Below are 121,896 nucleotides of genomic sequence, written 5' to 3' on the forward strand. Positions count from 1 at the left end.
CTAATCTTTCATTTCACAGTAACATCATGCATAAAAATTTAATGGCATACACACTGAGTACAAAAACAATAGTAATGTTACATTGAAGGGAAAAAAGAAAAGCAACTTCTGCCATTCTCTTCTATATATCAGAGCTTTGAAAATGTAATTTACAAGCAATTCATTGTCATTGTCAAGGTAGCAACATATTGTTCCAGGTTCCTCACTTGTTTTCTTAGATAGCGATAGAGAAAAGTGAGAATATGAAAGAAAAAAAAAAATAGAGAGAGAGAGAGAGAGAGAGAGATAGACTCTAGTAATGTAAACAGCAAGAACTTCCATTCCATGAAGAGAAGGAAAGCAAAACGGTTATATTTCTTGGTCAAGAAATTGAACTAACAAAGTTTCTCTTTAGCTGTGTACATAATTAGCCTTTTGGCACTATAAACAATGGTCATATATACTAACTAGTAGCCTGGGAACACTGGTGGAGGTGGCGATGCATATTGAAATCCGAGGTTTGGTGGAAGGACTATATCTTCATTTGGGGGTGGTGGAGGAAAAGCACGAGGAGGATAAGGAGATACAGTTGGTGGTGGTGAAGAGAAAATTGGAGGTGGAGGTGATTTGACTAGTCGTGGTGGTGTTGGTGACTTAACATGTGGTGGTGGAGAGTGTACTAGTGGAGGAGGTAAGTGTACTAGTGGTGGTGGGGGGGATTGAACTGGTGGTGGGGGTGAGTGTATGGGAGGAGAGGAGGACTGGACTGGTGGAGGGGGTGAGTGAACGGGTGGTGAAGGTGAGTGTACGGGTGGAGGGGGTGATTGGACCGGTGGTGGTGGAGAGTGTACAGGAGGAGGGGAGGACTGGACTGGTAGAGGGGGTGAGTGAACGGGTGGTGAAGGTGACTGTACGGGTGGAGGGGGTGAGTGGACCGGTGGTGGTGGAGAGTGTACAGGTGGAGGGGGTGAGTGGACCGGTGGTGGTGGTGACTGGACCGGTGGTGGAGGAGAGTGTACAGGTGGAGGGGGTGAGTGTACCGGTGGTGGTGGAGAGTGGACCGGTGGTGGAGGTGACTGGACCGGTGGTGGTGGAGAGTGAACCGGTGGTGGAGGTGACTGGACCGGTGGTGGAGGTGACTGGACCGGTGGTGGTGGAGAGTGTACCGGTGGTGGAGGTGACTGGACGGGTGGTGGTGGAGAGTGTATTGGTGGTAGTGGTGGTGACTGGACAGGTGGTGGGGGTGACTGGACTGGTGGTGGGGGAGAGTGGACCAGTGGTGGGGATGATGATGGAGAGTGAGGGTTTATAATTGGTATTTTTGGTTGTGGTGATGTTTTTGGCGCCTCGGGTTTTAGTGAGGAGGTTGGTGATGGTGATGATGATGGTGGTGTCTCACCATGTCCACCAGCTCCTGGATTATATTCATCATCAGGCGATGGTGCAGACTTTGGTGATGGTGATACAGGTATCTTTGATGTTGATGGACTAATAGAGAGTGATGGTGGTGTATCGTGGTGGCCAATGGGTGAGCTACCAAATGAATCAGGTGATGGTGCAGAATTTGGTGATAATGGTGTCTCGCCATGACCACCAGGTCCTGGATTATATGGATCAGATGATGGGGCAGATGAATTGATTGATGGAGATGACGGTAAGGGTATCTTTGGAGTTGATGGCCTAATAGGTTTAATCGGAGTTTGTGGCAACTCATGATCTGGTTTTGGGGATTCTGCTGTTTGAGGGGTGGGGACCCGTGCTGATGGTGGCGTTGGTGTAGAAGTAGATTTGGGAGGAGATGGAGTTGGTTCATGTTTTGAAGTAGGTGGTGTGGGTTGGGGCTTTGGATGAGGGTTTGAAGAACCTCCTCCTCCAGCACACTTGTCCTTGCTGCAATCCACAGGTCGGCTCACCACTGGATAACATGTCCTGGCTGACTTCTGCTTTGGCCTGTCAGACAGGCAATTGCTGGTATCATCCAACACAATGTCTTTCCTTGATGGAGGCACGCAAGCTTGAGCCTCCCCCTTGAAGTAGTTATACGAGAATGTGAAGTTTGTCAAGCTTGGCAACTTGCAAATGTTCTCAGGCACAAATCCTGTCAGCTTGTTGTCTGCAACATCCAAGAGTTCAACCTTCTTTAGGCCTGCAAAGCTGGGCGGCAAGATTCCTGTGAACCCATTCTGGCTCGCATCAAAGACAGTCACATTACCAAGCCGCCCAATTTCTGCTGGGAAGCAACCACCAAGGTCATTGCCCATAAAGATGACCTCGTTCAAGTTGGCCATCTTGCCGACGCTGTGTGGAATGCAGCCGGTGAATTTGTTGTTAGCAAATGTGACAACAGAAACTGTGGAGTTGCCTATTGTCTCCGGGATGGTGGATGTGAATCGGTTGTCATTCAAGAACAAAGCATCGAGTTCCTTGTTGAAGAGTTCTGGAGGCAAACTACCTTCGAAATCGTTGAATCTGACGTCAAGATACTTGAGGCTTGGCCAGGATAGAACAACAGAAGGGAAATCACCAACAAAGCGGTTGTTGCTGACATCAAACTCATACATGAGTGTGAGCTTGGAAAAGCTCTCGGGAATGATACCACAAAACCTGTTAGAGTTAATGTGGAATAATGCAACATCTGTCATAAGCCCTAATTCAGCTGGAAGGTGCCCAGCAATGTCAGCACCGTTAAGATCAACACCTGCCACAACGCTCAGACTGGGGTCGTCTAGAGCTGGTGCACAAAACACACCATTATAGGCACACACATTGGCGCCAACCCAATTGCCAGTAGTGTTAAATGGGTCGGAGTATATTGCCTTTTTCCAGGCCTGAAGACCAATATACGCTCTCCTCAGCCTCTGGTTTGCAAAGGTTATTTTCACATCGACCTCATACTCAAACTCATGAGGAAGCTCGCTATTTTCATTTAACGTCAAGAGCTGGCGACGAGCAATATAAGATGCTTCAGCATCAGTTAAGGCAAGAGAGAAGGTTGAGAAAGAAGAGAGGAGCAGGGAGAAAAAGAAAAAGCAGCCGAAGGCTCTGAGAGGGTTCGCCATTAATGACCACCTTGGAAGGCCCAAGGCTGCTTATAGGAGGGAATGAAGATGAGAAGGACGTTATATCAAGGGAAAAGGAAGGCAAGAATTACAGCCATGGAGAGGTTGAGGAAAGACATCTCCAGTTATAGGCGCCCGAAATTTCCCGTAGTTTTATTGACACCATAGAATTTGCTGTCCGCTAATATAAGCAGAGGTTTTGCTTGGATTGTGGGGAACATGTCTTAATGAAACTTAACCAAGAATAACTAAAAAACTAACAATTGACCACGTCAACCTCTAACTAAATTTTGGTTCCAAGATGACATCATAAAAACTGGAGAAGAACAATTTTTGGAGAATTACAGATAGCCATCTTCATCTACACTCTTTTTATAGTAACAAGGGATCTTTGTGCCCTACCTGCGGTAATTCAGACAGGTTTGTTGGTAGATGATGCGAGGAACTATAAAGAGTAAGTCACCTTTACCACAAGAATCTCTTCTGGTATTAATCTGATTATTTTCCTTCCTGTTTTTGATGGTGGAAAAAAAAAAGGAAAAAGAAAAAAAGAAACACAACAAGACTTATGTTTCCTCCACATACTGTCATGGAAAGCACTTTTATGGCTTCTTGCTTTTCATCTGAGCTGCATTGAGGTTGTCAGTATTGTGAAAGAAAGCAAGATTAATAACATAGTAGCACTAGGAAAGGTAGAGTAGAAACCTTATAATTTGCATCAAATGCGTTGCAAGAGCTGTTTTGGAGGTGCCCAGCTCCCTGTCTTCCAGATTTCCAAAGATTTGCAGCAGAATTGCCCCTTGCGAATATCAAGTGATCATTATGCACGGATAATATTATTATCCTACAACCCAGCAGTAATTTATTATTACAACTCGAAACATTTGATGTCGAATTCACTACTGCAAGAAGGCTTCAGGACTTAGTTTATCTCTATTAGATACTGAATGCCGAAGCTAGCCATGGTAATCTTCATTGGGAAAACACTAGCCTATCCAGCAAAACTGTAAAATCATTGAGTTCCAACTTCATCAAAAGGAAACATCCATCTGCACCCACCAATTCTAAAAAGCTTTCAAACAAAATGAGAAGGAAAACAAAAGATAACAACTTCTTAAACAATGAAATACATTTTTACAAAACTTGAAGACGTTGAATGTTGCCAGCAGATTTTCTGGGACGAAGAACTTCCAGTACCACGACCTAAACACATGATGGGAACAGTAACTTACAACGATCAGATAAAAAAATCCCAGTGTATCTATCCACCACATGGATCGCTAACATCTATAGAAATCTCGCATATCAACACCACCACATCCATTTCCACAAGCTTTACAAAGAAGCGACAGAGCTTGTGACACGAGGCTGCTTGTTCATCAATCTGTTCCATGGTCAGAGCAGGAGTGTACCAAGCAGGAAACCTCCCTTTAGTTCTAAGCATTCTAGTAAATGGAGAATCTGGCATTCTAGCTTTCTCTTCCTCTTCAAGATCCTCCGGTGATTTTGGCAAACCATCCGGTATTGGACACAGTCTCTCTCTTTCTTTCACCACATTTGGTCGTAGTGCCGCCAGGCTGAAAGCATTCTTTTTCCCTCTGACCTAACACCCCCAGATTGGATAATTAGCCTCTCTACATCCTCTCTCGGCGACTCTCTCTGCAGCACATCACAGCCAATTAAGCCTTTTCTTAATGGTTCATGCACGAGTACTTCATACAAATTGGATTCTCTAATTTGTAAGTTTAATTTAAAAATTGAGAAATAAACAAAATAAATCTTGGAATCAAAATGAAAATTGTTGTGAATTTGAAGTGAGCAATATATTTTATCGGTGTTTTAAATTTTAGTTATCTATATTATCTATCTTTTAATTTGATACTCTTTTTGTAATTTCAAGTCTAATTCCATATACTTAGGTTAAAAAAATTAAACAAAAACTAAATTAATTTGACTGTTCAACAGTGAAACCAACCAATTTCTGTCAAGTGTTGAAGTTAATGCGATGTGGTCAAGTGGCAAAGGGGATGCCTTTATTTTTTGTGTTTTTCCTTGACAGACAATTAATGTTTGACAAAGCCTCTAAATACAAGGCTAGTGACATCTTGGTTTCGGTGTTGGGTTGGATATCACAAGGTCCGATTTTTTAAATTTAATGGATTTAATAATTTATTTTATTATTTTTTTAGAATCAAATATAAATTAAAAAAATACAAAAACAAAGCCCAACTATACATTAAAAAAAATAGCCCAGCTGGTGCGCTGAGCTTTCTTTATTTATTTTTATTTCTTAAAGAGATGACTAATTCTAATTTTTTTTTTTAAAAAAAAAAACCACACAACTCCTCGTTTATTATACATGAAAGAAAGCACCAGCATCTTTCTCCACGTACACAAAATATACTCTCCCTCTCCCTCTCGATCCATGTAGAAAATAAATTAAAAACACGCAATTTTCTTTATTTTTCTCCCTGTTGCATAAATATCAAATTCCCTTCAGTTCCTCTCGATCCTCATTTTCTTTTTTGATCGCGAGAGAAATTGAGAAATTCTGAGGTTTAGGAGACCAAAGAAAATGAAGGCTATGGAGACGGTACATGATCTGATTGAAGAAGCTAAACTTCGAACGGTTTGGTGGTGTCTTTGTATCTTTTCCGTCACTTACTTCTTATCTCGTAAGTTCTCGATTCCTTTTGCTTTCTTTATCCATTTCTTGATTCTGTACAGTGCTAGTGAAGCTCGTTTTGAAGGTTCAATTTCTAAGGTTTTTTGATTAATTAATCGGTGAATTTGCGTTTTGTATTGTATCAATAGAGCTAGGGTTAACGTTTTATGGAACTTGCTATTACCACGGCGTCGGTGATTATTAATTGATCAGGAGTGTTTTTTTTTCTTTTCAAGATGAAAGATTTTAATTATTATTATTTAGTACTCAGTTTTGATCAAGGCAGGGTAGTTACGATTTTTATGTAATTTTTGAAACTTTCTCCCCACCTGATTATGCTTTGTTTGCCTATGAAAATTAAGGACTATTTAGAAAACCAAATTTTTATTCCTGCCGTTTTTTCTTTTTATTAAAAAATGATGAAATTACATCAGTTGAGGTTAATTATAAATGGAAGTTTAAGTAGCATGAAGTTGATCCATTGCTAGATTCCTCGTCAGTGATAGATTTATTGCTTCAAATAAATATTTTTATTTATGTGCATGTGCATGTTGCAGCTTTGGTGTGCTTTCGTTAGGAACCAAACAACGGTGATGATAATTATCCAATATAAATAATTAATCAATATAATGTTTTTTTTTCTCTATGGTTCTTGTGGTAATCATTGCAATTCATTACAGATACAAGTTCATCAATGTGGATGAATCTACCCATATCAATTCTCATTGTTTCTGCACTAAGAATTTTGTCTAATGAAGTGGAGTTCAGCTGGAAAGCGCGTCAGTCAGTTCATCGACAGTCTTATTTGTCACATTTGGAGAAGAAACAGTTGTCTATGAATGATTCACGACTTTCTTCTGTGCCACCGGCACCAAAGTGGAAGAGGAAAATTGATTCTCCAGTTGTTGAGGCTGCAATTGGTGGTTTCATCAATAAGATATTGAAGGATTTTGTGGTAGACCTATGGTATTCAGAAATTACTCCAGATAGGGAGGCACCTGAGCTGATACGGTCAGTAATCATGGATGCTCTTGGTGAGGTATCTGGAAGGGCTAAAGAGATAAATCTTATTGACTTGCTAACTAGGTAATTTTTGTCATCCTATAATATCCTTTATAAAACGGAATAGGTCACACAAGTTTTCAAGAAACTTTTCATAGCCAAACAGTCATTTATAAGCTTTACATGTGAAAACATCAGAATGAAAGTTTGTCCGGTGTTGCAGGGATTTAGTTGATTTAATAGGGGATCACTTGGACCTCTTTAGAAGAAATCAAGCAGCTATAGGAGCCGACGTGATGGCAACTCTTTCTACTGAAGAGAGAGATGAAAGGCTGAAACACCATCTAATGGCTTCTAAGGAGCTTCATCCTGCATTGATATCTCTCGAGAGTGAGTACAAGGTGTGAGTGGAGTGTTCCAATTTTTTTCTTCTGCTTTTGTATGCACCTTCTTCATTGTAATTTAATGATCTCCTTTTCTTTTGCTTCCCATTTTCCTCTTCCAAAAAGGTTCTTCAACGATTGATTGGTGGAGTTTTAGCTATAGTACTTAGACCTCGTGAAGCTCAATGTCCGCTGGTTCGGACTATCGCTCGAGAGATCGTAACTTGCTTGGTAATGCAACCTCTTATGAATCTTGCAAGCCCTGTGTAAGTATACAGATTACTTGGTCTTGGTTTTAGGCCTTTGTTTTTTTTTTTTTTTCCTTATAGTTGCAAATCTTCTAAAGAATTGAAATTATTTTAGGTGCAACATTAGAACTAGAGGAAAATTAGAATTAAAAGTAAATGGTGTTGCTTTGCTCAAGGCCACAGTCTAAGAATGTGTGCACCTGCCGCCTAGTATTTGTGATGCAAATAGCACCTGGAAAGTTTATAAAAGAAGGGGAAAATCTATTTCTATAAGCATGTCTATTTGGCTTGGTCCTAATTGGAGTAACCTAGACAGTTTTACCAGGTAAATAGAACATAATTTAGGGGGTCTAACTGTCAGGGGCAGTTCTGTAATTTTCTGGGGTAATTTGGTGATTTGTAAAGTTTACCAGTCAACTTATTCACCATTAAGGAAGTGACTTGCTAACTAGCACTGGCTATGGTGCGTCCCCCTAGGAACCTCCTTATTAGCCTATATATATTGGTTGTAATCCGCACTTTGGGAGAATTATTTGAAGTGAATGAATTGAGATTTTTCAGCCTTCAAGTTTAGAGATAAACATCAAGAGATAAATGAGCCGACTTGATACTGAATAGGAGGATTACTATGACTTTAGCACTTGGTAGTTTACCAAAGATGAAAATGAGGTGTGATGCCTAAGAATTCCTAGGAGTTATTTATAGGAGCCTAGTGTGATGCTAGGTTTGTTTTCTTTTTCTTAAACCTACTTGATCCTTAGCTCCTTCATGTTACTCCTCTAAAACACAACCTGTCCCCTATTTTCCATTTTCCAACCTATCAAATCTGTCACAACTTGTAAGCCATAGTACTAGCCTACTAGGGTGCTGTAATTGAAGATCCTGCATCAATTTGGAGGTCATAGGAAAGAAGTAATATGAATTATAATAATGAAAAATTGGATTTTTTTTTAAACTCTCTCCTAACAAGCTATATTATCAACCATTGTTGCTGGTTGGACTGTCTGATTGAAGAAGTGGTCATCAGCTGCTATCCTCCACCAAATGATTCATCTTTCATTAGTTGATTAGTTTTCAAAGTATATTATGTTATGACCATCCTGATTGGTGTGTTATCTTCAAACATGTTATAATTGCTTGTGTTTTTCTTTTTTTGTATGTAATATAGTGCGGGTTAGATAAATTTTTGGAACTCTTTAATGTTAATGTATACCTCTGTATACTGAATCATATAGTTATGCTTTATGTGACCAGGTATATCAATGAGGTACTTGAATTGATTTTACTTTCCATTAAAGATGATAATCCAAAAGATACTGTTGGTGATCAACCTGCAGAGAGTGTGCATAATGCTGACTCTACCTTGAGAAAAGATCCTTCCGTAAATAGTCAAAGGACTGGAATTGTTGACAACAAAAGAGACGATCAAGGAACAGATAAAACTTCGTCTAAAATTGATGATCGCGGAGAAATGTACTTTGATCATGACTCACAACAAGACCATATGCAACCACATCCTGCAGAGTGGGCACGAATGCTAGAGGTGGCGACCCAGAGAAGAACGGAAGTTCTTACACCTGAAAATCTGGAAAATATGTGGACGAAAGGAAGAAACTATAAAATGAAAGAGAAAAAAAAAGTTAAAGCAGGGGTTCAGCAATCAATGGCAAAGAGTTTAGTTACAGGCATTGCAACTGAATCTAATTTAGGAAAAGACATGCTGATGAATGCCAATCTAATCTTTAAAGAATTGGACGAGAAAGCTATAGGGCGCCTAACACCTAGATTGAGTCTAGATACTTTAACAAGTCATGAGAACAAAGATGGGAGACAGTCTACTCATGATGGTTGCCAGGAATTGTCTTTTGAAGGCACACATGTTGGTGGTGAATTGGAGAATGCCAGCAATCTCTCTTTGAATGAAAAAAGAGGTGGACTTAAGAGATCCAATAGCACCTCTGCTCTAGAAACCCTGTCTGATAAAAATAATGCATTTACGGGAGATGGAGGGGGGTCCATTATCTCAGAATTTTATAGCCCAGATTTTCATAGGAGTGCAGATCATGCTGCTAAGGTCTCAAACATGGTAATTAGTAGCGAGGGACCTCACAGTCCCAAGCTGAAGTGCCGGGTGCGTGTTCTTTTCTGAGTTACTGTGATTCATACATATTTTGGAACAATTAAATTATCTCTGGATTCTTTGTGCAATAAGGGATTTACATTATAGCCTCTTCTTGGGCCTTGCTCTTTACCAGTCATCATACTTGAATCTAATTCATTTATTTAACTCCTTGTATATCCATGTCATTACAGGTCATGGGAGCATACTTTGAGAAACTTGGGTCAAAATCTTTTGCAGTTTACTCAATAGCAGTGACAGATGCAGAAAACAGAACTTGGTTTGTGAAAAGAAGGTTTGCTTCTCATCTAAAGATGACTTAAGGCTGGTAGTTTTACTAAAAGTTTTGTTTTTTCTTGATCCACTCCATTTACTATTCTTCATATTTACTGCATTGATGTTATTTCTGTGAAAGTTCTGGAAGTTTCTAGATAACTTGAAGCTATTTTGCTTTTGCATCAATTTCCATCCTCTTCTGCAGATACAGGAATTTTGAGAGATTGCATAAACATCTGAAAGAGATCCCAAATTACACATTGCACTTACCTCCCAAAAGGATATTCTCATCAAGCACTGAAGATGCTTTTGTTCATCAACGCTGTATTCAGCTTGATAAATATATTCAAGTATTGTATATTCTGTACTCTGAATTTCTTATTTAGAATGCTTATTTCATTTTTCTGCTTCTTTAATCATGTTGCATTTCCCAGGATCTCTTGTCTATAGCCAATGTTGCGGAGCAGCATGAAGTGTGGGATTTCTTAAGTGTTTCCTCAAAGGTACGGATTCTGTGGAAACTGAAATTTGTTTCTGTAGAATTTCGCTGAACTTATTGTACCCCTTTTTTTCTTCTTTATACTTCCATTTGTTAAATTAAATGACTCTGAATTTCTATTTTTCTGTTTCCCCCCCTTGAAGAATTATTCTTTTGCAAAATCTTCCTCAGTCATGAGAACCCTGGCAGGTATGTGGGTGTGCTCTTCTTTGTTGCTTCATCCTAACTTCTTATTGAAACTACAATTTCGCCGCTAAGCACCATCTTGTTTATATGGTTTCTCTCTCTCTCTCATTGTCTCTCTCACACAAATGCACACCTGTCATAGAGAATTTCTTGGGACCTTGGTTTTCCTATTTTTGAGAGAGGCCTTGCTTCCTTAGGCTTATATACATCAAGTCTGAATTGTTTGAAGACTATGCATATCTTGGTGCATATCAAATTTCTTGTCTTAAATTGAATCTTTTGTTTGTTTTGTATTTATTGTCCATCAACTTGAGGATATGCTACAGAACATGTGCTTTGACCCCTATTTTGCAAACAAGTAGTTTAGTTCTGAAGAGAGCCATTTATTGAAGACCTCTATAACCCTTTCAATCTGTGAATAGAAAAATCATCTCAGTTACTGTTAGTTTAATGCTGTGGATCTTGAGTGAAAGCTATGAGTATTGTTTCTTGCCTATCCCCTCTTCTAAAAACATGTCCTCATTTAATTATGTAATTCAACTTGACAGTCAATGTGGATGATGCTGTGGATGATATTGTGCGGCAATTCAAAGATGTTTCAGATGGCTTTATGCGTAAGGTTGTTGGTTCAACTTCCCCACTTGACGAAACCAATTCCTCAATCTTCAACAGGAACTTGCCCTGGCATTTGGATGATGTGAATAAACATGTCTCAAGGCAGGATACTTTAGAAATTGCAAACAGCTATTCTGAAACTGAAGAATGTCATAATCAAGGAAGCCATGACCAGAAGGGAGTTGGATCTACTGCAGAAGCCAGTGGTGTTCATTCAGTTAATGAATTGAATGCAAAGGGTTTTCCTTCTCTGGTGTTAAAACATGATGACGAGCCTAGGGCCTTAGGTTTAGAGAAAAAACCTGTATTAGAGGAGAAAAGTGAACGGATTAACCATGGCGTGTTTTCTGTAGCAAACTCTGCAGTAGCTTCCAGTCATATGGATGATCCAGTTGGAATGCCACCTGAGGTATTTTGAGTTTGGTTATCTCTGATTTATCTCTTATTTTTTTCATGGCTCATGACCTTTTGCTGCAAAGATAATTTGGGCATGGGGCATCTCAAATTACCTGATTAAGCTGATAGAGCATAATAATAGTTTCTTCTTGTGGATTTGCTGTTTCACTTTACTATTTTCCTACAAGTTAAAATAAGCATTGCCTTTTCAAGACTGGGTGATTCATTTAGCGGACTTCTTTTAGTTTGGTATCAACAGTTAGTTCGGTCAAGTTCCTTCTCAATAAACCACACACAAGAATCTTATAAACATATAGAGTACCACCTTCTACTCCCCAGGTTTGAAATATTTCTTGCATTTTTGGTCGAAGATTTCTGTCTCCCAAATGTTATATCATTGGTTAGCTGAGTTTATAATTTTGCTAATGAACTTTTTTTGTTTTGGACACTTTCAATTGAAGAAACTTGTGTTCTAGGGTTAAAACTGTTCAGGTAGATTAGCTAAAGATACATCAAACCTGTCAAACCTAAACAGATTGAATGGTCAGCTTCATGTTAAAAATTGTTGAGGTTGTTGATTATTGATTTAAAGCTGAATGAGCATTTTATGAGATCTATTAGTAGTAATGAAGGTCTTCGAGGAGTTGAGGATAACAAAGATTAAATAGTATCAAGATAGAAAAGGGCAGATGTAGGATTAAACTTGTTAAATACAGTCGGACAAGGGCACTGAGACATCACAACCTAAAGGAGAATGTTGCTAGAGGTGGAAACTTTTTGGGTTAGGGACATGGGAATCGAGTAAAATAACTGCAATACTGAATCTGTATTTTATGAATGATGATGTCAGACATTGCAGTCATGTCACAGTGTTCAGATGAGACATTCCTTTTCTTAAAATGTTTAGTTTGCCTCTTGATTTCTGAAGCTTGTTTTAATTCACAGCCTAGGGAAGTTTGACTTTGGTATTTTTGCAGTGGACTCCTTCTAATGTAAGTGTGCCTCTGCTAAATCTAGTCGATAAGGTGTTTCAGCTTAAAAGAAGAGGCTGGCTGAGGTGAGCTAATTTTTCTCATTAGTTCATTTATTTCTAGGAAGTGGTGTGTATGCTATTTATGGCAACCCTTGTCCTTTCTCCCTACCATATATTTGTGCATGATGCACCAAATTGTGCAAAACAAGAATCAGATGAAATATATAATAACTATGTCATAATTAAGGCTTTAGCTATAGAAGATCTTCCATGCATGGACTGGAATTTGGGAAAGAATCTCAAAATGTATTCCATTTGAAAAATTTGACAGATTCCTCAGCTGAGTTTGTGTGATTGTCTTCATTGAACTTATGTCTCCAATGAAGTTTGGTTATCCTTGATTTATTTGAGCTAGGAAATTTAAGTGGATATTTGGTGAATTCCAGAAGGTTACATTTAATGAAATTTCAATGCTCGGTAGTTTTTCTGTGAAAAAGTTGTTTTACCTGAATATAATATAATCCTTCTCCCTTTCATGGTATGAATAATCTTCCACACCCTGTTTTTCTGGTTATTGTGCTACTTTTGGTCAGTCTTTCACATGTGATCATCTTTATTAGCACAGAAGACAGGTCTTTTGGATATCAAAGCAAATACTGCAGTTAATAATGGAAGATGCTATCGATGACTGGCTTTTGAGGCAAATTTACTGGCTTCGGAGTGAGGAGACTATTGCTTTTGGGATTCGATGGGTGCAAGATGTAAGAACTGGACCAATTTTTTGTTTCTTCATTAAGCTTACTGCACGGATCTTTTCCCAACTGTGTACTTCATTAAGTTTACTGCACGGATCTTTTCCCAACTGTGTAAGTGATTGATATAAAAAAACTTTACTTGGCATGATGCCCATTAATTCCTGCCATCTTCAAGTTTTCAAGTAATGAGAGAGGTGTTTATGATTGGCTATTAAAGTTTTCAAGGTTACTCTAGGCTAGCTTGGTGCTTGTTTGGGCAACCAGCTTTACAACATAAGCCTGATGAGGGCTATCTTAGGAGTGCCAACGTGTTTTTCTGCCATGCTTGTTGCATCTCTGTGACCTAATTGTAAACTAAATTGTAACAAAGATTGTGGGTGCCTAAACTGTTGCCCAACACATGCGAGATACTTGGTAAAAAGAGTCTTCATTGGTATGTGCTCCAAGTTGCCGAGGTAGGATTACACTTCTGTTTGATAGTGAACATGTTAAAGCCATCCAAAGTAAAGCATGGATGTGGCTATCCGAATGAGGTTGTGTTTCTGTTAAGTTTAATTCCACAGTAATGCTTTGTCACTGGTCTGACTACATATTAGTTAATGCCTTATCCGGGTTTGTGTGGTTAGCCCTCATCAAGGCATCTTCTGATGTTGAGATGAATTGATTGAGACAGTTTTTTTTCTTAAATAAGTTGTGAACTGGACTATAGTTTGACTTCTGTTGCTCTCTTGTTGATCTTGATCAGACTGACTGACTGTTAAATTATGTTATTTTCTTATGATGAATTACTTTCAGATTCTCTGGCCAAATGGCATGTTCTTTACGAGAGCAAGGGTTGCACAAAGCAAAGATGACGATGACCAACTAAATCTCATACCTTTTCAGATTAGCCAACTGAGTGGCAGTAAGGTCTCTAATAAGGGTTCATTCGAGGAACAACTCGAGGCTGCTTGTAGAGTGAGTGATATCAAGAAAATGCTCTTTGGTGAGTCTAGTTTTCTTAAACCATTGATACTTATATAAGTTGAGGTCCTTTTACCGGTCTTGAGTTTGGACTCATTGTCACCATGGATTTGTTGATCATCAGCTCTTTGAGAAATTTCCATTAGTTTGAATGGTTTTATTTATTTATTTGTTCATTTTGTTCTAATAACATTAACTTGTTTTTTTTTTCTAATTTGATAGTCGTGTGATACTTGGATTCCACACAAGTCCATTTCTGATAGCATGTATGGTACAACATGAAGGGGGAATGAAAATAGTGGTTAAGAAAATTAGGAAAGTGCTAGATTAGGTTTTAACTCACCTGGTTCCCTCTCATGTTATTTTATTTTCATTTCCCTCCTTTTTTGTTATTTCATTTTCATTCTTTTAAAAAAAAAAAAAAAATTATTGTTCAACATTTAGTTTTTTTATTTGAATTTCATCCTTTAACATTTAGTTAATTTTGAATTGATATTCATAATCTGTTTCGGTTTGTTTTTTACAATGTTATTGTAGGTTCAAACAAAGAACTGTCTTGTTGTGATCGTATAACTAAGTAAAAAATAGTTAAGATAAAAACAAAGTTATCAAACCTAGTGGAGTCCATGACTGGGTCACGGGGTTGGCAAGTTAAGCAAGAAAGCCTGGACCAATTTAACATGTCGCCTTTTTAATATATATTTTTTTAAAAGGTGTTATCTTTTTTTAAAAAAAAAAAAAAAAAAAAAACCAAACCACGTTTTTTACATGTCATCTGGGTTGTCTTTGGACCTGTTGAGTTAGCTGGATCATGTTGGGATAGCTTTTACACGGTTTAATTTTTAAACCGGGTTAGGCAAAGAGTCGGGAAGGGAGGTTCCGAGGTTGATTCACTAGGCCGGGTTTAATAATAATGCCAAATAGTTTCCTGTGTTGAAAAAGTTTTTGGATTTTTTTGTCCCGCCCATAGCTTAGCATGAACATGCAAACTAGTTTAATATAAACAGCTTGGAAAACAGAAATTTGTCCTCTCATTCCTCACTCTATTTCTCGAGAGAGTAAAAGTTGTATGCATGTTTTGCTACTTGTTTCTATTCTGAACAAAAGCAAGTCACAGAAAGCTGTGTTTGTCTGATTTTGTTGGAACTTTCATTGTTTGGACCAATTTTGGATGAACAGACTCTTTGCTTCAGAAATCTAGAGTTGAGTTCTCGACTACATTTATCAAGAACATAGTTAAAAAATTTTCCCTTTTGTCAGATGGAGCTCCTGCAACTTTAGTCAGCTTGATTGGAAATAAACAGTACAAGCGCTGTGCAAGAGACATTTTCTATTTCACTCAGGTATAGTCCTCTGTACTTTTTATGTCATGCGTTTAGGCACTGTAAAATCATTTCGATATTTTTTCCCCCATAAATTTTGTTTGCTGTCATGCTATTTTGAACTGACTGATATAATTCCTTTTATTTTTTTCTTTTTGAGTTGCAGTCTACTATCTGTGTGAAGCAGCTTGCATATGGAATACTTGAACTATTAATTATATCAGTTTTCCCTGAGCTCCGGGATCTTTTGCTGGGTCTCAACGAGAAGATGCGTGCTCCGCCTGCATAGCACATTCTTGGTTTCATCACTACGAAGCCGGTTGATTATTCGTACCAGCTATGATGAAATTAAAAATATCACAGCCACTTTCACGGATCACCGGATTACATGATTCCACTCGGTATGCCCATCATATTCATTTTGTTCACAAGAACAATCAGGTGAGGTATTACGAATGCCAAAAAGGACTAGTGATATGTTGAATTCTTTTTGACCATGGCCATTAGCTGTACCCCTCGAATAATCAAATTGCACAGAAGTTGAAAATTAGAGTTTGTGTAGAGGATGATGATGCTTTTTTGTGTATAGTTTCCTGCTAATTCAAGCAGTACCCCTTGTCACGGGGATTTTGTGCTGTCGCAGACCTTGCAATTGATTTTTTGTGATAGATGATTTTACCCCAAATTGGTTCCTCCCCGTGTCACGTGATTGCGAGTCAATAAAATTTCTCTTTTCTTCTCCTTCACACGCAGTTGCCCACATTCGCTGTATGTTGCCCGCTAAGGAAAATCCAGTGAGAAGAATATAAAAGAAAATGAGTGAATAACCAGTAACATTGAAAACAAAAAATGACGGAATCTATATACTTTCGAATGGATATGCACAATGCATGCAAGACTACTTTAGAAAGGTAGATTGTCTGACATGTAAAAAGATTAAAAGAGGTGTTCGGAAGTGTGATTGGTATTGTTTGTTTTTTAAAGTGTTGTTTGCTTGGAAAAATATTAAAATAATTTTATTTTATTTTTTGAAAATTATTTTTGTTATCGGTATATAAAAAATAATTTAAAAATATCAAATAAAAAAATAAAAATAAATTTTAATTTTAATTTTTTAAAAAATATAAAAGCAAACAAATATTAACAAAAAGTGATGTAGACCGCAACAAACTGCAAGAACTGTGGAGCGTACATGTTTGTTTGGGAATATAAACTGCATTTCCAAAAACATTTAATTTTTTTTTATTTAAAATAATTTTTTTTTATGTTTTAATGATCATGAAGAAGTCATTTCAAAAAGAAAAGGAGAAAAAAAAAAAAAAAAACAGTAAATTGTGGATGGAACACGAATGACTTGGAAAAAAAAATGGCTGCAAAGATTGAGAACAGAAAAATTATTTGTGACTGAACCAGACTGTTGCCATTACCATGTTCAATGTAGTTAAGGCTTGTTCCGTGGAGCACTGAGCATGCATTGAAGCAGTAAGAAAGCGATATAGTGATAGGACATTACCTCTACAGGGAATGACATTGAGAGTCGTCGTTCCTTGGCAGGCGGTTCTGAAAAGAAGATCAAGTTGAGTTAAAAATTTTGCTGATCTTAGACTATTTTGGTGGTTGGCTGGGCTTATTTGAGTTATAAACATGATGTTTGTGGTTATAAGATGGAATAATCAATGGAACAATGTTTGTGACTAAGGAGATGCAATTTTGGTTTTCGTGTGGGTGATAGGATTTGCTTCTTGTTTTTCTTCTGATTCTTGCTTGTCATTTTGGATGGTTCAAGCAAGTTAGGGCAAATATGTTTAAGTTATGGTTGTAAGGTTTAGGTTTTTATGTTATTTTTAGGTTTCTGCTCTTTTCCAGGTCGGGGATGAATTTATGGGTGTTTTTCTTTGAATGTTCATGAGTTTTTTTATATATATATATTTTAATGTTTTACCTTTACTTGTGGGTTTCAATTGGGATTTAGATTCATATATAATTGTTCTATACCATCATTTTAATTTTTTAAAGTTTGTTCTGGATCAATTGATCTTTAGTAGGTTTAAATATTTAGAAAAAGCTTTTTCATATCAGGTTTGATTTGTTAAAAATCAAAATTTGTTGTGATTGTTTGTTCTAAATTACGTATTAGTTTTTCATATTGATTTTTTTATGCCTTTAATTTGATTTTGATGTAATCTCGTTGTAATGATACTTTAATTTCTTGGTTTGTGAGAGTGTTTATATTTTTTTATCTTTTGATCTTTATTTTTTTGTTTTTGATTATTGGTCTAGTCTTTTGGTTTGGGTTTTGGGCCATAAAGCTTAGCCCGCGTGGCTGAGCTAAGCCCATTCCATGCTTAAGGTATTGTTTGGTTGGGCAAGACATTATAAAACAAAAATTCATTTTTTTTTATTTTTAGGACGTGTTTGGCATACAAGCTTTAATGAATTATTAACAATTTTTTTGATGATTTTTTTTCTTGTTTTGCCAAATAGGCCTCAAATGATTTTCAATTTTTTTGAAAATATTTAGGGATCATTTTAAAATTATTTATGGGTCCCTCATATGTTTTTCAACTATTTTATTTAATATTTAGGGTATAAAATTACACCGTAAAGTATATCTATATGTATTAAAGATAAAAATAAAAATAAATACATCACTAAAATTTAATCCTTAGAATTATTAAGTTTTAATCTAATAAAGTAGAGAACTCCTTACCGAGAATATTCTACTTCAAATTCTTAAGATAAATACTTCCTTATCAAGGAAAACTTTTCTTGAACTTTAGATAAACCAACAAATAGAAACATGATTTAAAAAAAATCAATCAATAATACAGTTTACTATAGATAAGGTGTACAAGAATGATGTGTTTTTCTTATACACAACTAGTTTTTTTATCTAAATTCTTGCATACTAGTAAGTTTCTAATTATGATACTACTAGATAACAAGTACATAATTCTTTAAATTATAATTTTATAATTAATCATAACATATTCAAACCCTTCTTGATCAAAGAGAAAAACTTGTCATTTGACACGTGCACACCATAACGATTGTCACGGTGGATCTTATTTTTACGCGAGGGAGCAATGCACGGGAATCCCTAATTTTTCCTGCTAATCCAACACTAACACCCAAAATACAGTTTAGATTGTCAAACCATACCTGCTAAACTTGTTCTCCTAAAGATCTCGAACAAGAAAAACTCAAGTTTCTATTGAATATAAAACTAGCCAAATCTGTGTTGCTCACTTGTGAGAATGATACTAAATAGACGAACATATGAAAAACAGTAGTATGTTTCTCTTACATTGAATCACTGACAAACCATCATTACATAAGATGGCTGTAACCTATTAGCTTGGAATAGACGCTTAAAAGAGCCCGTTAAACTGGCCGGCGACAGAGTCCCGAAGGTTGGAATATAGACCATACAGAGAGTACTGCCGGAGATTAGACACCTCATACCACGAATTAAGCGCTTGAAGATTCTTGTCAGTGCCTGAGAACGTTAATTGTATGCTCAGATTACAGTCATTAGCACCTCCGTTACTCTTACACTTTGACATTGGTAATGCACAGTCTTCACCATGGAGGCAAACAAAGTCCTTGGAGCATGATTGGCATCCAAATTTCTTCCAATACAAGTTTTGAAGAGTACCCTTCTGGAATTCAAGGACCTGAGGCACAATACTTTTCTGATGTCAATAATACTATTGCAGCGCAGAAAATGACAGGGAGGAAAAGCCACAAGTATGCTCAATGAGTTTACCAAAGTAAAGCTGGTGATGATCGTATTATTGTCAGAAATCATCACTGGAAATGATCTTGCTGCATGCTTCCTCCCTGCAAATGCTACCATATAGCTACCGAGCGGTCCGGGGGTGCCCTGAAAAGTTTGTGCGTACTATTCATTTCTTGCAGTTCACATATGAAATAACATTGAAGTTTCTTTCTTGCAGTTTCCATGAAAGAATCGGAGGACTATCATGAATTTCAAGAACTATTACTAATTCGTAGCAGCAGAAACAAAGACCCCTTATTACATACCGGGCCGGAAGGACTGCTGTTGATGGTAAGCAGAGAAATCTCATCAACCTGAGGCCTAAACACAGCGAGCTGTGCTTTTTGACTCAGGGCTAGACGACTATCACAGGGAGAAAGTTGAACCTGGTTGGAAAAGAAAGAATCCTTATCTGAAAATGCTAGACCGAAGGTGAAACCATCGAACTTTTGTACCATAGCATCTGAACAAGGGTCGAAAACTTCATTGGTATCAGCTGCGTTTATAGCGATCATCATCACCATCACCATCACCATCACTTTAACTATCATCTGTGTTGCTATCTTGTGCCTCAACATGGTCTTTATCATCTGTACGATTAAACAGAAAAGTGCGCTCGGAAATTAACAAGGAAAAGACAACAAAATACAGATCTGCTAAATTCAACATTGATGATAACCAAAAATTCAATACGGTAATAACAAGGCAGAAAAGAAGAAGAAGAAGAAAGAACAGCATGACATGCGAAGTCACTAGAGATATAATTAAATCGGAAACACGAACCAAGCAATGTTACAATCAAATACTACTTTCACCGAATATTGTTTCCGAAATCAACCCCCCCCCCAAAAAAAAAAAAAAATCGTATACATTGAATTCTGTAACTAAATTCAATCATTAAAAACTATCATGCACGGTGTGATTTTGTAATATGCAAAAGATTATAGATAAAGAGATTCCAGATAAAAACGGAGACCTACCATGGTCCAAATGAATGATCCTAGAAACAAAGACAATGGTGTTCTTGGTTCAATAGGATTCCCTTGATCAAAATTTTGTCTTCGTGGTTCGAGGATAAACGGTCACCAATGGAACATGGAAAAGAAGACAGGACACGGATGGGATTATATGTTGCGAAGTTTAACGTGGGAAGATATTTGATGGGTTTCTTTCAATGCTACATAGGAGACTTCAAAAATCGCGCCAGGCGGTTATACAGGCGAACCAGGTGGATCTTGCCCATTAACCGCTATTAGAAGCAAGTTCAAGCTTTTACCTGTCTCTATTTTTTCTACAAGTGGGTTCCATAAACGACTGGCCGGTTAATCAGTCATCCATTTTCCTTTTCAGTTGTTTTTGGATGGTCAGTAGCATAGTTTTAAAACCTGATCTGACCCGGCAATTCAATCCAGGATCTAGCTGATCCAGTGTTAGAACCGGGTCAGGTTTATAAAAAATAAAGGTAGTTAAAAACTTAGTTGACCCGGCAAAATCTGGTCAAAAACTTGATTGCAATCTATTAACTATATATTTTTTATTTTTTTTACCAAAATAACATCATTTTGATTTATAAAAAAATTAAAGTTGACCCAAGTCTTAAACTAAAACAATCACTAAGCCTAGTTTAAAAACACTGGTCAGAGGGTTTCCAGGTCATTTGACTCTACTAGTCTTTAGGATCGAACGGATTGCTTTGTTATAAATACCGTGAAATATTCATGATGATAGTGTATATGTATAAAAGACCAAATATCATAGACAAAATATAAAATTTATTTTCATTTAATAGAATTGTCTATTAAGGATCAAATTTGAGAATCTCAAGTTTCGTTCGAGAATTCATAAATTACTTTTTCTTCTATTGATTTTAGAGTAAAATATATTTTTAATAAGTATTATAATTAAAAAGATATCATTTTTTTGATTCAAGAGTTTGATTTGATTATATATAACCTTGTCTGTTTAATTTAGACTGATGGAATATATTAGGTCAATTTCTTAATAAATTTCATTTCAAATCTCACTCTACCTTAACTCTTTGATTTCTTAATTAATTTGTTGATCAAGCTAGTTTTTGCTTATGTGGATAAAAAGCATTTTTAAGTTTGTATTTTGTTGAAATCTAGATGAAAACTTTAAAATTAAATTATATACAATTGTTAGATTAAAATATACATAAAACTAAAAGGTGTGTGGAAATCATTGTTTTTCTACACTTAAATGCATTATGAATTACAACAGTAATTCACAGTGCATTCGTCTTCTTTTTTTTTCTTTTTTTTTTTGCACATTTTCTTTTTTTTTTTTGTTTCCCAACTTTCTTTTTTTTTTCATTTATTTTTTTTTAAATTATCTTTGTTGATTTTACTTTTTAGATATTGAACTGGTTAAAAATTTCACTTTGTAATTTTTTTTCTTTAAAATATTGTGGATTGCTACAGTGTTTTTCCATATAGTTTTTCTTTTTCATTTTTAAAAAATTATATTTGTCGATTTTTTTATATTGAGCTGATTGAAAATTTAGTTTTGTAATTTTTTTCTTTAAAACATTGTTAATTGCTACAACGTTTCTCTGCATGATTTTTTTTTTCTTTTTGTTTTTTTTTATGATTTTCTTTAAAATTATCTTTTTTTTTATTTTATTTTTTAGTACTGAGCTGGTTAAAAATTACAGTTACAATATGTGAGGAAAGCATTGTAACTTTCCTCGCAAATTACTGTGGATTGCTACAGTGTTTTTTCCCACATGATTTTTTTTCTGTTTTGTTATATTTTCCCCTAAAATTGTCTTTTTCAATTTTATTTTTTAAATATTAAGCTGGTTAAGAATTGTAATTACAAGTAAATACAAATTTTTCTTCACAAAACACTATGAATTGATACAGTTTTTCCTCACATAGTTTTTTTCCAGTTTATTTTGTGTTTTTTTTTGTAATATTTCTTTTTCAAAATTATCTTCATTGATTTTTTTTTTAATATTAAGTTGGTTAGAATTTAACTTTGCAATAAAGCTTAATCTTGTGGGGAAACTACTGTAGCATTCCTCACGAAACATTGTTGAGAATTACAATTACAAGTCATTACAAATAAAGCTAAATCATATGGGGAAGCATTGTTTCTTTCATTACAAAACACTGTAAATTGCTACAATGTTTCCAACATGTTTTTTTTTCTCTTTTTTTTGTTTTTTTTTTTGTTATTTTATTTCTAAAATTATCTCTGTCGATTTGATTTTTTTTTAATATTGAGCTGATTAAGAATTTAGCTTTGTAATTGTTTTTCTTTAAAACACTGTGAATTGTTACAATGTTTTTCCATATGGTTTTTTTATGATTTTTTCCAAAATTATCTTTGTCAATTTTATTTTTTGAATATTGAGTTCGTTAAGAATTATAATTACAATAAAGCTAAATCATATGGGAAAAGCGTTGTAGTTTTTCTCACAAAACACTATAGATTGCTATAGTATTTCTCTAAATGGTTTTTTATCTTATTTTATTGGGGAAAACACTGTAGTTTTCTGTACAAAACACAGTTAATTGCTACAATATTTTTTCTCATGGGTTTTTTTCCTTCCAAAATTATCTTTGTTGGTTTTTTTTAATATTAAATTGATAGAGAATTTAGCTTTGTATTTGTTTTTGCTTTTTATTAACAGAAAAGCTAAATGATGTAGCAAAAGCATTGTATTTTTCCTTCCAAAACACTGTGGATTGTTACAAATTATTTTGCTTAATCTCTAAGTTTTTAATCACCAACATAATTTTTTTTTCATATTGAAATATTAGCTCCATCATACTTTTAGTTTCTATTACTTATGTAGCGTAGATTCACAATTATAACATTATTAAGTATATTTGTTTTATAAACCCATAACAGCGCGCGAACTTGCCATCTCCATTAGTTTAGATATGAAATTACTCATATCTAAATTGAAATCAAGGTTATGAATATGTCACAAATAAGAAATTAATTGCATAAAATAAACTTGGAGATCAATTCCTAGAAATTTTATAATTAGACAATTTGTCATATCCATCCACATCTGAATTTCAAAATAAATAAAAAATAAATAGGATCAGAACATTATGTTGTAGAGAGCATTTAGAAACGCAGGCTAACCAACGTTTTAAAAAAAAATTAATTTTTTTTCTCAATTTTTTTTATATATTTTGAATTATTTTGATGTGCTGAATTTAAAAATAATTTTAAAAAAATAAAAAAATATATTATTTTAATACATTTTAGCATAAAAAGTATTTTGAAAAATAATCATAACTATATTCTAACAACCCTCTGAATAAAAAATTATCGGTGTCCTAAATTAATGTTGGATATCAAATTTGAAAAGTAAATGTAATAATAAAAAAAATGTTCAAACAAATTCTTAATCGTTGGACCCATCACTCTCAATTTCTCAAGGTGTAATTGATGTAAAGTAATCTTTTCTCCACCAACTCCCCACCCACAAGGAATTGAGGTGAACTCTCTCCAATACTTGGAAGAGGGCAGGCCCCTGGTGGTCCCCTACTCACCCTTGATTGACACGTGTACAGAAACCCTGTCATGAAATAAAGGTTTTTCCGATGGTGAAATTTGCGGGGTCATTCTTGACTCAGTTTTTGCTCTCTGATTCTACCGAGTCCACTACAAATCCAAACCGAGTCACTTTACCTCTTTGACACCAAAATGGAATGGAAACAAGTCTTTTTCTCCGTTCTTGAAAATAAATTTTGCAATGGACCCAACTTGCTCAGCTTTTATATGCAGTGGTTAAAAAGAAAATTTGGAAGATTTCTTGAGGGAAGCCAATGACATGCTTTTATTTATTGTTGAGAGCTCCCACCAAGGCAATGAAGGTGGGTAGTTGATAGGGCTTAATTTCTCATTAGTTTGGTCAATAAATCATTTCACGCCCTTGTAGGTAGGATTGATTTTTTAAAAAAATAAAAAATGATTATTGAGGTATTGTTCATAAGCTTTTTTTTTTTTTTTTTAGTGAAAAAAAAAAAATAAATTAGATGATAATTAATCTAATATGATTTGATAAAACAATCTGAATAGCAGATAAACAAGTAGTTTAATTTCAAAAAAATCATAACAATATTTTTTTAAAATATCAAAACAATAATATATTAGATCGATTTGAATTAATTTAAATTAACTTGTTAAGTTTACTGTCTCGATTAGGGATGAGCAAAAATATTAAAAAATTGATTAAACTGAGAAAAATAAAAAAAATAATTGAAAAAACTGAACCGTGAAAAAACCAACCGGTTTGATTTTGATTTTATAAGCTGGAAACTGAAAAAACAGAGCCAAATAAAAAAAATAGAGCAAAAAAAAAAAGCCAAACTAAAAAAAATTAAGCAAAACCAGTTTGAACTGGTTTTTTATTCTAAAAAACTGAATCGAACAAAAACTGGTCAGTTTGAACCGGTTTCGGTTTTTGTTTTTCAAAATTTTAGTTTAATTACTTATATATATATAAAAAAATGGAAATAAATTGAAAATGATCATCCTTAATCTTGATTATAAAATTCTAATAATTCTATAAATAAACAAATGAAAAAATTATTAAATTCAATTGTTAATAATAATAATAATAATAATAATAATAATAATAATAATTAATAATAAGAACTCCCAAATCCCGAGGAATTGGAAGGAGAATGGAATCCGATGGCAAAGCCACCAGCCACGACATCCATCTTCCGTCGGGTGGTAAATGCCACTTAAATGCACATTAGGCAGTTGTCAAAGTACACCTTGCTGTTGCCACTCCACGTATGACAATCTGTTCAATGTTCGATATTGCTATCACATGTTTAAATCATAGTTTATTAAATCTTATCTTATCGGTAAATTGATTTGGTACTGATTGATTTAAAGCATGGTTTCGGTTGAGTTTATTTTTAAATTATTTTGGATATTAATTTAATTAAACTGGTGACTTTTTAACCGGTCAAACCTTTATATAAAACTTTGTCGTTTTAATCTAAAATTAATCTAACAATATGAACATACCAAATAAGAGTAGGGCAAAACTTGTCAAACAAAAATTATAAGACCTAATAATCTTATAAAAAAATTCAAAATAAATTATAAATTTTAATTTTCAATTAACTAAATATTAAAAGATAAAATAAAAAGAAAATCAAATAAAAATAGAACACTAAAAAACACTTCAATTAACTAATTAAACTTGTGATCCAGTTCATTAATCTTGGATAACCTTATAGAATGCAAAACAAAATAAATTATGAAATTTAATTCCCAATGAACTTAATATTAAAAATAAATCAACTTAAAAAAAAGATAAAAACACTCGAGTTAACTAGTATAACTCTCGATTCGGGTCATAAAACCGTGATAATTTTATGAAAAATAAATAAAAAAATTATAAATTTTAATTTCTACTCAATTCAATTTTAAAAAATTAAATTAAAAAAATTAAAAAATATATATAAAAAATTAAGTTCACCGGATTAATCAAATTTTAATCTTGACATAGATTTTTTTTAAACAGTGACATGAGTGCATTGTTACCCATCTCTGCTCTACCTTTATAAGAACATAGATCTTGTTTTTTTTTGGATATATGGATTCCGTAAAGAATATAAATTGTTGTTTTAAGGAGTGATGCTTTTTTAACCCATACTCCCAAGTATAAGCATTAATTTCCATTTTTTTTTTCCAGAGGAAGAAAGAGCAGATTGGTCAGCAAATCGAACGGTGGAGATTAGAAAAGTACAACAAAGTACAAAGCAGAGGATCATTCTCTCTACGCTTTAATGATTGTCCCGTAGTGTCCAAAAAAGGAAAAAGACAACTAGAAAAATTAACCCATAATTAGCACTTCTTACCTGGGTCAGGCTTTCGAGTCAGAACATGTCCAATTCAATGAGTCACGGAAACAACACACAACTCGTTCACCTTTAGATCAAGGTTTTTTTTTTTTTTTTAAAGGTTTAAAACAATTTGACTAGGAAACACTTAGTGTTGTGTAAGAAAAGGAGCAGATCTGAAATCAAAGAAGCTCATCTTTCAATCAGATCTTTATCATTATGTAAATTGTCTCCCTCACTCACTCCCTCACTCTATCCCTGTCTTACCATACCCCAAATCTCAAATAAAAATGCCTAGACCTTTTTTTCAGAAGCTAATTCTCCCTGGTACTATCAGAGAAAAGAGACTGGTATATAAAAACCTTTCCTTCTCTTATTTTACATGCTTGTATTATTGCTTCTCAGGTGAGGTTTTGATAAAGGTTTAAACTTTATGAGTTAAATTGTGAAATGATTGCGGTGGATGAGATTGAATGGAGTGATAGTTAACGGTGGATGAGATTGAATGGAGTGATAGTTAAGTAGAAGGGTTTTGTTTAGATTTTGCTTATGTCTTGCTTCGTTGATGTGTTTTCTTGGTTTACATAAAGTTTGAAACTTGGTGATATAATTTGTGAAATGATAAAAACCCTAAACTTCTTTCGATGATAAGATATTCAGAGTGATACCAGAGAGAAAAGGGTTTGTCAAAGTTGTTTAGATTTTGTTTCTTTCATGTTTCTTTGTTGTGTTCTTTTTCTTCGTTTTGTCAAAGTTGTCTAGATTTTGTTTCTTTCGTTCTTCTTTGTTGTGTTCTTTTTCTTGGTTTTGACAAGAACCCTATTTTTTCTTTGATTAGGAGTGGACTATGTGAAGGAAGGCCAACTGGAATTGGGTTTTTATTCTCTTGCTTTCGTAGCTTTTTGTTTAGCTCAGTTTTTTGTACAGCGGATTTTTCTCTGGAAAATATCTTTTGAAAAAAAAAATGTTTTGAGATACTAAGAATTTATAATTCAGTCGAGAATCCATGGATGGAATTATGTCAGAGAAAAGAAATGTTTGCTTAGATATTGTTGCAAGAAATCCTTTGTTCAACTTGTAGAGTCTTGTTTAGGTTTGTTTCTGATTCAATCAAACAAGGTGGTTACTGGTTTGTTGAAAATTATTTACAACAAAAGTTTAGGATGCTATGATATAGCTAATTTAAAATGGTTATAGTTTTGCAGAAAGAAAAAAGAAAACAAAGCGTTAGCTTACACCTACAGCATGTATGACAATTCACTGCAAGGGAATGGAAGTAGAAAGGCATTTCCTTCTTGCATTACATAGCATTCCACAACATGGAAGTTTTAGTTTATCTTCATAAGGTTTCTTGGAAATTAAAGAAGCATGATAATAGTTGACGTCTCAATTTGTTTTGGTGTACTGGATTCTCACTTTATTCTAAGATTGCTTAGTAAAATTCGACAAAATGAAGCATGGAATTGTTTTTAATGAATCTACTTTGCGTTCAATCATTCTAGAGATTTGAAAAGCTTTCTTTAGCTCACTGATTATGTCCTCTAGAAAAAGCATAAACTTCTAGATTTCATTTCCTATTTTTTTTTATGATATCTAGGCAAGGAGCTTGCAGGTTCTGTTGTATACTGTGCATTAAATTTGGCCGATGGTTTATCTTTCCAAACCTGATGTGTAGGATCATTAGAAGATGCCATGTATGGAAACAAGTGGTGGCATTGAGAAAAACAATCATTTCAATTAAAACAAAAACAATTAGTTTCACCAGGATCAACTGTAGCCTGCAGTTGCTACTGTGCTTTGTGGTTTGAGTGGCTCATGAAATTAGCAATCATAAAACACCATGCTTGGGTCTTTGGAGATGAATGTGCTCTTGGACCTCTTGTTATTCTTCTTTATTGTTTGCTCACAAAACAAAGCTTATGTTTGTGTGTTCTAAAATTTTGAGCCTACTTGGACACAATTTCTTACATTTCATTGTAGAGTGGCTGTCAACTATAAGGAAATGGGATGTTCCAACCTTATGCAAATCTTTTATTGAGTTGAGCTTATCCACAGTATCGTCATCTGCAACACTACATTATGGGAACAAAATATTTGATTCTCCCTTGGGGGAAATGGAGCCTAACTTGGTTTGCTTTTCTGCAGAGGATCCCAGATAATTTTGTCAAGAAATTTGGACATGACTTGTTGGGTTTTGCGAGACTCATTGTTCCTGGTGGTCATGTGTCTCGCATAGGATTAATAAAAGCTGATGAAAAATTATGGTTTCATGATGGTTGGCAGCAATTTGTCGAACGCTTCGCTATACACATTGGATACTTTTTGATCTTTCAATATGAAGGGAATGCAATTTTTAATGTTCATATATTCAATTTGCCCACTTCTGAGATAAATTATCACTCCAACTCTCTTAGTGGGAAAATATATCTTGCATTTGAAGAATTGGAAGATGATGACAGTGCTGCAAGCTCAGGCATCCCCACCACACAGCTGATAGTCAACAAAAGTTACAATCCTCCTGCCTTGCAGAATTTGCTCAGTGGATCTAAACTTAATAATTGCTTAAATTGGGGTGGCGAAGAGAATATGCGCTTAACAAAGAGTGCTAATGTTTCACAAGTGGCCAATGAATCAACACGAAATGTATTTGCTCAATACAACGAGCATAAGAATTCTCAAGATGAAGTGAAACTCTACAGCCCAGATGGAGAAACACCAAAACTGAAAAAACGCGGAAGGAAAAGGCTGAAAGTTGATCCCAGTGAGTTCTTTTGACTCAGATCCTCTTTTCATCTTGCTTTGCCATTAGTATTGAAAGTTCTCATTTTTTGAGCTACTTATTGAAACTGCAGATGAGCAGCAGCTGTCATCTCCAAACGAAGAAGATGGTGAAATGCGCTTTAGATTTTATGAAAGTGCTTCTGCAAGAAAGAGAACTGTCACTGCTGAGGAACGAGAAAGAGCAATGAATGCAGCTAAAGCATATGCACCTGATAATCCTTATTGTAGGGTTGTCCTCCGACCATCATACTTATACAGGGGTTGCATTATGGTGAGTTATTAACTGATCTGCCATGCTCAGTCTGCAATCCACAGGATACGTTACTTTGCATAATGATGCAGTTCCTTTTCTTTTTGTAGTATTTGCCATCTGGCTTTGCAGAGAAGAATCTAAATGGACTTTCGGGGTTTATGAAACTTCAGTTACCTGATGGGAAACAGTGGCCAGTTCGTTGCCTTTACAGAGGAGGCAGAGCTAAATTTAGCCAGGGATGGTATGAATTCACGTTGGAAAATAATTTAGGGGAAGGTGATGTGTGTGTCTTCGAGCTGCTGAAATCCAGGGATGTCGTCCTGAAAGTTACAGTATTCCGAGTTCTCGAAGATGGTGGACTTATGAACCATCCTTAACTATAAGATACCATCTCATGAAATTAGATAGACATTTGATGTTTAGTCATTTCTGGATTGGTAAATTCTATCAAGTAACGCCCTTTTCTATTCGGATGATCTGTGGCTGTGGTTTGTGGTACTTAAATGTTTGATGTCAGAGCAAATTTGTAGAACTTTCAGTTGTTTAGGTGCTTGAACAGAAAGTTGTGGCTTGAGTAGGCCTGTAAATATACTGTTCAATCCAGTTGACCTCAATGGAGCAGAACAACAGATCTTAGGCCTAATCTATTGTTGTTTCGGTTTGAAGTATCATTTACTGCCTTGCGTTCATGGACTGCTTTGCTTGTTTGTTGGGATTTCGCCTTTTTATTTCATGGAAGATGAAAGAGAGTTTGGTATTGTCAGCAGTGAATATAAATAATATCATGTAAAAGCCATCTTCCCTTGGTATAAAACGTGGTAAAATTTTTCCAAATAAATGTTAATTAGGTATAAAGTTCGTGTAGCGAACCATCTTTGTCGGCTCTTGTGAACTATGTTCTCAACATCAAGACGCTTGTTGTTTCGTGTGAAGTACCAGCTCAGTATCTGTGCACGAGAGCTAAATATGCATGTATGTCTGTTATATAGAGGGAGGTGGCCAACTTATTTGTATATGGGTATGTTTAAGTTAAACCACTGATTAACAGAATCTTTTGGACCATGATTTGACAGGGGACATTGACAAGTTCATTTTTGAACCTACTAACCTAGAATTTGGAATAGACATTATGATATTGATAAAGTTGTGGAAAAGCTTCATTAAAAAAAAAAAAATGTAAACTTTTCTTAATTGTGAAGTTTCGAGTTTAAGTTGTACCAGATAAATAGCTTTTTAATGAAATGAGAGATATTTTAATATTTAAATTAATATTTGAGTTTCTTCTCAAATTGACAAGTAAATGTAAATTCAAAAAGATAAAATTAGTGTTTTATATATATAAAAAAAAATGTGTGTATTCCCGTTCTTTATGTAATGAGGAGATGATAAATATAATATTCTTGAATGAATAATTCTCCGGATCTCTCTCTTCCAAAGTTAGAAAATATATAAATTGGAAAATATTTATAAAAATATATGAGAAAATATACTATTCATAAATAGTACCATACAAATAATACTATTAATCAAGTATTATTCATAAATAGTAAAGCAAGATAGCTCTACCAAAACAAGCCAAGGAAATAGATAGAAAATGATAGAAGAGGGGTTAGAGCTCGGTCTAATCGAGTCTAGAGACTCAGACTCGCTATGAACAAGCTTTGCACAGTAAACACTATTAATGAATAATAAATATTATTCGTGAATGGTAAACTAGACTATCTTGTTTGATCAAGTCTAGGGACTTGGGACTCATTCTGAATGAGCTTTGTATAGCAAACACTATTCATGAATAGTAAACACCATTTATAAATAATAAACAAGACTATATCAGCTAAGGAATGAGAGATAAATAGAGGGATATGAAGCTAAGTTGGGTCATCGCCTAACCAAGCGTGTTGGACTCGGTTTGGGCCACGAACCAATCAAGTCTTATGGGACTTGGTTGGTCCTTGGCCTCACCGAGCTTATTATATATATATATATATATATCACCCCCCAAGTCTTGTAAACATACATGTTTGAAAGACTTTAAACAACTAAAAAGGGAAGGGATACTTAGAGTGTAAAAGTTTACCTATATGGTTATGCCTCTATAAAAGCGTCCTTATATAGGCATGCCTTTGATTGTTTTGAGAGATGTGTTTTAAATAAATATCCATTATCATTCTAAAGACAATAGTCACAAGGACCTAGAGACAATGGTCACAGAGACCTAGAGAAAATCTGGTCATAAGGACTTGGAGACAATGATCATGGAGACTTGAAGAAATTGGTTAAGGGGACCTGAAGACATTGATCATAGAGACCTAAAGACAATTTGGTCATAGGGACCTACAGACATGGTCATAAAAACCGGAAGATATGGTCACAAAGACCTGGGACAATGGTTATGAGACCTAGAGAAATGTGATTACAAAGACCTCGAGACATATGATCATGATGACCTGGAAAAAATAAATTACTTGTAAATAAAAGATTGACTACCTATCATCTCTTGCACTCTCTACCATTTATAAGTCATTAGTCATTAGTACCATTCATGAAATAGTAAATTGAGATGAAGCTTAGTTAGACCAAACCTTGAAAAATACTATTCATAAAAAGTAATAAATAACACTATTCATGAATATTAAAATTGAGTTATAAAGCTATTTTATTGAAAGGCTTAAAAGATGAAGATTCAAATATGTGGAGATAATCAATGGTGGATTATATGATCTCAAGTAGTTGGTAAGTGTGCAAACTTCTTTTCTTAGCTTTGACTACTTTTTATTTCACAAACTAGTGAAGGTAACCTCTGGTGACCAATCGTTCTATCTCTTTGTTTGAGTGCATGACACTCCTGAATGTTATGCCCATTTTCATGGTAAAATAAGACAAAACATGTTGGGGTTTCTTGTGTTTGAACCACCTTTTATTGGAGGTGGATGTTATAGAAAGTCTTTTTCTTAAATAATAACTAACACCTTTGTTCATGTGGTGGTTAGATGTATGGTTGTGAGTCGAGGAATGCCAGACGATCATGGATGTGCCCCATAGTGTTTCTTTTAGATGCTCTTGTTGAAGATTGATGGTGTGGTGAAGATGCATGGAAATGTAGGTGACCTTATTTGGTCACGCTAGCTTCTTCCACCTTGATATGGTTTTCTATTACGTGTTTCACTTTGAGGAGATTTTTATCAGGGATGGTGTATAACTTTACCCAAAGAGAATAATTGTTTAATCCACTAATCAGAGGTTTTGTAGCTATAGGTTCAAAAAGTTTTTTCATATTGAGCATTTCTTTATTGAAACATTGGAGATAGGCTCTAGTACTTTTATCTTCTTATTATATGACTACGAAGATTTTTGTGGCACTTTTTTTGTTAGAAATGCTTGTGCTAAAGTGAGAAATTAGTTTGGACTTGAGATGATGAAAATGGAGAATAAAGTCATGCTCTCGACTATGATACCTAGGTCTTTTTCTAGCAGAGTGAAGTGATGGAGACTGAATTGTTTAGAGTGTCTCGAGTGAGGATGAGGCATGTAACTCCTTTTAAATATAAGAGTATGAGTGTTACTTGCATGCATATCATTCTACCTGTTTTCTTTATAGAAGTGGAGTTGTATATACATACTTGGTGCATGTATAGGGGCTTATTGTTATGTAGGAGGAAGAATGTGAAGATGAATTTCCATCACTATAATAACATCATTGAGTAACTGAACTTAGTTGCAAGTCTATTGGAGTTCTAGAGGAGTTAGAGTACATGTAGGGAGATCAATCACTCTCCTTTATTCTAGAGTCTTATCAGCCATGAAATTTTTTTGAAAAAAAGTGAAAGGGAATAAACTAACTTTTTGTTTAGTTTTTCACAGATGACGCCAATGATAAAGTCATGAAAAAGATTCACAAAAAAATGTAGACTTTTCCAGGTTAAGGAATTATAAGCTTGAGTGTAACTATAAAATAAGTCCCTTGAGGAATGAGAAACAATCTGATACTTAAGTTAGTATTTGAGTTATTTTTTGAAGTGACAAGCATGTACAAATTCAAGAGGATGAAAATGGTGTTTTTATGTAGAGAAGTGATATGTTTGTTCTCTGTCTCGTTGAATGTGTTCTTTGTATAGTGAAGAGATAATAAATGTAGTGTTTTTGGATGAATAATCATTTAGATCTCTCTTTTTCAAATCAGAGAATATGTATCTGAATATTCATAATAGTAACACAAAGTGAGACAAAGTAGTTTGATTAGACCAAGCCAATGAAAAAAAAAACAAAGAAAGAGAGAGAGAGAGAGAGGAGGGGGTGGAGCTTAGTTTGACCGAGTTTGGGGACTTGGGGCTCATTCTAAACGAGCTTGCATGATAAATATTATTCATGAATAGTAAATATTATTCATGAATAGTAAGTGAGACTATATCGAGTTAAGTGATGAAAGAAAAATATAGAGAGATGAAGTTTGGTTGGGCTATGGCCCAAACAATTCTTATGGATCTTAGTTGGACCTTGGCCCAATCAAGTTGCTTCTTTTTTTAATTTCTTTTTTTGTTGTATTATCAGATATATTCTTCTGTTTCCAATAGTATATAAGTGCAAAAATTATCTTATTCAGTTCATTAATAAACCTTTATCTAGTTTCGAAAAATGGTAAAGAAGATAAATTATTGATTAACTGCCAGATTAAAATTTATTAATAATGATGATTTTACAAAAAAGATTCTTTTCGAATTCACTATTGGAAAACTTCTCCTTCCTTTAAATTTGTGGGTTTTCTTCATAGAACATGTTATTACCTATTTTTTATCCCATAAAAAAAATAAAAGAAAGAAAATCCAAAAATACAATAAATAAATAAAAGAAGAAAGCCTTAGAAGATTGTCCAAGTTGGTTATAAAAGACCAAGATGACAAGTGAAAAGATTGGAAGACAAAAATGTATAAGACTATCAAAAGTAGCAACCCAATTCTAACTTAAAAAAGGTCTCATTGGTGTTTTTTTTTTTTTTTAGGGTAAAGAAATATAATTTTAAATAATTAAGGACATAATGAGAATTATGGAAGGCTTAATTATTTTTATTATTGTCTTGATTGCAAGAAAAATCAGTTTTCTGGAGTCAATTTGGGTGTTAATAGGAAGAAACAAAAGTTTGGAGATTGAAATTAGACTTTGAAAGGTTTAATTGGTCAAATAAGAAGCTTAATTATGAAAAAAAATAAAGTTTGGTGGCCAATTAAAAACTTAATTGCAGTTTCCTAATACCAAAAACTAACCTGGAAGTGGCGCACAATTTCGGGGGTAGAAATTGGTGGAATCAGAGGCCAAAATTGAAAGGAATTGAAATTTTGGTGGTCAATTAATGATGAAATTGAATAAATTAAAAATCAAGGACTCGTTTGTAAAAGGCGTTGGACTTTGGGGCTGAAATTTGAATTTGAAAAGGGTGTAATTGCATGCAATTAAAAGTTGAGGGACAATAACAGTGCAATTAAAAGGATTTGGAAGAGGAGGGACCAAATTGAAATTGGCCAAATCTGAAAATAAAAAATCCTAATTTCTAGGGTTTAACCTAGACGGCGTGTTGTTCACCTGCCATTCATCTCCTTCCTTTGTAATTTTGGATGATTGCATGTTTAGGAAAATAAATGTGGCGTCTCTAACTACTTCGAGGGCTATAACCACCATTATTCAACTGGTAAACACTCCCTCTACAACCTTATACCTGTCACACGTCTGCGGCGTCGCGATGAATATTCCACTTCAATATAAATGTCTATCTATCTAGCAAATATGGGGAAACAAGAAATTCTTATCTTTTATCGGTGAAAAATGGAATGGGAGTCGCCACCTGATATTTTGGTCACTAGAAACCCTAACTAGTCTCAGTGATCGGGTACAAGGATTGATTGCGTAAATGGAAGGTATTAGCACCCCAAATACGCCTTACTTAAGGTAAGTTACATTGTTTGATTGTCTGGTAAAAAGCTAAGGTGTTATTATATTTTTAATTGTTGGTCTATCTATGGTTCAAAAAAAGTCATCATCAGTAAGAAAGTTCTTATCTTATTGGGTAAAAACCTAACCGTTCTAATATCTATATAAATACTATATTTTTAATATCAGGAATATGTTTTACGTATAAATTTATAATCCCAGATACTAAAAGAAGATAAAAGTATTTTTTAGAATTTTTGAAATATTGGCTTAGTTCTCATGGCTCTAACTAACTTGTTATTAAAACCAAAGTGCATGCTAAAACCTTTTTTTGAATTTTTTTTTTTTGTGTTGTATGAAAATAATATGTGATGGTTTTTCTTATCTTTGAGAGGCTTGGTTGTATGCATGAAAAACAAAAAAAAAATTTGTTTAACAAATTTTTTTGCAATGTTTTGACGAAAACTAGATATTTTAATACTAGATTTGTATCTTTACGGTATAAAAATACAAACCAGTATTAAACAATTTTGATAAAAAAAAAATATGCAGGAAAATCAATAAACTTTTTAAGGATTTTTTAGAATTTTTAATTATATATATATATATATATATATATATATATATAACATTATAACATATACTATAATATTATAATTATCTGGGTTGGGCCAGAACCGGCTTGGCTGAAAAAAAAAAAAAAAAAGGGCTGGGCCAGAACTAGCCTGGCCCAAAAAACAAAAAAAAGGGGAGGGGGGGAATGATTGCCCCCCTCCCATCCTTTTGCATGCAGAACGATATTTGTTTTGCATGCAGGAGGAGATGAAGTAGGAGACGAAAGAAAAAAGTGAGGGGGAAGAAGAGTTACCTAGTGCAAAAGAGGCGGTGCCTTATTGGTTTTACTGCTTCGTTGGCGGTGTTGCGATGGAGGCCGGTGGCTGTGTCGTGGCTTATAGACAGTTGCTCTAAGTAGCGGTGCTACTGTTTCAATCGGCAAAGAGAGAGGTTCCTGCTCTTCCCCTCTCCTCAAGTGTTTTGTTTTTTTCTTTCTCTTCTTTCATTGTCAAGTGGTTTCTCCCTTTGTACTCCATGATTATTTTTCTCTTAAATTCCCTCCCATGTTTCAAGCTTCCCCGTATTCTTTCCTTCCTCTCTCTATTTTGTTTCCTCTCTTTTCTATTCTCTTCGTCCTCTCCCTTTTTTTTTCGTCCCTATTGGTGGTGTTGAGAGCAATATTTATAGGGCAAAAGAGAGCAAGGGCGTCCCTATCGCTGCCCATGAAGAGCGGTGCCTTCCTGCCCTGTCACAACACCGAATGAGGTGCCCAGTGGGTGTGGATTGTAGGGCGCGACATTGCTGGTTTCTCATCATGAAGGGGTGTGGGGCTTCAGGTTTTGGCAAAGCATGCAACAAGAAGGAGTAAAGAAGAAAAAAACAAAAGCTTATATCTTCCTCTGCTACATGTCTAAGGAAAGAAGAAGGAGGAACAGTGTCACTCAAAACGACATTGTTCTTTTCTTTTCCTTTTTCTTTTTTAACATGAAACAGCGTTGTTTGAACATGAAACGACATTGCGTTGAATTTTGTTTTCCAACAGGGCTCTTATCATTCAATTATATATTGTCAAAATTTCAATCTTTTTATTTTTGAACCTCCTTAATCAATTTTTCTGACCATTTTCTGAGCGCTCCAGCCTCCTATTATTTTTCTAATTTCTTCTGGCTATATATTTATTATTATTATTATTATTTATTATTATTATTATTATTTAATTTTTTATTTGTGTGGGGATCCAAAAATGAATTATAACAATGCCTATGAAATTAGACGTTTACACCCCAATCATTCCATATAAGTCTTCATTAACTTATCCCCAATCAACGTCTTCCATAGAATTTATTTTGGCATACAAGTCCATAATGAATTCAAAACACCAGATTTATTCATGAGAAGAAAATTTTATTCTAAACTATAGACGAACCATTGGTTAGGAACCTAGCAATACCTTTAAGTCACATCTAGACCACGCAATGCAACTTATCTTAGGTAAAGTGCGCTAGTGGTGCTAATACCTTCCCTAGCTACAACCAATCCATTACCTTAGAATTTAATAGAAGACCAGTCCACCCAAGTCTCCTAGCGTCCCTGAACTAAACAACTAGATAGCGACTCTTTGATCCTGATGCCACAACCTCACACGCACATATGCGACATAGCTTAATATTTTTTGGTGTGTAAGAATATATATACACACTAAATAAAAGATGATATCGAAAAATTATTTTTCATAAAATCAGCATTATTATTATTAAAAAAACTCTAAAACCGATCAGTTCTTGGATGAATAATCCTCTAAATCTCTCTCTCCCTCTCTTAAAATTAGAGAATATATTTGAAAAATATCTTGAAAATATCTATAAAAAATATAAGAAAAGGTATTATTCATGAATTATAATGAATAATACAATGTAAATAGTACTATTCATGAATAGTAACTATATGAGACAAAGTAGCTTGGCTAAACCAAACCAAGGGAAGAGAGAGAAAAGAGAGAGGGGGTGGAGCTTGGTCTGACCAAGTTTAGGGATCCAGGACTCATTGTAAATGAGCTTTGCATATTATTCATGAATAGCAAACAAGATTATATTAAGTTAAGCGATAAGAGAGAAATGAAGAAAGATGAAGTTCAGTTAGGCCACTATCCAAACAAGTCTTGTGGGACTCAATTGGACCTCGACTCAACCAAGATGCTTTTTCTTTTTTAATTTTATTTTTGTTGTGTTATCAAATATATTCTTTTATTTCTGAGATTATAAAAGTACAAAAATTATCTTAACTAGTTCATTAATAAATCTTTATCCAATTTCTAAAGGGTAAAGAAGAAAAAATGTTGATTAAATGCCACATGAAGCTTTATTAATAATGTTTATTTTACAAAAAAAGATTCTTTTTGAATTCATTATTGGAAAACTTCTCCTTTAAATTACATAGATGCCTTTAAAAGGCTAGAAAAAATAAAAGGCTACGAGAGCTTTTGCGTAATTTTCTTTCTTTAAAAATAATATAATTACCTCGTTGTCCTTGAAGTCAAAAAAATTAAAGGATGGGTCAAAGGGTATTATAGTATTTTTCTTATGTTTTTTTTTTGTTATACTCTATTTTGATTAAGGGAAAATTATTATTTTCATAAATAAAAATAATAATAATAATAATAAAGAAAAAAAAATAGGTGATTCATGCTCTCATTGCCCGCACGTTTTGAATAGCACATACAATATTGTACGACAACCAAAATTTGTCAATTGTCGTGCCATTTGAAACATCTAGTGGAGACAAAGCTTATAGGAGGACACATGTTTCTCAAATAATGAAGGATTCATCCTCTCTTTTTTTCTTTTTTTCTTTTTTTTCATATTTTCCAATTAGTTACTAACCAATTTTAAAGTACTAGAAGAATGTTTTATTTTTTTAATGTGAGATTTGAAACCCTTTAGCATATATACTCAACATTCACAAGAAAAAAAAGTTATGTTTCTTAAAATGGGATAAAAATTTTTTTTTATTTAAATACTTCAACTTAAAAGAATAAGATAATATCTTTTTAATATAGGATAAAAAACTGTTTGAAATAATCTTTTAAATTTTATCATTTACATGTATAGTTTATATCTATATGAATTACTTTTTAATTTTTTTATATAAAATATTAAAATTTTAAATATATTTTTTTGATTTTTTTAAATTAATTCAAATCAATTCTACAAATTAAGATTCAACTTTTTAATGGGGTCAACCTCGAATCAGTTTTGATAACCATGGTTTAAGCTATAAATAAAGTGAAGGGTAACTTTAAAGAAAGGAAAACAGGAGATGGGGTCAATGAAATGGATAAAGGTGGTCATATCCTAGTGATTAGTGAACAAGTGGTTAAAAACCCAAGAATACAAGCCTGTGCTTTCTCAGGTTTTACTTATATAGTCACATTCTTACCGTTAAACAGAGAATTTACACCATTATGATTCATTAATCACATGGGACTGCCAAAAAGTCACAAATCAAGAAGTATGATTTTATCAATAACCTTTGATCCTAATCATCCATTTCAACTTTTCGTATCAAGGCCCCACGTGTGGTTCATACACCATGGGTGGCACTTGCTACCAAAAATCTCTAGTTCTTACATTGCATAGAGATGAACGGCACCTGTAATTTGGTCATTATCATCAGATAGTTACAGGCTAGCTGAAAGAAATGTCACAAGCAGCAGTAAAGCCAGACGGGTCTGATTCTCCGGCAAGAAAATCTTGCATGTTTTACAAGTTGATGGTTGCTTCCATTCTCCAAGACAAAAAGCTGGTACACTTTAATTTACTTTCTTGCTCTGTTTGCTTGTTTGGTTACAGAGAAAATGAAGAGAAGAGTTCTAGCTTCTATTTAGGTACTCAAAATGTAGAAATCTGTTTGGCTTTTGAGAAAATTGCAGGAGTTCTAGTTTTTCAGTTAGAATCCAGCTTTGATTACCGACAACGACTTTTTTATTATCTTTTTTTTTTCTTATTGCAAATTTTGCTTGATGATTTTCTATCCTCGTAGGAGTTGAAAATTTTCAAATTTGTTAACCAGGCAAGGTTGAAGAAAGAGTTGGAAATTAGCTTACTGTTAATGTCTCTACTCTTTTCAGATTGTTTTGACAAATAGTTTGAGTTGTGGATCATCGTTTGCCTTATGGGTCTTTCTTTTCCTTAATTCTTGTGTATGTGGCCTTGAATGGTGTTGTTATTCATTTTTCTTTGTCTTTCTTTAGCCTTAATGTCTTGCTCTTTTTTCGTCTTTAAGGTATTTTCTGTGGTTTGCTCTTGTTTACTGTACAAGAGGATTCAATTGTTTTGTTTGACTTGAAAGAGAGCGCCTAGGTTGTCTTGAAAGATGGTGTCTTTGTTTCGAAATGTGACTTGATTGTTTATGCCAACAGAAGATACCAAAAAAGTTTGTCAACAAATATGGAGATGAACTTTCTTCCGTTGCCACACTTACTGTTCCCTGTGGTCGTATCTGTCTAGTGGAACTGCAAAAAGTTAACGGCAAGTTATGGTTTCACAATGGTTGGCATGAATTTGTAGAATGCTACTCCATTCGTGTTGGGTATTTCTTGGTCTTCATATATGAAGGAAAATCAAACTTCAATGTTCATATGTTTGATTTGACGGTTTCAGAGATAAAGAATCCATGTAATTCTCTTAGTCAGTTGCAGGAATCCAGTCATGACAATCCATGTCTATTACCCCATGAGAAAGATGATGGCCTTGAAAAAATCTTGGGTTTCAGACCTCCATCTCCTAATCTCCTTTCCTCGATAACCAGCAAAAATTGTAATGAATATATCCATTGCAACTGGATTCAATCTACTTCCACTGCTAGTCTAGAGAAGCCACACGTAAGAACAGATGCGTACAATATGAGAGAAAACTTTCAATCTTCTCGAGACATAGGCACACAGTTTAATGGGATGGAGCTTACAAGTACCGAGGATGGAGCTGGTTCCATTATCCCATGCATAACAAGAAAAACCAGAGGACGCAAACGGAAGAGTGAGAATAGTAAGCATTTTTAACTTGCATTCCGTCTTTATGATATGTTCTTAATTGACTTTTACATCACTAGTTAGTTGAAGATGTTGATAAACATGAGTCACTAGGCATCCAGAACGTGAAGCTAAAGTCGACCCATGTAAGAAATACTTCTGAAACCCTTACAAGGAGGCGGAGAGCCGTAACACCAGAGGAAAAGGAAAGGACAATTCGTGCAGCTCACATGTTCAGGTCTGATAATCCTTTTTTCCGGGTTATCTTGCGACCATCTTATGTATATAGGGGATTTCTTCTGGTAAGCCCTTGGACTGGATTGTTTAAAATAATCCCTAATTTCATTTGTAAAGAATGTATATAAAGATTCGATCGTTTTCTTTTACAGCACATCCCATCCAGTTTTGCGCGGACCTTTTTGAACACGGTTACAGGATTTGTCAACCTTCAGGTTTCTGATGGAAAACAATGGCCTGTCCGATGCTCTTTCAAGGATGGTAAAGCAAAGTTGGGCCAGGGGTGGACGGAATTTGTTTGGGAAAATAATTTGGAGGAAGGGGATGTTTGTATCTTTGAGTTGATTCAGGCAAAAGAAATTGTGCTGAAAGTTGCTGTATTTCGAGTGCTTGAAGATGCAGCACCAACTGGCCAACTTTCAAATTAGATTCAGCCAGACAGGAAGTGAATTGTAAAACATCAATCAGGTGCATCACTTTTCGTGTTCTATTAGTTTGTTAACCTTTGTTTATTCAGCTGGAACCTGATGCTAACTTCTTTCCATGCATATTGCCAATGTAACATGATTGATCTTTTATCTGCTGGTGCGATCTTAACATAACTAGCATGTAAAGGCCCTTTTTCTTTTCTTGTTTGTAATCCCAAATAATATGTGGCTGTCTGAAGGGGTTTGCCGCACCTTTTGCATCTCAATTCTAGCGATGCGATGGCATTCAAGCTGCCTTGTATTTGTGCATAGCATGACTGCTTTGTAAATTATAAAGAGTAATTATCAGCTTAGGGTTTCATGTTGTAGAATACATAAGCGACTCCCTTGTATTGTTTTCGTGTCAAGTGTTAGGGGGGAAGAGTTATAACTTTTCCTTAACCAGCTGGCCGCAAAGCAAGCTTGTTCTCAATTCTCAGCATCTAGTGTCGCAGTTAGGCCATCTGAAAACCATTATTGCTGTTTTTCGGTTGGATGGAAAGGTTTGAGCTTAAAATCAGAATTGTTGGGTTGGCAGCAAACACTTGCTCTCGGACACTCGATTGATATTGTGATAATGATTGTTTTTCAAAGTATTTTTTGCTTAGATGCATAAATAATATATTTTTTTGTCCCAGAGTTGATTTGTAATTGCGATTAGTCACTTCTACTTTGCGTGCAATTTATCCTGGAGTTGTTCAAAAGTCAATTTATCTGAATGGGGCAAGTCATGAACTTCGTGCTTTGTGTGCAATTGTCCTAGAGTTGATTTGTAATTGCGTTTTTCTCTAGGTAGCCTTTGTCCCATGCAATTTTTTTCTTTGATTTCTTCTTACCGAGAGTTCCTGCTCGTAAATGTTGTAAGGGTATCTTTTCTTAAATTTGAAGTGGTGGTGGTGATTATATTATCTTTTTCTTTCCTTTCTCCTGCACCCACTAGCTTAGCTGGGAAAAATATTTTAGTCAACCTTTTTAGTGTTTTGTCTTGATTCTTTAACGAAGATCATCAATGTGCCTCATTATTTATATAGGTAATTATCATTACATGGACAATCGGACTTAGCCTAGAGAATCACGGAAGATCCTGGAATTCAAATGATTTCCTGAGAAGAAGAAAAGGTGGTAGAAATCTGGATCAAACCGAAGAAAAACATGCCACAAACTGCCATTGTTATCGAATATCAAGCATGAAGGCAGCAAACCCGAAGCAATTCAGACAGCTTCGATCCTCAAAAACTATATTTTCTTAACGTGAACGTTCAAGGAGCCACCATTCCAAATAAGAGAGAAGTTATGAAAAACATTATCTCATAGACTCAAATCTTTGTCAACCGTGGTGGGCAATGATTTCAACAAAACTTTGTCGTGATCACACTTGCAACGACGGTCGAATAATAGAACTTACTTCTAAAACAACAACATCAAGCCCTGCAACATCAAACGACAATACCCGAAAAATAAATGGATCCTTAGAAAGGATTGTTTCTAAGGGGCACCAAACATATCACAAAAGAGTCTGAATTTTAGAGAAAGAAAGTGCAAATCAACGAGTAAGCTTATCACCAGTGCAACATTACTATTAGTTTCACAATTAAGGAGACCTAAGTTAAAAAGTCATATTTATATTATTTAAAATGTTATTTTATCAATTTAGCTCTTCCAAAAAAGCTGAAAGTATCAATATTAAATATATTAAAATATAAATGGATTGTTAAAATAATTTTTTCCATTGCAGTGCATATAATAATAATAAAATTATATTTATACTATTCAAAAAATCATATCAACCATTTGATTCTTCTAAATAGCTTTTGTCATTGAAGGTACTCCAAGTTATCAAAAGGGCGGATTGCATTCTGCAAGGAAAATGGTTTAAATGAAGGCATGATTGTTTGTTTGAGCATATTGAGGGAAAGAACAGTGTGCTGAAAGTTATAATATTTCGTGCAGATGAAGATGGTGGATCTTTGAATTGACATGTAGGGGAAAATGAATTGTTCAGAATCCATTGTTAGTATATGCTTGCTTATATTTATGACTTATTGATTAGTTTTAAAATCCAAGATGTATAGAATAAAGCTAATGTTTTGGATAATTGGAGGATCTTTTAGTTTAAAAAATCTGATTAATTCTCCTTAGTCAAGATGTCTGGTAGCTGTGGTAGTAGCAGGTGATACCTGATGAGCCAGGTGACCAGTAGTTGTGGTGATAGTGAGTGATGCTTGGTGAGCCAATGATCAATAGATTTTACCTAAAAAGATCTCATTTAATGGATGTGGAGACTCTTCGATGATAAAGTCAGTAATTTTATAGAGAGAGAAAGTGCAATGATATTTTAGAGAGATAGACTCTGAAAACATATATGCTAAAAATATTAAGAATGAAGAGATCATTGAACTTTTAACTTGAAGGATTCATGGTGTTATAACCCATAAATCTTGTGCTTTTTATGGAGAGAAGAGGTTGAAGTGTAATTTCTCCATTGTGATATTTTGAGTTATATTCTATTCAAAATAATACGTATTAGATCCGTATTAAATATTGAGGGACTTGTGTGGGGTCTCGAAAAAATCCCTAGCGAGTGTTGGTCTCGAGCTCATTAGAGATGAAAAATAAGTCTAAACACGCTACTCGGATCCAAGCATATTGGGCTCAGGGTGCGCTTCTTAGCCCGAGCACATTGGGCTCAAACATGGAAGCCCGAGCATAAAAGGGTGCTAGGATGCATGCATAGCACCAAAGATTCTAGGCGTGTCACGCCCAGCAAGCTGTGAATGTCATGCCTATATTGGGCGTGACGACATGCCTAACATGAGTGTGTGCCTTACATGCCCAGTATAGGCTTGGGCTTATTGCCCAAGCTCATGCCTTATAGGGAGTTGGGCTCGGGCTACCAAGTTCCTCAGGTGTTCGGCTTGGGCTACTATGCCCAAGTCCACTCTCATTGGCCCCTTTACTATATATTGGGCTCAGGTTACCAAGCCTGAGCCCACTAAGTGTTTTTTTTTTTCTATCTTGGGGTATTGTTTTGGTCCATTTTGGGGTTTTTTTGGTCCATTTTATTTGGATCCATCAGCAGCCCCCCAAGTCTTTGTAGTATTAATCTGTAAACACTTGTAAAAATACTTGGTTATCATAATGAGTTTGTTGAATTTTCTTCATATGAGAAAAGGGGTTGAAATTTTAGGTAATAAACAGGAGAGCCCGTGTGTAGGGGTGTGCACCATGTTTGAAAAAATTTCCAAGTATGTATAAGGGAGCCATGAAGGAACTCATACTTAGAAAAATTCTTCAGAGGGTGAGGTGAGATATAAAAGACTCCATACTTAGAATATTTTTCTAAGATGTCATGAGAAATTTATGGAGAAAAAGCTCATACTTAGAAAAAATTATAAGTGGCTGGTGGAAACTCATAAAGGGTGAGCCTATACTTAAAAAGTATTCTAAATGGCTGAGAGGAACCCAAAAAGGGTGACCCTTGGTGATGTTCATACTTAAAAAAAAATAAATTAAAGGGCTAAGAGGAACTCAAGGAGGGTGAGAGTAATCATTAAAGATGTCCATACTTAAACAAATTTCTAAAAGGGCTTAGGGTAACCTAATAAGGGTGACCCCTGGTAATTCCCTTACTTAGAAAATTTTTTAAAGGACTACGGATAACCTAAGGAGGGTGATCCCTAACAAAGCCCACACTTAGAAAAATTTCTTAAAAGCAGAGGGGATAGATCCATAGAGGATGGTTTTATTGCACTAGAAAAACCATTTTCATCCATTAAAGAGTGATTATATTAGAGTGTAAGAGGTATGTAACCTCCTTATGATGGCATAAAACATGAAAGCCCTTAATTGAAAAAAAAAATTCACCAAATAGTGGGAGGTCTATAGCCTCCCTGATGATGATGTGGAGGTTTGGGAGCCCCTGAAAGGTCTGTAACCTTCATTGTGATGGCTTGGGGGCTTAAGAGCCTTTTATTGAAGAATGGTCAATAGTGTGTAAGAGATATGTAACCTTTTTAAAATGATATGATACATAAGATCCCCCCACTATAGATTGGTGTCGGTTCAAGATTGCATTCGAAAGGTAGGAGATCCATGATCCAACCCTTAATGAATTAGTGAGAGGCCTATAGACATCACCTAAAGAATAACAGATCTTAGATCAACCCCTAGCGAATTGGTGAGAGGTTGTTGGACATCACCTAAAGAATAAAAGATCCCAGAACAACCCTCTAGTGAACTGGTAAGAGGCTCCTAGGCATCACTTGGAGAATAGGGGATCCTAGTCATATGGAGAATGAAGGATACCAAATCAAACCATGGAGAATTGGTAAGAGGCCTTTAAGCATCACCTGAAGAATAAAGGATCTCAAATCAACCCTTGAAGATTGTAGGGCTATTTCCCTAGGAAGACTAAGTCAATACCTTCCTTAGAAAGTATCTGAAAACCTACATTGAAGATATGTAGATATGAAATGTATGTCAAAAATATATTATTTTTGTTTAAAAAATAAACCTACATTTCTATTAAGGATTATGCATCTCAAGATGAATTGAGTGATAGGTACAAGAGAGGTTATTAGGAGTAATATGTTTTAGAGGTGGCGCCAAGGTGTTTGTTTTGATTGTCCTAATAACTTCAAATAAGTGGTTATTAGGATACACCAAATAACTATAGGTTAATCCTACATGGTTCTTCATCGAGCTTTCATTTCTACTAGGAGAATGATTTCACTTTGAGGGTCTTTTATGTTGTTTCTTTTAAAAACAAGAAGGCCCATGTCGTAACAAGCTGGCCTCTTCCACCTGTATATTATTTTTCATGACTTGCTTCACCTTGAGTAAGTTTTTGTCAGGTAAAGCATAAAGTTTTTCATAGGGCATGTTCCCTTACCCCTCTTATTAAGGCCTCCAAAGCTACTAGCTCAAGCAATTCTTCTACTTTGAGCATCTCCTCATTAAATCTCTTTAAATATGTCGGTGTGGACTCATCTTTTTATTGGGTAACACTAACTAGTTTTGTTAAGCTTTTCTTAGCTGGTATGCTGGTGTTGACGCATACCACTAGCTTAACACATAGGTCACTAAACCTATTAATGAAGCTTGACTCCAAATTATTGTACTATGTATACTCATACCCCCGGAAGGTTGTGAAGAGGATTTTGCATATTGAGTCACTATCCTAGATGACTAACTTTAAGCTACCGTGTATATTCTGTACATGCTCCCATAAGTTAGCCGTCATAGTTAACCAGACTCATTGTTTATAAAAATATAGTTCTTAAAAAGTTGATTGTTCAATACTTGTTTGGACAATGAAGAACCCCTCCACTAATGGGGTTTATAGTCATTATCTAAGGTATGCTCATATATAGATTTTCTCTTAGTTCTTTGTTTGTTAGGCTCTTGGGAGCCCGTAAAGGTTAACATAGAACGACAATTACGATAACTGGTGTCCATCTTATGGTAGTAAAGGGGAGGACATTCAGAACCGGCTTTGTACTTGAGTATCGTGATGGCACGAGCGACCTTTTAAGGGACTTTTAAGATTGTCATCATGTTTAGTCTCATTTGGGTAATGTAATTGTCTATGGGTGCCTAGTGTGGCCATAACTTTGAGGCGGTTGTATGTTACTAAAGGTGTTAAGACTTGTCAAGGTGGCAATGTTTGATTTTGCCTTGGATTCCCAACACAATCTGAGTGAGAAGTTACACCTAACTGGTGAGTTGTTAAAGGTCTGGTTGGATAAAAGTGTTTGTGGTAACAAGTAGATTTGTAATGCATCCTTACCCAGGTGTGTCTTGGTTGTGTGCCATGGAATGACTTGAAAATATAAAAAAACAAGTTTTAAAAACTAATGGCTTTTTTATTAGGTCCCCACAGATGGCGCTAATTAATAAGTTACAAAATCTAATATACTTAGGAATGAGGTTGATATGTTGGATAATTAGTTAATCTTTTAGTTTAAACAATCTGATCCATTCTTATTAGTCACGGTGTCTGGTAGTTGTGGTAGAAGTAAATGGTGTCTGGTGAGCCAAGTGATCGGTAGTTGTGATAGTAGAGGGTGATGCCGGATGAGCGAGGTGACTAATAGTTGTGGTAGTAGCAGTAAGTGCTTGGTTAGCTAGGTGACCGGTTGATGTTGCCCGTAAAAGAGCTCATTTGATGGACGTGAAAACTCTTTAATGATAAAGTCTATGATTTTATTGAGAAAGAAATGCAATGATATTTTAGAGAGATAAACTTTAAAAACATGTATGCTGAAAATGATAAGAATGAAGAGATTGTTAACCTTTGACTTGAAGAATTCATGGTGTATTTATAGCCCATGATTTTTTTTTTTTGTGGATATAAGGGGTTGAAATGTAATTTTATCCTTGTGATATTTTGAATTGTACTGTATTCAAAATAATACGTATTAGATCAAAATATATTACCGAGAGACCCGTGTGAAGTCCTAAAAAAATCCTTGACAAATATTGAGCTTGAGCCGATTAAAGATGAAAAATGAATCCAAGCACGTTGCTTGAGTCCAAGCATGTTGGATCGGGATACACTCCCTGACCCAAGCCCACAGGATTATTAGGCATGTCACACCTCTACGGGGCGTGCTGGTGTGTGCCTAATTGGATATATGCCATGCATACCCGGAATGAGCTTGAGTTTTTTGTTAGAACTCATAGCTTACAAGGAATTAAATATTTCAATATTAATATAAAAAACACATACATACATACATGTACTTGCTTCAAGTATATAAATTAATTATTTTTTATTAAATAATAAAATCTAGTTAATAAATACTTATATGTATAGTTAAAATTCAATAAATAATTTATAATATTTAAATTTTTTATTATACAAATAAAAAATATAATATAAATATTAAAAAAATCCTACCCACGGTAACCATTACCATCCACTCATAGAAAAAGAAAAGAAAACCACGTGCAATGGACTGCCAGTTGTAATCTTGAATGTACCACGTGGATAGAGGAGCCAAGATGCTATGCCACCTGTAATGTCCACACAAAGGAGAGAGTGTACTTCTATTGACTCGAGGAGCTCGAGCAACGCATCAAGGAATGTGAAGCTGATTTTTTTTTTTTTTAAAAAAAATATTTTTAAATTATTTTTTTAAATGTTTTTAAATAATTTTGATTTAATATAAAAAAATTTTAAAAAAATAAAAAATATTATTTTAATAAATTTTTAAATAAAAATATTTTAAAAATTAACAGATACTAATTCCCGATCATCCCATTAAAATCAGTCAATAATTATGGTGGAGATACAGTGTCATTTCTTAAAAATCATCATTTATGATATTAGAAAAGTATTTGAGAGTATAATTTTGATTATTTTTTAAAGTGTTTTTTTAAAATGTTTATTCTAAAAATTAAAATAATATTTTTTTATTTTTAAAAATTAAATTAAAATAATTTGAAAATATTAAAAAATATATTAATTTAAAATAATAAAAAAAAACATTTCAAAAAAAAAAAACATTTCAAAAAAAAAAAAACAGACCGTGATGTGCAGAAGCTGGAAATTCTTGTTCAAGTGTGTCATTTTGCTTGTATTGATGAATCCTTGTCATGTTAGATCATGAACTCTCATTTTTGGCGAAGGAACAATTAAATGCGCTGAGTATAATCATAAGGTATATCTTTCTTTCTTCTGCTCTGTTCCTTTCCTAAATCTCCATTTCCTTTCTTTCTTCTGCTCGGAGGTGTTTTTTTTCTTGTTTTTAGAGTTTTTATTGGGCCATTTTACATAGATTTTCTAGACTTGTGTAGTTTGGTACCCTCAATTTGGTATCATATTTTTCCTCTTCGAGGGTAAACTAATCGATTGACCTTTCATATTCATGGAGCTCCAATGCATAAGACTTAAATTTGTCATATATTCAAATTACAAGTAGTATCACCTCATTCTAGTCTCCCACCATAGTTACTTGACTGCTTGATCAATCCAAAGCTGATAAATGAGAAGCCTTGTGTAAATGTTCTTTATAAATGTCCACAATCTAGGAGCCAGTCACAAAGTGTCCTGCAGGTTGAGCAGTTGGAGCAAGAGGTAGCTGATCTAAGGCAAGTCCTTGCCTATAACGCCATGCTTAAGGTTAGTATTGCCTAATATTCTTCCATGATTTCCAAGGCAAGTCCTTTTTTTGGCTTATTCTTAGGATTCCCTAGCTCAGTACTTTTGAATTCTGATCTTTGTTGCTTTGTATGTGCTGAAGAAAGCAAATTGTATAAAGGGAAACTCTAGATGATTTGGGAATAAATCTAGAGATTGTTGATCTCTTCGGTGTTTTTGGGTCATTTACTTTAATTAACCAAGCTGAACTGAAATTGGTTGGTTTGAACCGGTTTTGATTTTTAATTTAAAAAATAAAAAATTTTGGTTTGATTATTTTTTAGATGAAAACAGAACTGAAAACGCTCACCCCTAATAAAAATCACATAAAAGGGGATAATGAAACAACATTAAGTGATAGGTGAAATATTTTGGTTTGCATGTATGCTTTGTTGCTGACTATTTTTGTAATTCTAATGTACACAGTAAGAAAGCTGAGAAGTCAGATTAATTAATTCTAATGGCTTTCAAGAGAGAAGTGAAACCCAGTGGGGGTTGTAACTGGCGGTCAGATTCTCCGAATGAAAGACCACTGGTGCATTTCTTCAAGATAATCCTTCCTTGTATCTTAGATTACAAGAAGCTGGTAATTCACAACTTTGACTTGCTTAATATTACTAAATTATGGATTCTCCATCTAGTAAAATGTACTAGTCTTCCTTTCATGTTTCCTTTCCATTTTGATTCTGCAGAACTATTATATAAATATCTAGAAAACGATCTATTGTATAGCGCACTGGCCACAACAAAGTTTAATATTCATCCATTCAACTATAATGTTGCAAAAGATAAACAATGTTGCAAAAAATACGATTTCTTTTCTTGCATCAAAGACTGCTTTGATTAAACATGAACCTAAGACATTAAAGCTGATCATTATGTTTCTATGAATGTCTCTGAACTTCTTAAACAAGAGTTGATTGTTCTATATAGATTTTTGATAAAAGATACAATGTTAACTGAAAATTGAATGTGACTTCTGGATCTTGATATTGGTGATGTTAATGTGGTAGAGATAAATTATAGAGAATGGTGATGGATGGTCATGTGTTTCTAGTGTGCATGCATGGTTGCCTATCTCCATGTTTATTTCTCTTGTTTTCTTGAATTTGGCCCCTGCTGGCTGAATTCTACTCACCCGAGGAAGAGAATCAAGTCCCTACTCTGTCCCTGCATTGTTGCTGGGAGGGTGCCACTAGGCTACAGCCCAATTGTCAACAAGTTTCTGAGAAATAACTGTTTCACTTTGCATAGAGTAGTGCTTCATGCTTTGCCACTCTTATCCCAGTGATACTCTGTTCACCTAAGTGATTAGCTTAAATCTATAGATAATGAAAATCATGTGATGCTACAATTATATAAAGCCTAAAACATATTGTTCAAAGTGCTTTGGTTGATTTTGTCTTGCATCAGAACATTTAAGCTAACTAAATTTAAGTACTTTTGCAGAGGATTCCGAATAAGTTTGTGAGGAGATATGGTGAAGAACTTTCTGGTGTTGCTAAAGTCATTGTTCCTTCTGGTCATGCTTGGGAGATAGGCTTAACAAAAGACCAGAGCAATATCTGGTTTGATGAGGGTTGGCAAAAGTTTGTAGAGCATCATTCAATTCGTTTTGGATACCTTTTAGTCTTTGCATATAGAGGTTGCTGTAATTTTAGTGTTCTCATATTTGATATGAGTGGTTGTGAGATTCAATATCCATGCCCAAGTGTTGGACCAACTAGCGCTAAAAAGACTAATTATGGTGAGAAACGTTTCTTCAATCCTGTAGAAAAAATGGAAGATGAAGACTATTGAAATCTCTGGTTGCAAGATTGCATCTCTTAATTAATGTGTTTTGAAAAGTACAGATTTAAATGGATTTGGAAGGAAAGGAAAATCCAGCGAAAGACACAATGCTTCAGCTGAGCAAAATCTTGGGATGAAAAGGCGTCGAAGGTGTATTTCTGTGCAGCAGAGCCAAAATTTGAAGCAATTCAGTGACAAAACGAGTGAAAAGTTTGTGAAGGAAGTGGATGCTGAGATAATTGATTTAGAAGATGATAGAGAGTCGAGGAAAGAGAAGATGAACTATCATCGCATGTCTAGGACCTGTCGACCCTTGTTGAATGAAATCAAGGACAGAGGTGAAATTGATAGGCTCTTTATATAATTCAAATATTGGTGTTGAAATTTTGTGCTCTTTGTTTTTTGTACTGAATCCTTTAAATGCAGACAAAAATAAGTTACTGACAAAAAGTGAAGATGCAGGGATTGTTGCTGGTATCCCAGCACGGGCATTCCCTGAAAGAAGCAGGGTAATTCGTCCTGTCAAAAAGGTCGAGCCTGAAAGTCCTTCTTTCAAGGTCACATTGAAGCCATATAATATCCATAAGCATCTTTTGGTAAGGCATTTGATAGAATATGGTCAAGAAAATTATATTGTCTTGTTAAAAATTTATAAATATCCTGTTGATTTCTAAGTCTCTTTGCTCTTGTGCAGTATGTGCCGTGTGGATTTGCCAGAAGGCATTTGCTAGGAGGTCCTGCGGTTATTAAACTTAAGGTTTCCAATGAAAGATACTGGCCTGTACAAGTTGTCCGGCATGAACATCGGCGAGTGACCCTAACAAAAGGGTGGAGCAAATTTATCGGCGAAAATGATTTGGTGGAAGGAGATGTCTGTACCTTTGAACTGGTCGAGGACAATGGTTCTCTGCTGAAAGTTACAGTATCCCGTGATGGTAAGCCTTTGAAATGATTTGTAGGTAAAAGCAAAAATGTTAAGGATTGTTTGATAGCTTATGCTTCATCATGTATGTTCCACTTACCTCCACGTCCAAGACTTGCGTTGTGCCTTTTTCTGGCTATATTTATATTGACAATTAGAATCCAGTTATGAATCCAAAATAGCTCGTTGGATACCCTTTACGTTTTCCCATACGGTATGCCTCAGATTTCTTTTTTTGTGAACAGAAAGTACTTCAGTTCCGGTGCCTGTTTGGGGCTTTAATAAACTAATCAGTTTCTCGAAAACAATCTAGTTAAAAAGAGATGTAGCAGAAACCACTTTCTTCTTAGCAGACAAAGGGTGTTCTTTGCCCCTTAAATTACAGAGCCCTGTCGTAATTCCCATTTTACCAAGGCCAGGGCTGGAGCTCATCACTTTAATCCGTTCATTGTAGCTATAAGACATTGTTTGCTGTTCTTGAGTGCTTACAAGTTACTAGAATACTATATAGATTTCCAACAAAGGATTGATGTTTTGATTTCAATGATGTTGCCGTGGTAGACGTTAATCACAGAGGAATACTTGTGAAGTTCACATGCTTCAAGTTACGTGTACATGTGTGTGTTTTAATATTCATTGTGGCTAAATTACCCTTGCTAAGAGAGGGGTCTAGAGTCCATTTAGGAAAGTTACGGCTTTCAGTCAGGGGTGTTTAAAAAAACAGGTTTATTTGATTTGAATCGAACTTAATCTAACGTGGATATTGCAAATAATAATGGGTCAAATAAATTAGGAAATAGATATTACGGGTTGAGTGGCGATCAACTTGACATGGCTCCTATACTTTATATTTTTTAAAATTTTAAATTTTATAAATTGTGAATTGAGTATTCATTTTTAAAAAATATTTAGGTTCAAAGTTTTTTTTGAGTAATCTTCCTATTAATGTTTTTAAAAAATAAAGAAAAAAAAAAGCATTTTTATAATTAGAATTTAATAGTGGTATAAATTATGAAAATTATACTTAACAATAAGAGGTATCATCATCTATATTGTAGGTCTTTCCTCAAATGCACATCCATTAAAATTAACAATATAAGCTCCCTAACTTATTTATATATTTAGCCTTTTCGGATTCAATTTTATTTTTAATAATATAACATTTCTAAATTTTTTACAATTTTCAGAAAATATTTTCTACTTATATTTTTTAAGAAAACACTTTCCTGGAAATCAAGCTAAATTTTTCTTTTACTGAAAAATATTTTCCATTAACTAACTTTTTTTAATAATAAATAAATATAAAAATAATTTTTTAAAAATCACTTTTCAAAAAAAAAAAAAAGTATAAGACAGTTGATGCATTAACCATCTTTCTTTGCTGTATTTGTCTTGGGGGTTCCAATATTTTGGACACAATTTCTTAGAGAGGCCCTATTATGTGACGATGATGGTCCATAAAGAAACTAATAGGCCGGCCTGCTAATTGTAAATTTTGTTGAATGAAAAGAAGGCAGCGTGAATCTAGATGATTTACGTGTCACTTGCTTGCTGAAATTCCTAGTCCACCAAACATAGCTCAGAGTTCTTACAATAAATACTTGCTCCAACGGTAAAATATTGTCACAGTAGCAATTCGCCTAAGACTACAGCAATGGCTACCCGGAAGGAAGTGCGGCCACCCAGGAGTCTTCAGGCGGATCAGAGCCCGTCGTGGCATTTCTTCAAGATAATCACTCAGAGTACCTTAAAAGATAAGAAGCTGGTAATTTTGATTGCATGCATGGGATAGTTAGGGATTCCTGCTCACTTGATGCATAAAATCTATAGCTAACTAGTAGATTGATTGTCTTTTATATTTATTCTTCCCGATGAACATTTTTTTATGTGTTGCATGATTGAGGTTAGAAATGAGATAAATTGGAATTTGGCTTTGCATGAAGCAAAAAGAAAAGTCTTGTCATTCTTGAAAAGCTTTGTCCTTTTCATGAAAGTTCCTGATTTAAGTTAATTTCTAGCAAATTATCTTGGTCACTGCTGGGCCAGAAAGGATCTATTTTTCCTTTTCTTTTGTGTAGAGTGGAAGAAATGTTCTTTTCTATTGAAAAAAGGCCTTTCCAGGGCCAATAAGTTGTGCTGATAAAGATTGAATGTAAGTGACAAGCCAGGATGCATGTGACTTTTGAACTTCGATTTCAGTGACTTTAATGTTGTTGATACTATAAAAGCTATAGAGGGGCAACGATGAAAGGCTAGATGTTTCAACTTTAAGTGAAACATCTACAGAATAATAGTTACCGCTCTTGTATTTCCAATCAGTATCAGTCATCTATTTTTTTCTGAAATGAGATAGTTCTTGGTTTATGAAAAATGAAAGTTATGACTCTGTTGCAATTATATAGAAAAACAAATTGTACATGGAACATTTGATTTCTTTATCTGAGTATCTGCAGAGGATTCCAAATAAGTTTGCGAGGAAATTTGGGGAAGAACTTTCTGATGTTGCTAAAGTTGTTCTACCCAATGGCCATTCCTGGCAAATAGGATTAACAAAAGCCAACAACAGCGTTTCGTTTGATGATGGTTGGCTACAGTTCTTAGAGCACCATTCAGTCGGTTATGGGCACCTTTTAGTCTTTGGATATAGAGGTTGCTCTAATTTTAATGCTCTCATATTTGATAAGACTGCATGTGAGATTCCGTATCATAGATGCAGGGGAGGGACTAGTGGTGGAAAGATCAATTACGATGAAAAATGTTCACTATATGATGTAGATGTAATGAAAGATGAAGGTACAATTGAAAGCATTGATTCCCAATATTGTTGCGCGCTGGAAAGTGGAGTTTTTGATGAAGATGCAGGGGAATCAAGACAAAAGCACCCATCTAAGCCTCCTCCATCAGAGAACAATGCCCAAGAGAGGCCATGTTTTGAACGTTCCGGTGACAAAAGAGGCAAAATACCTGTGATGAAAGAGCATATTGTTATGGCCGAGTTAGATGATACTGATGAATCAACGAGAAGGAAGCTGTCTAAGAAATGTAGATTGCCTAGGCCACATGGATCCTTGGTAGATGAAACCAAGGTCAACAAGGGGAAATCTAAAATTAAATTTGGTAAGCCCTTTTATGTTATTTGGATATCATTTTGTGATCTGGTGTAACCTTTTTGTTTCTGATTGCGAGCTCCATCATAAGCAGATGAAACTGAATTTTCACTGCTCTGCGGAGAAGATACGGACATCATTGCTTGTGGATTTGCAAAGGCTTCAGAAGAAAGCAAGAAGGCAATTCATGCCGCCAGAATGTTCAGGCCTAAACATCCTTCTTTCATGGTCCTGTTACGGTCATACAATAAGTGTTTTGTGGTAATCTCATAAATAAGATATGTTCATCAAGTTTACAAGTTACACATTCACTTCTTAATTCTTCTTGTTTTGTGTAGCCTGTGCCGGCTGAATTCTCTAAAAGACATTTAAGTGGAGTTTCAGAACATATTAAACTTCAAGTTTCTGATGGAAGACAATGGCCTCTCCGTCTCAATAAAACACAACGTGCCCGCATGATTATGTCAAGGGGATGGAATGAATTTAAAAGGGAAAACAACTTGAAGGAAGGAGATGTATGTGTTTTTGAGCTGATCAAGAACAAAAAAATTTCACTACAAGTTTCAATGTTCCGTGCAGTTGATGGCAGCGGACCTTCAAATTGACTTGCAGTGTAAGAGCAACTGCTTTTATAATTTCTTCATTTCCTATTCTTTATTTGCAACGAGGAAATTACAGATTTGTTACAGATTTTGGTCTCTTAGCAAATGTTACAGATTTGTTTGGAATTTGCAGACTATTCCACTCAGTTTCATCAATGACAGGAAATTAAAGTATTATAGTTTGTAAGAATTACAGCTATCAAGCTTTTATTTTGTTGGCAAATCAGATAGTACCAATTATACTTGTTGATTCAACTTATATATGCGTTCTCTCGGATGATTCTTTGCTTTCTATGCAGCTTGGAGGCACATAAAAGCACTCGGTGGAAGCAAACACAAAAGTGGGAAACTCTCTTAGAATTTCTCGTGTCCTGTAATGTATAAATAAAATGTACAAAAAAGCTTTTTGAAACACTCTCTCTAGCAGTGCACTGGTGCTCAGTGTGCAGTAGCTAGATGAATGAACTGTGCATGTATTATACTCTCTTTAAGGTTTATTTCCCCTAAATGCCACAGACTACTGGCATCAACGTTCTGAAAATGCTAATTCCAATCATGTCCAAACCTGATTGCTTTATGTTATGTGAACAATGGCAATGTGCGTGTGTTCTTCCCTGCTGTAAATTGCTTTGAAAAAACTTATCTTTGACCATTCCCTCTGGAACACTTTTCTGAGAATTAGAACATATACTAAAACTGTCAGTGTTTCACCGGGGAAACGCTGAGCAGATTTTTTTTTTTTAATGCCTTTAAGGTTTTTTTTGTGTTAGTTTTTTTTCTTTTAATTATTTTTTTAAATTTAGTTTGTTAATGTTAAATTTTTTTATTTAATTATCAGATTTTCATAACACAAATCCTGGGTTAGACGGGTTAATCTAGTTTGACAAGTGAATCCAGTTAATTCAGATTTTTTTTCTTTTTCTTCATTAATTTTTTTTTTCCTGTTGGTTTTTTTTCTTTATTTTTTTAATTAATCTATTTAATTATCATATTTTTATGACACCACTTTGCAGCCAAACCCACATCTAAAGCTTTTGGATCCGGTGTTGCAGTCAGATTTATTTAAACTTAAGTAATATAAGTTTAATATTATTATTAATATTATAAATATTATTCTCGGGTCAATCGTTGCAGCTAAATTCAAGGCTCTTGGGTATATCTTTATATAAAAACTTAACACTCTTAAATCTTAGTCTTTTTTTATATTTTTTATGAAAGACAAAAAGTAACCCGTGATGTATGTTTTTTTTTTTTCTTTTTCTTTTTAAGCTTTTTACTGTGAATTGCACAATGAAAAAGTTGATGTATTTAGGTTTTTTTTTTTGTTTTTTTTTTTTCTTAACTTTCTTTCTATTTAGTTATTAGACTTTCATGACATGAATCCCAAGTTTGACGGGTTAACCTAGTTGATTCAAATTTTTTTCTTTTTCTTCATTAGTTTTTTTTTCCTGTGGGTTTTTTTCTCTTTGCTTTTTCCTTTTTAATTAATCTTTTTTTAAAATTTAGTTTATTAATATTAAATTTTTTTTTTCTATTTAGTTATCTTACTTTCATGACATGAATTCCAGGTTTGACGAGTTAACCCAATTGATTCATATTTTTTTTCTTTTTCATTATTAGTTTTTTTTCTTCCGATTTCATCTTTTAATATTGTATACAGTACACAATGAAATAGCCGATGCCTTTATTTATTTTTATTTTGCTTTTTTTTTATGCCTTTCACGATGGACTGCATAGTACAGTTCATAGTGAAAAGGCTGATGCCTTCTTCTTTTTTAATTAATTTTTTTTATTTAATTTGTTGATATTAATTTTTTTTCTATTTAGTTATCATTCTTTCATGACTTGGATCTCAGGTTTGACGGGTTAACCCAGTTAATTTATATTTATTTTTCTTTTTTTTCATTAGTTTTTTTTCTTCTTATAAGTTTTTTTTTCTTTTAATTTTTTTTAATTAATATTTTTTTTTATTTAATTTTTTTCATCAATATTAATTTTTTTATTTAATTATTGGCTAATGCCTTTAGTTTTTTTTTTCTTTTTACTTTTTTGTCATTTTTATATAAACTGATGTCTTTTGTTTGTTTTTTTTAATTATTTTTTTTTCATTTAATTTAGTTTGTTAATGTTTAATTGTTTTTTCTATTTACTTATCAAACTTTCATGATATGGATCCCGGGTTTGACAGGTTAACCTAGTTTGACAGGTTAGCCCAGTTAATTCTGCGTAACCCGTCATTTTTTTTTTCTATTTAGTTATTAAACTTTCACGACACGAATCCAAGGTTTAACGGGTTAATCTAGTTAATTCAGATTTTTTTTTTCTTTTTCTTCATTAGTTTTTTTTCCTTCCTGTCACACTTTTATGATACACTTTACAGTCAGACCCATATCCAAAACTATTGGGTCTAGTATTGCAGCTAGACCCACTTAAACTTGGGTCATGTAAATTTAATGTTATTATTAATATTATAAATATTATTTTTTAGTGAAGCGTTATAGCCAAACTCAAGATTTTTTGGTATAGATTCATAAAAAGACTTAGCATTTTTAGATCTTAACTTTTTTATATGAAAAAAAATAACTCGCAGCATCGCACGGGTCATGTAACTAGTGTGTGTATATATATATATATTCGCTACTTTGAAATTGGGCCTGGGTCTGAGTTCTCTTCAGGTATGTAATAGAAGTGGAGACGATGAAAGCTCTGGACTGTTAAATTATTCAAATTTGTAGGCCAACATCTCTACAAACCAGGCCCAGTGGCCTCATTTTTTTATTTTCCTGGCTAGCATTTTGATTTTGAAGGTGCCCTATCTTTTCTTACCCTTGAAAATATTCTGTAGCCTGTAGTCCATCTAATCTGCTTGTCCACCATTCATCCTCTCCCTGCCTTATCCATCCTCTCTCATTATTTTCCATACAAAAGTCTCCATTTCCTTTCTTTTCAATCATATTTTGCTAAACCTCTAACTAGACAGACACCATAAAAAACAAGGTAACCACAGATTCCTCCTCTGTCAGGCGTAAAATGATTATCTCTTTAAATTATATAATTAATAACTTCAATATTTCTGCTTGCTGTATACAAAGGCTGATCTTATTTCGTTCTTTCATTATATGTAGCAGGTTTTGTGTCAATGGCAGCAACCTCGGCAACATTTTCTCCACCAACACTTGTTGCTTCCGCAGTTAGCAGTCCCAAGAGGAAGCAAACCAATGTAAATTACATAACAGGACTGAATTCTTTTGGTGGGCTAAAAGCTCACAACAGCGTGAGTTCATTAGGCTTGTCAGCAGGCACTGAGCAGTCGTTTGCAAAGATTGTGAGTTCATTGAGAGCTCCATCGAAAGGTAAAGGCGGAAGTGGAGGTGCTCTCTCTTCAACCTGTAGCGATGTTGGTGAGATATTTAGGATAGCAGCAATCATGAATGGGCTTGTACTTGTTGGGGTTGCTGTCGGGTTCGTTCTTCTTCGAATCGAGGCTTTTGTGGAGGAGACTGAGTGAGAAATTTTAGCTACCTTTGGTGTTTCTTGGTTGGTTGTTCTTTATCAAGGATGTACCTTAATTTCTTTGTTATTTATTTATGCAGTGCTGGGTTTTTTTGGATGTCTGAACCAAACCAGCAAATTAAGTTTCAACAGATGAAGCTGTATGAAAAAAATATTAATAAAAAGGAATTCGTTTCTGGTTTTTCACAGGTTAATTAAAAGGTTTACTAGAAACTGTATTTTTTTCGTGTTAAAAACTAAATAAGAAGCGATTTTAAATTTGAAAATCTATTTATGATTAAAAAAAAAAAAACATAAGAAAAAACTGGAAACTTCATTCTTATAAAGGGTCTAATTGCTGTAATCATCATTTGTTAAACTTGTTGATTGGTTGATTTGAAAAACACAACATTTCAAAGCCTAAACCAAGTTAAGTTTTTAGTTGAACCGAATTAAATATTGATTTGGATTAACTAGTTATATTTTTAGTATTTTAGTTGGACTTGATCAAAGGAATAACTTTTTTTTTTTTTTTCTAGAAAGACTATTTACACGAACATCATTTAAAATTTGTCCCGTGAGAAATAACATTTACCTTTTTAAAGTTTGTGTTTGGTATTATAGTAGGTTTCATAATTTAGTTTTAAAAAAATAAGTTTAAGAAAAACACTTTTAATTACAATTAAAAAAAATATTTTAAAATATATATATTTTGGTTAAAACTGCTTTAATATGAATTTTGCAAACAAAATAAATGAAAAACATGTTATTTTAACTTCTATAAAATCAAGATTTAAAACACAATTATATGATACTTAGTATAAAAAGCAGAAATATTTAGCCAACTAAATGATTTTTTCTTTGTGATTGGCAAAAAATAGAAGTTAACAACTTAACATAGTACCAAATTGCTAAAAGATAGAATTTTGGAAGCTAAAGGTTGAAGAATTAGTTCTCATCATTATCAAACTTTGATTAGCTACCATAAATTAAAAATTAAATATAGAAAAAATAAGGGTTCTTTAAATGGAAAAACCAAGGGTTCTTTGAGATTAATTTCTCATTCACTCACAATTTGTTTAAAAGCATATTAATTAAAAAAAAATTCCAACAATCCTCCACATAAAATGAAATTATCTCACTATTTTAAAAATGACTCAAAGATTTGTCGAGAGATATTGATTTCGTAAATAACTACATCAAGATAGATAGTTTTTGGTTTTGAACCTTCCTTAATAAAATATTATCGGATTTAGTTGGCTAAGTAGTAAATGCGATGTCTTGAGTTATTCAATCTATGTGTAAACCTAGATAATAGTACTCATATAGTTTTTTACCTAGAGACTTTCTTTGGTTCTTATTGTTGTATTTATTTTGGCCTTAAATAACGTTTGAATTCATTAGTGCTTTAGAAAATTCAGTTTTTATCGAAATTCTCAAAGAAACGATCATATTTCTCACTTATATAGGTGATCTTTCATTAAGAGTATTATGCTCTACTCCACTTAGTGTGCCAAGATATGAAAATCATTAAGAGCTTAAATCACACTTTATTACGTTGTAGCTCACACTTATTTTATCATAGAAATAAACAGGAAATAATATTTTTCTTGTGCTACCAAGAATATTAAATAATTTAATTTTTCATTTGAACTTGGATCTCGGGATTTCCAATTAACTAGGTATAATTACTATCATTACACTATTTTATTTTTTAAAAGGCTTTAAGCACATTCCCCTAGATGAATTATACACAAGCTTTTTTGACAAACCTTTGCTTAACGGATCCACAATATTTTTTCTAACTTTACATAGTCAATGAAGATAATTCAATTCAAGAGCAAGTGTCAAACGATGTTATTTGTGCTATGTATATGTCTAAACTTCTCATTGTTTATACTACTTTATGCCCTTTCAATTACTGATTTACTATCGCAATGGACACAAAAAGTTGACAGTGGTTTTGGCCAACATGAAATATTCTCTAAGAAATTATGAATTAATTCGGCTCCTCTTCAGCTTTATTAAGAGCAATAAACTCTAACTTGATCATGAATCTAGCGATATATGTTTGTTTGGAGAATTTCATAACATAGTTGTGAAGACATGTCCACTTATGGATTTTGAATCCTTAGTGTCAGATACCTAATTAGTATCATTATATTCTTTTAGTTTTGTTGGGTAACCAATATAGTGTAACTAATAGTCCAAGGTGTACCTCAAATACTTGAGTACTTTTTTCATTGTCTTCCAATGATTCATACTTGAATTATTTGTAAACAATATCAGGCCTTATATGGGTTATAACATGCATCAAGCATCTAATTATTTAAGAATATTCTAATTGGTTTATTCCCGTACTTTTATTTTTGAATAGATGTAGACTTATCAATAGATGTTTTGACTGTGCTATTGTCATATTTAGAAAATTTCTCAAGAATTTTCTTATTATAATGAGATTGAGACAATACCAATTCATTAGATATCTTAGAAACTTTTATTTCTAATATGACATTTGCAGCATCTAAATCCTTTGTATCAAACTTGTTTGATAACATTTACTTAGTAGACTTGATTATATGATTATCGTTGTCTAAAATTAGCATATCATTCATATAGAGACATACAATAACATAAAATTTATCTGTATTTTTTATATAAATATATTTATCAACTTTCTTGATTTTAAGTTCATTTGATAATATAACCTTGTCAAACTTTCCATGCCATTGTTGAGGTGTATATTTCAAACCATATTGTCATATATGGACATCAAGGAGAGCTTTAGAGGTTCTGGGTAAGGAGTTGATTATGTAATAGGTAAGATAGACATTATTTTATACATTCTACCTAAAATAAACTACAGCATTGTATATTTTCAATAATAAATGTAATTTAAGGTGTTTTGCCTATATAAGTATATGTCATTATTCACAAAACAATATCCAAATAAAAAAAGAGATCATCCATTTGATTTTTAATATCACAAAATGTAAAAATAAAAATAAAAATAAAAATAAAAATATTATTTACCAAGTAACATCCAAAGGTCATGATTGATACTGAAACCATTACTTTATGGGTTACTTAACATATGATACAATCATTTAATATGAGATTTAGATATTATAATAATGATTAATTGTCTAAATAACATCTAAAATACAAGGCCTGATTTTAGATCATTCTATATTGAACTATTCAAAGAATGAAGAGTATATCAAATTGATTTTGAAAAATGTAGAAAAATGGTTATAAGATGTACATTATATGGTTATAATATATACATTATCTATCAAATATCATCTAAAGAACTCAATTTAGATTATTCCATCCTTGGGCCACTAAAATATTATAAATTGGATTTTAAAATTGTAAAAAAGAAGAAGCTATATCAATAAATTTCTTAATTAACATCTAAAAAGATATGTCCGATATTAAATTATACCATCTTGGATTAATTAATACTTAATAGAAAATTAATTAATAATTTTTTTCTCACAAGATAAATTATAAAGCCTTAAGATTATAGAGTCAAAGTTTAAATATATATATAGACACACACTAGTGAACAATAATGTTTAGTTTATCATATCAAGGGATTTCAAACATAAGAAAATTTTCAAGAAAAACCTATACTGCATACAAGTTTAAATATATAAACATGTAAAATAATAATTCATAGAAAACATGTTTTCAACATAAAAATAACAATAAAATACTAGCATGACTATAAATTATATATCCAAACTTACAATTAATATTAATTCAAAGTTTTGTATGCATACTAATAATAAAAGTATATATACTTAAATTAAAACAAACTAGTGTAGTTATTTGTTGAAGCACTTTAATGTAATGAGACTTTTGTTATTATCAGTGGTGAATCATTTATCCTTAAAACTTTATTACTTTTTATTTGTGCAACTAAAATGTTTGTAATATAATATTTTTCAAGATTCCAATATCACTGGATTAGTTTAAATGCTCTTTTAAACAATATCTTTAAATTAAAAAAAATATAAAATTCAAATATCTCTCAACAAAATAAATTTAAACTTTAAATTTATTTAAATTATATTAATTAAAATAAATTTTAAATATTTATTTATCCACTATATTGCAGTTACCGTTATACTGATATTGTAGACAAATTTGATTTCAGGATTTAATTACTATTTGTCTATAAAATCCAAATTTCAGAGTGGAAAAAATTTATGGATTTGGATGAGCTGAAAGATGGAATTGGCAAACCAGATAATAATAAATAAACCAATTGCGTCTTGTGGCAAAGATTGAGTGTCGCTCCTGTATCTATCTTAATCGGAAGATTTTTATGATTCTACAAGCACTCGCCTAGAATGAACCAAAAGGACAAGCAGAACAATAAAAACTAGCAAACTGAACCTTCATTACAAACTAAATCCATTGTTTATAGAATCCATCAAAAGAATTAAAATCTTTATGGAGCTGCAAGAAATCACCTTATATGCCCTTCTTCTTGGTATAATTTCTCTCTTCCTGTCCACAAAATATGCCACGACAAACAAGAAAAAAGGCAAGATGCCACCAGAGCCAGCAGGGTCATGGCCAATTATCGGTCACCTGCATCTTCTTGGAGGAGCGAACCAGCTACTACATAGAACATTTGGGGTCATGGCCGATAAGTACGGGCCAATCTTCTCTGTCTGCCATGGAATTCGTCGAGTGCTGGTTGTGAGCAACTGGGAAATTGTGAAGGAATGTTTAGCTACCAACGACATGGTTTTTGCTGCACGTCCGAAATACTTGGCCGTAAAAATCATGGGCTACGACCATGCTATGCTCGGCTTTGCACCTTATGGGCAGTATTGGCGTGATATGAGAAAGCTAACCATGGTTGAGCTCCTCTCAAACAGCAGGCTTGAGATGCTCAAGCACGTACGGGACACAGAAATTAAGTTGCTTCTGAAGGACTTACATGACAGATCAATAAAGAATGGAGGGCATGTTATGGTGGAAATGAAGGAGAAGTTTGGGAACTTGACAATGAACATAATAGTAAGAATGCTTGCTGGGAAGCGATATTTTGGTACTGATACAAACGGAGATGAGGAGTCGGCGAGATTTCAAAAGGCTTTGGGAGATTTCTTCTATCTATTGGGGTTATTCTTGGTTTCAGATGCTGTTCCATTTCTTGGTTGGTTGGATTTTGTCAAGGGATTTGTAGGCAAAATGAAGAGGACAGCAACGGAGATAGACTCTGCGTTTAGTAGCTGGGTGGAGGATCATCGCCGAAACCGGCTCAATGGAAGCATCGACGAGGAGGAGAGAGATTTTATTCATGTTCTGCTTTCTAACTTGGAAGACGGCAAGATTTCTGCTGTTGACACTGATACTGCAATTAAGGGCACTTGCTTGGTAAGTGTCTACGATTTCTGCCATCAAGTTCAATGATTTTATTCGTAGAAAATTAAAATTATTATGTTTAATCTTAGCAGATTAAAATCATAGAAAACACATAAAAACTTTAATTTGATGTTTTTTTAAGAAAAAATAATATGAAAAACATTTTATAAAACAAAAACCACAACAACGCCAGACGGGAAAAGCAATTGAGCATATGGCGGTGGGGTTCGGCAGAAAACCCAGAAGAAGGCCATTAATCTTCTACGAATACAATCAAATGCAACGAAATTAAGAGCACTTCTTGGATTGAATCCGGAAGAAAGTAAAATGATCAAGTTAGACTAAACACCAAAACTCTAATAATAAACTCAAGAAATGAAATTTTTTTAAGTCAGTGTCTGATGAAGGACAAGAAAGCAACATTTTAGGTGATAAAGAAAAGCCAACTAAAGCTGCTCACTATTACTTCACAATTGATAACGAATCTCAGTGCTCGACTGTGTCCTATGCAAACTAACAGATAATGTAACAGAAATGTTGTCAGCAGTGAACTAAAATGGTGATGAGACAATATTGTCAACGTCTCTTTCTTTATTTCATGGTTTTAGATTATCACGCAATCTTTATATTGTAGAGCCTCATTTTGGGTGGCCACGACACGACATTTGTGACTCTTACATGGGCACTATCTTTGATATTGAACAACCGCGAAGTTATTGAAAAGGCACGAGATGAGCTTGACATTCAAGTAGGAAAGCACCGGCAAGTTGACGAGACAGACATAAAGAACCTCGTATACTTACAAGCCATTGTAAAGGAAACAATGAGACTATACCCTGCTGCCCCGCTTTCAGCCCCGAGGCAAGCCATGGAGGATTGCACGGTAGCTGGCTTCCACATCCCGGCGGGCACACGCCTTTTGGTTAACCTGTGGAAGTTGCACCGTGATCCCAACATTTGGACTAACCCATTGGAATTTCAGCCTGAGAGGTTCCTGAAGGAGCATGCCAATCTGGATGTGAGGGGTCAAGATTTTGAATACGTACCATTTGGGTCTGGAAGAAGAATGTGCCCAGGGATTTCCTTGGCGCTCCAGGTTTTGCACTTGACACTGGCTCGACTGCTTCATGGTTTTGAAATGGGGAGAGTTTCAGACGCTCTAATCGATATGAGTGAAGGCCCTGGTACCACTATGCCCAAGGAAACACCATTGGAGGTCATCCTCTGCCCAAGGCTACACTCAAGTCTATATGAATGTTAAGCAGCTGAAGATCTCTGGGTGATCACATGCTCAAGCTAATAAGCTCAATTTACGTGCATCATCATGCGCCCATTCAATTCATAGGATTGATGCATAAATAATTTAAGTTCGTTTAACAATGCCATTTTCATTACATCTAGAGATACATATTTGCAAATATGATCATATAGTATCAGCAGTGTAATCCATTGTTCTTGAATCTTGTATTCCAGTTACTGTTATTCACGTTATGAAAAACTTGTAATCAGAGATAAAACTGCGCAATTAATGCGTAACATTGACAGCAACATAATCTTGGTTGTTACGTAATGAGGATAGAAATGAGTTGTCAAGTCGGGCCTTATTTGCATTCCAAAGGGGTTCATCAACTTTATTACCACAGAACTGCTGGCATATATCTTGGGTAAGAGATGAAGCCACAAACTATCGAGTGTAAACATGAGGTTTTTATATTAAAACATCCTAAAAATGAGGGATAATACCTCGAGTGTAATGGCTGAAAGCACACAATTTTAACAGCTATGATAATTCATGTCATGACAGGCATAAACATGCTCTGTTTGTCACACAGCAATATCTCAAGGATGAGCTTGCCTGAAACCATCAACGGCTATAGGCACACCTCTACGGTGACTGGCTCCTTGGGGTGCATTTTCCAGCTAATGCCAGGCGCCTACACCCCGTGCATGAACAACAAAACAACAAAATTCCGGCACGTATCCAACTGAATTGCAGGTTTGCCAGTGCCCTAGTCCTTAATCCAGCAGCAAGGGATCCACAAGTGACAACTCCATGCATATAATTTCAATGCTGGCCTCAGCCAATTGCATAACGCAGCCCTCTGGAGCAAAATCAGGAAACCATAGCATAAACCCCATGTTCATAAACGGACATCTTTAAATACAACTGAAATTGAAAGGACAACAGCGGTGCGAAAACAGTTTGTGCATTAAACGTTTCGTTTCTTCATCAAATTTGACAAAACATACACCACTATGATGGCCTAATATTTGACTCCATCTCAATATGATTCTTTTTGGATGATTGACACCATAGCATTCACAGTACCGCCTCAAAAAGGCTAACTCAAACAGCCTTGAACTATCAAAATTTGACAATTCATGATGACCACTTTGAGTTAATGATTGAGAGTTCTAGATTAAATCAAGAGTCAAGATTTATCTCCAATAAAGATAAAGTATCCCTCTTTCACCCCTTAAAAATAAGGGTGGATTCTAGGCATTGAAAGAGAAGAAATTAGAGGCCTAAGTTTAAAAGAAAATCAGTTGTTTTCCCTGTTTTTTCTTCTTCTCTCCGCCAATCTCTTTCTCCTCTCTTTGTTGCTTCTTTAGCGACCACCACCTCAGCACCACCATGAACAACAATAGCCCAACCTCTTCTACAAACTTATCTTCTCACTAGCAACAAGAGCAGCCACCATAAACTTCTCCCTCTTCGCCACAAGTTTCTTCTTCCAAACAATAAAAACCAGCCCTCCTCGTTGGCAGCAACTCCAGCTCCACCGTGAGCCACCAACGCCTCTACCATCCTCATGCTAGACTAGTGATGGCAGCCACACCCTCCACACCAGGTAGTCTTCTTCTCTCATCTTCCCTTTTCCCCGTATCAATCATGGATGTTGCGTGCACAATGATAATTCATTATGCATGCATCATAATTAATTCACATGGTCGTTAGGCTAGGCCAGCAACCATGTGAGTCAGGCTGAACCCGTTTCAGCGCAGTCTTTATGATTGGACTAGGTCCAGCCTAAAAAAAAAAGAGACAGATCTGTTGGGTTGTTGGTCGACCCCACTCGGCCTAACTGGGTCCAGCCTAAATGATTGGACCAGGTGGAGCCTAAAATATTTAATAATATAATAATAATATTAAAAAATTAAAAATATATTAAAAAATCAAATTTTTCAAAGGGCATTTTAAAAACATTTGTATGTCCCCTGCATGTTTTTCCAATAATTTTGTATAATATTGGGTTGTATATTTACACTGTAAGATACAAATCCGGTATTAAAATACATGGTTTTCTCCGAAACCTTTTAAAAAAAATTCAACAATTTCAAAAACATTCAAGAAAAATATTTAAATTAATTTCTTCTTTCCAAAAATAATATATGTGTGTGTGTGTGTGTGTTTGTCTCAATGCATATGGTCAATTTTAAAAGTATTTCATGTATATTTTCTAAAAAGAGATAAAATCATTTTTATCATATTTTAAAAATGCAAAATAGATATCGTAACAAATTTTCTGATTATCTTATAGGGTTTGACTAAAATATATATATAAAAAAACTTGTAACAATTATTTTGTTATTCGAAAAGCTAGACCTTAGCTATATCTAAGAAATAAATAAGCATGCCCCTTAGAATGGTTAGGATTTAACCCAACAAGGTAGAAACTTCCTCACGAAGAGAGATCTACCTTGAACCCTAGACAATACCAATGTATAGAAATGCGACTTAGAATAACAATCAAACAACAATGCAACTTATCTTAAGTATGATGCATAGGTGATGATGCATCTTCCTCTTACACAACCATTTTCTTACTCTAACTTTCGCAAATCATTAGGTTTTTTAGTGACTATAACACTATGTGGTGACTCCTAAACCTTATAATCATAATTTTATAATTAAACTCAAAACCTCTTTCCTTTCAACACATCTTAGGAAGAAGACTCATCGTTCAACATCGTGCACATTATGAAAATCATGACTGGCATTTGAAAGTCAGATTCAAATAAGGATGAGTAATCTCCTCATAATTTTTTGGAATTAGTCATAGAATGAAATCTAGACTTCAATTGCATGCTTGGATTTGAGTCTTATGGTGGAATCTTAATCCTTTTTTTCAAATTTAGAAAGAGAGAATTTTCAAACTTATATTTTGAGGAAATTACTTTCTTTCTTTTCTCTTTTAGAGAATTTTCTTAGTGGAGAGACCAACTTGGACTTTCTAAACTGAATCCTTAAACGAGTGGCTGACAAAGGATCCACTTCAGCACCTTAAGAATTGATTGGAGAATTGTTTTCATGCTCTATTTTTTTCTATTTTAAATAGTATATTTGTTGACTCGAGAGATGAGAGGAAAAGAGTATCATACCAGGCGTGCTAGAAATTTGTACATAAAAAATTTCGTGTATTAAAAATATTGTCAAAATTACAATATTGAATTTTATAACAAGAAAAAATGAAAACTCTCTTGAGATGCTCTTCATGTGCACGAATCCTCTGATTAACAGTTAAATCTGGATCTTGTTTTGGATGGAAAGATATTCACACGAGTCCAAAAGCTTTTACCATGTAAAATCTTAACTTGATATGATTTGACTTGATGAAAATAAAGACTATTCACATAACCTCGAATGTTTTAACCTTGTGAGATCTTAACTTGAATTGATTTAATGAATGACTTGACTTGACATGACATGATTAAGATTATTCAGATGAGTCTGAAAAATTTAATTGTGTGATTTATTAACTTGATTTGATTTGATAAAGGAAAGGACTTTGATCCTTTACTTCCTTGATTTGGTTTGATGGGAAAAAAAAAAAAAACTTTAATGAAGATGAAGATTATTCACACGAGCTTGAAATCTTTAATCATGGGATATCTTAACTTGATTTGATTTGATAAAGGAAAAGATTTTGATCCATTGATTTGATGAAGAAAAAGATTTTGATACTTTGCTTCCTTGATGGACTTTAATTTATTTGAGAGAACTTCCAAGTATTTGTTCTTGGTCTTTAGTCTTTACATGTTGTTCTTCTTGTCCTTCTTCTTATTGTTATTTTTTTTTATGCGTGTTATGTTTGATTTGATGGCTTTGTTGTCTATAGACTAACTAGGTATAATTTACCTTACATTTTTTTTTATCCAAAGGATATTTCAAGAAAAATAATATGAAAATTACTTAAAATACCCTTAGTTAAAACGATTAAAGTAACAACCATAAAATATATTTGGATTGAGTTTTAATTTAATTTGGGCTCAAACCTAATAAATTTAATTTATGCCTAAACCTAAATAAATTCAATTTGTTTGGTCAAGGAGAGCTTTGGGTCATAGGCTAGACTTTTAAAAAATTATAGTTAATGGAGTGAAAATGTAGAAGGAAAAGCTTTTGGCTAGTATCGTGGCATGCATGACATCGAATGGTGGGTCTGCCTCCTAGATCGAGGGGTTTTGAGATTAATTCTAAAATTATGATTTTAAAGGAATCTCCATTTAGTATCATGATCACTAGAAAATCTAATGGTCTACGAAAGTCTGAGTAAGGGAACTAATCATGCAAAGAAAAGAAAAATCACCCCCAGTACGTCCTGCCTATGGTAAGCTGCATTGTTAATTTATTGTTTTTCTAGGTCATATTTCTATTCATTGATCTCATATAAGGTTCAAGACAAATCTCCCTTCGTGAAAAAGTCTCTACCTTACTTGGATAAAAACTAATTGTTCCGGGACTCAGATTTTAACATTACATTTATTTTCTATTTTATATCTTTAATATTTAAGTATATACTTTATAGTGTAATTTTATATCCTTAGATAATAAAGTCTATAATTAATTTCTAATATTTATTGTTATTAATTCATTTAATTTAATACCGAGAGTATGCATTTTGTTCTAAAATTCATACCCCAAATATTAATTAAAGAAATTAATTTTTGTGGTATTTGTGAAATTTTTTATCAAATCTTAATGGATAATCATAAATTGGTTATAATTTTCATTTTATATTTTTAAAATATGATAAAGAAGTAATATTTGTTTAGAAAATATATGCGAAAACTTTTAGATTTGATCATATGCATGTAAACAAAACATTTTTTTTTATGTTTTTGAAAGGAGGAATTCTTTTGAATTTTTTTTTCAAAATTTCAAAGAAAAAACCTGGTATTTTTAATATCGGATCAGTATCTTACAGTATAAGTCTACAACCTAATATTTGGTAAAATTGTTGGAAAGATACATGAGGGACCCATAAATAATTTAAAAACACTCCCTGAATTTTTTCAGAATTTTTTTAAGTTATTGGGCTTGTTTGGCTAAACTCTAAAATAAAAACAAGCTAAAGCTAAAGAGAAAGGTAATAGGGCATGTTTACCAAACACGTCCTTAGACTAAAATCAAAGGCATTGAAAATGCTTTAAGGTCGTGTTGTTAAACACGCCTTAAGGAACCAAACATGATACTTTTTTTAAACAAAAACACGGTATGCCAAACATGTCTTTAGGTGTGGGTTAGGCTTATTGGGCTCGAGACCCAAGCCTATGCGCACGAGTTGGGCTCTGGCCTAGACCAGCCTGATTTTGTTTGGTCAATAGACGGCTCAACGAGCTATATATAAAACAAATGCTTGTTTTATGCATTTTGACAAGACGAAGGAAGAATAAGAAGGATTAACTAGCCTGAGGAGTTGCTTAGCTGTTGGAGGTGGTGCTTGAGTCATTGGTGGTCCACGATGGTGTTGCTTGGGTTGTTGGAATCACTGTGATTCCTGGTCTGAAAATAAAAAAGTTGCACTAGATAAGGAGAAATAATGGTGGGGTGGTCATGGGCTGCTGTTTTTGGGTTATTTTTTTGCTTGAATGAACCGTGATTTAGTGTGGGGTATTATATGAATGGTATATGGCTAGAATATGAGGTGAAAGGATGTGTTTGGGGATGGTTTAGTGGCTAATCTGTTCTGGTCTTTTTCTTTTTCTTCTTCCTTTTTTTCTCTTTTTCCCTCTCCTTTTGCTTCGGTTTTTCTTCTTATTTTCCCCCTTAGTTTTCTCCACCTCCTCTTCACCTAAGCTTCACCCCTATATATAAGGGGTTAAGAGGTGTTTGTGGTCCTTTTCAGAATTGAATCCTAGCCTTTAATTAGCTTATGAAGGTTCTCAACCGTTGGTCATAAGCCAACAAACTGATACCGCAAAACAAGGTTGTTAAGGTTGGTTGGGCCAATAGTTTTGGCCACTTATTACAATGGCTATAAGGCTGGAAATCAGCAAAAACAAGGTTAGGGTTGTAATGCAATGTTAGGGCATGAGGGTGGCATGTTTATTATCTTGTTTGGGGGAGAAATAAAGCATTAAATGGCTCTGTAAAAGGGAATATTGGCCATCTTTTTTAAGATCGAAGGAAGAAGACAATGAATAGAGTCAGACTTTTTTACTGGACATTGACCAAAAAGGACATCATTTTGAACCAAGACACATCGTTGTGGTCAAAATGTGGCCAAAACGCACCATTTTATTTAAATAAAACGATATTGTTTTGGTGTTTTGGCCTAAATTAGGTCATGAATCCCTCTTTTAATTTCAACCCTCAATCTTTTAGATTGTTTAATTAAGTTTCTAATTGAATTTTGATTTTAAGAATTAATGCACTTTTACCCCTTCAAATTTTTAAAATGATCATTTGAGTTTGACGTGTTTTCAACTTGGTCCTTGGTCTTGGATATTTTTAATTTCATTCTAAATTGACCTTCAAACTTTTAATTTTTTCAATGTCATCTCTATTTTTAACCAAATTAGGTCCCTGAATTCACATGCATTTTGCAAAAAGGTCATTGGTCTTGGATTTCTTCAATTTGACTCTTAATTGACCCCTAAACTTTGATTTTCTTACAGTTTGCCCCTGATTTCACCCAATTAAGTTTGAAAAAAAATTAAATTTGCTCCTTTAAAATTCAAATGTTCTCAATTAAGTCCAAATTAGGCTTTTAAATCTAATTTTTTAGCCATTAAGTCCTTAATAAAGTTATTTTGGCCCATTAAAAGCCCAATTAAACTATGCACTTCATCAATTCTTTTAATTTTACCCAAATTAATTCTTAAATTTAATTAAACCCTTAATTAAGCCTATAATTAAATCAAATTGACTTATTAAAAGTCTAATTAAGTTCTCAAACCTTTTTCCTTTTTTTTTGCAAATTTGTTCAATAATCATTTAATTTAACCTTGAATCTGCATTGTCTTTCAATCTAGGTACAATTAGGTTCCTAATTTTGTTCAAAGTCTCAGTTTAGTTTCTCTAAACTTAATTGTTCAGTTTTATGCTATTGAACATAGACTTGATTTTTGGATTGAGTTGATATTTTTACAGGAGTTTATAGACATATTCTTATTATACATTTGGTTACAATATCAGGTCACTTAGAGTTTGGTAAGGTATTATTTCAGAGGGTCAAAGTTACTGGATAAATCTTGTCAAATTTGTTTGTCTAGACCTTCATCTATTGTTTGGACTATGTTTAGAGCTACAGAAGAAATTATGTTAATATACTAATTGAGTTGGAAAGTAGGCATTCATACATTTCTATTGATACATGGTAGGCCTGCTAAGTCATCCGAACAAGAAGGAATGACATGTTTGAAATCATAACTGAAATCTGCAAAGAATATGCATAAAAATATTAGAATAAGGAATGCTGGGAATATTCATCCGATAGATGCAACAACTTCTCATCCAAAATAAGAAAGTAAGAGGCGACAAGTTTTCCTTATTTTCAAGGACAATAGTGGTGGCAACAAGGCTTTATATAAAGCCTTGTTTTTTATTTATTTTGTTTTCTTTTTCTTTTTCTTTCACGACAACAAAGATAATTTATTCTCATGAGTTTATATATATATCAAACCAAGGGAGGATTGAAGACAAGAAGCCTAGGAAAAAAGTCCCTAAAGAGTTTTGTGTTCAAGGATACTTTTTATCGCAATTCAAATAAATTCCCAGCAGATCATGGCGACAAGAACAAACCACCCCCCCCCCCCCCAAGAACGAATAAAACAGCCAGAAAGAAGAGACAGCCAGCAAACCAACACATGAAAAAGAAAGTTGAACTGGGATAAATACTATTGCATGAATGCTTTGACATCTCAGAACCTGATCCATACCAGAAATGGAAATAAGAAAATAATACAAATGGAAACACCTTTCAATTGACACATGACATCATAATTTGAAATATTTTGTAAAAAATAGTTGAAAAGGAACTTTGTATTGACAATGATTGCACAGCTTACTTAAGGGCAATCAGCATGGAGCTTTGGATTGGCAATGACTGCACAGCTTTTAGGCAATCAGTATGCCTCTCTTATATAATGATATGATATTGTAAATGGAAAAGGAGACCGATGAAGGAAAGCCAAATTGCATCCCTTGGGTGTATTTAGAACCAGGAATATATGCTTGTTTCACATATTTCATACCAAATAATTGTTCTCTGTTCAATGCAGGCTCAACATCACTTGCAATTCCAACTGCTTTTTAATTCAAAGTCAGACAACAGCATAGGTTCCTACAAATGCACAAATAATAAATAAATTTAAAACAACGCATACAGTGTAAGATCCAAACCACCCAAAAAATGAAATTCTACTCATACATTTATAACTGTGCAACCTCCAAGCTGAAGTAGTTCATTCTTTATGAGACCCCAGTTCAGCTTCAAGTATAATATAACAAACTAATTAGAAAAAGGAGGTTTTCTGAACCAAGACTTCAAAACTCTACATCCAGCATCATCACAATGTGACAGAAAAAGCACTTGCCTCAGTGGAAAACAAAGAAGAATACCTTTTCTGCAACACGGTTCTGTTATAACTGGCAAAGATTTAAATGCTGCTGTCAAAGAAATTGAGTAACTATGGATTGCTGATTCCCAAAAATTCCTCAACATTCCCTATCCCCTCGATCAAAGATAAATAGGTGTTATCATTAGGAGTAATGCCTTTGCTAATCATTTCTTTAAGGAGCTGTTCAGCATGATCTCCTTCCTCGTTTTTGCATAAACCTTGTATCAGGGCATTGTAAGTGAGAAGTGTAGGGTTGAATCCTATACTCAACATTTCATCTCGAACTCTGAAGGCATCCTTCATATCACCTCTCTTACTATACCCACTTATTAGAGTATTATAACTAATATGGTCAGGTTTAATCCCCCTGCTCTTCATCTCTTCAATAAGCTCACGAGCTGCTTCAACTTTTCCCTCCCTGCAATGTCCTTGCATTAGGGTATTGAAAGTTACTTCGTCAGGAACAACTTTCATTTGATCCATCTCCTTCAGCAACGCAAATGCACGGTCCATATTCCCATTTGCACAGTGACCATCAATCAAAGCATTGAACATTATGAGATCTGGGAAAATGCCTTTCCGGACTATCTTTTCAAACAAGTCATCAGCCTGTTTCATTCTACCCCGTTTACTCAAAACATAAATCAGCGAAGTATATGTTACACGGGTAGGCTGAATCCCTTTGCTTATCATTTCATCATGGAGGGTAAATGCTTTCTTTACATTCCCACATCTGCAATATCCATTTATCAGTATGTTATAAGTTACAGAATCAGGAACCAACCCCTTCTCGCTCATCTCTTTTATAATACCATCAGCTTCATCCATCTTACAATCCAAAAACAATGCATGAATCAACATATTATAAGTTGAAACGGTTGGCATTAAACCCTCCCTCACCATCTTATCCCTATAGCCAAAAGCCATCTCCAAATTCCCTTTATTGCAATACCCATCAATCAAAGTATTATAAGTCACAGCAGTTGGACGCAACCCAATTTCTTTCATCTTCTCAAGCTTCCCAGATGCTTCCTCAAGTTTTCCTTCCTTGCACATCCCACTAATAAATGAACCATACGTGTACGAATCTGGTTTAACCCCTCTACATTTCATTAAATCAAAAATCATACGAGCACCTTCAACTCTTCCTCTTGAACAATATCCATGAATTATCGTATTATATGTAACAACATTAGGTTTAATCCCCAAGGCCTCCATTAACCCAACAAACTCCTTTGCCTTCTTCAACTTCCCTTCCTTGCATAACACATTAATCATTATATTAAACGTAACAACACTCGATTTAATCCTCATCCTAAACATCTCAGCATACAGAACCCACGCCTTCTCCGTCCTATTTGACTTTAAAAACAAACTCAACATATCATTACATCCGTGAACGTGAGGAATTACACCCTTTCCCTTCATCATATCGAAACACTCAAATGCATCATCACCCCTCTTCAATTCACAACAAGCCCTTATCAACAAATCATAAAGCACGTAAGTTTTAATTCCTAACACGCCCCTTGCAACTCCCAGCTCATTGAAAACCTCCCTGATACTATAAACCCCACTGTTAATAGTTTCTTTCAAGAGCTGCAGCGAGGGTTTTGAGTTTGGTGCGTGAGAGATTACCGCCATAGCAAGACACTTACTTTTGATATCAAGATCACCGAATCCAATATGGGTTACAAACTGGAAGGCTAAATCAGGGGTTTTATGGAGACTAGTGAGAGCAGTTGAAATTAGCGAAGGAGTTATTTTGTGTGCAAGGTGTTTGATAAAATGCCACTGAGAAGAATGTATTGAATCAAGTATTGTTTGTGGTGTTAGCTCTGTGGGAATGCTTGGAGACAGAGTTTGATTTTGTGGATTATTAGTGTTTGGATTTGGTGTTGTTGAGAAAAATACTACATGGGAGCGATGTATTTTGGTGTTGTGGGAAATGTTGTTGCCAGTTTTCAAGTGGTTGTGTTTGAGGAGTTGATAGTTGAGCAGTTTGTGAGATTTCATGTTGTGTGGTGTGAGAATTGAGATTGCTGTGACCAATTTTGTTGTCAAAACTACAAAGAATAGAGAGCATCAGAGTAAAGAAAAATACCAATAACACGTATAGTCTATCCAGCAGTCAAGCCCGCGCAGTTCCACTTCAACCTGAATTAATTTTAAAACCTCTTGATTTAATTTTATTTTTTTAATCTAAGTTTTTAATTGAACCATATAAAATAACTCAATTTAATTTGATTAATTTTATAAATTTAAATATAATATTAATAATCAATAAAAATATAACTTACCTTTAAAAACAAAACTTCAAAACGATATTTTTTTTAAAAAAAAATATTGAGATAATAACAAATTCCCGACCCGGGTCATGAACTCTATTGAGTTTAATAAAAAAATTTTTCTTTAATTACATGATAAAAATATATGTTCACAAAATTAAACATCAATCTAAAAATAGATACTTATTTGAGACAATTATTTCTAGAAAACAAACAAAAATCAATAATACAATCAATTTCCCAACTAATTCAATATTAAATAATAAAATCAAAAAAGAATAAATTAAAAACAATTAAAAAAACAAAAATAAAAATAAAAGCATATCATATCAGTGGGTAAACTTGTTAAACCTATAAATAGAGTAAGTCAGGCTAGTATGTCAAACCTGTGAACCGGGTTATGGAATCCACTAAGATTTTAATTTACTTTTTTATTTAACTACATGATAGCAAAAATAAATAATTGCAAAATCAAATACCAACTCAATACTGAGATATTTTTTTAGATCACAATAACCTTATAAAAGGCGAAAAAAATCAATTATGAAACTGAATTCCTAATTAATCCAGTATCTAAGAATAAATATAGCATCGAATGATGAATCATCACCATTATTATGATAACAATTACTATTTTTATCATTACTGATATTGTTACTATCATTACAACTACCAATATCACTACTATTATCAATAAGTAATATCATAATTGTTATTAGTATTATTATCATGATTACTATCATTATCGTTGTTATTATCATTGATATTATTATTATTATTATTATTATTATTATTATTATTATTATTATTATTGTTATAATAATTATTACTGGCATTATAACTAATATTATCATTATTATTATTTTTATTATTATTACTATTGTTATAACCATAATTATTACTACTACTACTACTACTATTGCTATCATAATTATTATTGACTATTACCATACTATTATTATTAATAAATTTGAAAAAAAAATATTATTACAATTGAAAAAAAATCATGAATTTGGTTAGAAGGTTAAAGTTAAAAATTATTATTATTATTATTGCTATTACAATCACAATTACTATTAACTATTACTATATTACTACTACTACTATTAATATTTGTATTCTTATTATTTTCATTATTATTATTAGTATTATTAATAAACTTGAGAAAAAAATATTATTACTATTGAAAAAAAACTATAAACTTGATTTGAAAAGTAAAATAAAAAACTAAAAAATTATAAGAACTATGAGAAAAAAGTCAAGGGAAAAAAAATCAAAAGTAGAAGGAATAAATTGAAAAACATAATATACATAAATTAGAATTGAAATGCTAAATTGTAAACAAATAAAACTCAAACAAAATAGAAAATGATTGAAATAAAAAATCAAAACAAAAGGAACGGATTATTAAACACCAACCAAAAATAGTAACAGATTTGGGATGACTCAAACTATAAAAGGAATAAACACAAAATCAAAAATTAAAATAATGACGACTGAAATGAAAAACAAAACATATATGAAATTATAATTAAAGGACAAAATTGTTTTTAAAAAAAAAAACTTCTATAAAAGGAATAAGGCCAAAAGTTAATTCAAAGAATGAGGACTAAAATTAACAAATAATAAATAAAGAGGACAATTGTGCACTTTAGTTATCAGGAGAGATAAAAGAAAGAAGAAATACAAACAAGCGATTATCGACGACAATCCAACTATTATCCATTTACACGTGCCTTACCATGTGGAAGAGGGCACGGCTACGCGTCTAGGGAGATGACAGATAGCTAGATTTAGTTACCAGAAGGCATTACACACCACTTGAATAACACAGACACTGCCCATTCGTTGGTGCATGTGGAACACATGTAAGCAACTTTTTGATTAAAAAATAAAAAATAAAATTTGAAAAATACTAAAACACCCTGATGGTCCTTTTAATTACACAAAATACTCATGTGAAAATACCGAAATACCCCCAAAGATAAAATTTGTTTTTGTCTTTTCTAAGTTTAAAAAAGTTATTTTATTGTACATGAAAATTGAAAAAATCTTAAATATCCTTGTCCAACTGCCTATATTTTTTTTATTTTATTATTTTTTATCTTGGAAGCTAAGAAGTATTTTTACGGTTATAAATATTGTGAAAAGCTAAGAAAGTTGGTCAACAATTCTAATTTTGGTTGACTTTAGGGGTAAAAAAGCATTTTTATCATGTTAAAAAATTAAAAAAGATGCATACACCATCAAACAATCTTTTAATGATCACTGAGCAAAAAAAAAAACCTAAATACTCCTAAATTAAAGGCTTAAATTTAAGCCACTCAAGGATAAAAGGGTAATTTTACTATAGCAATCCACAGTAATATGTGTGTAGAGAGCTATAATAAAACTCCCATATTTTTTAGCTTTATTTTTATTTTATTTTTTAAAAATATTATCCAATTTTACAGTATCAATTATATCTCTTAATCTAGCCATTGAACATAATTAAAAGTTTACGAGAAGTCTCCTTACATAAATTGTTATATCTTATGTTAATAATTTAGAGCAATAAGAGCTTATAATGACCATGTAAGATTGTTGATGACATTCTCATAATTTTATTTAGAAATGTCATTTTATTGTTTTTCTTTTTTCAAATTGATTTTTTTTTAATTTCATCATTTAACAATAGGTTTCTTAGTAATTAAACTTCATAATTTGTTTTGATTTATTTTATTTAGGGTTATTATGGTCTCATGACATGAGTTATAAATTTAAAATGTTAATCAAGTTGACTTGAATCAATCCAATATGTTGTCGTTTCAATATATATATATTTTTAAAAAGATGTCATATTGAATTTTTTTGAGTTAAATTATATTTTTACTAGTTTTTCAGGTTGTCTTTTGATTTGTTGAGTCGATCGGGTCATATTAGTTCAACTCTTATTTTTTTACTTTTATTTAAAATTTGAATTGTATAATTTCAAATTAGCTTCTTTTTATATTTAAATTGAAATTATATTTATTAAATTAATATTTTAAATTATATATATAAACAATACAACTTCACGTTAAAATACTTTAAACCAAAATATATTGCTACAATTGAGAAAACTAAATGCTAATCGGAACATAATTGAAAACCTTGCTGCAACCTGATGAAAGATGGTGGGATAAGATTTTGACACTCTTTGTTGCGATACGTCCTCCTGTACTTAAGGTCCTAATATTTTATAGACTCGTGATTATTTTTTGTTCAATTTAGTTTTTATATATATAAAAATAATTAAATTGAATTAAAAAAAAAAAAATGAAACAAAACCAAAACCAGTTAAAACCGACTGGTTTTGGTTCGGTTTTTTAGGACAAAAACAGATTTAAACCGGTTTGACACAGTTTTTTTAGCTTGGTTCGGTTTTTTTGGTTTTGATCGGTTTTTTCTAGTTTTTTTTCCGGTTTGGATTCGAATTTTTTTTTGGTTTCAGGCTTATAAAACCGAAACCGAACCGAATCGAACCTGTTGATTTTTTTAAAATTTTAATCGGTTTAATCGGTTTTTTTCACGGTTTGATTTTTTCAGTTATTTTTTTATTTTCTTAGTTTAATTAGTTTTTCAGTTTTTTTATTCAACCCTGGACTCCCTCATTTTACTAGGTTTTTGCCCCTTTTATTTCGGAGAAAAACAATTAAAACCACCAAATAATCATTTGATGACTGTATTTAAACCTCATTGCTTGACTGTTGAAAAATGAGAGATAATTCCATTTAAAGACATTGGAATAATGTGCTTTTTCAGAGAATATTAAATAAATCATAAAATTCATTAATACATACATGGACATTGATTAAATTATGTAATATTCTATTTATTTAATTCGTAAAGAGACTATGTAATATTTTTATTCTTTCTTTCTACTCGTGTTAATTAAAACATCTTTGTTTCACCAATCAAGATATTTGCCTTTTCAAGTGATTTATTGTTGTTTTTTAAGAAATTAATCTAACTTATATCCTTCCTAGTGATTTAATTAGCAATTTTATTAACTTTACAATACATTGGTTCTCGATCAAATATAAGTATAACATCAATACATTAATAATTTTGATTAAATAATATTTTTATCCAGTTCTAACTTGAAACTAATGTGAAAAATACACCGACGCACTTAATAAATAAATAAATAAATAATTTATCTATTAAATAATATCTCGTGGTACCAAGAATATTAATTTATTAAGATTTAACTGTAAATTAATATTTTTAATCTTATAGCATAACAGCAACAGCTACAATATAAAACATATCCTATCATAAAAGTTTCTATAAAGGAAGCGCAGTTCGTAAAGAAGGAAGGAATAGTTTGAAAAGCAAAGTTCGACACTTCGACGTCGTAATAATAATAATAATAATAATAAAAACTTCCTTTCTTGGTGGCCTCGTTCAACTTGACTAACCGACATTCTTCCTCGTCGTTTTAAAACAATTCCCCAAATCCAAATTTAACAAAACCCTAAATACAAATCAATCACTTCCTCTCTCTCAATCTCTCAATCAAACCCCGGAATAAACTTCTAGAAATAGAGAGAGACTGGTCTCCAAACGATGTCGTACGACGACGTGGGGATAGAAGACATATCAATGTCCATGCGGCGATTTGTTTCAAATCACGAAAGACGATCTCCAACTCGGCGAAGAAATCGCTCGCTGCCCTTGTTGTTCTCTTTACATCACCGTTATTTATAACATCGAAGATTTCCTCGGCGATGATGATAAATCAAAGAAGAACTTAGAGCGGGCGAAGCAACAGCCTATCTCTATGGCTTAAAAAACACGCATATTCAAGGTTGTAGATATTTTTAGATTATACTCTTAGGGTTTTCAAAAAGTGTTAAAAATGAAATTGGAGCTTCTTTCTCAATTAAAAAATCGTGTCTTGGCTATGTTTGTTGCCGAGTTTTCGTGTGTTGATTGATTCAATTTTTGGGTTACAGAGGTTGTAGCCAACATGATTGTATAATTTGTGGTTTTTGGTGAATGCTTATTGTTGTCGAGATGTGTTCATGGCTGATTTATTTGAGTGATAAAGATCCATTATAGTGCGTCCCTCCTGTTTTGCTTCTATACCTAGAGTTAGCATCGCGGTGACAACGCAACTATTCAAGGAATCATTTATATTGTCTGATGATTCACTGTTTGATTATCATCTTATTCTTCAATAGTTTTTAAGCTTTTTTCACCTCCTGTCCCTGTCCGTGCAATGAAAATGCATGGGATTCCATTTCAAGAGGCCTGTCGCGAACAACGGCGAATTACGGCCGGAATAGTAGAATGACGTTAGACTGAAAAGGAGAAGACTGTGTTTTAGGGGAACTGGTATTGCGTCGTGGTTTGCCTGGTGCCTAAATTACCTTCGGTGATGAAACATGAAGATGAAGGTCCACGTCTGATCTGCCAAGGGGGTGACCGGATTAGACATGTCCAGTCGTAACAAAAAAAAAAGGAAGCTAAATTAAATTAAAGAGAAATGAATATTAACTAAGAGATAAAACGGTGAAGTTTTGATTCGTTATTAAATATTATAATTAATTATATAATATTGAATAGGATTTATAAATAAGTCTTTTTAACAGAATATATTTGATTATTTCGTAATATTAATTAATGGTTTTTCTCACTTGGATTTCTTACGACGTCTGGACTTTATAAGCAAGTCTAAATCAATTTTTCATACTTAAAAGAGGTCAAGTTTCATCTGTTCTTTTATGCACCAAAGCAGAGCTCAGAAGCAGAGAAGGTGAAGCAGCGAAACGAATCAAAATCCACTCACGCCATGCCGTAGAGATGCAGCAGCAAATCCACAAAATAAATAAATAAATAAATGATGCAAGGACTTCACCAACAACAACAACTCGCTGCTCTCCTTTCTGCTGCTCTCCCTAAAGACTCCCCCTCCCCCTCCACCGCCATCGCCACCACCACAACAATCACCCCTGCCTCAACAACAGCCAAATCAACCAACTCGGAAAACACCGACGACGACGACTCAGCTCGACTCGTCGCCATTAACTCACTCCACCGCGCTATTGTTTACCCTCCTAATTCACTCCTTGTCTCTCACTCCGCTTCTTTTCTCTCTCAAGGATTCTCTCAACTCCTAACTGACAAGTAACGCCTCTCTCTCCCTCTCTCTCTATTCTTTCATTAACCATTTTTTTTAATAAATAATTATTTTTCATTATTCTCCTATAAATCATCCATCGCTAGAGTAATTTAAATTATTCGGTGCCAGTTGAGATTTATCATGTAATTTAAATTATTAATTGCGTAGTGTAATTACAAAATGTTGCTAAATTTACCTAAATCTGAATTCAATTATTTAGTGCTTAGTGCAACTAGTTGTGTAACTGTGATTCAGGTTATATGCCATTAGGCAATCTGCAGCGACTGCTTATGGGGCATTATGTGCTGTGATATGTGCGATTCTAATTGGATCAAATGGAAGGCAAAACCATGTTATGCTTGGAAGTATTGTTGACAGGTTCATTGGTTGGGCTTTGCCGTTGCTTAGCAATGGTGGTGGGGGTGATGGGACAACAGAACTGGCATTGGAAGGGTTGCGTGAGTTTCTTAGTGTTGGAGATGTTGTGGGAATTGAGAGATATGCTTTGCCTATCCTCAAAGCATGTCAAGAACTTTTGGAGGATGAGAGAACCTCCTTGAATTTGTTGCACAGGCTTTTGGGTGTATTGACTTTGGTTTCGATCAAGTTTTCTAGGTTTTTTCAGCCTCATTTTCTGGATATTGTGGATCTACTTCTTGGTTGGGTGTTGGTTCCGGATCTTGCAGAATCAGACAGACGTGTTATCATGGATAGTTTCTTGCAGTTTCAGAAACATTGGGTGGGGAATTTGCAGTTCTCTTTGGGATTGTTGTCTAAGTTTTTGGGTGACATGGATGTATTGGTTCAGGATGGGAGTCGTGGAACACCAGCACAATTTCGTAGGTTGCTGGCACTCCTTTCTTGTTTTACAACAGTGTTGCAGTCCACTGCTTCAGGTTTGTTGGAAATGAATCTACTTGAACAAATAAGTGAATCTCTTAAAGCATTGGTTCCTCAGTTGTTGGGATGCTTATCCATGGTTGGAAGGAAATTTGGGTGGGCAAAATGGACTGGTGATTTGTGGAAATGCTTGACCCTCTTGGCTGAGATACTATGCGAAAAGTTTTCTACCTTTTACCCGCTTGCACTTGATATCTTATTCCAAACTTTGGATTCACAACCCGGGGCTGAGAAGATCACCTCCTTTCAAGTTCATGGTGTTTTAAAGACTAATCTTCAGCTGTTATCTCTACAAAAACTTGGTCTTTTCCCATCATCAGCCCAGAAAGTATTACAATTTGATGCACTCATATCACAGCTGCGTTTGCATCCGAGTCATTTGGTGACTGGAAGTTCTGCTGCTACTTATATTTTCTTGCTTCAGCATGGGAACAATGAAGTTGTTCAACAGGCAATTGGTGTGCTAATCAAAGAGATGGAGTTGCTGAAGGCCATGCTAAATGAAACTTTGAATCTTGGAGATGAAAATTATAGTGTTAAAGATTCTAAATCCTATTCCAAAATGGAGTTTTTAGCATTGATGAAATTTGATTTGAAAGTTTTGTTGACTTGTGTTTCCTTGGGTGGGGGCAGCAACTTGATTTGTCAACCAGAACTTGCCACCATATATCTGAAGAGGTCGGATATGTTGGCTTCTTTTATTGTTGAGAAATTGGATCCCTTTAATTTACCTGTTCAGGCATATGTGGAGTTACAGGTCAATGTTATCCAGACAATGGAGAGGCTAACCGCAGTTGAATTCTTGAGCAGGTGGTCCATAAGAAATCAGACTAGCCAGACTGCTTCTTTGGATGGCAGTGTTTATAAAGTGAATAATGTAAATGGTTTCAGGGATGATATTTCTGCTGTGATTATTGAGCATTTAAGGAAGTACAGTGCGTTCCTCATCAAAGCTATAAATGTTTCCGCCCCTCTCACAATTAAAGTGGCAGCCTTAGAGTGGATCCAAAAATTCTCAAATAATCTTATTGCCATCTATGAAAATTCAAATGTGAATACTTATTTTGATGAAGCATTTGGATACATTGGTGGTACTGGCAGCATTATATTTTCGGTATTTGATGCAGCATTTGACAGTGAACCAAAGGTGAGGTTGCAGGTTGCATCAGTTCTGGAGGCGCTTTTGCAGGCAAGGCTTGTACATCCCATTTACTTTTATCCCATGGCTGAAGTGGTTTTGGAAAAGCTTGGTGATCCAGATGTTGACATTAAGAATTCATTTGTGAGACTGCTTTCCCATGTCTTGCCAATGACAATGTTTGCATTTGGTTTACATGACCAAGGAACATCCAGTACCTATAGGTCCAATGCAATTGTTTCGTTTAACAGTTCAAATTTGAACTGGAAGCAAGTGTTTTCCCTGAAGCAACTAAGACAGCAACTGCACTCACAGCAACTTGTTTCCATTTTGAGTTACATCTCTCAAAGATGGAAGGTGCCTCTTTCTTCTTGGATCCAGCGGCTCATTCATAGCTGTCGGAGTTCAAACGACCTTGTTTTGGGTCAACTTGAGGAAACACGGACATTTGTTGCTGATGTTCTTTGGTTGAACAAAAAACTGGATGATGATATTCTTGAAAGGATATGCTCAGTTGATAACTTGGCTGGTGCTTGGTGGGCTATTCATGAAGCAGCTAGATATTGTATTGCCACGCGTCTTCGGACCAATCTTGGTGGGCCTACTCAAACTTTTGCAGCACTGGAAAGAATGCTGCTGGACATTGCACATGTGCTACAGCTTGATATTGAGCAGAATGATGGAAACCTAAGTATAATAGGCTCTTCTGGTGCTCACTTGTTACCTATGAGGTTGTTATTGGATTTTGTTGAGGCTCTAAAAAAAAATGTATATAATGCATATGAAGGGTCAGCCATTTTACCATCTGCTTCTCGCCCAAGCTCCTTGTTCTTCCGTGCAAACAAGAAAGTTTGCGAGGAGTGGTTTTCTCGTATATGTGAGCCAATGATGAATGCGGGTTTGGCACTGCAATGTCATGATGCTACCATTCACTATTGTACTGTACGTTTGCAGGAACTCAAAAGTGTCTTATCTTCATCTTTGAAAGACAAATCCAGGGCACAGGCATCTGAGAACCTCCATAGCATCAGGGATAGGTTATTTGGAGACATTTTGAGGGTTCTACAGCACATAGCATTGGCTCTATGCAGGAGTCATGAGCCTAAGGCTTTGATTGGTCTACATCAATGGGCTTCAATGACATTTTCTTCCTTCCTTATGGATGAGAACCAGTCTCCAAGTCATAATGGAATATCAGGGCCTTTTGCATGGATCACTGGCCTGGCATACCAGGCTGAAGGTCAATATGAGAAGGCTGCTGCACACTTCACTCGCTTGCTTCAGAATGAGGAATCATTGAGCTCTATGGGTTCTGATGGTGTGCAGTTTGCTATTTCACGTATTATTGAAAGCTACACTGCTGTATCTGATTGGAAGTCCCTAGAATCCTGGTTATCAGATTTGCAGCAACTGCGTTCTAGACATGCTGGAAAGAGTTATTCTGGTGCTCTAACTACTGCAGGAAATGAAATCAATGCAATTCATGCCTTGGCACGTTTTGATGAGGGAGATTGTCAGGCAGCTTGGTCATATCTGGATTTGACACCTAAAAGTAGCAGCGAACTTACACTTGATCCTAAACTGGCCTTGCAAAGGAGTGAGCAAATGCTTTTACAGGCAATGCTGTTTCTCCGTGAGGGGAAGGTGGAAAAGGTACCACAGGAAACATGGAAGGCCAAGTTAATGCTGGAGGAAATTTTGTCTGTTTTGCCACTTGATGGTCTGCCAGAGGCAGCACCATTTGCTACTCAGTTGCACTGCATCTTTGTGGTTGAAGGAGGTCACAAGCTTAAGGACAACCGTGCAAAATCCAAGGAACATCACTCAATATTAAGCTCATATGTCGAGTCAATTCAGTCTTTAATAAACAGAGTTCATCAGGATTGTAATCCATGGTTAAAACTCCTCCGGATTTATCGAACCAATTGTCCTACTTCTCCAGTCACTCTAAAGCTGTCTATGAGTTTGACAAGTTTAGCCCGTAAGCAGGGAAACCTTATGTTAGCAACCCGTCTAAATAATTATCTCAGGGAGCATGCATTGAATTGCTCAGAGGAGAGAAACTCTTCTTTCCTATTGTCAAAGTTGCAATATGAGGACTTCATGCTCCTGCATGCTCAAAACAAGTTTGAAGATGCTTTCGCAAATCTTTGGTCTTTCGTGCACCCTTGCATGTTGTCTTCTGCATCTATGGTTTCTAATTCATATAATAATATTTTGAAGGCTAAGGCTTGCTTGAAACTTTCAGAGTGGTTGAGGCAGGATTATCCAGATTTGAGTTTGGAAAGTATCGTTTGCAATATACTGACAGATTTTAATATGGATGATGCAGCTTCACCTGACAGAGTTGGACACTTTGTTAATGTCCAGAATTTCAACTCCAAACCTAGTCTGGCTGTGAACATTGAGGAAATCGTGGGCACAGCTACAAAGTTATCCACGCAACTTTGCCCCACAATGGGCAAGGCATGGATTTCTTATGCCACTTGGTGTTTCACTCAGGCTAGAGATTCTCTCTTTAATCCATCTGAAACTGTTCTTCGCTCGTGCTCTTTCTCCCCTGTACTTATTCCAGAAGTCCAGCCTGACAGATTCAATTTAACTGAAGTTGAGAGGACAAGAGTGCAATCTGTGGTCTTCCGGCTTTTTCATCACAAGGGTGACAATTCTAGTGACTGCAGAGAGGGGATTTTTTGCCCTGATTCTGTGCAAAATTCAATAAATGATAAACCAGTGGTGGAGCAAGTAATCGATTTAATTGAAGCTGCAGCTGGTGCACAGAGTGCAGAAAACTATAGTGGCGATTCCCTTTCTTTTACTCTTGCATCTCAACTGCGAAATTTTTTCCTTTGTGTAAATGCCGGCTTAGGAGAAGCCAACATATCATCTGCAGTTAATGATTTAGTTAGTGTATGGTGGTCTTTGAGAAGGAGGCGAGTTTCTCTCTTCGGTCATGCAGCCCGTGGTTTCATGCAATACCTGACATACTCATCTATAAAGGTTTCTGATTCTCAGTTAGCTGGCTTTGAGGGCGAGTCTTTAAAACAAAAAACTGGGAGTTATACTCTGAGGGCTACCTTGTATTTCCTACATATCTTACTCAATTTTGGAGTTGAGTTGAGAGATGCAATTGAACCAGCTCTTTCATCAATTCCTTTATTGCCATGGCAGGTGGGTAGCTCTCTTTAAAAATTCTGGAAGGCAAGTTCCGCCTGTAATCTGTTTATTTCTTGCTCTTTTGGCTAAAAACATCTTACAAAGTCTTCTGTTGTTTGGTAGGAAGTAACTCCCCAATTGTTTGCTCGTTTAAGTTCTCATCCTGAGCAAGTGGTCCGGAAGCAATTGGAGGGTTTATTGATGATGTTGGCAAAGCTATCTCCTTGGTCCATAGTGTATCCAACTCTGGTTGATGTGAATACTAATGAGGAGCCTTCAGAGGAGCTTCAACACATTCTGGGTTGTTTGGTAATGGAAATTCTTTCATTTAATTTGCTAGACTCTGTTGCATTTGTATTTTATTTTTTTTACCATGTATCTGATATGGATTACCGTTACCATTTAGTCTGGTAACCTGAATAAATGTGTTGTAGTCTGTGCCCATCTATGTGGTTTATCTAGGCTGCAGTTACAAGTAGTCTACATGGAAAAAAAACCGATGGATATACATGATTGGGAGCTGGTTGTGTTTTAAAAAGATTGAAATTGTTGTCTGCATAGGGTCTTAATCAGACATTATTGCCTGATGATTTTGAGCTCAAAGAGTTTGTATCCGTGTTGTCAAGAATAAAGCTCATTGCTATGAAGATCTTGCTGGAAGTTTTGTTGAAGGAAAGAATACTTGCCCATGGAGATGCAAGAGGTTAAAGAGGCAATGATAGGTGAAATGAAAAAGAAACATGGAGAAGGCAGAGTGGGGTGGCTTGTATAGTTGAAGCTTAGTAGCAAATCATTTTGCATGCCTCAAGATTGCAAATGATGCATTAGTTTTAGTTTCATGATGATCTCTTTCTATCATGTCCTTTATTTAAAAACCTTGAAAGTTTGGAAGCTAAGATGTCAAAGTTTGGGGTCAGGGATGTTACACCAATTTTATGAGGGTTTAAATAAATTATCATGAAAGAAACAATTCTAAGGCAAATGTTTTTGAAATATGCAGCTTCTTTGAGATACATCAGTGCATCTCTGCTCATAAAAAATTGTATCTGAGTATCGTCTTAATTTTTTGGTTTTTTCTCATGCAGAGAGAGCTTTACCCAAAATTAATTCAAGATGTTCAACTCATGATAAATGAGCTTGAAAATGTAACTGTTCTTTGGGAGGAACTATGGCTCAGCACACTTCAAGATCTGCATGCAGGTAAATGTAGTTTTACCATAATGAGGCTTTTGTTGCTGGGAGCACCCATTTTAAACCAAGCTTTTCATGACTCCATGATGCATCAGAGTTGAGTTTTATGTTGTGATTTCGGGCACTTCTATATGGTTGATTGACAAAAGTGTGTAACATGCAAAACTAATTCTATAATGGATCATTGTGTTTGTTGGAACCTGAAGTTGCACTCCAGAAACCGTTGTCCAAAGTTCACATGTTTAACATGAAACAACTAGGTGTATTGTTTTTATATGGCATATTCCTCAATTGCAACCATGAATTCTTGCAAGGTTGTGTCATAGTCTCCAAGTTCTTACATGCTTTTGGCATAACTGATTGCGGGTTTTCATTTCTATTAGCTACTTTGCAATTTATTTTCCAAAGCTTTTTTTTTTATATATATATATATGGGGCTATCTAACTGCATTTTCTTTCAGATGTGATGAGACGCATAAATGTGCTGAAAGAGGAAGTTGCGCGAATAGCAGAGAATGCAACTCTAAGTCAAAGTGAGAAGAACAAAATTAATGCTGCTAAATACTCAGCCATGATGGCCCCCATTGTTGTGGCCTTGGAACGCCGCCTTGCTTCTACTTCTCGGAAACCAGAGACACCTCATGAATTATGGTTCCATGAGGAGTATAGAGAACATCTGAAATCAGCCATTCTGTCATTTAAGACTCCACCAGCTTCTGCTGGTGCACTAGGAGAAGTGTGGAGGCCATTTGATGATATTGCTGCTTCCTTGGCATCTTATCAAAGAAAGTCGTCAATATCTCTAGGTGAAGTTGCACCCCAACTGGCCTTGTTGTCATCGTCTGATGTCCCAATGCCTGGTCTTGAGAAGCAAGTCACAGTATCTGAATCTGACAGAAGTTCCACTACAAGTCTCCAGGGAATTGTTACAATCACTTCTTTCTCTGAACAACTGACTATCTTGTCAACCAAAACAAAACCTAAGAAACTTGCTATACTTGGTTCAGATGGTCGAAAGTACACTTATCTTTTGAAAGGGCGAGAAGATTTACGTCTTGATGCGAGAATCATGCAGCTTCTGCAGGCTATAAATGGTTTTCTGCGTTCATCTTCTGCAACTTCTAGGCATTTGCTTGATGTACGTTACTATTCAGTGACTCCAATCAGTGGCAGGGCTGGTCTTATTCAGTGGGTGGACAATGTGGTGAGCATATATAGTGTCTTTAAGTCTTGGCAAAACCGTGTGCAGCTGGCACAGCTCTCATCAATGCCTCCAGCCAATTCAAAAAATCCTGTTCCTCCACCTGTTCCCCGACCAAGTGATATGTTCTATGGTAAAATCATACCTGCACTTAAAGAGAAAGGCATTAGGAGAGTCATTTCACGAAGAGACTGGCCCCATGATGTCAAACGTAAGGTTCTACTTGACTTAATAAAGGAGGTTCCAAGACAGCTGCTTCATCAAGAACTTTGGTGTGCCAGTGAAGGGTTCAAAGCCTTCAGCTCAAAATTGAGGAGGTATTTGTTAACAAACTTGGAAAATCTCTTTCAAGTTTCCTCCTTCCAAGTGCAGGCTTTGTACATTATATATAATTAGAAGGCTGTAGCAAACTTTCATTCATCCTAGTTGGATTACTTAAACAACCATGCTACTTGTTTTAATTGAAAATAGAACCTTAACTTCAACTATTTGAGGAAATTGGAGTCGTTTATCATTCCGCTTTAGATAGAGCCATCCAAATCAAGTATGTTCTATACTCACTGTGTTGGCCCACATTATTTTGAGCCTTCCTCTTGTGATTGTGGCACTTTCACTAATTTGTTCTCATTGCTTATGATTCAATCATCCTAGATAGCTTCCCTAACTGCTTGTATTAGTTCCACCTCAAACTTGCCACAGATGCATTCATTTGTATCTTATATTTATCTCTTGTTTTGCCAATTTTTTTTTTATTTTTAATTGACAGCCCCCCAGCTCATAGTACTGAATTCTTTCTTTAGCATACTTTTTTCCTCTATATGTGTTTCACGATTGTCCTGCATGCAATAATAAACCATGGAGAATTTTTAGACAGACATTAATTGCAACAGCCTCTGTGATGATTTGCTGTTACTGCACTGCATGCATGAGAAAGAGGATATTGTTGAAAATTTATTTAACCAAGATTAGGTTTCAAATTTTAGGCCAGGTTGGTTTCAGATTTCTATCTGGTTCTCCTTCACTAGATATATCCTAATGAATAAATGAAGTGGTAGATGAGTGGTACTACAGAATTGACATAGAGAAAGTAGAGCTGTGAAGTAGTTCTGTCACATTTTTGTTTTTTAGTGGCATTGCATTCATGGCTCCTCTAAACTAAACCACTCATTCGGTTCTTCACTTGTAGGTACTCTGGAAGTGTTGCAGCCATGAGTATGGTGGGCCACATTCTGGGTCTTGGAGATAGACATCTGGATAATATTCTCGTAGATTTTTGTAGTGGGGATATTGTGCACATTGATTATAATGTTTGCTTTGATAAAGGGCAAAGATTAAAGGTGCCAGAGATTGTTCCATTCCGCCTTACCCAGATGCTTGAAGCTGCTTTGGGATTGACTGGGGTGGAAGGTACCTTCAGAGCAAATTGTGAAGCAGTTGTTGGTGTTCTGAGGAAAAACAAGGATGTACTCTTGATGTTGTTAGAGGTTTTTGTTTGGGATCCCCTTGTAGAATGGACGCGAGGTGATTTTCATGATGAAGCAGCTATTGGGGGTGAAGAAAGAAAGGGCATGGAGCTGGCTGTTAGCTTGAGTTTGTTTGCATCTCGAGTGCAAGAAATCCGTGTTCCACTGCAGGTATTTAGTTTCAATAAACTTCAGCTTGTGTACACCATATTCAAATTATCTCTGAAATCATGTCACTCATTTTGTGATCTCAGGTATTTAGTTTCAATAAACTTCAGCTTGTGTACACCATATTCAAATTATCTCTGAAATCATGTCACTCATTTTGTGATCTCGGTAAATGGTAGTGTTTGCAATTTGCTCAGGATTTTAATGTAGAATATTTTGTATATACTGCATTGTTAGTAATTCAACCCCTGTCTATAATTTTCAAAATCCTCTTGACCACCATTCCTGATCCAACGAGCTGTGGAACTTTAATTTATAAATCGTTGTTATGTTACTATTCTATCATGGTTTTATCTTGGATTGTTGACATATGGGTAATGCTTAATGTGTTCTGATTATGACAGGAGCATCATGATATTTTATTGGCTACCTTACCAGCTGTTGATTCTGCTCTTGAGGTAATGGATACTACCAGCATAGTTTGTGCTGTTGCTATTTTTTATCATTTTGAATGATTGATTTCTTCTTTATGTTCCAGGGGTTTGCTGATGTTCTAAATCAGTATGAGCTTGCCTCTACTCTGTTTTATCGAGCTGATCAAGAAAGGTCTAGTCTTGTTTTGCAAGAGACATCTGCAAAGTCGATTGTTGCTGAAGCAACTAGTAATTTGGAGAAAACCCGTGCATCATTTGAAATTCAGGCTCGAGAATTCACTCAAGCAACAGGTGTAATATCTGAGAAGGCTCAAGAAGCTGTAACATGGATGGAGCAACATGGAAGGGTCCTCGAAGCTTTGCGGAGCAATTTGCTTCCAGAAATAAATTCCTGCATAAAGCTGAGCAGTATGGCTGATGCTTTGTCGCTTACATCTGCAGTCCTGGTGGCTGGAATTCCACTGACCATTGTTCCTGAGCCCACTCAAGCACAATGCCAGGAGATGGACAGGGAAGTTTCTCAGCTCATAGCTGAGCTGGATCATGGACTCTCATCTGCTCTAACTGGAATCCAAGCATATTCATTGGCTTTGCAAAGAATCCTACCTCTGAATTATGTTTCAACTAGTACAGTACATGGCTGGGTTCAAGTGTTGCAGCTGTCTTCTAATGCCCTTTCCTCTGATTTACTCTCTCTTGCCAAAAGTCAGGCTGCTGAACTCGTTGCTAAAGTACATGCAGATGATCTTGATTCTGTTAAACACATTCATGATGATATTTGTCTAAAGGTAGATAAATACGCTACAGAGATTAATAAAGTTGAAGAAGAGTCTGCTGAGTTAGTGAACTCTATTGGCTCAGAGACTGAATCAAAAGCTAAGGATCGTCTTCTGTCTGCTTTTATGAAATACATGCAGTCTGCTGGTTTGGTGAGGAAAGAAGACAATAATTCTTCTAGTCAACCAGGACAATTGAAATACGATGCAACTAGGGATGCCAGGTTACCAGTGGACCTGGAGGACAAGAAGGAGAAGGTATTATCTGTTTTAAATATAGCTGTAAGGTCCTTGTATAATGAAGTAAGGCATAGGGTAGTAGACATATTCAGTAATTTTGGAGGAGGAAGGCATGCAAATGACAGATTTAGATCTATCTTCTGCGAGTTTGAAGAACAGGTGGAGAAATGTGTACTTGTAGCTGGATTTGTTAGTGAATTATGGCACTTTATTGGTAGGGACATGCCTAGTGTGAATGCAGATGTATACCATGCAAAATTTTATTCTGAAAGAAACTGGGCATCCACATTCAAATCCACTTTACTTACCTGCAAGAGCTTGGTTGGGAAAATGACTGAAGGAGCTTTATTGGATGTCATGAGATCTGCTGTTTCATTGAATTCTGCAGTTATGGATGCATTTGGATTTATCTCTCAAATCCGAGGATCCATGGATACAGCATTGGAGCAATTCTTGGAAGTTGAATTGGAAAGGGCATCCTTGGTTGAACTAGAAAAGAACTACTTTGTTAAGGTTGGCCTTATTACTGAGCAGCGGTTGGCTCTTGAGGAAGCTGCTATGAAAGGTAGAGATCATCTGTCTTGGGAAGAGGCAGAGGAGCTCGCCTCCCAGGAAGAAGCTTGTAGGGCACAGCTGGACCAGCTCCATCAAGCATGGAACCAGAGGGAGATGCGAGCTACTTCCCTTGTAAAGAGAGAAGCTGATATAAAAAATGTCTTGGTTTCTTCTGAATGCCAATTTCAATCTATACTTGGTGCTGAAGAGGTAAGGGAACCACAAGTTTTTGGAAGCAAAGCTCTTCTGTCCACACTAATAAAACCCTTTTCTGATTTGGAATCAATTGATAAAGTGTTGTCCTCTGGTGGTTCTGCTGCTTCTCCCTCAAATGAATTTGTTAACTTGGCAGATTTGATGAGTTCTGGGCACTCAATATCTGAATACATCTGGAAGTTCGGTGGCTTACTAAAGAGCCACTTATTTTTCATTTGGAAAGTTTGCATTGTTGATTCTTTTCTTGATTCATGCATACATGATATTGCTTCATTTGTGGATCAAAATTTAGGATTTGACCAGCTTTTCAACATTGTAAAGAGAAAGCTTGAAATCCAGCTTCGTGAACATGTTGGTTGCTACCTGAAGGAACGAGTTGCTCCTGCTTTCTTAGCTTGGTTAGATAAAGAGAATGAGCAATTGTCAGAAGCAACAAAGGATCTTTCTCTTGACCAAGTGAAAAAGGATATCGGCGCCATCAGGAAGGTGCAGCTCATGCTTGAGGAATACTGCAATGCTCATGAGACTGCTAGAGCAGCAAGATCAGCAGCTTCTGTCATGAAAAGACAGGTAAATGAACTCAAAGAGGCTCTTCACAAGACTAGCCTAGAAATTGTCCAGTTGGAATGGATGTATGATGGGTTGACCCCTTCACATAAGAGCAGAGTCACATTTCAAAAGTTCCTTTCCAATGAAGATAACTTATATCCCATTATCTTAAACCTCAGCAGACCTAATCTGCTGGAAGGGTTGCAATCAGCCATAACAAAAATGGCTAGGTCAATGGACTGCCTGCAAGCTTGTGAACGAAATTCTGTTGTGGCAGAAGGGCAGCTTGAGAGAGCAATGGGATGGGCTTGTGGTGGACCAAATTCCAGTACAACTGGAAATACTTCAACCAAAACTTCAGGAATTCCTCCTGAATTCCATGACCATCTAATGAGGCGACAGCAATTGCTGTGGGAAGCTAGAGAAAAGGCATCAAATATTCTTAAAATTTGCATGTCTATATTGGAGTTTGAAGCATCAAGAGATGGGATTTTTCAGATACCAGGAGAGGTTTATCCAGCAAGAAGTGTTGCTGATGGCAGGACATGGCAGCAAGCTTACTTGAATGCACTAATGAAGTTGGAGGTTTCCTATCATTCTTTTACTCGTGAGTACCTGTTTCGCAAAATGGCTAGCCTATGAATAGAAATTCCACTTCGATATGGAGTGAACTTATTATCTGTTGATGAATGTAGGCACCGAACAAGAGTGGAAGCTTGCACAAAGCAGTATGGAAGCTGCTTCCAATGGCTTGTATGCAGTTGCTAATGAACTCTGCAATGCATCTCTTAAAGCAAAGTCAGCTTCAGGTTACAGTCCTCTATTTTTCAGAACAAACTCCTTTCCTTTCCCATATCTGCACATGTAAGCGTCAAAGTAATGCATATTTAAAAAACTTTAAGAACGAAACCCTAGTACAGGCGAGGTATGGTAGAGAATCCCAAGACAGATACCAATAGAAACAATGAACTAAATGGTGAACACCACAACTTTCAATAACTTTAGAATGGAAATAGGGAATGAGAACACCAAAAGGCACTGAGATAACAAGTTCAAGAACAGTAACTTAGCTTATGCAACAGAGGTTTAGTAGCCTATTAAATCTGGTCATTCCTCCCTCACCATGAATTCTATATGACCCACAATAGAATAGAGTGGCAATCCACCATGCATCTTTCCCTGTTAAATCTCCCCTATAATCCATTATCTGCAAAGGAATTTTAATTTCTCTTATGTCTTTGCTCATTCTACAAAATGTTTGTGACTTGATATCCTGATCTTTGTCTTCTGCAGGTGATTTACAAAACATTGTTCTTGCAATGAGGGACTGTGCATATGAAGTCAGTGTGGCACTATCTGCCTTTAGTCGCATCTCAAAGGGCCATACAGCCTTGACTTCTGAATCTGGTAGCATGCTTGAAGAGGTATTGCAATAGTTGACAACAATCTTTTTTCTCTCTATCTGGTGTGTGTACACTGGCCAACCATGATCAGCACATTACAAATGGCCTAGGCCCCTTTTTGATCACTTCTAAACAGGACTTCATCCACATTGTAATCAATGGGATTCAACATAGCGTCCTATTAGTAGGACAGTATAGGTTTTTGACATTTAGCATCCTTTTTTGTTTTCTGCTTTGTGACTCTGTGCGCACACATTTGTCACAGTGGGTAGAGGTAAGGCTGGAATACTTTTGCAGTTGGTACTTTATGGCGTACTATATATTGTAGTTATCCATATTTATGGTACTTGATTTTGAATTGCAAGATCAGTATCTGATGTCTACCCTGATACAAAACCTGCAGCTAAGTGAAACATTATGCTTTACTGGAACATTCACTTGATATGACCTGGGGATAAGGCGGGGTTTAGTGTTAGATAGCAAGTCACACACCCAATAATGTTTTCGGTACTGTGACTACTATCTTTTTTTTAGATATATTTTTAAGTGGATGGTAGTGTTGAGTAGTTGTGAGAACATCGAAATAAATCACTTAGTTTCAGACAACTGTCCAAATACTGGCATGCTCTAGCTATTCTCTTTGGGCTAATGAGTGGATCCTTCCCCTTAGGATCAATTACGATTTATCTTAACCACAATGCCATTTGCCCAGGTGCTGTAGAATGTAGATTGCCAAGCTAATTATCAAGTGTTCAAGTGTGTTCTCATACACATGCACATACACAAGGTTATAAAGATCTGAGTTTTGGTCATTGTAGTAGGATCATGCAATATTGAATGCTTAAATCAAAGATATAAAGATGGAAATTGAAGAACAACAGATTTTCCCCTTGTAGCATGTCAAATACAATGAAATTTCATCCACAAGACCATGATCATATATTGTTTTGTGTAATTGTTGCTCACAAACTTAGGATGGCATCTTTTGTTGATTGTTACCCACTAAAGCGCTGATTATCAGTTTCTATGTATGCCCTTCATCAAATTTTTGTCTTATTCTTTTACTTTTGCAGCTGCTATTCTCATGGACAATTGTGACTTGGGAATTGCTGGTGCTTATGGTTAAAATTTATATGCTGTTAGTAATGTTATATGATTCTCTTTAGGTTCTGGCCATAACTGAAGATCTGCATGATGTACATACTCTGGGAAAGGAGGCTGTTGCATTCCACTGTTCTCTCATGGAAGATCTATCTAAGGTGTTCTTCTCAATTCATATTCTGGGATTTCTTGAGCGCATGCTTTTGAGCTAAAATCAATCTCTGTATTATTGGTGTCTTACTTTTATAACTAAATTAAATTGAACTGCTGACATACTTTTTATATAGGTGTGCTATGGAGTCATGAATGTATCTGCTGATTTTTTATTTTTTTTTTGTTCTGATTTTGGGCAGGCAAATGCAATTCTTCTTCCACTTGAATCTTTATTGTCAAATGATGTGACTGCTATGACAGATGCTATGACCAGGGAAAGAGAGACCAAGATGGAAGTATCTCCTATTCATGGTCAAGCAATTTACCAGTCTTACTGCTTGAGAATTAAAGAGGCTATCCAGACATTTAACCCCTTGGTACCTTCACTTGCATCATCTGCGAAGGGACTGCATTCGATGCTGACAAGGCTTGCACAAACTGCTAGTCTTCAAGCTGGCAATCTTCATAAAGTAAAGTCTTGTGCCCGAGATTAATGCCATTTGATGTTACAATTTGATAACACTAAGATTACTGAGCATAGCATCCTCGTGTTATTTACTTTTTTGACAGGCTCTTGAAGGGTTAGCAGAAAGCCAGGATGTCAAGTCACAGGGAATTAGTTTGTCTGGGACAGATCTTGACAATGGTGCTAATGCATTCGATGACAAGGGAAGAGAGAGCTTCTCTATATCAGACAATGGGAGTGCTAAAGATCTCATTAATGATAGTGGTCTTTCCTTGCAAGATAAAGGATGGATATCCCCACCAGATAGCATATACAGCAGCAGCTCAGAATCTGGCATTACCTCAGCCGAAGCAAGTTTTCCAGACAGCTTTCTTGATCCAGAAGAACTAATAAGACAATCCCCTTGTGGATCTGGTACCACGGTCGCGACTGATCATCTAAATTCTGCACCATCTTCTCAAACTGTTTGCCAGAAAATCTCAGACCCTGGTCAATCAGGATTTAATAGTAACAATGATTTTGTCACAGGAATTGGTGAGCTAACTGAACATCTGAAATCTGTGGCACCACCAAGTGATGAAGCTGTAAATGTCCCTGTCGAGCCTTCACAACCTTTGGATGATGAGAGCTCGAAGGATAAATTTGAGGGCAAAAATGATGAGGTATCCTCATTAAACAAAGTTAAAATTGAAGATGAAAATCAAGAATCTCCTCATCCTAATCTGCAGACCGGCAGTCGAGTGGCCAAGGGTAATGTCTAATACAAGTCTATCTGTTACTGCCTTTCAAATTCTATATCTGCTCTAAGTACTAACATATATCTGTGTGGGGTGCCCATGAATGTGCACGGGTATTGTTTGGATGAGATCTTTGAGGTATGGAACCTGTTTGGATGGGATCTTTAAAAATCAAACCCTTTCAAAAGTTCTCAAGTTGAAAGTTGAAACTGTTACAGATGTGGTCCAAAATATACTTCTTAGCGAATCGTATGGTAAAAACAAGTGCTCATTTCATGACTAATTGCGCATTACAGATGTCATATATTATATAACATAATTTTTGGCTTGCTAAATTGGCCTTGCCTTTTAGTTCCTTCTCAAATTGAATGAAGAAACAAGTAGTTATCTCTTGATCAATCATCTTGCAACAATTTTGCAGGTAAAAATGCTTATGCTTTGTCAGTGCTACGGAGGATTGAGATGAAAATAGATGGTCAAGATATTGCGAACAACAGGTACTTGGTTTCTTTTAAAATCTGTACTCTTCAGTGGATTTATATTCAAAGGTTCATATTCTTTCCCTCCTTTTCCTCTCCTAAAGGAACCATTTCTCGTGTCTCAGAGAAATTAGTATTGAAGAGCAAGTGGATCATCTGCTGAAGCAAGCAATGAGTGTAGATAATCTTTGCAACATGTATGAGGGTTGGACACCATGGATTTGAACTTCTGAAGTCTGCCTAAAAGCAGTCAAAATTCTAATGTGATGCGGTCAGGAATTTATATGGTGGTTTGTTTTTTCATAACACTGAATGGGCAGGCTCATATCCTGAAACTTTTCCCTGCCTGGGAATCAAACGGCTGGAATTATTGCCTCATAAGGCCCAATCTTTTGGCTACAGGATCAATGATTCCCTTTGCAGGAGCTGTCGTTGCCAATTTGGTTAGAGATTCTGATAAATTGGCCATGGGCACTTTAAAAGTTGCTATCCATATGTGTGATCTAGTTGCCATATGCCTGCCCTTTGAAGAATCAGCTGCTTTTGAGGTAGAAGGCATACTCCAAGCCAGGCCTAAACAAGATATGTCTCATCTTAACTGTGATGTGGCCTGTGAGATTCCAACTGGTCTACTTTTCACCAGCACTAGAGTTTCCACCGGGACTCAAATTTTGGAGATGCGGTTCCTTCGCACAATTGCTGCCGAGGTGGTTTCAACTAATCAATTCACAGCCTGTTGTGTTCATGGCCAGAGAAGCAAATGCTGTCTCATCTGCATCACAAGATTTGGGTTTTGAGCAAACCCTCTGGCATGTTGCTCCGCAGTCAGATCGGTTACTTGCAAGTATCAAATCGCAATTTCCTTCAAAAGTACTCTGGAAATCAAGTAAGCAACATCACCATTTCTTAGTGTAAAGCTAGGTTTCTATGTAGTATATATATAGTTAGATTTATTTCGAAGTTGTAATTGCCCCTAGCTAGTGCGGCTGCTTCTTCTTTGCATATGTTTTCCCATGACCTTGCTGTGAATGTTTCACCTAATTCAGCGGGTTCCATGAGGAGAGCATTTGCTTTCAGTGATGCTGCCGGACCCCTAACATTTTTCTCGTTAATCGTGTATGTCTGGAGTGTTGTTGGATAGGTCTCCTATCTTCATAATCTTCGTTGCTCAAATATTCGATTATTAATCTCCTTACTGACTCGAATGTTCTTCTTGGTTGATGGCATCAACATTCATCTTTTTCTATCCTGACCAAAAATGAGCTCCAGTCCAGTCTCTGCAACCTTGTTAAAGCATCCAGAGGCTGCATGGTGGTAGCTTGTGTCTTGTGTTAAAAAGTGAACTGTTTTTTTTTTGCTAAAATCGGAGCAACAGGACGCTTATCGAACCAAATGTTTCATCTGATCATCCTTTACAGATCTTTTTTGGTTTTCAATTTTAAAACTTCCAAAACCATTTCTAGACATCATCTGTAACTTGTCGGCAGGTTACAATTGGGCATCCTTGACTCCTTGCAGTTCTCAGCTACCGCTAGTTTTATTTTTTCCTTGAATTAATAAAATTTGATTTTGTATTTCAAAAATATTTTTAAAAAATTTTAATTTTTTTTAAATTAATATATTTTTTATTTTTTCAGATTATTTTAATGCATTTTCAAGAAAATAATAATAAAAATATTATTTTAATATATTTCTAAATAAAAAATACTTTAAAAAATAATATAATTTCAGTTACTTCAATTCTTAAAAGGGACCACGAGACCACATTGAATCATGAAAACCAGTAGCTCTATAAAGAAAGATTTAAAATACCACAAGCTTACCATTGGAGACAAAATTGTTGGCTATATGCATAGTTTTGAAACCCGACCCGGTCATTGACCCGGTCAAGTGATCGGGTCACGGGTCGGATGGGTTGACCCGGGTTAACCCGGGTCAACCAAAAAAAAATTACAATGCAACAAAATTAATTAACACCGCATTCACATTTTTATTGAATCAACAAATTTATTTCTTCTGCTCACATCACCACTAACTATTTTAAAAAACCCTAACAAACCTAATCCCCAAATCTCTGCTTCCAAATCTTTAGTTGAGGTGGCTCCGCAATAGAGCAATTATGCTTGCTATTTGCCTTCTCTGCTCATCCAAACTCCTCTTTAATGCCATTAAACCCTCTAACACTGTCTCTTGATTAAAGTCCTCAACGATTCCTTCTATTCTACTCATGTTTTCACCAGTACGATCCTCCGCTGAGAAAGGATAGGGACACCCATATAAGAGCGTTCGCGAGCAAGTTATTCTAGCTTTGCAAATTCGGCAAAGAGACAAGCCACGGAGGATGGGCGCCGTCTTTGAGAAGATTGTAACGTATTATGATATTAGAATAATTCGATTAAGCCTCGAGGCTCTTCTGAGTCGGATGGGAAAGAGAAGACGTTTTCCGGATATTGAACAAGATCGGGATATTCAAACTCGAGAAGACAAGCTTGGGTTTTGTGAGAAACGGTACAGTTTGCGTTTCTTCTTTTGCCTTCAAATATGAGATCGGAGGAAAGAATTTCTGTTCATTTTGAGATTCTTGGTTTTGCTTCGCTGCTCAGAAATTCTACTCATGTTTGCTCCTTAGGCAGCAGGTGCAATAGGCCGGGATGCGGAGATCGAAGGAAGAGAAGAGGCAGCGGTAGCGGCAGGAAAAAAACTGACCGGGTCTCACCCGGGTGGACCGGGTCCCTCCGGGTCGACCGGGTTTTTCCGGGCCAATTCCCAAGCGGGTTTTGGCCTCCACCCGGACCGGTCCCATGCCCGGGTCGGCCGGGTCCCGGGTCGACCAGCCGGGCCGGGCCGGGTTTTAAAACTATGGCTATATGGCAAAGGAGAAAGCACAATGCTCCCCACAAGAATGTGGGCGGCCTTGGTTGACCCACAAAACCGCTTTCCAACCCTATGCTATAAGAACCCATGTAGAACCCTTCAACGTCTCAAATAGCAACCACACATTCCAAGCTTCAAATATTTAAAGAGCACTTTTTATTAAGCTTTTGTTCTCTTTTCCATCTGCAGTTTTTCTAGATATTTAGCAATGTCAGGACTTGTGGACATTTGGACTGGCGAGCTTGCCAAGCTACGTGAAAAGGGTCAGGCTGTTTGGTCAAGTGGCTCGAGCCCTACAAATGTTGGGTCAAGTAAAGTGGTTCCAGGAGAGGAAGGAAGCTTACGCTTGGTAAAGCCATTGCCTGCTTCAATCAGATGCATGCGAGTCAAGTCACCTGCATTGACATATTCTGAGGCTTCACTTTCCATGCTTATCGACTGCTTGAATCAATGAAAAATGCTTTAATTTCAAGGTTCTTTTCCCTTTTTGGCTATGGATATTCCAATTATTTTTTTTCCTAATATCATTGTAATAACCAAACTAGCAAAAAAATAGCTGTATACATTAATATTTGCTATAGTCAAACAAAAGAAAAAAGGGCACTTGAATTTTATGGTTCTATTCGATTCACTCCTTTTGTGTTTGTATTTGATACAAGGGTTTAATTAATCACATTCTTCATGGGAAAATCAATACAGCAGATCATCTAGGAAGATTCGCACTGTTTACTTTCCCAAAAAATTTAATTTTTAATTTTTATATTTTAGATCGTTTGAATATGCTAATTTTAAAAATATAAAAAATATTATTTTAATATATTTTAAAATAAAAAATATTTTTAAAGATAATTATAACTGCAGTACATGGTTGCCGTGGTATTGGCTGTGGAGACATTCCGTGGGCACTAAAATATGGACACAACCACCGAGAACTACGGAGTTGGCTGCCCAAAAATCTTATCTTATAGAATAGAAACCTTGAGCTAAGCCGCCTTGGCGTATCAAAATGTCAACCACTAAAACCAGCAAAAAAAATCTTTCAAGTACTTTTAAGGATCTTTTTGCCTTGGCCTTTTCATTGTCTGTTTCTGTTGAATAGGAAGATATTTAGCTGATTAATTCAAAACTTACATGTAATGTTTCAGCCGTTGGCTTAAACGATAAGCGTACTTCATTCCTTGTATTATTGTAATCATTACCTTTTTTTTTTTTTTAATATAAGTATTTAGGTTAGATTATATTCACCTCGAATAATTTTATGGATTTTGAAGTTAAAGATTAAATAAGTCTTTAATGACCTTAAGATTTGTGAGATTCAAACTGGTGATCTCTGGAGAACAAATTCAAAATTTAACTAATTAAATTATACCCCTCAAAATTTGTTATTATTAGTTTCTCATATTTATGGAATTTATATATATATATATATAGAATGAAACCAATTTAGATGTAAACTAGTTTATAAGCCTGTGCTAATTTTTTTTTAATGTAACAAAACAATATCCAAGTCAAATCTATATATTTTTTAAATGTAACAAAATAATATCCAAGTAGTAGAGAATTATTTAGAATTATTATTAAACATAACTCTACAAGTCTATCTTGAAACCTTTTCAATCCGACTTTTTATCTAGTTTGGATTTAAAATTAAATTGTTTAAGAGTTGCCACAATATAACCCTGTAATCTTTACTAGTTCAAAGACAACCTAGCCAATAGGTAAAAAATATCTTAAAAATAAACCGAGAAAAAAATGATGAGATTTACAAGAAAAAAACATCCAAACTCAAATTATAGCCCAATCCGGGATTAAAATGAAACTGTGTGAGAGTTGCTTCGATATGATCCAATCAACTTGTTTCGTCTAAAAATAACCTGAATGATTGGTAAAAAATGTTTGAGGATAAATTTTTTTTAAAAAATAATGAAATTAAAAAAAAAAACTCTAGATCCAATTTCTTATCTAACTCAAGTTTTAAATAAATCGTGTGAAAGTTGTCTTGATATGATCTAATCGACTTTGTTAATTCAAAAAAAATTAAAATGACTATTAAAAAATTAAAAAAAATATAAGGATGAAATTAGAAAAATAATAATAAAATAAAAATAAAAATTAGAGAACCAAATTGAAAAGAAAAGGAAGGGGAGGAGGCGCTTGATTTCATCAAATTAGGTTGTAGAAGGGTCTAATGAAAATATCTTTCTGATGCATCGAGAAAGACAAGAAGAAAAGTAGAAGAAGACTTCTGAGTAGTGTGAACGGACCAAAATAGGGCAAAAAAGGAGGGTTGATTGAAAACTGACAGCTGTGGGATTTGAACCCACGCCCTTTCGGACCAGAGCCTAAATCTGGCGCCTTAGACCACTCGGCCAAACTGTCTCTTGATGTTAAAAGCGTAAGCTTATTTAATTTAAAGCTTAAATAGTTTCCTGGCCCATCGACATAAACTGCATCCAATTGGAAATGGACGGGTCGCCCACGGGAAGTGAGCCTATCTATGGACCCTTTGTTTGTATTCGGGCATTTCCTTCAATAATGGAAACTTCGATTATTTTGTCTCAATAATTCTATGGGCTCTGTAGGTATGTGAGATGATAACGATCTCCTTCTCCACTTCTATGTTCTAAGCATTTTACACGTGGCATCTTCTTAACCGACAAAAATAATGGCGACCCCTTCAATTGGGAAACCCTTGCATCTTCTTGCTCGTACCAAAACACCAGTCTACTTCGATCCTCCTCCTGCCATGTTGTTATGATTATTTAATTTTAATTCCATTTCAACAAGACTTGACTCCTGAAATTACCCCTCGTGGAACCACCACCTCTGACTAGGATACTCATAAACTGAATTTTTTAATATTTATATTCTACTAGTAAAAAAATTTCATATTTATATATAACGTGTGATTTTCAGAACTTGGATGAAAATCATGAAAAAGCAAGCATTTAGGGTATGAGCATTCATACCCTAGCATCTCACTCGGAAAGATATTCACAACCATTACAATGGAATATTCAAATATAGGGAAACTATATCCCTTCTTCCCATTTTTAACGTCATCTAGGAGCGACCACAGGTAGATTTTCTTTTGGTCAACAAAAACCACTTGCTCGGAACTGCACACGAGTTTTTCAAAACTCACCACTGGTCTTCCCCTCTATATAAACCATTCAGCTCCAGCTCTCTCCTCATTCAGCAAAAAGTAACATTAAAGAAATCAGGGTTCAAGTCTTTTGAGGAGGGAAATGTCTGCAGTTGTGGAGATATGGGTGAGCGAGCTAGCAAAGCTTAAGGAGAAGGTTACACCAAGAAAGCCCTTCTTGTCAAAACCCAAAGAGGGAGGAGTTGAAGATGAGAGGGAGGTTAAAAAGAGCAAAGTGGTTCAGGGAGAAACTACAATGTCCGAGGCCACAGTTTGCTTGCTTATGGACAGGTTTGCACCGGTATGATGAAACAGTGATGTGAAGAAATGTCTATGGTTCGTATAGAGGTGTGTCTGTAATGCAAATAGGCTCGTGTTTGTACTTCGTAGGGCTTCTCTTTTACTAATTGATTAGTTTTTTTTCTTTCTATATATTTAGTTGTAATAATGCTTGTGTATTTAGTTGATCCAAGAGCAGCAGCTGCAAAATTTGTGAATGTTTCAGCTTTTCAGAAAAATGCTATTTCTTTAATGTTTGAAATATTTGTGATTTAAGCTCTACTTCCCTTTCCTATACATGACTGGCTCATGGACAATATACACAGATTTTGCGAGGAAGTCTTGTGAATAGCAGGCTGTCCTCTATTCCCTTCAGTCGACCCTGTATGTGATTACAACATTGTTAAAATCATGAGGATGAACTTGCCTCTATGCTAGTCGAAGATAACTCATTGTTGGGGTAGTTAAGTTCCTCTTGCTCCCACTTCAGAACCTCTCTTGCATATTTAAAAGCTTCATCAACATTATCAGGTTCAAAACCAGTAGCTAGTGAAACATACAGCTTCCTGTCAGTGAGATCTCTGAACAATCTCTTGAACTTTACTGCAATATATTGGGAGGCACGACGTGCCAATGAAGGATTAGTGCTTCTGCTGTTGTTGGGATTGTAGCCAATCACAGGATTGAAGTCATCAAACCATTCGCATTGAGTCAGCGGAACCTGTTCAATCTTTTCCTCGAGCAGGTCAAACTTATTCAGTATAAGAAGGAACTTCTTCTCTTCAAAAGCTGGATGAGTGGCCGTGCGTTCAAATAGTTGCCTGCTTGCAATCATCTTGTTGATGAGAACTCCATTCTTGTCTTCAGAAAACTCATCATAATCAATCAATGAAACGCAAAATAAGACAACATCAACATCTTCAAACATCTCCAGCCTCTTGCAATTTCCTCCGAGGGTTGTCGGATGAACTCTGATAAGTTGATACCTGGCAGGTGTACATGACCCCAATGATGTCAGGGAAGGAGTGGATGAATCTTTTATTTTTCTTTGAAGGAAAAATAAACCGTGTTTTTTTTATTCTGATCAAGACAAAGTTTAACAATTTACAATACATAGTAATCAACTATGGAATATATGATAGCAAACTTCTGTAAGAACTCCCCTTGCAATTATATTACATGGAGGAGAAAAATGAAGGAAAGCATTCAGACAACAATTCCGAATTATTGAATCATATAAAAGAGACTTTCTTTATTGCTCTTGATGACCCTGAGAAGGAAGAAAAAAGTGTGGAAGCTGTAAATGGGGTGACTTTGATTTTAGCGGTGACTTCTAATCAATTAGCAGATGGCAAGTAAGACAATTGCATTTCAATTAAGTCAGAAATTGTAGTGAAGAGATTTGGACATATAACAGACCTGGTCAGGAAATGCAGGGCACTTTTAAAATTTTGCATGACATCAATCACGCAAAAAATGTAATCGGCAATGTGCGAATAGAACTGACCTCAGCAAGGGATCATGCTGATAGCCAATATTCTCGCAAAAATCTGGAGCCACCTTAGGAAATGAAAATTCCATGCTAGAAAGCCCTTTGGATGAACCAAAACCCTCAGCATACAAGATGTCCATATCAGATGGCTGATAGTCTGGCCTTGCAACCTCAACAGCCTAAGCAGGAAGACATCATAAGATCTTAAAGACATGATAAAAAGCTGTTACACCAATCATGTATCATGCACTTGCCACATTCAGATTCTAATGATTCTACCTCCTTACAGTAATAGGGTCACAATTCAAGGAAATGGGATTTAAAAAAGTGAATCAACCAGGTCCTGAGACTTCTAATGTTCAGGAATAATTCAAATAATTGAAAGAATGGCTTCTCTTTTATCTCCCCATCATGATTTTCACACACGTATGCCAGCTATGCAGAGCAAGACAAAAAGCCCATAACCAATAGCAAACTTGATGTTTTGAATTAGAGTCTGAACACGCGCGCGCGCACAAAAAGAAAAAAGAAAAAAGAAAAAAAGGGAAAGGGGGGAAATACAACATGTTTTAAGAATTGTAAAATCAAAAGTAAAAAGGCAAGGACATGAAGCATGTTTTACCCGTTCTAAGAAATAAGTAGCAACCCTTGGTAGCGATTTGAGTTCATTCCTCCTGTTGTATGTGGCTTGGAAGGCTCCATCTCTCCGCAACTCCTCAACAAAAGGTGCGTATTCACGAGCAGCAGCAGGGATCATGGATTCTAAATTGCCAGATGCTATTACTTGGAGGAGCCAATCTGAGAAAGCTTTCAGTTTTGGACCAATAGAATAGATTGTTTTACAGTCAATCTGACCTGTAATATAAGTTGAAACTAAATAACTTCAGATCATAAATAATTCTAAATTGCTGGAGTCAATTTTAACTCCAAACTTACAATTTATAGAAGATACAAAAATATGACGGTCAAGTTAGCTAAAATATAAACGTGGAATCTTGTAAAATGGGAAGAAAAATAAAAGGAAAAGTGGATCTGAAACAAGAATCAAACAATTCATGAATATAACTGATGCCAAAATAAAATAGGTTCTAGCATGATTTCCATTACTTTTTTAGGGGAAAGATACATTTTGAGTAACCTCTCTGAGTTATGACATAAAATGAATAACCAAGATTGCTTTTAGTCAGCAAGGCTCGAAAAGTGTCACTTCAGAGAACTTTTTAGGTCATATAGCATAACTCATACGTTCTTTCTACAAAACCAGCCTTTGGTAACATTCACAAGAACCAGGATCACAATTCCTACTTTTCTTATGTCATTCATCCCCAAAAAACTTGCACCTTACATTTTTAGTTTCCAGTCATTAAACAACCATGGGACATCACACTAAAGCGAAGCATAACAAGTCAACAAACCCTCGCATTCTCTCCAAAAAATCTAAACATTTTACCCCAGTTTATTGAACCTAGCATGCTGCATAGGTTTATCAAAACCAATCAGAAACCAATGACCACTGCCAAACATTTAAATATCATTCTAGTTACCATCAAACTTCTACCCGACACCAAGAAAGGACAAGAAAAGAGAAAGAGGAAGAAAGAAAGCTCAGATTCATCTTAAACAATTTACCCACCAAGAAGCTGCCAATATAATGACTAAGAACTTCGCAATCAATACAGTAGGTTAGCAGTCCCTAACTATAATGGATGCTGATGATTTAGCTTTCAGACTTCCAACAGGAAGCATTCCTGTAGGTCCATAAGCTAAAGAGATTTTTGATAATCCACAGTGCAAGAACTGGGAATTTAGGCACCATCCACATATCTTTGCATGATTTTTGCAAAACAGTGGAGAAAAGACCATGGATCATAAGCTTCAGAGAGAAGAAGATAAAAAATCAATGAGTGTTTTACCTAAAGAACTATGCCGGTGCACAACCTTTCGTCTTTTATCAATCAAGCATTCTTCTTCGAATCTTTCACGCCCCTCAAGCAGTATACCCAGATAGCCATACAAATTGCATTGAATAATAGACTTGATACTTTGACGCTCATCTTCAGAAAAAGGAATGCTGTATACAATTCTTGCCTGAAATAAGCAAATAATTAATTAATTGTTTGGGTTCTTCTTGTGCTGCCACAAATGGAGGCAGGGTTTAAGAAGGCTAAAATAATTATCAGACAAAAACTGTTAAAAGCAATGTACAAGTTGCATTTCCTGTTTATGTTTAACATGATGATAGCACTTGCACTGCAATGCAGAGTAAAATTATTCATGTTAGTATGTAAAGCAGTATGGAGTGTCTTTTACTTATGGATGGCATGATGTTGTGCAGGAAAAGCATGTCCCACAGTTTGCAGGAAAGCAATAGCATATGCATGTCAGAAGGCATGACCAACTGCTAGGACAGCATTGCATTGTTCAGGAAATGTATAGCATTCTGCACAAAGGTTTGGCCTTTTGATACAATGTTATGACCTTGCAACAAAGGGATGGCATTTAATGTATCATCTAGGAAGGCATAACCATGTCCCAGAAAGACATGGCCTTCTGCAATGAAGCTATGCCTTCAAGGAAATGGTATGGCATGGTATGATCTTGTGTTAGGGAGGCAAGGACTTGTGCTTGAATGGCATAAACTTGCGCAGAAATATGATTTCTTTAATTGTATGCATGTTGCCTGTGTGCGATAATTTATGGAACAGATTATTTAGTTAAGTTAAAGAAGACAATTTGAACTGGACAGAAAAAAAAAATTGAGTAAAGCTGATGCAGTGAAGACCACTGGTACTGGCAACTGTCTCTTCTGCACATAGATCATAATTGAGCACAATAACATCCACAGAACAATCGAACCTTATGGAGACTTAAGAGCTTCATCTCAACATGATCTAGATGGAGCAATATTGAAGATTTCAAGAATGCAATCAACTTGGCACAGGCACACTCATTCAAGCATGTAAAAACATTCAAGCGTACAACAGAACATTTCATATATTTTTTTATGATTTCACTTACATGCAATTTTTGTATGCTCTAAACATAATGCTGTCTAAAACTCTAAAATTAGGTGGGTTTTAGCTGTCAGTATAAACAGAAGTTCTGTAATTTTCCATGGATTATAGTTTTTTGATAATTAGATGGACTCTCTAGTTGACATAAAGTTCTTCAAATGGCAGGCACCAAGGAGAAAGTTAAGGTAATTATGAAATGGAGCGGAATTGGAGAGAAGTGACTTCATTAGGAGCCGACAGAGCTAGATTTGTCACACATTAATAGTAACATAAGCATAAGATTATGTTGTTTCAGTCCCACTGATTCCTTACCTGTTTAAATATGGTACATGTGCCGGATTTTTCAAGACCAACCAGAAGAAGCTTATAGAGTGTTTTCTGCTCGAGTTTGTTTGCCATAACATCATTCACTCCTTCCCCACTTGGACTGACAGAATTAGGAGGAGTTGGCAGAGACAGGACAGCACAAATTAGCTTTATTCCAGTCTGCAAAGAAAGTATTTCCATTATTGCTTAAGTTTTGATAATAAGATCAGCAAGTAAAATAAGCATAAATGCAAAAGCAAGATGGGATTGAAGTAAATCAACAGATTTCCCCAGTACAAATGCAAACGCACCTTTATCCATAATTTTCCTTTTATGTTATTCATTCCCTCTTCCTGGTAAGCCCCGTCTGCACTAACCCAAAGGTGAGTTGCTCCTTCACATTTCACCCCTGCCCACTGCAAAGATTAAATGGAATGGCATCAGTCTTACATGCTTAAGAAAATAATCATATAAAACAACCAGATAGTGTCCGGCACAACAACCTGCAGCATAATGAGCTCTGCTTTAGTTATCTTGCGATTATTTATCATTATGTTCGTATTTCCATTGCTAGCATCTTCCTGGATGTGACCCCCGACAGTCAATTGGGGACTGATTATTTGACGAGGCTTGTGTCCTTCCTGTTCAAACATCCCAGAAGAATAAACACAATGCAGTACCACAAAATTGAGGTAATTGTATATCTAAACTGAAAGACAAAATTAAAAGAAAGGGATATTCACCTTCCCCCATAAACCAGATACTTTATCGTACCAATAGTATCCTGGTTTTAGTTTTTTGGGTGGGTTTGGACAGGTCAGCAGTAGGAATAACTCCTGTTTGGAAAGACGCTGTCGATTTACATAAATGAGTTCTGGTGGTGGCTGATTCACCACACATGATCTCTCAGAACGCATTATCTGTTCAACTTCGACCACAGGCAATAGTTGCTTTAGCATCCGAGAGCATTTACCCAAGGTCTTTCGCCTTGACTCATCAATCCTCTTACCAATGCAAGTAACACATTTTCTTCCTTCTGGCATTGATCCCATCGCTCTTATCACACAATTTGAACAGTATTTTGCACCACAAACAATGCAAACCTCCTTCTCCGTAAGCCTACTTCCCTTCATGCAACGATAGCATGTCCCTTTCTTCCCAGGCCTTACAGCTATATGCTTCTCATGGACACTACTGTCAGTGTTAGATACATCAGATTCATTGTCCACTAAATAATTTGATTCAGGTTCACGGAAAGTTACAATTGATGGCCTTCTGACATGACCAGGAGCTTCTTCATTGTGATCCTCCTCTTGGCAAGAAAAAATCTCAGATGAATTAATGTGTGAGCTTTCAGATCCTATCGCTTCGTTATTTGCGGGATTCACATAATCGTAAAAGTCTCGATCTTCATTTTCGCTACCGTTATCAGGCAATTCCGACACTTCCAAGCTTCGTGGTAATTCACCAGAACTAACACAACCACTGAAAAAATCCAATCTACCAGAACTTCGTATTCCATCAGATAACTTTGCTCCGCACTCGTCATCGTTTGCACAAAGCGAAGCACTCGAGACATCTACTCTAGATGCTTCACATGGCATGCCATTTCCATCCATGCCACCATCCGTTTCTAAGCAAACAGTCCTATCTGAGACTAAGTTTGGCTTCTTCGACGGTTTCCTGGGAGACTTTACAATAGGCTGCACAACTGGCAATGAAACATCAGTCAACAAAGAGCCAGAACCGATCGCAGGAGAAGCAATTGGGATCTGCCTAAAATCAATAGGCACTACTCGAGGAACATCACAAGTAAGCAGAGGGCCAGAATATGGCAAAGCAAATGAGTATTCCAAGTTTTTAATCTTGTCGTCGTCATCCTCCTTTTCTACATGAATCGGAGACTGAATAGGCAAAATTTTCCTCAAGCCCCCAACCATCTTACAATATTCTTCCTCTACCTCTAAAACTCAACAACAAGAAACCCTAAAAGACGCCGGCTTTTTCAATAACCTACGAAGCAAAGCCACTAGAATCAAAACCCACCAAGCAAAACGAGTTCTATCAAAATCCCATGAAGCAAAACCACTTAACTCAAAACCCCATGGAGCAAAAAGACCTGCTTTCATTACCCACAATCAATTATACCAAGAACCCATGAAGCAAAAGTAATACCTCCATAAACCCAGTAACAAAAACCATAGAAAAGTGGCCAAAAAAAGAAGGGAGAAATGGTTATTCGAAACCAAAGTCCACTTTTTGAAAGTTGTTTAGAAACAAATAAGAGAAAGTTCGAGTCTTTTTCTGTTACCAGTAGTAGAGAAGAAGACAGCAGATGAGGAGCCATTTTCAAGTAGTTATTTTGTGCGTCCATGTTTTTCCAAGTCAGACGCGTTGAACAAGCAGTTTCTAGGAATTGACGATGGGCGATAGAAAATGGAAGAAAATTTTTCCCTTGTTTGTTTGGCACTTTTGCGGCCCTGGGGTTGTTGACGTTGACTATTTTGGCTCTCCTTTATCGATCATTCTGTTTTTTTTTTTTTTTTTTTTTTTTTTTTTTGCTTTCAACGACATGTCATGGGACCTTGTGTGAATCCATCTAAAACGGAAGCAGGCATGGTCTCTTTTTTTTTTTTTTTTTTTACAAAAGAATCTTTTGTCAGACCTGGACCAATTCTTGATTACCTGACACATTCAAGAATAAATTAAAAAAAGAAGAAGTAATTGCCACGTTTTTGTTCTGTTCTGTTTGAAGCTCTGTCTTTGCACATGCCTGTCTTCTTCTTCTTTTTTTACAATTACTGAGATAACTGCTCCCTTGTCTTGGATGTGAAAATGGGTCACTTTGATTTGACTCTCTGGCTCTGATTCTTGGCTTCTTTACATGCACAGGGCAGTCTGTTCAGCTCAAGACTTCAAATTTTCTGTCATGTTTTTCTTTCTGTTGTTGTTAATAGTATTATTGGTTTTCGATTCTTTTATGAGAGTTTTGTTTTGTGTTTTCTTCTGCTATGGATGTTAATTTTAAATTTAATGGCTTTTGATTTCTAATTCAATTCTGTTGTTTTGTAATTTTCATGGCTATCAGTTGGTGCTTTCATTTTCATATCCCGATTTTGGCTGAGATTATTTTTTAATTTTAATAGTAAGCTCCAGATTTGGGTTTTAAATGGGGTTTCTGTGAAGGTTGATAACCTGGGCTTTTCATGTTTTTTCATCGTGTCTTTTCCTTTGAGTTTTGTTTTTTTTTCTTGTGCCGGTTAATTTTTATCAATTTAAAACTCTCCCAAATATATATATATATATATATATATATATATATATATATATATATATGTATTCTTTTGTTCAGCATATAAGAAAAACCACCTCCGACGCCGCCGCCTCCTCTGCTTCTGGTTTCTGCAGCTCTACTCTTCGCCGTGTTTAGTTTGTTTGGTAATTACGAGGATAATGATATCGAGACCCCCCCCTTGGAATTTAAAAATCATAACAAAACTATGTTAAAATTGGATCTTTGTTGTTTATTTTTTTTTTATGATTTGTTGAGATATCAAATAAATGTTTGGTTGGTTTTTGATTTTATAAATATTTTTTATTATATAATTAAATATAAAATTATATTAAAAAAATTGTTGAATTCAATTAAATTCATGATTTTTTTTTTAAACCCTGGAGCCTAGAAGTCTATTAGACCGTAACTAATCCAGTCGAACTGGGATGGCCCACTAAGGGGTAAAGCTTTTCTAGTGATGGTGTACTCCATCCACAAGACTTGTTAGTTATTGAAATAGTCTTAGTTTGCCCATAAAAAATGAGTCTGATCCAAGTATTTAGAAGAATTACTAAAAAAAAAAAAAATTCATTTACTTATATAAATAGGGATATAACACATATAAAGATGTAAATTTTTATCATTAAAAGAACATAGTTCTTTTTTTCTCTTTTCTTATCTTAATTTTCTGCATTTACAAAGATATTTATATTGTGAAATATCACTTTGGTTCCAATAATTGAAGCGGCAATAAAGTAATTGTTTCAGGAATAAGAAAGTAAATTATCACAAGTTTTTATTTTCAATTTATAAGATTCAAACTCGAGACCTTATTGAAGGGGAACAAACATCGGATCTCTTGAATCAACTATCATTTATGATTAAGTTCATGATTTAAATCATAAGCTTGACTAGCTAGTTACCTTCGGTTGGTCAGTAATTTAACTTTATAATTTATTTTAATTACATAAATAATTCTTGATTTATATAATTAAATGCATGTATAAATTTTTTTTAATTTATAATTGAATTTTTTTTGTTAAAAAACACTTAAAAATGTTAATATATTCATTTTTAATATTAAAAAAATAAATTATCCAACTTGTGTCAAAATATGAGTCAGTAACTAGTTATGCTATATAAATTGTCTTAAATTTTCATAATAACTGGTTTGTTTACGAATGCATCTCTAATTTTTTTTTAAAAAAAAAATTCTTCTTCATCTTCACTATATAGCCTGCTAGAGGTTTTGCCCTTAACATTAAAAAAAATTCCTTCTCAAATCAAATAAATTGTATAATGATGAATAGTTTGAAGATTCACCACATCCATCAAAAAACAATTATATATATATATATATATATATATATATATATATTATTTTAATATATTTTTAATTGAAAAATAATTTTATAAAAACACCTTATATTACAAAACACATACTTAATCAACGGTGGATAGATTTTGAGTTGCAAGTCGTCTACTTACAAGAAAAGCAACGACTTGTCGTCTAGATCTTTACCACGAGAGGCAAGCATGCAGAGGTTGTTTCTAATTCTTAAATAAACAAAGGAAGAATCCATTTTTTTTTAATTAATGTCAAGATTGTTCAGTGTGAGAACTGAATGTTAATCAATATCCATAATCCATGAACAGAGAATAAAAAAGGCACGACCCAGTCAGTCATTTCACTGAGTTCACCAGCCAACCCTTGAGAAGATGATCTCACATTGACTCGGAAGTTTTCTCCTTATAGTATGTAAAAACTAAATCTTAAGAAGAATTCCAATATAGAAAGTCCATTTTAACTGTCCGTACAAACCATTCTATCATCCAATGACCATGCTTCAAAAGCTAATTGTGGGTTGCGTGACCACGTGATCATGAGGTTCGCATCACAGTCGATGCCTTCATTTTCATTTCCCTATTTTGGCTGAAATTACTTTTTAATTTTAATAGTAAGCTCCAGATTTGGGTTCTAAATGGGGTTTCTGTGAAGGTTGATAACCTAGGCTTTTCATGTTTTTTCATAGTGTCTTTGAGTTTTGTTTTTTTTTTTCTTGTGCCGGTTATTTTTTATATATATAGGTATTCTTTTATTCAGCATGTAAGAAAAACCACCTCTGACGCCGCCGCCTCCTCTGCTTCTGGTTTCTGCAGCTCTACTGTTCGCCGTGTTTAGTTTGTTTGGTAATTACGAGAAACTTTGCATTACTTTTAAATAAAGTCGCCCCCCACCCCGGGGCGGAATTTAAAAATCATAATAATTAAGTAATATAAGAATTTAAAAATCATAATAATTGAGTAATATAATAAAAAAAAAACTATGTTAAAATTGGATCTTGTTGTTTATTTTTTTATGATTTGTTGAGATATCAAATAAATGTTTAGTTGGTTTTTGATTTTATAAATATTTTTTTATTATATAATTAAATATAAAATTATATTAAAAAATTATTGAATTCAATTAAGTTCATAATTTTTTTTTAAAACCCTGGTATCTAGAAGTCTATTAGACCCTAACTAATCCAGTCGAAATGGGACGGCCCACTAAGGGGTAAAGCTTTTTTAGTGATGGTGTACTCCATCCACAAGACTTGTTAGTTATTGAAATAGCCCTAGTCCGCCCATGAGGAATAAGTCTAATCCAAGTATTTAGAGGAGTTACTAAAAATAATAATCGTTTCCTCTACTTATATAAATAGGGATATAACCCATAAGAAAATGTAAATTTTCATTATTGAAAGAACATGGTTTTTTTTTCTCTTTTCTTATTTTAATTCTCTACATTAACTTGACAAAATTTACAAGGATATTTATATTGTGAAATATCACTTTGATTCTAATAATTGAAGCGGCACTAAAATAATTGTTTCAGGAATAAGAAAGTAAATTATTACAAGTAAGTTTTCATTTTCAATTTATAAAATTTGAACTCAAGACCTTGTTGAAGATGAACAACTATCAGACTCTTTGAATCAACTATCATTGATGATTAAGTTCATAATCATAAGCTTGATTAGCTAGTTAACATCAGTTGGTCAGTAATTTAACTTTATAATTTTTTAATTACATAAATAATTCTTGATTTATATAATTAAATGCATATACAATATTTTTAATTTATAATTGAATTTTTTTTGTTAAAAAAACACTTAAAAATGTTAATATATTCATTTTTTTAATATTAAAAAAATAAATTATCCAACTTGTGTCAAAATATGAGTCAGTAACTAGTTATGCTATATAAGCTGTCTTAAAATTTCATAATAACTGGTTTTTTTTACGAATGCATCTCTAATTAAAAAAATAATAATCTTCATCATCTTCACTATATAGCCTACAAGAGGTTTTGCCCTTAACATTAAAAAAAATTCCATCTCAAATCAAATAAATTGTACAATGATGAATAATTTGAAGATTCACCACATCCATCAAAAAAATTATATATATTATTTTAATATATTTTTAATTGAAAAATAATTTTATAAAAACACCTTATATTACAAAACACATACTTAATCAGCGGTGGATAGATTTTGAATTGCAAGTCATCTACTTACAAGAGAAGCAACGACTTGTCGTCTGGATCTTTAACCACGAGAGGCATGCATGCACAGGTTGTTTCTAATTCTTAAATAAACAAAGGAAGAATCCATTCTTTTTTTAATTAATATCAAGATTGTTGAGAACTGAATGTTAATCAATATCCATAATCCATGAACAGAGAATCCAAATGGCACGACCCAGTCAGTCATTTCACTGAGTTCACCAGCCTACCCTTGAGAAGATGATCTCACATTGACTCGGAAGTTTTCTCCTTATAGTATGTAAAAACTAAATCTTAAGAAGAATTCCAATATAGAAAGTCCATTTTAACTGTCCGTACAAGCCATTTCTCTCATCCAATGACAATGCTTCGAAAGCTAACGATTATTCTTGGAAAATCCAGAGTGTGTAGTGTTGTAGGCTATATAATATAGTCAACAATTATCAGTTTCGAGATTAGAGTTTTTAAATTCATACATGTTCTTAATTTTAAAATTTATAAAATTAATCGAAATATAACTATAATCTAACCTGAATATTTATATAGATTAAAAATAATATAAACAACAATTGAATGAGCAATGGAGTTTCCTTAGAGGGATTAAAGAATGTGAAAATCACTTCAAACATTCCATCAAGAAATTAATTACTTAATAAATGTTCCATTTTCAAAAGAGAAAATTGCTACCCTTGACTGTGTGGGCTGCCCAGTTTCCCACAGACGAGTAGCCTTCGTTTAATTTTTCCCACATCAACGCGTTGAGAGGGACTTGCTAGGAATCAATATCAAAGTCACGCAAAATATGGCTCATATTTTTCTGGGGTCCATGGGAGAAATTAGGGCATCAAGTTTCATGGAGCTTTTGAAGAAAGAGAAGTTGCCATTATTATAGAAGAGCACATCATCATCATCATCATCAATTCGTAAGTGATGATACCTTCTTGACCATGAAATAGATTCATGAGCTTCCACCACGATTATGTCAAACTTGGGATTTTGAAATGGTATTTTCTCTCCCTCTCTCTCCTTTGCAAGGACCTTTTCTTCCCGATCCTATCATAATCAAATACACCTAGATTATTCTCATGTACCGAAGGAAAGTAAGACACTTTATAGAGAAATTTAACACTGCAATTTTGATGATTTCTCAGAATTCAACCTACATTATTAAAAAATTATTTAGTGTTTTTGATAATTGCTGATCAATGTATCCAAGTGTTAAGATTTTTTTTTTTTTTAATATAAGAAACTCTAGGTTTATAGTTGAAGTTTGAATACATGTAAAAACAGTACCAATGGGGAAGACTTAAAATTATAAAATTAGTGTGTTTATAAAAAATGTATAAAATGACTTAAATACAATAAATGACTTAAAAAGAGGTTTAAATTCAAGAAATAAAGATATTTGTTATTGAGTTTTAAGTTGATTGATGCTTCGAAATCTATGTATCTTTATCTTAAGAGATGAAAAGTTATAAACATTTTACCTCTATGGTTTAAAGGGTATTTATACCCTTGAACCTTGTTATTTTCAGAGAAGAAAAAGACTAGAAAGCTCTCTACTTTCAGCGATATTAATATAAGAAAAATATTTCTTACATATCATTAATTAGATAATAAGTATGGTAGGTCTCTTAAGAGATCTTGTATGTACTTATAATAAGTATATGAAAATTATTACTTTAATATGAACGATTATTCTAGATAGAGAAACATGACGGTTTATCATGTATTTAATACTTATATTGTTGAAAATCGTTCAAGATCAGACATATAACCTTAAAACTTGATAATGTTCAAATTTTTTAGATCTGATATGTTCGTCAAACTCACGTTATCTTTAGTTTGGTTGACTGTCAAATCATATAATTTGGGTCTAAAATGTTTGTGGCACCTATTTTATTTAAGAAAATTTTTATTTATAGAAATCTTAGCAAAAAAAAATTAACTCATCCAATATAATAATTGTAAACACACACTAACACAGATATTACACACACAACATCAGAAGTATCTCATTCCTTTTCTTTTCTTTAATCTGTCTAGTTTTTAAAGAAGGTCATTTGACTTTGATGAGACATTAGATGCATTTTAAAATTGAAGAAAGAAGGAAGGAAAGAAAAGTTGACATTTTCAATGATCGCTAATTAAACAGCTGTGAAATTTTATATCACAGCCCTTGCACAGAGCCACAGACACGACGGGGCAATTGGCAAGATTCCCACTTGCACAACACATAAGAAAATATCCATTGATCTATGATTTCCAATAATAATTTACAACAATAGTCAAGCAAACAAACTTGAAATTCATGATCAATTTGTGGAAAGTGGGTTGTCCTCAGTTTCTTTCTTTCTTTCCTTTCTTTTCTGGACAATAACAGTCCTCGGTTCCTCTAATTTGGTTTTTTATTAATGCTCTTTGGAAGAGATGCTGTCCGCTCTTGACAACCACAGATATGTAAAGATGGAAGAGCTGTGACAGAGCTGAACGGGTCAATCTCCTCTTTGTAATCCATGAAGAACAAAGCTGGCCTCCAGGTCAGTTAAAGTGCAGGAAATCAATCCACTCAATGCATCCAACCCTATATTACTCAGGCTTCAACAAAGCCCATGCAATTATTGAGCTTAGGAGTTTACATTTTGCCCCTCTAATTCAATGGATTTGGACTAAATCATTCAATGGATTTGGATTAATAACTAAAAAGAAAATAGTAACTTGTTTTCAACCACTTCTTTCTTTCGGGTTTCTTCCCATTCTCAGTGTTGGCTCTGTGATAGTTTGAAAATCGTATGGTTAAGAAAACAACTATAGATTATAGTTTTTCTTATCCAAAATTTCAATAGAAAATTTTCAGTTTCAATTATACCTCACTATACTACCAAATAAATCCTTAAAATAATAATAAAAATTTATTCTTTAGGTCCAGAATAAGTTGTCATTGACAAAAAAATAATAATAAAAAAAAAATTGCCTTTTTATTAGCTTCGAGGAGCCATGGTAATTATTTGCTGAAAACCTTTTCTGGGACCTGTTGATACACAAACTTTGCGCATTGTTATACATGGACTTTTCTCTTTCCATTTATTATACTAACCTTTTAATTCAAATTTTATTTTAGATGGAGCTATACGGATAATCACATGGATCAATTGATATGAATTGTGATATTCAAGGACTAATTATGAAAAAAATGGACCCTTAATTGACCTTTAAATCGGATGAGATGCTTAGGGATTTTTGTTTTGGTAGTCTCATAGTGTGGCTCGAGATGTGTAGGCTTACCTTGAACCCTTTTTTTTTTTTTTTTAATGAGATTTAAGGATCTTATCCATGTATCTCTCTTGTACAAACGATGCCTATCTATCTAGCCTTTCATATAATGACAAGCTTGGAGCATATGAGATAATTACTATGCTGAATATCTATAATTTCATGAAGAATTTGTGGCATACATTCACAAAAGATTAATATTTTTAACCTGTTTATGTTATTATATTCTAAATCAAAATCTAATAAATATAACTTAACAAAAAAAAATAATCTATAGAGTAATAACCATATGGTTTTAATCACTTGGATTAAAAATTATAAATTAATAGAAATCATGTTTTAATTCAGGCCCCGTTTGTTTGCTGGAAAGTAATTTTTTTTTTGGAAAGTGAATTTCTGAAAAGTAGATTATTTTTTCGATGTTTGGTAATGTTATGAAAAATAAACTGGAAAACACTTTCCAGTGTTTGGTTATGTTATGGAAAATAAACTAGAAAATAATTTATTAATGAATTAATTTTTTTTCAAATTTATCTAATATATAAAAAATATTAAATATAAATATTTAATCACTTACAATAAAAGAATAAAATCTAAAAAGTATAATGATGAATTTTTTTTATTATATCCTATATTCATATATAGCTTATTTTATAAAATATAACTATATATTATTTTTAAAAAAATTCTTATTTTCATTTTATATTTTATATTCTCGTCTCCCTCATATTCATTTATCCTCCATGTGAATAAAATTTTCACTATTCTATTTGTTATTACTAAAGCACTAGGAAATAACAAAGCACTAGGAAATTAAAAAAAAAATGAAAATAACAAGGAAAATGAAATACCAATAAGAAAAAGGCTAAAGAAAAATAGAAAAAAAAAAAACAAAGCAGTCGTTATAATAATAAAAAAAGGGACGAAAACTGAATCTCCCACACATAACTGGGGGCAAAATAGAGTTTTTCTATTAATAAAAAAGAAAAATAAAATAAAGCATGTGTTTTGGCAAGTGTAGATTTATTTGGATAGAGTGTGTGGATGAGGTGGTCCTGTAATTGATGACAAGATCCCTGTTTTGCTTGTGACAAGAGAAGGAAACAACACATGTTTTTTTTGGTAAACAAAGGAAAGCGTTTTCCTTAGAATAAGAAAAGGAAAACACTTTCCTATGGCAAAGCATTACTTTTTTTGTTGACTGGAATTTAGTTTTCGTAGACCAACTTTCCTTATATTTACCAAATATAAAAAAAATGAGAAAAATAATTTCCAGAAAAATGAATTCCTAGAAACAAACAAGGTATCAAATTAAAAAGTAAGGAAAAT

General features: G+C 34.6%; 12 protein-coding genes, 1 long non-coding RNA gene and 1 other non-coding gene across 33 annotated transcripts; 9 read left to right on the top strand and 5 right to left on the bottom strand.

Annotated features, from left to right (window-relative positions):
* Positions 1-446: 446 nt before the first annotated feature.
* Positions 447-3,038, bottom strand: LOC118050719 (uncharacterized). The gene has a single exon (XM_035061150.1). The coding sequence runs from the start codon at positions 3,036-3,038 to the stop codon at positions 447-449; it is 2,592 nt and encodes an 863-aa protein (XP_034917041.1).
* A 2,364-nt stretch (positions 3,039-5,402) lies between these two features.
* Positions 5,403-16,186, top strand: LOC118050720 (uncharacterized). 4 transcript variants are annotated; one of them, XM_035061151.2, is made up of 15 exons: positions 5,405-5,713; positions 6,384-6,789; positions 6,929-7,106; positions 7,215-7,354; positions 8,591-9,467; positions 9,650-9,750; positions 9,937-10,081; positions 10,166-10,234; positions 10,374-10,419; positions 10,965-11,440; positions 12,405-12,484; positions 13,026-13,161; positions 13,951-14,140; positions 15,379-15,461; positions 15,607-16,186. In XM_035061151.2, the coding sequence occupies exons 1-15, from the start codon at positions 5,614-5,616 to the stop codon at positions 15,727-15,729; spliced, it is 3,150 nt and encodes a 1,049-aa protein (XP_034917042.1). In that variant the 5' UTR covers positions 5,405-5,613; the 3' UTR covers positions 15,730-16,186. The 4 variants fall into 4 exon arrangements, 3 of the variants coding, with proteins under 3 accessions (XP_073264738.1, XP_034917042.1, XP_073264737.1); XM_073408636.1 differs by having other exon boundaries at positions 6,462-6,789; XR_004687915.2 differs by lacking the exons at positions 15,379-15,461; positions 15,607-16,186 and having other exon boundaries at positions 5,403-5,713; positions 13,021-13,161; positions 13,951-14,092.
* Positions 16,187-18,526: 2,340 nt separating this feature from the next.
* On the bottom strand, positions 18,527-20,507 carry LOC118050835 (uncharacterized). The gene is made up of 4 exons (XM_073408451.1): positions 20,202-20,507; positions 19,488-19,811; positions 19,210-19,326; positions 18,527-19,117 (listed from the first exon to the last, which is right to left on the bottom strand). Exons 1-4 carry the CDS (start codon positions 20,202-20,204, stop codon positions 18,812-18,814), a joined length of 750 nt encoding a protein of 249 aa, XP_073264552.1. The 5' UTR covers positions 20,205-20,507; the 3' UTR covers positions 18,527-18,811.
* A 5,593-nt stretch (positions 20,508-26,100) lies between these two features.
* LOC118050721 (B3 domain-containing transcription factor VRN1) lies at positions 26,101-29,774 on the top strand. 2 transcript variants are annotated; one of them, XM_035061154.2, is made up of 6 exons: positions 26,101-26,419; positions 26,908-26,943; positions 27,267-27,415; positions 28,215-28,830; positions 28,922-29,121; positions 29,211-29,774. In XM_035061154.2, exons 3-6 carry the CDS (start codon positions 27,389-27,391, stop codon positions 29,478-29,480), a joined length of 1,113 nt encoding a protein of 370 aa, XP_034917045.1. In that variant the 5' UTR covers positions 26,101-26,419; positions 26,908-26,943; positions 27,267-27,388; the 3' UTR covers positions 29,481-29,774. The 2 variants fall into 2 exon arrangements, with proteins under 2 accessions (XP_034917045.1, XP_034917044.1); XM_035061153.2 differs by lacking the exons at positions 26,908-26,943; positions 27,267-27,415.
* A 9,345-nt stretch (positions 29,775-39,119) lies between these two features.
* Positions 39,120-42,719, top strand: LOC118050722 (B3 domain-containing transcription factor VRN1). Of its 4 annotated transcripts, XM_035061157.2 has the most exons (5): positions 39,121-39,378; positions 39,995-40,619; positions 40,718-40,905; positions 40,993-41,308; positions 42,339-42,719. In XM_035061157.2, the coding sequence occupies exons 1-4, from the start codon at positions 39,274-39,276 to the stop codon at positions 41,266-41,268; spliced, it is 1,194 nt and encodes a 397-aa protein (XP_034917048.1). In that variant the 5' UTR covers positions 39,121-39,273; the 3' UTR covers positions 41,269-41,308; positions 42,339-42,719. The 4 variants fall into 4 exon arrangements, with proteins under 4 accessions (XP_034917049.1, XP_034917048.1, XP_034917047.1 ...); XM_035061158.2 differs by lacking the exon at positions 42,339-42,719 and having other exon boundaries at positions 39,120-39,378; positions 39,998-40,619; positions 40,993-41,424; XM_035061156.2 differs by lacking the exon at positions 42,339-42,719 and having other exon boundaries at positions 40,993-41,424.
* Positions 42,720-48,827: 6,108 nt separating this feature from the next.
* LOC118050723 (B3 domain-containing transcription factor VRN1) lies at positions 48,828-52,356 on the top strand. 5 transcript variants are annotated; one of them, XM_035061160.2, is made up of 7 exons: positions 48,828-48,971; positions 49,342-49,432; positions 49,877-50,036; positions 50,900-51,197; positions 51,304-51,579; positions 51,668-51,837; positions 51,936-52,356. In XM_035061160.2, exons 3-7 carry the CDS (start codon positions 49,911-49,913, stop codon positions 52,191-52,193), a joined length of 1,128 nt encoding a protein of 375 aa, XP_034917051.1. In that variant the 5' UTR covers positions 48,828-48,971; positions 49,342-49,432; positions 49,877-49,910; the 3' UTR covers positions 52,194-52,356. The 5 variants fall into 5 exon arrangements, with proteins under 5 accessions (XP_034917051.1, XP_034917050.1, XP_034917052.1 ...); XM_035061159.2 differs by having other exon boundaries at positions 49,367-49,432; XM_035061161.2 differs by having other exon boundaries at positions 49,367-49,432; positions 51,698-51,837.
* Positions 52,357-53,447: 1,091 nt separating this feature from the next.
* Positions 53,448-56,480, top strand: LOC118050724 (B3 domain-containing transcription factor VRN1). 3 transcript variants are annotated; one of them, XR_004687916.2, is made up of 6 exons: positions 53,448-53,928; positions 54,617-55,280; positions 55,365-55,531; positions 55,609-55,883; positions 56,006-56,055; positions 56,172-56,480. XR_004687916.2 is itself a non-coding variant. In XM_073408573.1 (5 exons), exons 1-4 carry the CDS (start codon positions 53,818-53,820, stop codon positions 55,873-55,875), a joined length of 1,209 nt encoding a protein of 402 aa, XP_073264674.1. In that variant the 5' UTR covers positions 53,448-53,817; the 3' UTR covers positions 55,876-55,883; positions 56,006-56,157. The 3 variants fall into 3 exon arrangements, 2 of the variants coding, with proteins under 2 accessions (XP_073264674.1, XP_034917054.1); XM_073408573.1 differs by lacking the exon at positions 56,172-56,480 and having other exon boundaries at positions 56,006-56,157; XM_035061163.2 differs by lacking the exon at positions 56,006-56,055 and having other exon boundaries at positions 53,449-53,928; positions 56,172-56,466.
* A 2,227-nt stretch (positions 56,481-58,707) lies between these two features.
* Positions 58,708-59,566, top strand: LOC118050726 (uncharacterized). Of its 2 annotated transcripts, none has more exons than XM_035061164.2 (2): positions 58,708-58,869; positions 58,998-59,566. In XM_035061164.2, the coding sequence occupies exon 2, from the start codon at positions 59,012-59,014 to the stop codon at positions 59,378-59,380; it is 369 nt and encodes a 122-aa protein (XP_034917055.1). In that variant the 5' UTR covers positions 58,708-58,869; positions 58,998-59,011; the 3' UTR covers positions 59,381-59,566. The 2 variants fall into 2 exon arrangements, with proteins under 2 accessions (XP_034917055.1, XP_034917056.1); XM_035061165.2 differs by having other exon boundaries at positions 59,001-59,566.
* A 4,139-nt stretch (positions 59,567-63,705) lies between these two features.
* Positions 63,706-66,345, top strand: LOC118050727 (cytochrome P450 CYP82D47). Its single transcript, XM_035061166.2, has 2 exons — positions 63,706-64,764; positions 65,387-66,345. The coding sequence occupies exons 1-2, from the start codon at positions 63,829-63,831 to the stop codon at positions 66,011-66,013; spliced, it is 1,563 nt and encodes a 520-aa protein (XP_034917057.1). The 5' UTR covers positions 63,706-63,828; the 3' UTR covers positions 66,014-66,345.
* A 7,818-nt stretch (positions 66,346-74,163) lies between these two features.
* On the bottom strand, positions 74,164-76,743 carry LOC118050729 (uncharacterized). 3 transcript variants are annotated; one of them, XM_035061173.2, is made up of 3 exons: positions 74,600-76,743; positions 74,409-74,468; positions 74,164-74,321 (listed from the first exon to the last, which is right to left on the bottom strand). In XM_035061173.2, exon 1 carries the CDS (start codon positions 76,612-76,614, stop codon positions 74,668-74,670), a length of 1,947 nt encoding a protein of 648 aa, XP_034917064.1. In that variant the 5' UTR covers positions 76,615-76,743; the 3' UTR covers positions 74,164-74,321; positions 74,409-74,468; positions 74,600-74,667. The 3 variants fall into 3 exon arrangements, with proteins under 3 accessions (XP_034917064.1, XP_034917063.1, XP_073265064.1); XM_035061172.2 differs by lacking the exon at positions 74,409-74,468; XM_073408963.1 differs by having other exon boundaries at positions 74,409-76,743.
* A 4,612-nt stretch (positions 76,744-81,355) lies between these two features.
* On the top strand, positions 81,356-100,549 carry LOC118050728 (uncharacterized). 2 transcript variants are annotated; one of them, XM_035061169.2, is made up of 16 exons: positions 81,357-83,039; positions 83,290-88,243; positions 88,352-88,537; positions 89,314-89,428; positions 89,881-90,937; positions 91,807-92,254; positions 92,656-92,709; positions 92,790-95,628; positions 95,717-95,830; positions 96,315-96,445; positions 97,591-97,683; positions 97,879-98,148; positions 98,249-98,558; positions 98,673-98,894; positions 99,303-99,378; positions 99,486-100,549. In XM_035061169.2, the coding sequence occupies exons 1-16, from the start codon at positions 82,753-82,755 to the stop codon at positions 99,583-99,585; spliced, it is 11,256 nt and encodes a 3,751-aa protein (XP_034917060.1). In that variant the 5' UTR covers positions 81,357-82,752; the 3' UTR covers positions 99,586-100,549. The 2 variants fall into 2 exon arrangements, with proteins under 2 accessions (XP_034917061.1, XP_034917060.1); XM_035061170.2 differs by lacking the exons at positions 99,303-99,378; positions 99,486-100,549 and having other exon boundaries at positions 81,356-83,039; positions 98,249-98,566; positions 98,673-98,827.
* Positions 100,550-101,341: 792 nt separating this feature from the next.
* LOC118050730 (uncharacterized) lies at positions 101,342-102,861 on the top strand. 2 transcript variants are annotated; one of them, XR_012169774.1, is made up of 2 exons: positions 101,342-101,868; positions 101,990-102,861. It is a non-coding gene; the product is annotated as an uncharacterized lncRNA (long non-coding RNA). The 2 variants fall into 2 exon arrangements; XR_004687917.2 differs by having other exon boundaries at positions 101,994-102,861.
* A 1,672-nt stretch (positions 102,862-104,533) lies between these two features.
* TRNAL-UAG (transfer RNA leucine (anticodon UAG)) lies at positions 104,534-104,613 on the bottom strand. Its single transcript has one exon. It is a non-coding gene; the product is annotated as a tRNA-Leu (tRNA).
* A 1,248-nt stretch (positions 104,614-105,861) lies between these two features.
* Positions 105,862-112,994, bottom strand: LOC118050731 (extra-large guanine nucleotide-binding protein 1). Of its 2 annotated transcripts, none has more exons than XM_035061174.2 (8): positions 111,214-112,976; positions 110,974-111,111; positions 110,782-110,886; positions 110,477-110,650; positions 109,064-109,238; positions 107,773-108,005; positions 107,166-107,329; positions 105,862-106,644 (listed from the first exon to the last, which is right to left on the bottom strand). In XM_035061174.2, the coding sequence occupies exons 1-8, from the start codon at positions 112,408-112,410 to the stop codon at positions 106,068-106,070; spliced, it is 2,763 nt and encodes a 920-aa protein (XP_034917065.1). In that variant the 5' UTR covers positions 112,411-112,976; the 3' UTR covers positions 105,862-106,067. The 2 variants fall into 2 exon arrangements, with proteins under 2 accessions (XP_034917065.1, XP_034917066.1); XM_035061175.2 differs by having other exon boundaries at positions 106,508-106,644; positions 107,078-107,329; positions 111,214-112,994.
* Between the last annotated feature and the right edge of the window lie 8,902 nt (positions 112,995-121,896).

The sequence above is a fragment of the Populus alba genome, chromosome 4, assembly GCF_005239225.2.
Source record: "Populus alba chromosome 4, ASM523922v2, whole genome shotgun sequence".
Taxonomy (NCBI): domain Eukaryota; kingdom Viridiplantae; phylum Streptophyta; class Magnoliopsida; order Malpighiales; family Salicaceae; genus Populus; species Populus alba.

Bases quoted from the DNA above. Each gene is read 5' to 3' on its own strand.
- LOC118050722 (XM_035061157.2), top strand. From the start codon at position 39,274: ATGTCACAAGCAGCAGTAAAGCCAGACGGGTCTGATTCTCCGGCAAGA. The intron at 40,620-40,717 runs GTAAGCATTTTT...ATGAGTCACTAG, and splicing joins CAAACGGAAGAGTGAGAATA to GCATCCAGAACGTGAAGCTA. The intron at 40,906-40,992 runs GTAAGCCCTTGG...TTTCTTTTACAG, and splicing joins TATATAGGGGATTTCTTCTG to CACATCCCATCCAGTTTTGC.
- LOC118050729 (XM_035061172.2), bottom strand. From the start codon at position 76,614: ATGAAATCTCACAAACTGCTCAACTATCAACTCCTCAAACACAACCAC.
- LOC118050726 (XM_035061164.2), top strand. From the start codon at position 59,012: ATGGCAGCAACCTCGGCAACATTTTCTCCACCAACACTTGTTGCTTCC.
- LOC118050720 (XM_035061151.2), top strand. From the start codon at position 5,614: ATGAAGGCTATGGAGACGGTACATGATCTGATTGAAGAAGCTAAACTT. The intron at 5,714-6,383 runs GTAAGTTCTCGA...AATTCATTACAG, and splicing joins CGTCACTTACTTCTTATCTC to ATACAAGTTCATCAATGTGG. The intron at 10,235-10,373 runs GTACGGATTCTG...CCCCCCTTGAAG, and splicing joins TCTTAAGTGTTTCCTCAAAG to AATTATTCTTTTGCAAAATC.
- LOC118050719 (XM_035061150.1), bottom strand. From the start codon at position 3,038: ATGGCGAACCCTCTCAGAGCCTTCGGCTGCTTTTTCTTTTTCTCCCTG.
- LOC118050835 (XM_073408451.1), bottom strand. The intron at 19,327-19,487 runs GTATGTAATAAG...CAAACTTTTCAG, and splicing joins ACAGCAGTCCTTCCGGCCCG to GGCACCCCCGGACCGCTCGG. The intron at 19,118-19,209 runs GTAAACTCATTG...ATTGTGCCTCAG, and splicing joins TCATCACCAGCTTTACTTTG to GTCCTTGAATTCCAGAAGGG.
- LOC118050731 (XM_035061174.2), bottom strand. From the start codon at position 112,410: ATGGTTGGGGGCTTGAGGAAAATTTTGCCTATTCAGTCTCCGATTCAT. The intron at 110,651-110,781 runs GTGCGTTTGCAT...CTTTCTTTGCAG, and splicing joins AAGGAAAATTATGGATAAAG to ACTGGAATAAAGCTAATTTG. The intron at 108,006-109,063 runs GTAAAACACTCA...CTTATATTACAG, and splicing joins GCACCGGCATAGTTCTTTAG to GTCAGATTGACTGTAAAACA.
- LOC118050723 (XM_035061160.2), top strand. From the start codon at position 49,911: ATGGCTTTCAAGAGAGAAGTGAAACCCAGTGGGGGTTGTAACTGGCGG. The intron at 50,037-50,899 runs GTAATTCACAAC...GTACTTTTGCAG, and splicing joins TCTTAGATTACAAGAAGCTG to AGGATTCCGAATAAGTTTGT. The intron at 51,838-51,935 runs GTAAGGCATTTG...GCTCTTGTGCAG, and splicing joins ATATCCATAAGCATCTTTTG to TATGTGCCGTGTGGATTTGC.
- LOC118050721 (XM_035061153.2), top strand. From the start codon at position 26,360: ATGCCTAGACCTTTTTTTCAGAAGCTAATTCTCCCTGGTACTATCAGA. The intron at 28,831-28,921 runs GTGAGTTCTTTT...TTGAAACTGCAG, and splicing joins AAGGCTGAAAGTTGATCCCA to ATGAGCAGCAGCTGTCATCT. The intron at 29,122-29,210 runs GTGAGTTATTAA...TTCTTTTTGTAG, and splicing joins TATACAGGGGTTGCATTATG to TATTTGCCATCTGGCTTTGC.
- LOC118050724 (XM_073408573.1), top strand. From the start codon at position 53,818: ATGGCTACCCGGAAGGAAGTGCGGCCACCCAGGAGTCTTCAGGCGGAT. The intron at 53,929-54,616 runs GTAATTTTGATT...GAGTATCTGCAG, and splicing joins CCTTAAAAGATAAGAAGCTG to AGGATTCCAAATAAGTTTGC. The intron at 55,281-55,364 runs GTAAGCCCTTTT...CATCATAAGCAG, and splicing joins GAAATCTAAAATTAAATTTG to ATGAAACTGAATTTTCACTG.
- LOC118050728 (XM_035061169.2), top strand. From the start codon at position 82,753: ATGATGCAAGGACTTCACCAACAACAACAACTCGCTGCTCTCCTTTCT. The intron at 92,710-92,789 runs GTAATGGATACT...TTTATGTTCCAG, and splicing joins CTGTTGATTCTGCTCTTGAG to GGGTTTGCTGATGTTCTAAA. The intron at 98,895-99,302 runs GTAATGTCTAAT...ACAATTTTGCAG, and splicing joins CGGCAGTCGAGTGGCCAAGG to GTAAAAATGCTTATGCTTTG.
- LOC118050727 (XM_035061166.2), top strand. From the start codon at position 63,829: ATGGAGCTGCAAGAAATCACCTTATATGCCCTTCTTCTTGGTATAATT. The intron at 64,765-65,386 runs GTAAGTGTCTAC...TTTATATTGTAG, and splicing joins CAATTAAGGGCACTTGCTTG to AGCCTCATTTTGGGTGGCCA.